Raw genomic sequence first — 144,179 nt, forward strand, 5'->3', positions numbered from 1 at the left:
CGAGTTTATCATCATTCATACCCATCGGGGGAACCACCGCTGGGTCTTCTATATCCATAATCTCAGTGTCTAAATTTTTTGCCTTTTCCTCTCCTGTTTTTGCTAATTTTTTTGCCAATTTTTTTTTCAGTCAGGGGGAAAAAGTCTAAGCCGTTGGGGGGTTTTAGGGTTTTTATGACGTCTAGGCATCTCCCTATTTTCCAATGCTTGTACCGATGTTTTTTCAATTTGTTCAGTTTTGTACAGTAACTAAACCTGAATCAGGGACGACAGTAGATATAAGTGTGGGGTTGGGATCCAGATTTGAGGTACTAAGAGAGTTATGAACCTCCCTATGGGTTGGTACAATAATAATGTCAGAGGTAGGGGAATGAAAATGGGTAGGATCAGAGTTATGAATAGTATAATTAATATGAGTCGGGATATGAGTAGCAAAATTGGTCATAACCTGTGACCTTGTAAGCATTGTCTTTTTGGCTTTATCCTCTCAGACTTTTATAGATTCTGTGTATTTTCCCTTTCCTCTCTAGACACTACTTGGCCCCAAAAAAATAGGGGAAAAAAAAAAAAAGAAAGAAAAAGGAGCAAAACGTCTCTGTATCTATGTCTAAAGAGGAAAAAATAGCAACACTTGAAACAGTTCCCTTGAGGAAAAAAAATTAAAAAAAAGCAGTGAAAAGGTCATATCACATTTCAAAATTTCGTTACATAGTAAGATAGTTTTTTTTTAAAGGTTTTTATTGAACAAACAAAACACAGTACACCAAACAAAAAAAAAAAAAAAAAAAAAAGGGCAGTACAGTAGAAATGAGAGGATGCACATAACATACAAGGCATCCTCTTAAATCAGATGGCAAAACAGAGCATCAGTACAGAGAATATACAGTAGTCATGTAAAAGGAGCATAGAGAAGAACCCCCAAGAGGGGAACACAGTAACACATGTAACATATAGCAAAACAGTCAGAGTAAAGGAAGGCACTTTAAACATCTAAGTAGAGTCAGACACCGAGGAAGCAGTAAGGTCAGAGTCCACCCAGAAGGACCAGATCTTCCGGAACTTTTTCGGACAGCCCCTGGCCTCATACGTCATTTTATACAAGGGCAGAGCCTGGTTAACAATAGAGATCCAAAATGGAACGTCAGGGGGTGTGGAAGATTTCCACCGGAGAGCAATAGCTTTCCTAGCATAGAAAAAAAGCAAACGTAAAAATAGTTTTGTGCGAGCAGGGGCATCCTCATCATCCACATACCCTAGTAGACAACGAAGGGGGTTACAAACATTGGATAACTGAGATATATTAGCGATAAAGGCCGTCACCCCCGACCAAAAGGTGCGGACAGGTGGGCAATCCCAAAACATATGAAAAAAGGAACCCTCATCAGCAGAACACTTAGAACAAAGGGGAGAGGATCATTTACCGATTTTATGAAGGAACTGGGGAGTGTAATAAGCCCTATATAGGAATTTTAACTGTATGACCCTATCCCTGGAGGAGATAACAACCGGGATTTGTTCAGGAAGGACGTCATGCCACACCTCCTCCGTCAAGTCCGGGACGTTTTCACGCCACTGGGACTCAACCACCGCCAAGCGCTTAGACTTAGAATGCAAAAGCCTACAGTAGTATGTAGAGACCAGCCTCTCATGTGAAGAGTCAGAAAGGAGATATTCCAAGGGGGATGGCTCCAGCGAGACATCCCGGAGGCCAAACTGTGCGGCCGCCGCATGCCTCAGTTGGAGGTATCGAAAATGAGCCGTAGACGGTACGGCAAAGGTGGACTGCATGTCCGCAAAGGACCGGAAGGTACATAGTAAGATAGTTACATAGTAGACAAATAACAATAAACAATTAGACAATGAATGTCCAATTGTGGGCTTATTTGTATACCTATCTACTTTGCAAAGCAAACAGACTCTCTCACCCAATAACAATAGGCAATTAGACAATAAATGTCCAACTGTATACTTATCTACCTTGCAAAGTAAACAGACTCTCTCACCCACATTCAGCGACCGGAAATCTGCAGGTTTAGACTGAGTTTAAACTAAATTTTTAGCTTCCACTGCTGCTGCTTAATGAATCCTTCTTATACAAACTGTGGTACTTGGATTCCACTGCTGCTATGTTGTCCCTGGATAAACAGCTACTGCTATAGAGTCCCTGGGTTTAACTCTTCGTTGGTACAGGCAACTCCTAGGTGTCTAAATCATTCCCAACTGATCCATCCAGTCAATGTGCAGCATGTGCAGTTATCAATGGAGCTTCTATTTATATGTTACACCCACTAGTAACGTCCATACATAGTGGGATATGATTTTGTTATAATAGTTATATAAAAAAAAAAAAAAAAAAAAATATTGTATCAAAAAGAATTCTTAAATATTCCCAGGGAGCTTGTCAAGTATATATAACAGTCTTAAATTTTTAGAGCTTTTTTAGAGCATCAAAGAATAGAAATCCAGTCCATTTGTCTCCTCAACAAATTCTTGGGCGCAGTTGCTGTGTGATATTCACTTATCTGATATATAATTACAATGGCTTATTTTAGAATGTCATCTAAGGTCATCTAAGACATTGAATAGAAACGTGGGGGAAAGCAGATGGGGAGCCGTGGGCACTTCAGTTACTTCAATCAGTCCAAAAATGGAGCAGGGTAGGGCAAACCCCCCCCCCCTCTTACAGAGCCGCTAGATCCGATGGCTCAGAGGTCAGCCGGTAGGTTATTGGAGTCTAATAGCGCGGCAAACAGATAAACAGGCACACAGGCTACTGGCAAGTTTACAAGCAAAAGGAAGAGGAATGCGGGCACTAGTGGGTAAGTGCGAGAGACAGTGGGCATAAATCCCCCAAATAAGATGAGGTGTATTGTAGCAGACAGGTCCTGGCAAAAAAAAAAAAAAAACACAGGCAACTAGCAGCTCAAATTCTTCGCAAGGCTTTACCTTACTTGGTGTTTGCCGCACTCAGTCCTGCAGCCCTGTTTTGCCAAAGGGATCCAACCGCTCCACCGCTCATTGATCCATTCACAGTAGCCCCAGCTGTCCTCTCCGTTCCAGCCGTCCTTGTATGCTCCAGAGTGCCCTGGTAAGCACCTTCAGTGTGCTGACAAATTTGCACGCCGCTTGTATGCCGCTGTAGCCGTCGCTTCCTCCGCTCCTCCACTACCTCCGCTGCAGCTGCCTTCAGTAGTGTTAGCTGCTGCACGCAGCTTGCTGATCCAGACAAACCAAGATAGACCCGCTGCTGCTGAGTACTCACACAGAGTAGCTGCCTGTAAAGGTCGTCTCCTATCTGCCAGGCATCCGGGAGGATCACAGGTGGAGCAGCTTCTGATCATCTTCTTGCTCGGAGAGGCTTACGGGAGTAATCAGGGAACACCTCACTCACTCAGCTTCTCAGCCATTCTCAGCTGGCCACACGCCTCTCCTCAGCTGGCCACACGCCTCTCCCCCCCACCGGACCAAGTTTAAATGCCTCGCGAGGGTTGCATACGACCAGGTCTCAGACAAGCCCCTCCTTATTCCCTGGTGCTGACTCCTGGGTTCCTTCTTTCCCTGGACGCCGCATGTAGATGCAGTTTACCCTGGTTCTGCCGGTGGCTGTTCTGTGGGGTGGTGAGTCTGGTGGGGTCCCCTCTCTCTCTGCTACAGGATCAAAGGGTGCTCTGTTGCTGTCAACCGGGTGGTGGGGCCAGCGTGGTGGGGATGTCTCTTAGCAGTGTTTTGTCACTTTTTGTGGGGTCCCCCTATTTGCTCACGGGATCCTTGGAGCACGTTTCCTCACCTGACCCCCTCTCAGAGGCTGCGGGGGCCATCTGGGTCCCAATCATCCATTGATGCACTGACGGTGGTCCTGGAGTCCTTTGTGTCCTGGGTGGAGGTGGCTTTTGGGCGGTGGGCTAGCAAAAAGCACCCCCCGCCTTCCCCTGCCTCAAATCTTGAATCTGATTTGGCCATCCCGGACGTGGCTCACCCTGCAGGGTCTGCAACCACGAAAAGGTGCTGATGGATGCACTGATTGTGTCCGTGTGTGAGACTTTAAAAATGAAGGTCGCAAGAGAAGCTGCGGCGGAGGCACCGGTTCTCTTTGGCACTTATAAGCTGTCTAGAGCAGCGAAGGGGGTTCCCCTTCCCCTCCTATTTTGACAGGATTGTCACAAAGCAGTGGGGACGTCCAAAATGTCCCCCCTGGGGTCCCTAAGCGATTTGCAATGTGGTACCACTTTGAAGAGTCCCTTCTTAAAAAGTAAACTGTTCCACCGGTGGCGTACATCCCGATTTCCAGATTGAACAAGACAATCATGATTCTGGTGGAAGAGTCTCCAGCTGTTAAGGATTTGGCTCACAGGAAGGCAGAATGCGTGCCACGCAATATGTTCACGGTTGCTGGTTCAGCACTTGGGCCGGTATTCACCATTGCCCTGGTGTCGCAAACTCTGACCAAGTGGGCTAAACTTTTACACCGTGACTGGGAGTGAGAGCAGCCATCCCCGCCTTTCCTGAACTGAACTTTTGATGCCTCTTTGGATGTGGCTAATTGCTGAATAAATTGTCTGTAATACCACTGAATAGCTGTGATATCATACCGCTTTTTTTTTTTTTTTAAACTAAGCCCCTTTTACACAGGCGTCACCCTTTCAGTCACCTTTTTTCAAAGAAAAAAATGGATTCAGTTTACATCAGTTTGCACATCTGTCTTAACGTGTTACTAAACCCACAAAAGTAAAATCAGTCTTTATATGCAGTAAAGAATGCTTATTATACTCAATGTGGAACCTAAGGGGTTAATCCTCCGCATTGTGTAAAAAGGCTGTTTGATCCTGTCTTTTCTGATCCTACCCTTCTTCCACTGTCCCCAACCCATCTCCTGATAAGACAGAGCCTTTGGAATCACTCTGCACATTCTCAGTTTGGTGTGTATGGCTACAGTTTTTCTTGGGAGGGTGCATATGATTGGCGCAGGGCCAATCAGCACTATCCAGACAGATGGTCAGGGGTCCTGCAGCCTCATAGGACAGTCAGAGGAGAATGAAAACTCCTACAAGCTTTAAACAGACACTGGTAGAAGTCAAAACCTGCTATACACTGCTGATCAGAAAAGTTATTTAGCAGCTTATATTTACTAAAATCATTGCATTTCCATGTTTTGTGTAGTGTGGGAGACCAGATATAGTGAATGCGGGGTCTTGGCTTTAGTAACACTTTAAGTTCAGTGGGGTGTATTATATTGATTCATTTACATCAGTAAACATAATTTTTTTCTTAGTTGATGCAGAGACTTAACAGAGGTGACAAAAGTATAAACAAAAATTGTTTCTTGCCTAAAAACAGACAAACAGAATGGATGTAAACAGGTGGCATCTGTTTACAACTGTTCATATCCATCTAAATGTAAAAGGACACAGCCTTGATCTGCGTAAAAAAAAAAAAAAAAAAATGGACCCGAACGTAGGCTGATGTAAACAGATGATCATCCGCTTACATCTGCCCACCAATAGACACCTATTGTGATTTAGTCTGGATCCGTGTAAAAAAACTTGCAGACAGATCTAGACTGAACTATCATTTGAAAGGGACTTAATGTTACACTACCATCTATATGAAGATTCAAAACTGGCAAACAATAAACTGTAGTAGATAATCCCGCCTACTACCAGCATGCCTCAGTTTTGTAGCAAAGCAGTACCGAGAGCATGATCATAAACAGAGGGGTGACACTTGTTGCACTCAATGGATTTTTGTGATATTGTGAAGACAAAAATCCTATTTCCTAATTGTGCAAGGGACATGGGTTGTATTCAGGTACATTGAGTTTTGTTGCTGCCTTTAGGGGATCGGAGACTGGCAAACAAATCTGTAAGGACAGCTTAGTATGACCACCCTTGGCCTGCCTCCGTTTTTTGCTAGTGTCCAGGGGAATGTCTTCTTTCCTCTCAGGGAAGCAAAACCTTTTCTTTTTATCAGCATTACTTTTCATCTAGTAAGGTACTTCAGCTGCTGCAGAGCCAAAGGGAGGATAATTTTGCAATTCAGGATCAGCCCAACCTCAGCATTGGTATGGAAGCTGTATTTGGACCTCACTGGAGGAAGACGTAGGGCTGGCTTGTAATGTATCTTTTAGCACTAAAGGCTCTTGCCTTTGTACATACAGTGGGTACGGAAAGTATTTAGACCCCCTTACATTTTTCACTCTTTGTTATATTGCAGCCATTTGCTAAAATCATTTAAGTTCATTCTTCTTCCTCATGAATGTACACATCGCACCCCATACTGACAGAAAAACACAGAATTGTTCACATTGTTGCAGATTTATTAAAAAAGAAAAACTGAAATATCACATGGTCCTAAGTATTCAGACCCTTTGCTGTGACACTCATATATTTAACTCAGGTGCTTTCCATTTATTCTGATCATCCTTGAGCTGGTTCTACACCTTCATTTGAGTCCAGCTGTGTTTGATTATACTGATTGGACTTGATTAGGAAAGCCACACACCTGTCTAAATAAGACCTTCCAGATCACAATGCATGTCAGAGCAAATGAGAATCATGAGGTCAAAGGAACTGCCTGAAGAGCTCAGAGACAGAATTGTGGCAAGGCACAGATCTGGCCAAGGTTACAAAAAGATTTCTGCTGCACTTAAGGTTCCTAAGAGCACAGTGGCCTCCATAATCCTCAAATGGAAGAGGTTTGGGACGACCAGAACCCTTCCTAGAGCTGGCCGTCCGGCCAAACTGAGCTATCGGGGGAGAAGAGCCTTGGTGAGAGAGGTAAAGAAGAACCCAAAGATCACTGTGGCTGAGCTCCAGAGATGCAGTCAGGAGATGGGAGAAAGTTGTAGAAAGTCAACCATCACTGCAGCCCTCCACCAGTCGGGGCTTTATGGCAGAGTGGCCCGACGGAAGCCTCTCCTCAGTGTAAGACACATGAAAGCCCACATGGAGTTTGCTAAAAAACACCTGAAGGACTCCAAGATGGTGAGAAATAAGATTCTCTGGTCTGATGAGACCAAAATAGAACTTTTTGGCCTTAATTCTAAGCGGTATGTGTGGAGAAAACCAGGCACTGCTCATCACCTGTCCAATACAGTCCCAACAGTGAAGCATGGTGGTGGCAGCATCATGCTGTGGGGGTGTTTTTCAGCTGCAGGGACAGGACGACTGGTTGCAATCGAGGGAAAGATGAATGCGGCCAAGTACAGGGATATCCTGGACAAAAACCTTCTCCAGAGTGCTCTGGACCTCAGAATGGGCCGAAGGTTTACCTTCCAACAAGACAATGACCCTAAGCACACAGCTAAAATAACGAAGGAGTGGCTTCACAACAACTCCGTGACTGTTCTTGAATGGCCCAGCCAGAGCCCTGACTTAAACCCAATTGAGCATCTTTGGAGAGACCTAAAAATGGCTGTCCACCAACGTTTACCATCCAACCTGACAGAACTGGAGAGGATCTGCAAGGAGGAATGGCAGAGGATCCCCAAATCCAGGTGTGAAAGACTTGTTGCATCTTTCCCAAAAAGACTCCTGGCTGTATTAGATCAAAAGGGGGCTTCTACTAAATACTGAGCAAAGGGTCTGAATATTTAGGACCATGTGATATTTCAGTTTTTCTTTTTTAATAAATCTGCAACAATGTCAACAATTCTGTGTTTTTCTGTCAGTATGGGGTGCTATGTGTACATTCATGAGGAAGAAGAATGAACTTATCCCAAAAAGTCTCACATATGTGGTATCCCTGTACTCAGGAGAAGCAGCAGAATATATTTTGGGGTGTAATTACACATATACCCATGGCATGTGTGAGCAATATATCATTTCAATGCCAACTTTGTATAAAAAAAAAAAAATTTTTTTTTTAGTCATTTTTCAAACACCTGTGACAAAAAAATTAAATATTCAATGAGCTCAACATGCCTCTCAGGACATTCCTTAGGATGTCTTCTTTCCAAAAAGTGGTAATTTGGGGGGGGGGGGGGGGGGGGGTTTGTGCTGCCCTGCCATTTTAGCACTTCATGAAATGAGATAGGCAGTCAGAAATTAAAGCTGCGTAAATTCCAGTATTTACACCATAGTTTGTAGATGCTATAACTTTTGCGCAAACCAATAAAAATATGCTCACTGAGATTTTTTTTTTGTCAAAGACATGTAGCTAAATACATTTTGGCCAAAATATATGACATAAATTGAGTATATTGGATATTTTTTAAAAGAAAATTGAAAATGTAATTTTTTCTCAAAATTTTTGCTCTTTTTTTTATTAATATCGCGAAAAATAAAAAGTTCAGAGGTGATCAAATACCACCAACAGAAAGCTCTGTTTGTGGGGGAAAAAAAGGACGTCAATTTCGTTTGGGTACAGCATTGCATGACCACACAATTGTCAGTTAAATTCACGCAGTGCCGAGTTGCAAAAAAAAGACCTGGACGTAAAGCAGGAAAATCCTCCGGTGGTAAAGTGGTAAACAATGGACCTCTGCTACTCCCTTTTACAGCTTCAGATGTGAGAAACGACCTTGCCTGCCTACTTTTAAAAGAAAAATTGGATCTACTTTTATCCAACCGCAACCACATGTGCTTTCATACCAAATGGGACCCCTTCATGACCAAATTTCCTCAACTTACGGATCTTTATCCAAGGCCATTCTCCCCACCTGATAAGAACTAAGTCTTTTCTTTCCTCCCTTAACTCCTTAAGCCTTTTTTTTATGCTACTGCCATAAGAATGTCTGACGCCGAGATAATAATTACTACTACTTTTTCATGATGACCTTTACCATCCCATTCTCTTCCTCCACTTTATAACCCTATTCTGTTTTATCCTATTCCTTCTCCATATTATCTTAGATCTCCCCCTCCCTTACACCCATCCCCAGATGTTATAGTCAGTTCCCATCTATAACCTCTTGCTCCTAAATTTTCTCCCTCTCTTCTCACCTCCTCTATATAACTTCATATCATAAATCTGGGTTTGCTACCTTCTGACATTTGTTGTTTCAATTGCTTGTCTGGTTCCCCTCCCCCCCCCCCCCCCGCCGCTCCTCTTCTTATTCCCTTTTTTCTAATTTCCTTCCATCCTTCCCCCCCCTCCACCTTCTTAGTCTGCTCCTCCTATTTTCTCCCACTCCCCATGTTTACCCTTCATATACTTTCTTATAGTATGATTACTCAGTTTTTATACTGTTATATTGATACGGGGCAACTTCCCCGGGTTATCTTTGTTAAATTCGAACGTTGCTTTCTGTATATTGCATAAACTCCAATAAAATAAGTTTAAGAAAAAAAAGATGCCGATTAGACAGCATGATTATTGCCCAGGTGTACCTTAGGCTAGCCACAATAAAGGCCACTCAAAAATTTGCAATTTTACTGTTTTGGGGGGGGGGGGGGGTGTCCAAAAACCAGTCAGTATCTGGTGTGACCACCATTTGCCTCATGCAGTGCAACACATCTCCTTCGCATAGAGTTGATCAGGTTGTTGATTGTGGCCTGTGGAATGTTGGTCCACTTCTCTTCAATGGCTGTGCGAAGTTGCTGGATATTGGCAGGACCTGGAACACGCTGCCATATACGCCGATCCACAGCATCCCAAACATGCTCAATGGGTGACATGTCTGGTGAGTATGCTAGCAATGCAAGAAATGCAATGTTTTCAGCTTCCAGGAATTGTGTACAGATCCTTGCAACATGGGGTCGTGCATTATCATGCTGCAACATGAGGTGATGGTCGTAAATCAATGGCACAACAATGGGCCTTAGGATCTCGTCGCGATATCTCTGTGCATTCAAAATGCCATCAATAAAATGCACCTGTGTTCGTTGTCCATATCATACGCCTGCCCATACCATAACCCCACCGCCACCATGGGTCACTCGATCCACAACGTTGACAGTAAACCGCTCACCCACACGATGCCATACACGCCGTCTGCCATCTGCCCTGTACATTGAAAACAGGGATTCAACCATGAATAGAACACCTCTCCAATGTGCCAGGTGCCATTGAATGTGAGCATTTGCCGACTCAAGTCGGTTATGACGACAAACTGCAGTCCGGTCAAGACCCCCATGAGGACAACGAGCATGCAGATGAGGGTCCCTGAGATGGTTTATGACCGTTTGTGCAGAAATTCTTTGGTTATGCAAACCGATTGTTGCAGCAGCTGTCCATCAGATTTTGCAAAAAACCTGTGATTTCAGGCTGGGACTGTAACCCAAAAGGTTCCACAGTCGCTCCCAGGGGGTCTGCAGGTGAAAATGTATCCTGGGACTCTATGTTACACTGATTTAAAATTAGAGCAGTGTCCCTTTAAAAAACACCAAAATGCTATCCCACCACTATTGCAGCGGACCCTCAATCCCTGACTAATATAACTAATAGAGTGGATGAGGAAAAAACTACAGGGTACCCCAGAAAAACATTACCAGACTGTTCAGGAGACTGCCAGCATGTGGTATGCAAAAACGAAAGTGACACTGACTGCACAGGAAGAGAAAAAGGAAACTCTGCCTCTATAATTGAAAAAGCCATGCCGCACACCTGTGCAGCTTGTAGACCTCAGGAAAATGGCCGCTCAATGCATTCATAATGGGGAACTATAGAAAATGTCTGCCCATGCATTACAATGGGAACAGAAACATACACGATCCACAGCAAAATGGCAGCCCCGATGGCATGCCATGCGGTCTCTAGGACCCCCAAAAGGGGTCCCAGAACAGTAGGCATCGGAAGGTCCCCAAGCAGGGACCCCATCAGGACAAGCCACCCCCCACCAATGCTGCGTCGCAACAGCCACAATATTACCGCCCCCCAAGGTAAAAAACCTGCTAGAGGTAAGGGGGTTCTGAGGGGTATACAGGCCCAGTTCTCTGAGAGGCCAGGGGAACCGACGGAGACCCTTGGGTCCGACTATTCCAGGGAGGGGGTCCCAAGTCCACCCCGAGTCCCAGCGAGACGGTCCACTCGCAGGCTTGTCCCCATCCTTCGGGCACTGTCATGGCGAGGCCTAGTTCTGGACTATAACCTGCTTATGCTCGCTGGCCAGTCTGGGAGACCTTAAGATTATCCAGTGCGAAAACCACAGCCGGCTGTTGCGTGTAGTTCCTCTGGATCTTGGTCTGTCAGGAACTAACTTGTGCACAAAATACCAACTAACACAAATTTCCCTATTAAAAGCTAAGACCGAAATTCCAGCAGGTAGCTAGGTCCTATTCCTAAAACTAGGCAGAAACAAACTGTTTTCTGATAGCAGTGTGTGTGGTTATGCCTGCAGGGACAGCCCCATAGGTGTGTTTAGACTTTTTTCCTGCCTAGTGCCTATTCCTGTTTGGAGGAGAATAACCCAATGGTCTCTGAAGAAAGGGAGCTGCGTCTGTTGATGAACGATAGAGAAAAATATATATCGATGGAAAAAAAAATGGGATCAATGGGGTGACACAGACATGTTGTATACACCAACACTTCAGTGGCACCACTGCACTGTTACAGAAGAATCACAGCACAGCACTACACTGACTGCACTACAATGTGTTACACAAGAATCAGCACAGCACTTCACTACACTGACTGCACTAAACCAACTTAAAGCACAATCCGCTAATTACCTTCCTAATCTCCACTCCTAACACAATACACAGGGCAGCCTTATATATTTTGGGGTGTGGACATGATTGGCTAAAGGCACCCTGCCTTTGGTCAATCATGGCTCTGACAGGACATTGTGCTGTGACTGGCCAAAGCATACAGGTCAGGTGCATGCTTTGGTCAAGCCAAGCAATCACATAGTGCATTGTGGGGCAGTGCATTATGTGGCGCTCGTCGGGGGTCAAACTTCCCGCCAAGCGCCCTGGGTGTTCGGGTGTTCAGCGAACACATGATGTTCAATTCGAACTTACATGTGACTCAAACATAAAGCCCATCCCTATCCCAGACTGGCCAAGGGGCCTTAGTACCCTCTGCTCCTCCTAATGAGTCAAGGATCTATTCCCTCTGCCTGTAAGATCAAATCTTCTTTTAACCACTTAAGCCCCGGAGGATTTGGCTGCTAAAGGACCAGGGGTTTTTTTGCGATTTTTTACTGCGTGACTTTAACGGACAATTGCGCGGTCGTGCGACGCTGTACCTAAACGAATTTGACGTCCTTTTTTTCCCACAAACAGAGCTTTCTTTTGGTGGTATTTGATCACCTGTGCGATTTTTTGATCACGCGCTATAAACAAAAAAAGAGCGTAAATTTTGCAAAAATAACAATATTTTTCACATTTTTTTATATGAAATTCCCCAAAAAAAAAAGTAAAAATCAAAATTTTTTAACATTTTTCGGCCAATTTGTTTTACGCTACCTATGTTTGGTAAAAAAAATCGCAAAAAGCGTATTTTGATTGGTTTGCGCAAAAGTTATCGCGTTTACTAACAAAGAGAAAGATTTTTGTCATTTTTGGTGTTTTTTTTTTTAACGCATAATGGCGGCGATCTGCGATTTTTTTTTCGGTACTGCGACATTGCGGCGGACAGATCGGACCCTTGACTGACATTTTTGACACTTTTGGGGTTACCAGTGACATTACTGCAGTAATCAGTGCTATACATATGCACTGTTACTGCAAAAATGACACTGGCAGGGAAGGGGTTAACTTTATTGGACAGGGAGGGGTTAAGTGTGTCCTAGGGGCGTGCTTTCTACTGTGTAGGGACATGGCTATTGGTGTAAAAGCAAAGATCAACCGTTCTACATAGTAGAACGGTCAGATCTTTACTTTTACACAGGGAGAACTGACAGGCAGCTTGTTTACACAAGCTGCTCTGTCTTTCTCCCTTCACAGGAGCGATCGTAGTGTGGCCGGCGGACATCGAGTCCGCCGGTCACACGCACTGACTTGCCTGTGAACGAGCCGCGGCGGGCGCGCGCCTCGGCGGGCGCGCGCCCGCCCGCGATAGGCTCGCAAGTCAGTGACAGGCGAGTGACGTACCGATACGTCACTCTGCCTGGCCGGGGCTGACCGCCGCAGTATATAGTCGTGCGGCGGTCGGCAACCGGTTAAGTCCTATTGGTACAGAATCCAACAGGCTCGGGCTGATGGCTTGGGTAGAGGCAGAGGCTAATGGATCTCGAATGCTCTGTAAAAGTTGTAAATACTCTTACGAAAACAATAAAGGACAGAATTAACAATGCCTATTGTAGAATATGGCATAAATTCACAGGATTACTGCGGATTAAGATTTTACACTGGACTCTTCAGAAGTCAGTCACGTTCTAAAGTTTTTGCAGGTGGGGCTTGATTTAGCTCTATATGTAAGTATGCTATAGACACATTTTGGCTTTCTCTGCCTTCACCGGCATACAGTAGGCATCCAACATTTTCTGTTTTTCAAGATGCAATTTGGTTCAAATCTTAATGTTGGAGGTTTTTGCATCAGATGCCTTCAATCACCCTGTGGTACTGCTCACTGAAAACCGCTTTCCTAATGGCAATTACATCAGCCAGAAGAGAGTCAGTATGGGCGGCCTTAGGGTTTAAAGATCCCATACTCACATTCTTCCCAGACAGGGTGGTATTCAGGCCAATGCTCGAATTTGTGCCTGAAGTGACCTTCAGAGTCCATATCACACAAGGTTGTCTTGTCTACGTTCCTTTTGGGGAGTACCCAAGAAATTAGCCCGTCGGATGTGGGCCAAGCTTTAAAAAGTTTAATCAAGGCAACTTCTAGCATCAGGAAGTCAGAGCATGTGTTTCTCACTCCAGGTGGATAGCATGATTTCACAGCTTCCAACTTGATTATTGCCTGTTGAAGCTCTTCTCCTTGGCCTACAAACTGAAAGGGTTGGCTGTGCCAGGGGAATCACGGCACACTTCGCTAGAAGGGTCTCGACCTTGAGAGTGGCAGAAGGCCAAGGGTCCCAAAAGACAATCTGCAAGGCAGCTACTTGGGCATCAAATTATATACATTCATGTCTCATTACTGTATAAAAGCAGCCCTAATGACAGTTGATTTTGGCAGAGGCATCCTAGCTTCTGTTTTTAGGCAGAGTTGAGGAGTGTAGCATTATCCCTCTCCTGTGTGGCTAGTTAGTTCCCAACTGTGTTGACATGGAGCCGTCAGAAAAATCGAATGACAAATACCTTGTTTTTTCTTTCCTGACGAGCTCCATGGCAGCACAGATCCCACCCAGCTGGGTAGGGCTACTTACAGAATGCAGAGGCTGTAGGTGGGCTCAAATTCAGGAGTTAGGTCCAGGAGGCAATTGGGGAGGGGTAGAGCCTATACCCCAGCTGTGCTGCCATGGAGCTAATCAGGAAAGGAAAATTACAGAACGTATTTGTCATTCAATTTTCCGTTTTCTTTCCTACTCTCCAAGTCCTTTCCTTCCAATCTTCATTTCTCTACATCTTGCCTGCAGGCTCTTTACAGGGCGGTGCAGGATCTACTATGCCAGCACGAGACAGCCCCATTAGAAGACCTGGAAGGTTTGGAAGATTTTACGCCAACTAGTTTACGGTTAAAAAGTAGGTGTCCATCTGATTCTGAATTCAAAGCCCTAAATTGCATTGTGAAAGTTCAGAGGTTTAAGATGGATCCCATCCATTCTATGGTGACTTCCCTTCATCAGGGAGATTTCCTGGTTTCCAGAGATAAGTTTACATGTTCCCACCAGGCACTAGAGCTTTATGGTCAGGGACGCATATCAAGTTTATGGTGCTCCCTTGTGTTTACCAAGGCGCTGGCTCTGCTAAGACAGTGGGGGGATTTCAGTGATAGGCTATCTAGATGACCTCCTCCTGCGTCTCATTCTGCACTAATGGACAATGTGGCAATCCCCATGCGCATCTTGCAGACCAGGTGTCTGGAACATCTGGGGCTTATTCTCAACTCAGCACAGGCTAAGGTGTTCCTTCCTGCCAGACAAGATTCTGAAACTCCGGACTGCTGTCCCACCGGTGATGGGTGGTCTCTGTGTTTTTGCATGCAGGTTCTGGGCCTCATGGTGTCCACCTTCTAGGCAGTCCTATACTAGGCTCCTGCAGACATAAATCATATTAAAGTGAGACAAGTGTCATATGTCTTTGGAAATCCAGATCTGCCTAGGACATTTAGCCAGGGCCTCACTGCTCTGGTGGCTTCAGTCTCCACCACTTTGGGCCAGGAAGTTGTTTCTCCCTCTTCACTAAATGATGGTCACAACCGACACCAAGTCTAGCTGGGGCTGTTACAGGTCTGAGATCTGCCCAGGGATGTTGGACACAAGAGGAGTCTCGGCTACCTATGAATGTCCTGGTGCTACAGATCAGCTTTGGACACCACACTATATGGAGTAGCTTCAAGAGCAACCGATCAAAATCTAGGCAGACAACGGCAAAGCAGTGGCCTATATCAGTCATGAGCAGGACAAGGAGTTTGGCAGCAGTGCTGGAGGTCCTACATATTCTTTGGTGTGCACATCTTCATGTGCTGGGTCTTGTCACTGTTTTAATTTTCGGCATAGAAAACTGGTAGGTGGACTACCTCAGTCTTTAGACACTGGATCAAGGAGAGTAGTCATTGCAGACAGATGCGTTTCATCAAATCTGTCTGGGGTGGGGCAAACCAGATTTAGTGCCCTCCTGTCTCAACAGGAAGGTGTTGAGGGCGAGTGATCCCCTGGCGAATGCGACGGATACTCTGATGGCACCATTACAAGCTTCTCTATTCCATGTGTCTATAAAATAATTATGGTTACAATCTACATCATATTTAACAGAGTTGGAAAGACTGAGCCTCTCACCAGAGGGATTAAGATCACTGTGAGAACTATCTATTGGTAGCAGTCACACCTTTCCCCTTCATCGGCTGCGCCAGATAGAGGCTGAAAGGATTACGGTCAGCTGGGTGACTCCAGATTAGTCTTGGTGACCCTGGTACAAAAACATGGTGCGACTGGTTGCAGATGTCCCTGTAGGCTCTCTTTGCCCCAAGGACCTATTTTCACTCCGCTTTACTAGCGCTGACTTTGACGGCTTGGCTTTGTCAGCACAGGCCTTATCAGCTGACATCAAAGAGAATGTCCTGAACCTACAGGTTTGGGTGTATCCTAAATCACCAAAAGTCGGTGTTAGATTTGTCTCATTGGAGAATATAGGCCTGGTTCTACATATGGGTTTGTCTAAGGTTTCTCTTCCCCTAGACAAACTCCAAACTCTCAATTCCCATGTGGGAAATTTACAGATCCAATCCTTCCTCCCACTTGTTTGAAAGATCCCCGCAGTGGATGCCAGCTAGAGATTGACCAATTATCGGCAAAGCCGATAAATCGAGGGCTGATATGCACTTACCCCGATATATCGGAATCGGCCCCGCAGTTACCGATATTGTTGTGACATTATCATGTATGTTGCGCCACACGCCTCCGCGCACTAGGACAGCTTCTGCCTTGTTAGGCCGCCTCCCTCAGCCTTGTCTGGAGTCGGGACAGTGAGTGTACACACACTCGTCACAGTGTGTTTAACACAGCTGCCGCAACCACATACTGGAGTCTGGACAGTGAGTGATTCTACAGTACAGTTACAGTGTGTTTAACACAGCCGCCGCAGCCACAACACTCACCCACCCACAGCTGCCCCATGCCAGCCAGCCATCCACCCACCACACAGGGTGCTAGCCCGCCACCCACTACACCACAGGGTGCCAGCCAGCCAGTTTTTTTTAAGCCTATATTCAATTTCATTAGTGTTTTTCAAATTTCAATAGAGATAGATGCAGCTAGAAAAATTAAAAGTGTGGTCTGGGACTACTTCTCATCTCCAGGAAAAGCAGCTGCAGTGTGCAACACGTGCACAAACAATGTATGCATGGGATCAATTACTGCAAAAACCAAAACTACGTCAAATCTTTGGGCCCATCTAAGAGTTCATCATGTTAAATTGTATCATGCAGCACAGAAAAAAAACAAAATGAATCACAAGGTGAAACATCACTCTCCCAGGCAACAATAACCGACATGTTTCAGAAAAAAAACAGGTGGCTAAAAATCGGATGGAAGATCCTAACTGCTGGACAGAGTAATTTCAGAGAGGATGGTCACTGATAATCAGCCATTTACAATAGTGTCTGACTCTGGATTTAAGCGGTTGATGTCCATACTTGAGCCAAGGTACACACTGAAGAGTGACAAGTTTTATCAAACCGAAATGCTGGAAAAGATTCACCAAAAGGTCGTTTAGAAAGTAAAGGCTATGCTGAAACCAGAGAATGCTGGCAACTCATTTACGACTGACTGCTGGTCAGGACAAACCGAAGCAATAATGAGTCTTACATGCCACTTCATTGACAGCGGCTGGACAAGAAGGCATTTGGTGTTGAATACACAAGTGATGCAAGGATCCCACACTGGGGAGTACATTGGAGAAAGATTTCTAGGCATGCTAGAAGAATGGGAAATCACCAAAGACCGAGTGATGCTTGTGCTTCCAGACAGCGGAGCGATGATGGTGAAAGGAATGAGACTTGCTGAAGTGTCAGACCTCAGTTGCATGGCATACACCCTCAAACTTGTGGTAAATGATGGTCTGTCAAACCAGAGAGCTTTATGAAAATGTGTGAAGGGTGCACTGAATGGTGTATGTGAGCTGTAACCAAAGATCCAAATATTGGAACAGTAAAGTGAAAAAGTGTTGTCTGGTGCGCTAAATGATGAGATATTTACTCTCAAATATGAAATACACACTATGAGCTGAATTAAAAACCCAAAGAATTAATAATCAGCAAAAACAAACATATAAACAAGTGTGCAAGGTGCCTGAAACTAGAATACCACAAAGCATATAAATTAACAATGGTGCAAAAATTCCAGGTGAAGATATCTAAAAGTCCAACACAAATAGAATGACAAATGTCCGTGAATTTCCAAATGGTTCACGTGAATAAATCAGAAAAGTGCTTCAGGTGACAGCCAGAAGACAGATCTAATTGCCTGATGTCCCACCACCTGTGCAGGTTTACTTCTTACCAGCAGGAAATATATATATATATATATATATATATATATAGGGCGTAAAGACAGCCACATCCAGAGTAGAATCCTCGTGTGAAAGAGGGAGATATGCAAAGTATCTTACCACACCTCCAAAAGGAAGTGGGTAAGTCTCTTACCAGAAGGCCAACATTCTTGAGCCTGTATGGGTTCCCTTTCTGGGATTCTCCTTTCTCTGTTCCGGGTTCCCTCTGTGATGAATGGGGCTGGTGATCTCTTGCGGTCTAATGATGTTCACATTCCCAGTATATTACCATTTAATGCCGCAACTCGCTTGACTCATGACTTGCAATCAGTGTTCTGCAGGCTTCCATTCAAACTGGTCTCAATTTCAATCAAACCTGTAAAATCCTTTTCTTGGAGTTCATCACAGGACACAGAGCAGGTAATAATGACTATCTGGGTTATACGCTACCTTTAGGTGAATGGACACTGGCTTTTTTTCTCGCAGCTTTGCACTGACTGCAGTTAGTGCACTACTGCAGCAGTAGTCCACTGAACCCCTCCAATCCACTGTCTAGCTGTTTGTTGTCTAGCAGTTTAATTTGCACTGACTGCATCACTGCAGTAGTGATTTAAAATCATTGCGGTGAGTGCACTACTGCAGCAGTACTAGTGACTCCTCCAATCCACTGTCTAGCTGTTTGTTGTTGTCTAGCTTTTTTCTAGCAGTTTAATTTGCACTGACTGCAGTGTTAAAAATGTTAATACACAAACATTAACATGTTCAAGTAACAGATTTGTGTCAAAAATTGTGTTTATTTTGCAAAACCTTAAATGTTCATTATATCGGCCGATACCGATATGCAGTGGCCAACATATCGGTATCGGCAATGAAAAACCGATATCAGTCGTTCACTAATGCCAGCTAAAGCAGAGTTCTGGATACTCTTTTGGTACTAGGCACTTGGTCATAAAAGGAAGCTCATCTACTGATAAAGGTAGAGCTCAGAGTGATTCAGTAATCCCGCCAACGCTGAACATTCAGATTGCACGATTATCGCACAAGGATTCAGTTGGAGAATATCATGGCAGAGCTGCCATGCACTTACCTGACATTTAGACTGCCCTGGTAACTCGGTGGGATCATTTCATCCTAATCTACACCTTTCTTTTTAAAACAATCATTATTCACCTGCTCTGCAATTCTCTCACCAAACTGGTCCAGACCGACTTGGTACTTAGACCTCAACTAAACCCTGGCAGACTCTGTGGTCCAGATCACCCAAAACAAAGTGTATTTTTACTTTTAAAGGCAAAATTAGGAATAATATGTTATATTTGTTACATGTCTCATTTCACATAGCATAAATGTGCAGTTCACTATTTTCGATGCTCTTTTCTAGACCCTACAGAATGGGGAAGAGGAAAAGAAAAAAATATATATCCTAGGTATTTAACTATAATAAATCCTGCGTAGTATGAAGGCAGATCTTCATTATCAATTGAAATGAAATGTGTGGCCACTTTCCCATTTCATAATGGCAGTAGTGGACAAATAGCTATAGCACAACCATAAAAGGGGCACTTGTACTATAGGAATCTCCCTCCAGAGATACAAAGAGTTGGTTAGATTTACTGTGCAGCTTCAAAGGCAAAGTGCTCTGATATGCAACTAGGATTTGTGAAGGAAAGCTTTGCTCCTAAACCTTCGTTAGCTTGGATGCATTCCTATGTACAGATCACACATTACGCACTGAATTTAAGAGGTCACATTTCTTAAAAGACCCACAGAGAGCATAAAGCAAAGGCAATAAATCACAAACTTGCTTTTCCCTTCATAGGACTCCACAGATGCTCTTGATTCTGGTTCTCCAATTAGAAGACTTTAAAAGCTGTATGTAAAGACCACTGTTTTTATTGAGCAGTGTTGCTGAGAAATAAAGTGTGATCAGTTGCTGCAAATTCCTCCATATTCCTTTCAACCTCGACCTTGTATATTTTACAGGCAAAGCAGGATGCAATGAACATACAGATTACACTGAAATGTAATAATACTCAAAAAGATTTAGGGGGGGGGGGGGGGGGGAAGGTATTTTTTTTTTTGTATTCCTTTCAGCAGTAACAATATAAATCTTGTACATTTTAGAGAAAATGCAAGTCCATGTACTAGGCATGACAGAAAGCAAAGTAAGTTACTTAAGTCACTACATATTGAAAAAGCATTACAATATAAGTAACCTTTTCTGTTCTTTGCAAACATAACTGTCACGCGTCTGTGTGAAAATAACTGTTTTGGTATCTCCAAAACGAAGTCTCTGATGTTCTTTAAATACACAGTTTTGCTCCACTATGTATACACAGCTTGCTCTGTGCTCGAGTAACCTTGACCACATCAAGTTGCTACTTCCCACTCGAAGCTTCAGCTACAATCAAGTCTCGAGTGACTTGGAATGCAGCTATTAAGGAGCTGAGCTGTATCTTCTCACTGGTCCCAGAAGCCAGTCTGTATCTATAAAAAAAAAATAAAAAGGTTATTGCAGCATTGTTTTAATACCATATCCAAATGTATTTTTACCAGTAGATACCATAAAACAAACAAGAACTGATTTTTCTAATAGGACCTCCAGGAAAACCGATGTATGGCATTTTCAAAGGACCACTAAGACTTAAATGGACATTTCTTAAAGCAAACCTGGTATTTTGCCCTTACTTGAAAGTACTGCTTAGATAGGATAGATTGTGGGCACAACCAAGTTAACCACACCATTCTGCATCAAGAGTGGCCTCTCTCAAGTCAAAAACATAGTATCGCTAATTCATCAACAACTGATTGAGTCCTACCATTTAAAGGATATGCCCTGAAGAATGCAGACTATGGATTACATTACCAGCTTTAACCTAAAAAGAACTATGCCAATTCAGGAACAAAATAATTAAAGAGTATTTAAAAGGCAAACAATGCATTTCTCTTATTTGCTCCCTTTTGGTTGGTAAAATATACAACTGAAAGCTTTAACCGTTTGACAAGTGCAAACAAATAGTGGCTTTCCACACATAAATCATCTTAGCTGATAACAGTCCAGAGGCAGAGAGTACAGGAAGTTATCAGATAGCATTATTCACTGCTATTTTAGTGGACAACAAAAAAACTTCCTGTCATGGAGAACAGAGGGAGGCATTATGTAGTCCAAACACTCCCAGTCTTATGGTGACAGGTGCACAGTACAATTGTCACTCTGGGATGGGAAGCGATTTAGGAAATTCCAGGATTGCTACCAAAGATCAGTAAGCTGCAATACTATCAATTTTTGTTCTTGGGTTTAGATACGCCTTAAATATAAAACTTACTCTATATCTGCCATCTTCGTCAACAAATGCATGCGAATAGATGGTGGAAAATCCACTGTATGGATGAGAAAAAAAAAAAAAAAAAGGTTAAATATACCTAGATTAGAAACAAGTTAAAAACTGATAATTTAGCACATCCATACTGTTTGGATCCAGCGACTTTCTACAAAATAAAGTGCATCTCTGGCCACAGTTAGGGTCAGAACCTGTCAATTTTATTATTTTGAAGTGGAATGAGAAAATTAAACCGCGCTAATATAAACAACTAAAATAAAGCTGCTAGCACAATCAACTGACAAAGTTGTTGGAAATCATGTGAAAAAAAAATATATAGTACAGCGCTGGAAAGTGTATAGTCAGTCCATGAAAAATGAACAAAATAAATAAGGGTGAGTCCTAAGTGAAGAAGTGAAATTGACAATCCAAGGTGATGTAAGTGATCAAGGAGGCAGATAGGTCCCCACCCCTTCGGGATAAAGAATCAATTTTCGCTCAGCAGAAGTTGTAGACCCAAAGTACCGTATAGCAATTGGGTCATAAAGGCTCACGTTGTATATCATAGGTCACCCTGATATAGGCTGCGTCCATGGATGTTCCTATATATGGCTGGATCTTCCAATCAACCATTCACATGCAGGGATAAGCCAAATAACACAGACAGTGTAAATCCGCTACTAAACAGTTTATTAAAAAAAAAGGAAATGCACTTACAAACATCCGATGGTAACAGTACATAGGTATGGGAATGAAATTATGCAGTAAATGGCATGGTCCTGACGTGTTTCATCACACCTGACTTTTTTAAAGGATATATATCCCCTTGAATAAAAGTGTGAATCAATGCATGCGTAGCTAAAGGGCGTTGGAAAAACACAGCTAAAGCCGACACTTGGCCTTTAATGGTATCCAAGGCCAACCGCTGCTCAACCCCTCTGTAGAAAAGCCAAATACCTTGCCACCAAAAAGGAGCGTGGATGCACCTGCAGCGATTCACACCATGAGATGTATGATTTTTAAATACAATGATAGATCTTCCTGCAGGTAGATTTTCTAGCCTTCAACAGTGTAGGAATCACTGAGTCAGAAAGACCCCTATATCCTTCAATACCTGGCTTTCAACAGCTACGCAGAGAAAGCCAGCAACTGTAAAGCAGGATGGAAGATCGGCCCTTGGAGACTTCCTCTCAGGGAAGATCTGCTGTCTCCAGGAACATCGGCAACCAACCTTACCAGATCTGCATTCCAAGTCTGGTGAGGCCAGTCTAGGGCCACCAAAATGACTGGAATCCCTTCCACCTCTATTCTGCACAGAAGCCTCGGCAGGAGTTTCAGCGGAGGGAACGCATAGATCAGCTGATACTGAGCACAAGGAGCCACCAGTGCGTCTGTGGCGTCGGCCAGAGGATCCCGAGATCTGGCTACAAACCTCTGTACCTTCTTGTTGAGTCGAGAGGCTAACAAGTCGACGTCAAGTGTCCCCCACCAGACACACAACAGGTGAAAAACCTTTCGGGTGTAGGGACCCCTGATCCAACACCTGACTCAGGTAATCCGCCTGCCAGTTCTCCACTCCTGGGATACGCGCGGCAGAGAGGGCTGTAACAAACATTTCTGCCCATTTCAGGATCTCGGCCACCAAGACACTCTTGGTGCCCCCTTGATTGACATAAGCCACGGCATTGTCTGATTGAATCCGAACTGAGCAAACAAAACCGCCTCGAAGGAGACACCATCAGACCTAGGGCTCACATGCAAGTCCGCAGAGGACAGGTTGCTGGATAACAGCAAACAAATTGCCCTCTGCAACTTTTCCGTAACACCCTCGCCGAAGCCGAGTCCAGAGTCAGGCCCAGATAAACCAACTTGGAGGTTGGGACCAGAGCAGACTTTTGAAATTGATAGTCCAACCAAATGAGTGAGAATCCGCTCTTAGGAGAAGATCATCCAAGTACCCTTGGACCGCAATCCCCCGCTGTCGCAGTAAAGCCAATACCAGAGCCAACACTTGTGTGAAGACCCTGGGGGCGGAGGCGAGAACAAAGGGTAACGCCACAAATTGATAATGCTCCTCTCCTACAGCGAATCGAATGAAATGCTGATAACAAGCGTAAATCGGGATGTGCAGATATGCATCCTTGATGTTGATAGAGACCAAAAAGTCCCTTTGGTGTAAGGACGCCACTACCATGCAAATGGACTCCATTTGAAACCTCTGAACCCATACAAAGCGATTCAGAGCCTTGAGGTCCAGAATTGGACGCACTTTTCCCTCTTTTCTGGGAACAGTAAACAAGTCTGAATAAAACCCTTGACAGCGTTCCCGGGAGGGAACGGGTACAATCCCCCCTTGTAACAGCAGGTCCTGTACCGTCCCTTGTAGGTCCCGCTACCGATCTAGAGATGGGTGAAAATTGGACGGGTAAAATCTGTCCGACGGTCAGGACTTGAATTCAATCTTGTAACCCGATCCGATCAGTTCGTGGACCCATTTGTCCTGAATCAAGGAGGTCCATGGTTTCGAAAAAAAAAAACTAAGACGCGCCCCCCCCAAATACGGGTGAGGGCGTCCCTTCATGCAGACGGGGATTTGTCTGCAAATCTGGGGGGGGGGGGCCTGCTCTCGGCTTACCCGATCATGTCTTCTTGGAACCCCCAGAAGACCTAAATGACTTTGGTTCGAAGCCCGAAAGGGCCACCTGTGGGCTGTAAAATAAGGCCCCCGTCTTCTACGTGGTGACTTGTCCTTGCATTGAGGAAGAGGAGTACTCTTTCCACCTGTATGCCCCTTGATCAGTTCATCCAAAGAGGATCCAAACAAGCAGTCCACCGTAAAGGGGAGCTCTGATAGAGCCTTTTTTTGAAGCCCGATCTGCAAACCAGCTTTTTAGCCACAGCATGCGTCTAATGGCTACCCCTACTGCAGATACTCTGGCTACAAGAGGGGCTGCATCTAGCGACGCATCACATATAAATAGTAGGGCTTGGACTATTTGGTTCATTTGCTCTGCCAGGCCTGGAGGGAGCTGTTCTGTTTCCAGGTCACTTTTTAGTAACTTTACCCATTCTGTTATGGTCTGGGACACCAGAATAATCATGAAGATCGGTTTAAGTATTGAGCCCGCTATGACATGCAAGTGGAGGGACAGAGACTCAATCCTGCTATCCACAGAGCCTTTAAAGACTGGAGATTCCTCCACCGGGACCACAGTGGATTTGTACAGTCTGGAGCCCGGATGAACCACCTTCGGTGGAACGGTCCATTTTGTGGATTCAGGGTCCGAGAATGGATAGCACCTCTTAAAACGCTTCGGCACCATTAACATCTGTTAGAGGCGCCTCCATTGGTCAGAGAATTTTGTCACATAAATACAGACTTCTGGGATTTGCGAGTGCCAAGAGACATTTGCGTCCCTGACGCTGCAGAATCATCCGCCATTTTTAGAGTTTCCCGCACTGACACCAAGTGCCTCCACCAGCCCGTTTTTCCACGAGGCTGCAGACGAGGATACGTCGTCCTCGCCATCCGAGTGCGATGATGTGGAACCCTCAGGGTAACCCGAGTCTGCAGTGGCCACATCTACCTCAAAATCTGAGGATACAGGAGAGGCATGGGAGGGCATATGGCACATTTTACCAGTGGTATTTTTATTTTTTTAAAACCAAATCCACTTTGACACCAGGTTTTCCAAACCTGCCGTTAAGACAGGCAGGGGTTGCGACCCGGAGGTCCGCGCAACCACAAGGAGGGGATCTGTAGGCGAAACTTGTTGCTGGGACCCCATATGAACCCTGAAATAGCGCAGTGTCACTTTAGGAAAACTGCAAAACCCCCCCCCCCCCAAAAAAAAAAAAAAAACGGACCCACACCGCTGCACCAGCGGTACTAAAAGTCCCAGCCACTATCACTGCAGATAGCAGGGTGAGAGAGACCTACAGGGACCCCAATACACATACCACCATCTGATATGGAGCATCCGATATGGAGAATAGGATCGATCTGCTGTGAAAAAAAAAAAAAGAAAAACGATCTTCACAGGAAGAGGAAGTACCTGGGTCATCACTAGAGTAAAGGACTAGCTGCTCCCTGCTGTCTAGCGTTCGCAGACTCCGAAAAAATGGCCAACCAATGCATTCCTATGAGGAAACCACAAAAACATGGCCGCCCATGCATTTCAATGGGAATTTCTGAAAAAAATGGAGCCGAGCGATTCCACAGGAAAATGGCGGCCCCTCGACACGCCATGCGGTCTCTCCAGGACCAGGAGATGTCCAATGATCTAGTGGCATCGGGGGGTCCACCAGGATTAAACCCCCAGTGGAACCGCATAGTGGCGTTGGCGCGTCCCCCCGACACTGACTGCGGTAGGGACCTCTATGGTTGGGGGGGGGGAGCCCTGGGGGGTGCCTAGTACATACAGTGAGGCCAGGAGGGGTGGGTGGTACCGGAGGGTCCGACCTTCCCGGGGAGGAGCCCACGTACGCCCTGAGACCCCAGAGCTATGGGGGGGGGGGGGGGGGACACTGCTCACCATACCAACGACCATCAGGTGGGCACCACTCCGGACAGACTACCTCTCCACTCGCGGTGGGAGTGCTGATGGCCAAGGGGCACGCTGCGACTCAGGCCGAACCAGTTAGTGTGCGTCCTGGCGAGGTGTTTAACTCACGGGTCAGCCCCCGTTCATTGGGGCTCTGTCGTGGCGAGGCCTAACGCTGGGCTATAACCTGCAAATACTCGCTGGCCGGACAAGGAGACCTTAAGGATCTAGAATATCCAGTCCGAAACCCAGTCCGACTGTTGATTGCAGTTCTCTCAAGGACATAACTAGCTAAAAAATTTAAATAAAACAAGCTAAAACTGAAATCCCAGCCGGGAACTAGGTCCTACTCCTAAACTTGGCATAAACAAACTGAATCCTATAGAGGAGTGAATGGGTGTATGCCTGCAGAAACTGCCCCATAGGCGTGGTAAAGATTTTTCCTGCCTAGTGTCCTACTCCTGTAGGGGGCAGCATAAGTGGTCCAAAATTCTATTTTGTACCACTTTGAAATGACAGATTGGACCTAGAGGTCCTAGGCGACTTGGATCCCAACTACCGCAAATGCCAATACATGTCCTCCCATTTCAAGGGGCAGGGGTGTGCCTTCATTGTCGGGAAAGCTTCTGGGTTGGCTTCGTGGACTTAGGCGTTCAAGGCTTGCAACAAAAGGAAGGTAAAAGGCCTGAGTTTTGAGGATGATACCCCTTTCGCTGAGCAGAGGTAGTTTCTCTGGGCGTGAGAGATCTACGATTTCAGAGAGCACCCTTCCCCATTGAATTGCTTAATGAATTTATCAACAATTTCCTATATTAGGCATTCACCAGCATACATAAAAATTACACTTACAGGTGACGTCTTTTCCAGGAGTCTTTCAGGACAGCCACCGCTGAGAGACCCTGGCTCCTCCCTTCACAGGAAACACCGCCTTAGCTTCAGGATTTAGGCCTCAAACTTAGAGGCCACCTTAGGCAAAAAGGTTGTAACCGTCTAAAAAAATGACCGGTCCAAAGATATTTGTAGAAAGGGGGCCCTGATTAAAAAGAGCCCTCTGCACACCAGCTGTTGAAACATCTCCAAATAGATGGAGCGTGCTTACTCTTTCCTGCTACTTCGAGTCGCCACCAACTGATATGAGAAGCCCTTGCCTTTTTAGCAATACTTCCTCTGAAGCCACGCAGCAAGATTCCACCGCTCCACCTGGGGACCACAGATCAGACCTTGAGAAAGAAGGTCCTCCTGGATTGGCAGACACCAGGAAGGTTCCACGCCAGATCCTTCAGGATCGAGAACCACGGCCTCCTGGGCAAATGTGGTGCAATAAGACGTATCCTCAGTATGAAATTTTCTCAGAACCGCTGGTAATTAGGTACAGACGGGGGAAGGTCTACCACCTGCAGTAACCGCGTTGCTTTGTCCATCTTTTCTTGAGGCAGGTCGTCCAGATGGGCAATTATTTAAATGCCCCCGAGTAGCAACACCATGACCTTGGTAACAACCAAAGGAGGAACGTGCCTTCCCTGGTTCTGCCGCCAGCCTGAGAAACCTCCGACAGCTCTCCATGATGGGAATGTGCAGATAAGCGTCTCAGGTTTGTGGGTGCCATGAAGCAGTTTGGGGGGAGAAGAGCCCTTACTGAGAAGAATGCTTCCATAGAGAACCTTCTGTAAAATTACCGAGGCATTTAGAGGCTTCATGTTCAAGATTAGCCTGAGCATGGGGATTTGCAAATTCCAGACAGTAACCCCTCCTTACGATCCCCAAAAATAATCGATTAGAGGAGACCGCTACCCACTGTGGGAGGAAGGCAGTAGGCGGTCGGGTCTTTCGGGGCTGTTTAGGGGGGCAGAAAATTATCCCCCACTTGACCCCAAGACCCCTTTTGCCCATCGGCCTTCAGGGCCCAGAATTTTCTTGTGGGTGAAGACTTATTCTTTGCTTGCTCTCCCCTGTTTTATGCCTGACGGAAAAGGACTTTCCTATCGGCCGTCCAATTTAAAACATTTTCCAGACCAGGACCAAACAAAGGGACCTCCGGGAGTGGAATCCTGCATAGCTTAACCTTGGACGCACTGTCCCTCTGCCAAGCTTTAAGCCACAAAGCCCTTCTTGCTGAGTTGGCTAGGGCTTGAGGATCTGGCGGACCTATGCACTGATTCCTCTCAGCTTCTCCCCACAGTGAAAACCGGCTTGAACCTCCCTGTCTGATCAGCCCAGGTTCCCAGAGATGTCTCCCCACCGGAGGAAACACCAAAACTGAGGGTCCAGTGGGGCATGAAGGGCTTAAATCTTGAAGCAAGGTGTTTCCTGTGAAGGGAGGAGCCAAGGTCTCTCAGAGGTGGTTGTCCTCAAAAAGACGATTAGGAAAATAAAAGCCTCTTACAAAAAGGTTTAGCAGACCAAACTTTTAGGCAAAAAATCCTGTGATGTGCACAGAGGATACTACCCACCTGCCAAATTTACTATTTGCCGACTGTGCTCTGTACATTTACTGTGACAGTGCAGGCCAGCTGTGCACAATTACAGATATATACACACGTGATTCTACATTTCTGGGTAGGGGGCGTGCACGCACCTGCCTGTGCTTTATCACATACCAATCACCGAGCCCTGGTCAATGATCGACCACCGGCACAGCTCTGTAAGTGTAAACAGTACACAGCTGAGTTCAGGGACAGGAATCTTTTTTTCATTCCCTGCTAAGCAGGGAATGAAAACAACTAGATCTCCAGTAAAAACACCACACCGTACACACAAACTTGTTGGGTACATATTTACCCTCTTGATCCCCCTAGATGTTAACCCTTCCCTCCCAGTGTCCTTAGTACAGTGACAGTGCACATTATTGGCACTGGTGATGTCAGTGGCCGTTAATTCCCAGAAAGTGTCAGACTAAAAGTCGCTGATCACTGCCATTATGGAGATTATATTATATATATATATATATATATATATATATAAATAAATATATATTCCATAGTTTGTAGACGCTATAACTTTCATGCAAACCAATCAATATACACTTATGGGGTTTTTTTAAACCAAAAACATGTAGCAGAATACATTTTGGCCAAAATTTATAAAGATATTTTATTTATTTTTTTATTTATGGGATAGGTTTTATGTTAAATTCTATAGCGCATTCATGCAAAACAAAAAGGCTAAGGGGATCAGCTGCAATTGTTCTAAGAGAACATGATCCTCAAATACAGGTTAACCTTCCCTATTCATTTGTTTTATAGTGTTAGGAATATTCAGGCAAATAAGACAGGGCAGCGATGGCTGGCTGCAGGGCTGGACCTGCAGGCGCAAACAAGGCCATTAAGAGGGCTTCAAAATGCCTAACAGAAACCTTAAAGAAAGATCATCCTCAACAGGAACTGCAAGATGTTTATTGGGAACTGAAATTGTAGAGTCTACTATTAAAACCCAAAAAGACCATTTCTTCTTAAAAATTTTCCATAGGATAAATTTCAGCAAAAAGCTTAGGAGTGAATATCTGTTTGGGACTAGGTCAATCCATATAGAATGCAATTTCAATTTGTGCATAGATATAACCCAGGGTCTATGAATATCTCAGCCTGATTAAAAAATAGACTTTTGTTTAGTTTTGCTAGCCTCATGCCCATAGGGGCTTGTTCTAGGCTGGGGAGAATCAGGTTCTGCTAGGCAAAGACTAGTTCAGCGTGTTCACAGTGGAGAGCAGCTTTCAAGAAGCCATAGCTTCTAAAATGCAGAGGATGAAAAATCCCCTGCAGCTTTCACAACAGTCCCCATCCCTTTCTTTCATTTTATTCTCAACAGGGTTTAGGGTTCCATCTCCGATTCAGGAACAATGTAATGGCGAGAGGAAGAGTAGCATATTGCACCCCTGCAAGCTGAAGGAAGGTTCTTCCCCGGACAGTAAGCAGTCAGGTCTTGATAAATCTCAACTGGAGACCTCAAAGTTCACATAGTGCAGGTAAGCTCAAAATGATTCCAGATAAAAGCTCTGTAAATTGAGCACCAAACACTATGGCATAGAACCACTGTATGACATGAGATGCAAAAACCAATCAGCAAGAGCTATTTTCTAACATTTCAAAATGTACTCCCCAAATGTATATGTTACTGGCCCTTAGGCTGCATTCACACCTGAGCGTAGCGTTTTCACGCGTTTTTTTTTTACCGCGATTTTTGTGCAGGCGTTTTTAGATTGACTAGAGACCAATGGAAAACGCCTGTAATCTGCCCAAAAAGAAGCTCATGTACTTTTTTGAGCGTTGGGCGTTTTGCTCACAGCGTCAAAGCGCTCAGATGTGAACAGGGGCCATTGAAATGAATAGGATTTGTCTTGTTGGGCGTTTTGAGAGCTGATCCTAGAGCAGAAAAACTCCCCAAAACGCCTACATGTGAACGGAGCCTAAGGCCCCGTTCACATACAAGCGACGCTACTTCGCACCGCGACCTCCGAGGTCGCGGTGCGAGCAGCGCGGCCGCGACCTCGGAGCAGCCACCACGGACTTCATAACATTGAAGTCTATGACGGTCGCCTCCTGGTCGCCCCAAAGAAGCTCCGGACCCTTTTTCTAAGTCGGAGCGACTTGTGTCGCTCCTATTAGAACGGGTCCGCAGCTTCCCTATGGGAGGCGACCTGTGAGGCGACCAGGTCGCCTCACAGATCGCCTTAGTGTGAACGGGGACTTAAGATTTTATTATTGTATTCTTGTGAGATAGCATATGGCAAAAAAATAAATAAATAAAACCCACAAACAGAAGCATACGATTTACCCACTACTACTAAGACTTTGTGATCAATGCAGTTAGAGCTCACATACAATATCCACACCTATAAAAAGGTAGCCGTCTGTACAGTTGCTGTGGGAACCATTCTGGGGGAGAGAGGAATATCCAAAACAGATGGCACTTGACCTAGGACCTAGTCCCAATGTGCATTCCCCCTCTCCAGCACAGCACAAGGATACCTGGTATGCTTTTTACAACATGTAGGCCCAAGAGAAATATATAGACGTCATTCATTTGACTCCAGGGAGAACAAACAACTCACCTTGGCAAATCCAATGTTAAATAGACCAACAAAACACCAAGCAGCTTCATCATACACACACAGTATTACATAATTATAAGCATATATGCATAATAAAAAACACAGATCTTTAAAACTCACATAGGCATATAACGAAAAGACAATACAAACCCACATATACAAACAGTATATATTAAATCATACATCTACACATACAGTATGTACAGCCACAATTCCTCAGACCTAAAGAAACTCCTGTGAGACTTCAAAGTAGACATTTACTTTTCAGTTCTCATTTTTCAAGTTAAAGAGCACCCCCCACTGCTGGTCTCCTAAAAATGGGATGTTGCCTGGTTGTGATCTTCTGTACAGAAGTCATGCACCTTAACCACTTGACCTCGGGAAGATTTTACCCCCCATTTACTCCCTATTGTTTGCATTACCGCATTGCGTTATTTTAACTTACAATTGCACGATCATGCAATGTTGTACCCAAATAAAATTTGTGGGCTTTTGGTGGTATTTGATCACCACTGTTTATTTTTTGCGCTATAAAAAAAAAAAAAAAAAAATTTCTGATATAATAAAAAAAAAAAAAAAAAAAAAAAAAAAAAAATTTAGGCCAGTATTCTGCTAAGTTTTTGGTAAACACGGACATTACAGCGTCTACAAACTATGGGATATATTTACGGAATTTGTTTTTACTGTTTTATACTAGTAATGGTGGCAATCAGCGATTTATAGTGGGACTGAGATATTGCGGCGGACTATCGGACAACTGACACTGTGTGGGAACCAGTGACGCATACAGTGATCAGTACTAAAAAAAATGCACTTTCACTGTACGGACACTGACTGGGAAGGGGTCATCAGGGGCAATCGAAGGGTTAACTGTGGATAGGAAGTGTTTTTGTGTACTATGTGCGCTGCTTTTACAAGGGGGAAGAGATGGATTCTAGTCCTTGCTTTGCAGGAACACAGAATACATTCCTTCCCCGTCAGAACAGAGATCTGCCTTGTTTACATCTAGTGATCGACCGATTATCGGCAACACCGATATATCGGAATCAGCCTTTTGATTTACCGATATTTCGGGAAAGTGCTGTACCGGAGTGATGACTGCAGCTAGAGGCATCACCCCGGTACCGGTGTCCATAGCCGATGGTCGGCTGTCTTGTAATGACAACCGATGCGGCTGAGAAGCCGCACGGCTGTCATTCCAAGGAGCGGGAGGGGACGTCTCCCCCCCTCCCGCGGCTCGCCCGGGTCTCCTGTCCCACCGGGAGACCCGGGAATCCTACCTTCACCTACCTTTGACCGGGTCTCCATTTCTTTGAATTAGGTGCCGCTGAGTATCTGGAAGTGGTGTCATGACATGACATCACTTCCGCGTATTGGCGGCGCCGAATTAAAAAAAAAAAAAAAAAACTTACAGCATTCAAAACATCCAAACTTGGCGTTTTGAATGCTTTTAAGTGCAGAGGAGATGTTTGGGGTCCCTCCAAAAGAGTACCTATAGACATTAAAAAAAAAAAAAAAAGTTTAATGTCCGAAAATATCGCCCATTATCGGCCGATACCTATATCCGATGACCAAAATATCGGAATCGGCGGTAAAAAAACAATATCGGTCGATCGATATTTACATCCTCAGTTGTGTGTGGTTTACCGATAATCAGCAGGTGCGGGAGGGCATTGAGTGCCTGGCACCCGCAGATCGGCTTCTGCGGTGATTAAGCAGCCAACCAGCAGCACAAGCGCCCCCGGCAGGCATAAGTTCAGGATCATGTATATATACTACTGTAACTCTTTAATGACAGGTTACCTTTTAAAAGCAACTGCTTTGAACAAGTGAAGGAAGGTGCATTTGGGGGGTCCTTTAAACAAACCCTGTCACTTGTTCATTAACCGGTTGCCGACCGCCGCACGACTATATACTGCGGCGGTCAGCCCCGGCCAGGCAGAGTGACGTAGGGGTACGTCACTCGCCTGTCACTGACTTGTGAGCCAATTGCGGGCGGGCACGCGCCGGCCGAGGCGCGCGCACGACCCGTCTCGTTCACTGACAAGTCAGTGCGTGTGACCGGCGGACCCGATCGTGCGCCGGTCACTCACGATCGCTCCGGTGAAGGGAGAAAGGCGGACGGCTTATGTAAACAAGCCGCCTGTCATTCTCCTTGGTGTAAAAATGAAGATCAGACGGTTCTACTATGTAGAACCATTGATCTCTGTTTTTACACCAATAGCCATGTCCCTTTACAGTTAGAAACATGCCCCTAGGACACACTTAACCCCTCCCTCTCAAATACAGTTAACCCCTTCCCTGCCAGTGTCATTTTTGCAGTAACAGTGCATATGTATAGCACTGATTACTGCAGTAATGTCACTGGTAACCCCAAAAGTGTCAAAAATGTCAGTCAAGGGTCCGATCTGTCCGCCGCAATGTCGCAGTACCGCCAAAAAAAGATCCCTGCCATTACGCGTTAAAAAAAAAAAAAAAACACCAAAAATGACAAAAATCTTTCCCTTTGTTAGTAAACGCGATAACTTTTGCGCAAATCAATCAAAATACGCTTTTTGCGATTTTTTTTACCAAACATGTAGCATAAAACAAATTGGCCGAAAATGTTAAATTTTGATTTTTACATTTTTTTTTTGGGGAATTTCATAAACAAATGTGAAAAATATTGTTATTTTTGCAAAATTGACTCTTTGTTTATAGCGCATGATCAAAAAAAAAAAAAAAAAAAAAAAAAAAAAAAAAAAAAAAAAAAATCGCACAGGTGATCAAATACCACCAAAAGAAAGCTCTGTTTGTGGGAAAAAAAGGACATCAAATTTGTTTAGGTACAGCGTCGCACGACCGTGCAATTGTCCGTTAAAGTTACGCAGTAAAAAAAAAAAAAAAAAAAAATCGCAAAAACCCCCCTGGTCTTTTAGCAGCCAAATCCTCCGGGGCTTAAGTGGTTAATGGCAAGGTGACAGTCTCTATAAGCTGTAGTCCAATACTGCCAGTTTACACAGCCCTCACTTGGACTGGGTGCATAAAATTCCTGAAGTCTATACTATAACCCCTCCCTATGCCTGAATTTAACTGGTGTCTGTGGGGAACATCTAACACTTTTAAACAGCAAGGATTCTGTCCTTCACTTCAGTGAAATCAGTAGTAAAAGCACTATACCAGGGCAGAGTTACGACATCATTCCATATTTATTAAACAGACCACGGCTTAACTGTGGCAGAAGGTAGCCACAAGGAGCGTTGCCAACAGAGATGAAATACCTGCTCATGAGGCTGCATAAGTGACTGGGTGACTCCAAGAAATTCCAGGAAAACCAGCTGGTCTGTGTGGTGGAAGATGAACACAGCCAAACACCAAAGGGAAAGAGATCTTGGATCAATCCGATGGTAATGCAGTTCCATTTGTGGAGGCCTGTCTGTAGTGATGCGACCACCTGGGAACCCCAAGGGAGGTGGAGATGGCCGAGACGCTGGGGACTGACGGCTGCTCCATGGCGGGAGCCGCTTTTGTCGCCCGGAGACATCACGAGGCCGCAGGTGCAAGGCGGCGCTGGGATGGAGCACTGGACTGAGTCTAAAGCCCCATACACACACGCAGATCGTCGTCATACAAACGTCGGCGGACGAAAGATCTGCCGATTGTACGCGTGTTAGTATGGTGCCTCCGACAGCTGTCTGCACACAATCCGCGGACAAGAGTCTTTCTTGCAAACATGAAAATTTTTGTCTGCGGACACCAGAACGGACAATTGTTCGCCTGTCAGTACAGAAATCAGCCGACAGACCGCAGATTTGCAAGACTGGGCATGCTCAGAAAATAAAAAACACAGGGAAAGTTAACCATTACATGACATCACTTCTGCAGTCAGCTGAAGTCTGCGGACAAAATTCTTGTGCTGTCCTTGTGCTGTCTTTGCACTTTTCAACAGACACCGACATCCCGGGGAGAAAAGACGAACATTTGTATGACGACGATCTGCGTGTGTGTATGGGGCTTAACTGTAGCCAGTGGAAGAAGGACCAAACTTGGGAATAAAGCCAGCTGCACAAACAACGTTTCAGGGCAGACGATGAAAGGAGAGCCAGGAGTCATGTGAGCGCCGATAGGCGCTGTGAAAACTTTTTTTAATCAGGAAAATGTTTTATTGTTTAAAACCCTTAATGTAACAATGCAATCCTTTCAATTTTTCCATTCATTACATAATCTTTTTCCTTGTTTACAGCATTATTTTTTTTCCTTTTGTGTTTGTATTTTTGGTAGATTTCTTTTTGTCCATTCAACCAGTAATACTTATGTTAATTATCAATGTTAAAGATTTCATTTTTAGATCATAGACACAGTATACAGGCTTCATTGTACAGGAGAGTCTGTATACCTTTTAAATGTGGTTTTATCCTTTAGGGATGGTCGAGCAAGAGTGACATGGTCCCCTGGCCCCTCCTTCCCTCCGTTTGGCCCTCCCCCTCCTTTCCAATTTAAAATATTGCCTTAGTTTTGCCAGTTGGCACTGTTTGACCTGAAGGGGCTATGCCCCAAAGCATGTAGTCGTTTGTGCAGCTGGCTTTATTCCCTTCTTCCATAGACTACAGTTAGGCTCAGCCCATCACAGTGCCGCCTTTCACCTGCAGCCCCGAGCATCCACTTCCGCCAGCCTTGTGACATCTCCCAGCGGCGGAAGCAGTTCTCGCCGCTGAGCAGTCGTCAGTCCTGAGCGCCTTGGCCTTTTCCATATGCCTTGGGATTCCAGGGCAGCCACGTCGCCACAGAGAGGCCTCCACAAACTGAACCGCATTACCATCGGAATGATCTAAGACATCTTTCCCTTTGGTGTTTGGCTGTGTTCATCTTCCACCACACAGACCAGCTGGTTTTCCTGGAATTTCTTGGAGTCACCCAGTCACTCACGCAGCCCTCATGACCGGGTATTTCATCTCTGCTGGCAATGCTCCTTGTGGCTACCTTCTGCCTCTGTTAAGCCGTGGTCTGTTTAATTACAAGTTTATATCAAATTATGGAATGATGTCGAAACTTTGCCCTGGTATAGCGCTTTTTCCCCAATTTTGTTTTTTTCCCCTGACATGAGAGTGGGGTGTAATAGTAAACAGTGAAAGAAACACCTTAACCATCTCAATAAAAATGTAATTTAAGTTTTGACTGGAGTGTAACTTAACTACATATAAAAAAGTGTTGATGTTTAAATGAAGTATTTTGGATCATCATTCTTACAAATTTAGTGAACACACCAACAAAGATCAGTCAGCAGAATAGTGGTTTTGGTATTACCTCGATGAACATATAGGTGAATTTCTGTCAAGATGTCATGAAGAGCAAGGCCTTTTAATGTCTTTAATTCCATAATATCTGAAAATTTCACTTTTAAAGGAACATATTTTTTTTTCTGAGCAAGGGATTACAGATACAGACAGAAAATGAGAGTGTGCGCTCATCTATAAAAAACGGGAACCACATCAACCATCATAAAATTGCAGACGCTCCTAGTGACCTCAGTTAACAACTTTACTTTCGAAAGATATACCCCCCATCATGACCAGGACATTTTTTTGCTTTAAACTTAATTGCCTTTATCTTACTTTTTATACTGTCCTTTTGTTTTGTTTTTTGGATCACTTATTGCTGTCACAAGGGATGTAAACATCCCTCCCGCTGCTTGTGATAACAATCGAGCAGTTGCTTAGCCGCATCAGTTATTACATAAAAAGCCGACCATCGGCTCTATAAAAAAAAAAAAAAAAAAAAAAAACGGTATTGGTACATACAGATGTAAAATTTCCAGAAATTTTGAAGCTCAGAAAAAAACCCGTGTTTTTTCAGTTTTTTTTTTTAGGGAAAACACTGACATTTTTGGAAAAATTGAAAAAATGCTACATTAGCACTTTGTCTTTTTAAGATTTAAGGTCATTGTTACTTTAGGAACATAAAATATGACTATGGACAATTTGGCATAAAATTATCACAACTAGCATATTAAAATATAGTATAGCCAAACAATCACAAACTTTTTTATAATATTTGTAACAAAGGGAGCAAGAATCTCCTGAACTGCTTACTAGTTTATGTGGAAAAGCCAAAAAAGCCTCCACAAAACAATTTTCAAAACCAAAAGTAACAACTTTTCATATTTCCTCTCCGCAGTATTGAATAAAAATAAAAACCCCATTCTCATAAAAAGAATTGAAGATGGGGGACGTGTTAAGAAGAGAGTGGGACTAAGTGTCAATGGACATTTAATCAGAATCATTTTCTGAGCTGAAATTGTCAGTATCCGTCTCAGCTTCTACAGCTACTCTTTTTTGTCCGTCATCACAATTAGGAACTTCTAAAACTGAAGGTTTGCTCGGATCAAAACAAGCTTCTCTATCCTTTCACATGTCTGTATTTCTTGACTTACTGTGAGTGTTTCCAAACATAGACCAGATTTTCTCACATGCTGCAGAAGATGGGGGTATCTGGAGAAGGCAAGAAGCAATACGAATCAGAGGCTGTGTTGTGCAAAGACCTTGCCACCATGTTGCAGGAGGAATGTTTGGCAGAGTCCCAGATTGCATTCCTGGACCAAATCCCTGAAGATGTTCTATATTCTGCAACATTTTAAAGTACCTTCCCAAAATCAAGTCCTAAATGGGATGCTTGTTTTGTGATCCAGTCAAATCCAGTAGCAGTGTCATCATCACTTATGTTTGCACCTTTGAATCTTGGATCCAACAGATTTGCAGCAGCATGAATTGGACGACAACAAAATCCTTCCATTTTTTTAATAAAATCTTTCTTCTATAGTTGTAAGCGGAGATATACTGAGATTTTCAAAAACAGTTTTTATCTTTTTCATTAGATGAGGAATTTCTGACAAAAGTGCACTACCTGATTCAGATGCAGTGATTGTGCAGCAATTGGCTTCAGAATCTTCAGGGAATTTTGCAGCTGAACCCAGAAGACATCCTGATCAAGAACAGTGTTTCTTACACTCCTGGGTACTTTAAGATCTTAAACTATTACTGTTTCTTGAAGAGCTTGTTTTTTAGTAAACTTTCAAAGGAGATCACCACTCCAGCCCACCGAGTTTTACTACAGAGCTTCAGTGTAACTATGCTATTCTTTGCATTTTTTCGACTTGCTTCGTCTTGAAAACTGCAGCTATGAGTACCTTTTACATGTTTTAATAACTTATTTTGCTCATCTATAGACCATCCAACTTCATATCATTAAAAAGCAAGTTTGGCCCATGGGCTGCGCATTCTATTGCAGTAATATGTGGATACTTCTCCATTATGATTTACCATGCTGCTTTCATATTGCTGGCATTGTCAGTAAGCAAAGCAAATACTTTAACACTTCCAATTTTCTGTAGGATATCAGATCTTACAGCGAATATACTCTGCAGTATGTCTGTTCTCTCCTGTTTCAATGCTTTGGTAAAACACTGGCTGGAGGTGTTGTAATAACAAAAAATGTATACTTCCTTCTCCTCTCACATTTGTCCATCCATCTGTTAGTGCAAGACACAGTGCTTCATAAATTTTTCCTTGCACCGATTCCATTACACGTTCATAATCTGACTCCATAAGAGGCTTGACTAAAGAATGTCTGCTGGGCAATTGGTATGATGGCCTTAATTTCAAAGCTTCCTGCCAGAATGCATTTTCAGTTATTGAAAACAACGTTCCAGAAGAATATATTGCTCTTGCAAGAGCTTGATCAATTTTTACCTGATCTTCAGGTGTCATCTTGTCTATAAATGAAGTTAGTGAATCATTTTTGGATGCAGCTGTCTTCAGTATCTGTTTACTTGAAGATGCTGCTGATGGGACAACACTGTGTTGCTGCTGGCGTTAGAGATGGAGTAGAAAGAGGACTTCTTGAACGAGAACGTTGAGAAAAACTATGTGCATTGTCATCATTGTGGTCTTCTTCACTTCGATCCATGAAAGATTTTTTAATATCTACAGGACACTTGTTACATACAAGAATGTGTTTTGTCATCTTGGTAGCATTTGGAAATGCATATTTCATCTGACAATATTTTTTTCTTTTCAGAAGAACTTTTAATGTGAAAATGCCTCCATATGCTAGATGTTGGTCTCACCATTTTTCTGAGGGGAGTAGGAAATAAAAACCAGAAAAAATGACTACTTTGCAAGAAGACACTAATCTATGGTTGTGTGTGGGGGTCACTGGGGGAAGAACCAGATAACTGGTAATTAAATTATTTACACAAGTTTATAAAGAAACTAATGTAGCTAAATGATTCAGATTTCTGGATTCAGAATCAGATAAATGTAAACTCTTACCTTTTTTAAGGTATATACTTTCAGGTCCTTTTTGTTGCTGTGTATTTTCTTCCAATGCTTTTCAGGCCTAGTGAATAGGACAGAATATCCAAAACACACCCACTAACATGCAAAAGCAAAACTGAAACCCCTTTCTTGTTACAATAGCAGCACAGCACCTCCTAAATAAATAAATGCATACTGTTCTTGCATTGGAGGGTTCAGTTTGTTACCTAGGACTTGCTTGTCCTCACTCAGTGCACAGAAATTAGAATAATCTGATATACATTTTTTTTAGAATTGATTTGGAAAATATTTGAACACCCTGTCTTAAAATATTTTATTCATCATGTTAAAATAAAATATTCCACAATTTTTCTTCTCTTTTCAATTTTTCCAATTTTTTGGAAAAAAAAAAAAAAAAGCCTTCAGGGGGGAAAAAAAACAAAACATTTTTTCAGAATTATTCCGTTTTTTTTTTCCAGGCCTTCCCATCTCTAGCACTGGACAAAGAACTAGGGACATAACTGAGGTGAAATGGTTTGATACAGTAATTTAATCCTAACAGATTACAATGTCATGTTTACTGTTTTGAATTTCCCGTCCCCCCTGCGTTGCCGGCGCTCGCAGGGAAGGGAACCCGGATGCTGGCATCAGCCAGAGGACACAGCGGGAGGACATCAGGGGAACATAGGAACAAGTTAAATGTCCCTACAGGGATACTACAGTGTAACCCAGAGTGTGGCTCAGGGTTACTGCTTTTGGTACTGAAAATTAACTCCAAGCTACTCGGGATTACCGCCAGGGAGGTAAAGTGTACACTTAGAGAAGCTTTTTCCCCTTGTCTGCTTCTTGCTCCAGGGATCAGTCTGCCCAAGTTGGACTTCTAGGACTTTACGTAACTTTTTATTGCTTCTTATTCAACTTATAGTATTTGGTTTTCACATCACCATTATTTGCACCTTTTATTATTATCCCTGGAGTGCTGATCCCTTGCATTTTTCCATTAAATAAAAAGGTAAAACTAAATTGGTTGCAACTGCTATCCATTCCACCATAAACATAAAATTCATTTTTTCTTGCTTTTTTTTTTTTTTTTTTTTAAATCAGCTCCCACGTGTTATACATATACATATACATAGAGGACCCAACTTTTTTAAATCTATTGCCCCCCAAGAGTTGTATTACAAACTGCATAGAGGATACTATTATAGGCGGCGGTGAAGTCCTTATTGAGCATCCAGTCAAGAATGTTGGCTATATCCGATCTCAAGGGATGCCCAGTGCAGGTATATACTGTGTCTTCAGTTACATTTCCATAAGCCATGTTTGTACTCTGCAGAAAATATGATTGAAATAAATAAAAAAATGCAATTCAACAAAATGCCTTCTACCTCAATTAAAAGGTTTATTTAAAAAGGTCAAGAACTGCAAGAAGATCAGGTTCTAAAATTAGAATGTTTGGACTACCTATAACATTATTTTCTTGGTGTACAGCACAGGACACAGAGGACTTCATATCCATGACTACTTGGGTTGTGCTTCCACCTTGAGCTGAATGGACACCGGGCCCAAAAAAATGCCAGAATCCCCACACAAACATAACCCAACGCCACAAAACCTTAGCTTTCTAGCAAGCAATGGGGAAAACAAACAAGAGGGGAGGGAGCTTTGTGTCCGCTGAAGTACAACAAGAAAAGGATATTACAGGTGAACCAAACTTTCTTAAACTTACATTACAGGACATATTGATATTCATGACCACTTTGTAAGTGCAAAATCACTGAACATGAGTGAGGGTGATCAACACAGCAACAAGGCAAAAAAAATGCAGAAAATCCAGAAGAGGGAGAACCCCTCCTACAAAGCTGCTCAACACTGGCATAGACTGAGGGGTAAACATCTACATCTACCTGGTTGAACCACACTAATATTATATATACATACACACACACACACACATACATATATATACACACACACACACACATTATCTCACAGAAGTGAATACACCCCTCACATTTTTGTACATATTTTATATCTTCATTTGACAATACTGAAGAAATGACACTTTGCTACAATGCAAGTACAGCTTGTATAAGTGTAAATTTGCTGTCCCTTCAAAATAACTCAGAGGTTAACCTCTTCAGTGCCGGAAGGTTTTACCCCCTTAATGACCAGGCCATTTCTTGCGATTCGCCACTGCGTTTCTTTAACAATTGCACGGTCGTGCGGCGCTGTACAATTTATGTCTTTTTTCCCCACAAATAGAGCTCTCTTTTGGTGGTATTTGATCACCTCTGCGGTTTTTAGATTTCGCGCTATGAACAAAAAAAAAAAAGCGACAATTTTGAAAAAAAAAAAACATTTTTTACTTTGTTTTAAAAAACATTCCCAATAAAAAAATATAGTCTTCACCAATGGGTATTGACCTCTTATCCACAGGAGTAAGCTAGGCAGAAGATTTTGTTAACAAAAAACTTTGCATAGACACACCTACAGGGGGCTGTCCCTCTGGTCCAATACCCCCGGCTACCCTCATTCCCAATTCAGTTTGGTAGCAAGCAGTAGATAGTCCATGAACCCCAAAAGAGGGGCGGGGGCGGCGACTTTCAGAGGACTCAGAGGCAGGAATTTTACGGTAAGATTTTACAAAAATTCAGTTCTCTTACATCCTCTGACAGTCGCCGCCCCTCATATAGTCTTCACCAATGGGATGTCCCAAAGCAGTGTAGACATGAGAAGTGGGAAACGCAACAGTCTCAAGGTAACGAAGCACCCAAGGTCAGATAAAAGAACCTTATCTGAACCAGAAAGGTAACCCACTGGGTAACAGGAAAGCTCAACAGGAGCGAACAAACCCAGGAAGGTAAAATAACCAAGGGGGAGAAAAACCCCACAGGAGGGGACAGGCTAAAAACGCCATGTCTCCCCCAAAGTACTGCCGCACTCAGAACTTTGCGCCCAAAGGAGGCATCTGCCGATGCCGAAAAAAAAAAAGTTAGTAAACTCTGTAAAGGTTTGCAGGGACGACCAGGTCACCGCATTGCACATCCAGGACACCGACGCCTGATGGCGAAAGGCCCAAAACGCACCCTCCGCTCAGAAGAGTGCGCCGTGACAGGGAAGGGCGGAACCCGATTCCTAGGCGAATAATCCTGTACAATCGTCCGTCTGAACCAGACAGGAATGGTTGCCGCAGACGCAGCCATACCCTTCCGAGGCCCTCAGGAAGGACAAAAAAGAGAATCCGACCTTCTGAAGGATTCAGTAGACGACAGGTAACCCTGATCGCCCTGACAACATCCAAGGAATGCAAGGCAAAACTCCGTAGGATGCGTAGAATTCGCACACAGCGAAAGTAAAACAATGTCCTCACGGAGATGGACATCAGACACCACCTTCGGAAGGAGGATTGATGAGGTCGCAAGACCACCTTATCCCTATGAACCACCAGGTAGAGGGAGCGGCAAGATAGGACCGCCAACTCCGACACTGCAAGCAGATGTGATCGCCACCAGAAAGGCAACTTTCCGCGACAGTGCAAGGAGAGGAATCTCCCGGATGTTCTCAAAGGGAGGACGTTGCAAAACGACAGAACCAAATTCAAGTCCCAAGGGGTTAAGGGCGCCCACCGAGGGGGCCAAATGACGCACCCCTTGAATAAAAGGTACGGATCAAGGAATTTGACGCCAAAGGGCGCTGGAAAGAATGGCCAGCGCGGATAACTGACCCTCAACAGTGGTCAGTGCAAGACGTAGGTCCACACCGGATTGCAGGAAGGCTAACACCCTTGCCACTGAAAAGTAGTGAGGATGGAAACCCTGCGATTCGCACCAGGCGAAGCAAGCTTTCCAGGTTCGATAAGAAATCTTACTGGACGAGGCCTCCCTAGCTCTAAGCAAGGTAGGAGTGACCTCCGACAATCTCTCAAGATCTGGCTTTACGCCAATTTGTATTCTGCTACATATTTTTGGTAAAAAATCCCAAAAAGCGCATATTAACCACTTCCCCCCCGCCCACATACTGCGGCACTCAGCCGCTTGCAGGCAAAGTGACGTATCGCTACGTCGCTCACTCCCGCCGCTCTGGGGCACACTCCCACGTGCCCCCGGCCCCGCTGATGATCTGATTGGGTTCAGAACCGATCAGTCATCAGGTCCAGGCCAATGATTTTTGACCTGGACCTGTTGATCGGTCCTGCCCAATCAGATACTGTCTGTGCCTGTGTAATGTAAACACAGGCACAGAAAAGACCGGCTCTCTCCTCCCCAAATCCTTTTTGGATTCATCGAGAGGAGAGAGCAGATCTAAACTGCGAGTACTACACACACACCTAGCTAGGCACACTTAAGCCCCGATCACCCCCCCCCCCCAGTTAACCCCTACACCCCCTGTCACAACACACACTGTATACAGTATAGCATTTTCCTATATACCTGTATTAGTGTGACTTGTGACCTGGTTTAGTGCTTGTGGCCGTTCCTTTTAGGCTTAGGATCCCCGCCACCCCCCCATAAAGATTTAACCCCCTGATCCCCCCCAGTTAACCCCTTCCCCCGTCACATTGCACACTAATATACAGGTAATATAGTGGTTTATTGTATTTTGTATTAGTGAGATTGATTTGACTTGAGTTAGCGCTAGCGAGTTCTTTTCTGTTCCAAGTAGGTTTAGGGTCCCCCATAAAGATTTAACCCCCTGATCACCCCCAGTTAACCCCTTCCCCCATGTCACATTGCACACTATACACAGGTAATAGTGTTTTTCTGTACATCTGTGATAGTGTGATTGTGACTTCAGTTAGCGCTAGTGAGTAAATTTCTGTTCCAAGTAGGTTTAGGGTCCCCGCCACCCCCCCAATAAAGATAAATCCCCTGATCCCCCCCTGATCACCCCTTCATTGCCCTGTCACAGTGTCACTTTTATAGTGTACAGTTTTTTTTTAGATTACTGTCACTTAAAAACACAACACACAAAACCGCTGTGTTAGCAGTCAGGCCTGATCCCTGCTAGCATTAGTTTTTTTGGTAGCGGTTGAAATAGTCCTTGACAACCAGGTGCTTTTTTACCTGTGAGTCACACTACTGTACCTGTAAATGTAGTTGCTAAAATGACCAAACGGTGGTACAGTAGTGCAGAGGCCTACAGTATACTGACCATATGAGATGAGAGCAATGGCAAAGCCTCACTGGCAGAATCAGGGTCAGTATACGAACCTGAAGAGAGCAGTGGCTCCCTGACAGACAGCGCTGATGACGGATGGGTCCCTGTTACAACCAGGTGTACCTGACCCCATTCTGGAGTTGCTGAGGTGCAGAGATCGCAGTGTGCTCGTATGGAGCAGAGTGTCGGTACTAGTGCCGCTCAGCCTTCTGGTGATCTGGCAAGCACCAGCGGCCTAGTACACCCTGGACCTAGAACAACCAGCACTGCAGTATCACTTGGTGATGTGGTGAGTCCCATAAGTGCAGTTGAAGCTGGTGCGGTGGCTAGCACAAGTAGTGGCCCACAGCCACCGCGTATTCGAAGACAGGCCCGTAGAGCCCATAGTGCCCTCCCTGATGCGCTGGTATATCCTGATTGGCAGCCCAAGGATACTACAGCGCCCGTACCCCCCCCCCCCCCCCATTCCCTGCCTAACCTGGAATCCATGTGGAAATAGCCAATTTTACTCCCCTGAATTTTTTAGGAGCTGTTTTTCAAGGAAGATCTTTTCAGATCTATTGTGGACCAAACAAATTTATTCGCTGGTCAATTCATCGCCGCCAACCCAAATTCGCCCCTTGCCAGACAATTCGGCTGGAATCCTGTAACTGTTTCCGAGTTTAAAACTTTTCTGGGCCTTTCCCTCAACACGGGCATAACCAAAAAGAGTGAGTTGCGGTTATATTGGTCCACTAGCCCAATTCACCATATGCACGTGTACTCTACTTCCATGTCCAGGGCGAGATACGAGCAAATTCTGCGGTTTATGCATTTCAACGACAATGAAATCTGTCGTCCTCGGGGAGACCCTGAATATGACCGGCTCCACAAAATTTGGCCCCTCGTAAACCACTTCAATCAGCGGTTTGCAGCCTTGTTTACCCCCCAACAAGTTGTCTGCGTTGATGAGTCCCTGATTAAGTTTACTGGCCGCCTTGCAAGGAAACAGTATCTCCCCAGCAAGCGTGCCAGATACAGGGTCAAGCTGTATAAGCTGTGTGACAGGGCCACAGGCTACAGTTAGTTTCTGGGTTTACGAGGGAAAAGATAGCACTGTGGAGCCCCCCAACTGGCCAGACTACATACAGAGCAGCGGCAAGATAGTTTGGGACTTGGTGTCACCCTTATTCGGAAAGGGGTACCATTTGTACTTGGACAATTTTTATTCAAGCCTGACACTTTTTAGTCACCTGCTTGAATTTCAAATTGGCGCATGTGGCACCGTGCAACCTAATCGCCGGGGCTTCCCCCAATGGCTTGTAAACTCCCGTCTTAGTCGGGGGGTAGAGTGCCTGCTTGAAAATGGACAAATTGCCTGCAGTGAAGTGGAGGGATACACGGGATGTTTTCGTTCTGTCCTCCCTCCACGCAGACACGACAGTCAAAATTACTACGGCAACTGGTGTTATGGAGAAACCCCCGTGTCCACGACTATAACCTTAATATGGGAGGGGTGGACCTTAACGACCAGCTTTTGGCGCCATATTTAGTTGCCCGTAAAGCCAGACGCTGGTACAAAAAAGTGTCTGTTTATTTATTCCAATTGGCTATGCTGAATGCCTTTGTGCTATACAAAGCGTCAGGACGAACTGGATCCTTCTGAGAATTCAAGGAAGAGACCATCGGAGGCTACCTGTACCCAGGAGGCGCTCCTGCCCAACCTCCCCTTCCAGATGCAATGAGCCGGCTGCATGAGAGGCATTTTTCACATGTCCTTCCGGGTACCCCTACCAGAAGAAACCCCCAAAGATGATGTCGTGTCTGTAGTAGGCGCGGATTTAGGCGTGACACCCGCTATTATTGTCCCTTCTGTCCTGACCAACCTGGTCTCTGCATCAGGGAATGTTTCCAACGCTACCACATACTAGTGGAGTATTAGCATAGGGTACAACAGTGGTCCTCAACTCCAGTCCTCAGGGCCAAAAACAGGCAAGATTTTGGGGAGATGCAGACTAGAGTACTGCAATCACTGAGCAGCAAATTATATCACCTGTGATGCATTTCAGTGATCTTGCAAACCTGGCCTGTTAGTGGGCCCTGAGGACCAGGGTTGAGGACCACTGGGGTACAGCACGACAGTTTAGAGCACACTAAAAACAGGGTCTCGAAAGATGTTTGATGGCTATCGACATTTTGAGAGACCCTAACCTGGAAAGTTGCAGTTCACAAAAAAAATATAGAAAATAAAAAAGCCAAAAACAGTTGTCGTTCGAGTTATTTTTCTGTTCTTCTACTCTTCCTACTGTACTTTGTTTTTCTTTCTTTTGTTAACCAGTTTGTTTTGCAGGTACACTCACGGCTGCCACACTGATTTTATATATTTTGACACAAACAGCGTTTGTGCTCAGCATATATGGATACCTCTGATGGCAGCGCTGTGGTAGGCGATTTCACCACTGCAGTTAAAATACTATTAGCTATACATGGAATTTTGTCATGTATACCCCGCCATTAAGTGGGTTTGGATGTTTGGGCGGATAATGGCGGGTATACTAAACAATTTTCTTGCGGAGATTTCTGTTAGGTTCTCTTTTTTTTTTATACAGCCCACAGGCTGCATAAAAAAAATTAAAAAAAACCTACACTATATGCCAAACAAGGACCAGCAATGTACTGGTACCTTGCTGGACTTTGAGTGGTTATACCAGGATGATGCCTGCAGATTTAGGCATCATCTTGGTATCGTTTTTTACAGCCAGCAGTCGGCTTACATGTAAAAGCAATCCTAGCGGATAATTGTCCGCTAGACTGCTTTTACCCCATGCACTTCAGCCAAATACAGATTAGGAAGGGCTCCCTAAGGAGAATCAATGATGAAAAAGAATATGGGGGTACCTGTATATCACAGGTACAGTTCCTTCTGACCATTGGCAACCGAAACAGAGGAGGTACTGTAATTCCCAACTCCAGCGGGGGGCATTAGAGGAACTCAGCCACTGAAAATAAATCTTCAGAGAGAAATGTGTAGGCACATGCAGCACCCAAGGACACTAGCTGAAAAGTGAGTTGTAGCTGAGCTGGGGGAAGTTATGCTTGGGTGGGTATTATTGCCTTTTTTTTTTTTTTTTTGCATCTGACCATTTGTCTGAAGGTGGCAGCAAGTAGTCAGGAACATGATGAAGTCCTGTGTCCTGTGCTGTAGGATTAGTCACTATGTGCAAATGACTAGGGTGTACCATCCAATACACCACAATGGTATCTTCCAAATAAAACTTATATTACTTCTTGTATCCATGTATGTGGTCAGCATTTAATTGGAATGAACTTCTGAAATTCCAGATGTACATGAACCTTCCTGGAAAGTTTATGGATTAAATGTGTGCTTTTATGGCAGATGGGCATAAATGTACTGCTAGTCCACAGTAGTGTAAAGCACTGGCATAAAATTGACATACCTGCAATATATTTAGAGCTCTGCGCATGTCCCCATTGGAGAGTGTCACAAGGGCCTTCATTCCATCTGGGCTAATTTGCACACTATGAAAAAGAGGGGTTGGAAATTATTTTTCAGACGAAGCAAAAGATTTATTGGAAAAAAGCTTTGAAAACTGACTAACTTCTCCTGTTGGACTACATGCTCCAGTCTGGGAATCATCATCTCTGAGCTTAAGGGACCAAAGCGGAACCGTGTGCATCTGGACTGCAGAGCAGGAATGATCTTGGACAGGTAATTACAAATCATACAGAAACGGGTGTTCTCAGTGAATTTCTCAATCACTGCAGAGATAAAATAGGGAGCACATGAAATACATAAAAACATTTTTCGTTTAAAAGATACTGAAAACTGGTAATCAATTCTACCCAAGGAAATGTACTAGCTGCAAGGCAGCAACAATAATGGTACAGTTTTCAACAAAGGCCCACCACAGCAAGTAGGCTAACCAATATATTACTTTACACTGAAAGAGCAAATACTTTCAACTCTAACATGGAAGAAAAGCCTAGCCTACTGGGAAAACCTTACACTTGATCTATAGGAAGGAAGTCTATAGGGAGTAATATTCATTACTACTTATAGTGTTATAGATTATACAAGAAAAACAATATAGAGTATTTTTTCTATCATGTGCCTAAAATTGCACCTCACAAACTCTTGACCGCAACCAACTCTTACAGGGCATGTACATTATAAACCTACTAATGAGAGACCAGTGAAGTGAGAGGGGGCCTGGACATTGTAAAGCAGACTTTGAATTTTATTCCAAGGTCAACTTAAAGGACAAAACGACTAAAAGTGAATTTGTCCTTTAAATGCCAATTACAAGTTGTTTGCAGGATGCAGAATTTTGTCAAACGAGAAGTTGTGCGTGTGGTCACCATTACCTTACTTCTGATAAAGCATGTTACAGAAGCTGATTGTTAATCACTGGCAGGTCATCCAATATGTTGCAGAATCACAGATGAGGTTTCTTAGCATCAACAACATCTCGGTATAAAGACATAATTTGAAAAGTATTTTTATGCTCCTAAAGCCATGTTATTTTAATTTACAAGACTTGCAAGCAGATTCAATTTAATTATATCAGTTTCCCTCTGTATAAATTAAATCACTAGAATGTGTGTCTTGCCTTGGAGGAAAGGCAGAGCATGTATAAATGTTAAATCAGAATCCCAAATCATTATGTTCTCCATTATGGCACATTATGTAACACTAGGCTTGTGTAGTGTGCATATGTAAAAACCCATGTTTTGGCAAACCTTTTTCCCTTCTAATATTTTCTTAGGAGGAAACTCCGATAACAGCACACCATTTATTATTACAGAAAGTCGCTGTAGTTAAAATTATAGATATGCCCACTGCATAAACTCTCTAACAAAGACAAGACAGACTGTTATGTCTATGTGAAATTTTCTGAATATCTGGCAAATTTATAGCATTTCCAGGCATATGGCAAGGGGATGGTTGCCATTTTACCTCGTCTTAGAGCGTTCTGCGCATCCTGAGTCATTGCATCTGCTTCATCCAAGATCACAAGCTTGAAGCCTTTTCTGTAACGAAGAGACAGCTGTCACTTTAAGGCAACTGTATAATTAAAACAATTTACCAAGAGAAAAAAAATGTAATTTTGACTTGCCTGTAAATTCCATAACGGAGTACAGTACAGGACGCAGGCAGCGTATTTATACACCATGGGTTATAAGAATATATCTTCAGACCTTTAGGTCAATGGACACTGGCAAAGCTTTAGTGGACCTGGGCACCTCCCCTATAACCCTACCCCACATCACGTAACAAGCAATGCAGAGTTAACCAATAGAAGGAGATGGCCTGTGTCCTGCACTGTACTCCAAGACATGGAATCTACAGGCAAGTCAAAATTCCTCTTTTAATTTCACAGTAGTGAACATAGGCAGAGTATTTAAACACCATGGAATGTCCCCAAACAATGAAGAAGTGTGGGCAGCAATGAAGCAAACATTAATGTGCCAACTGACCAAACAACAAGGTTCAGAAGACTTAAAAACTTCTGCAAGAACCTTGAAGTCAAAAGCTACAAAGAATCAGATCAGATGTCCACCTGGTAAAACTTTAAAAAAGTAAGCATACAAAAATGCCCTGGACAGATATTGGTTAACATTGTAGCATCAAGAACATATTTAACAAAAAAAAAAAAACCCAACACAAAACAATGTAATTTTATACTTACTTAAATATGGTTCTAGTGCTGGCAAAACTTAATATGGGACCTCTTACAATATCTATGCCGCGATCATCTGAAGCGTTCAACTTGGGGAAAAAAAAGGAAAAGAATATAGAATGAACATAATACACATTACCTCCATCTGTAAGTAGGAAAAAAAAAAAAGGAGCATGAAACCTAGCAGAATTATTTTACAGGTCATGTGTCCACAGACAGCAGCCATCTGGGCCATGAAGTATCCACTTAGGGTGTGCCCCTATCCTCAATTGACTAATTTATTTGGATAATCGACATGGAGTGATCACCCTCACTACTATGTCACTATATAAGTGCCTATCTTTGAGCTTCCCAAAACGCACAGTCCTCCTCGTTAAAGAATTTCTTATGAAAATTGAGATATGTGCCTGATTACTATATGTACAGGTATGTATATCTTTCTTCCGTATACCAGATGTGCAAACATGATATAGCATGCTGACACTATAATTACGGCATGGATCCCCACATAAACTCGCTATTGGCAGCCTCCATTGTTTCTCCTAAACCCCTTTGGTTTCTGAATGCAATCTAAGACTCAATGTTATATTGTGTTGATATATAGTGAAAGTATAAGGACTCATTCAGATGTGTAATGTGATTGTATGCAACAAATGAAAAAATGATATGTAACTAACTACAATACACTGGAAACGATGTAACATATATATGTAATTTATCTAAACACTGTTATTTTTTACACAGACAAAAGAAATGATATGCTCCAGACGAAGCTTTTTGCCTAAGAAAGCGAAACATGTTGAGCAAAGGTCATATATTATATGGTGAAAGTTAATCTATACTGGGATATTGTACAGTATAGACCATCTATTGGTCTTACTGTGTCCTTAATACACAATTATTTGCCTGTATTTTTCTATGATTTTAAATTATTTTTGTTGAATAAAATAATAATTTTTTAAAAAACTCTTGTGCCCGAAATCCCTGTTTCCCAATCCTTCCAAATAACCTAGCAGAATTGACTAGTTTGTTGCATTCTTACACATCCGGCACAAACTTCAGCTACTCGTGACATGTCCAGTAAATGCATTTCTCTGGATACACGCTATACAATTTTCTTTAGAGACTTACCAAAACCATATAATATGAGGTCAGACCTAAACACTTTCAATTTGCATGCAATCAGGCAGGCCTTTGCACTACATAATTGAAGGTAAATCTAAATAGAAACGACCAACAAAAGTTGTATAGTGCGTATCCAGCTTTAGTCTGCTCAGAAAGAGGTTTTTGTTGGAGATGCAACAGCTTTTAGCTTATTACAGATAAACTGCAGTTCACAAATAGGACAGTAGATGTCGCTAATGCTAAGTGATGTGCTATGCATTTTCTATGATGTGTATTTCCTGTACACTGTACTGAACTTGTTGGTTATCTCTTCCTGTCTGTGTTCTTATTACAATGAGGTGACATGTTTGATATCTGTGTTATGTTCCAATAAAGAAGCCAGTTCCTGTTTACTCCACAATGTCCGATCTGAATGGACTCCGCTGCACCCAGTGATCGCACTCTGCAACAGGTTATGGGCCCAGGATTCCGGATAAAGATCGACATAAGGAAGGTTTCCAGTGACATCTCCAAAGACAAGACTGTTTATATATAAAGGAGGGAAAAATGTCTGGAAACTCAGAACTTAAACTCTCAGTGGCCAAGCTGAACAATGAAAATTATCAGCTATGGAAGTTTAAAGTGGAAATGCTATTATCTAGAGATGACTTGTGGGAGGTTACCACTACAGAGAGGCCACAGGACAATAATCAGGACTGGGACAAGAAAAACAGACAGGCACGGGCCACCATAAGCTTACTAGTGGAGGATGATCAACTCATACATATAAGCCATGAGGACACAGCGAAAGGCATGTGGGACATACTAAGAAGACTGCATGAAAGATCCAGTTTAAACCGCAAGCTGTTTCTACTGGGGAAACTTTACACAATGAGACTTAGCAGAGTACAGGACATGCAGGAGCACATAAATGCAATGCTGGAAGTGATTGCACAACTCAGATCAAATCGGGGAGAATATAACAGACAGCCATGCAGCAGCCATGTTGTTATGCAGTTTGCCCGATACATATACTGCACTGATCAATGCACTGGAGACACGACCCGAGACAGATCTGACGCTAACATTTGTAAAAACCAGGCTCATAGAGGAGTATCAAGAGAAGAAAGGAATTAGTGCCTGACTCCACAGAAACCGACACCAGAACCGCTCTTAAAGCTACAGACGCAAGGTTACACAAGAGACCAGAGTGTGTTTCAGATGTCACAAACAGGGACACACAAAGAAAGACTGTACAATATGGAAAGCAGAGCAAAGAAGAGAGCGTCCCTCTTATGCTAAACAAAAGGTCAAAGCCATAATCAACGATCCATGGGAAGGAAACTGGAATGCCACATTTAAAGTGACAGGCAACAATAAATGTCAAGGCTGGTGCATCGATTCGGGGGCAACCAGTCACATGACGAGTGATAGAAGTTTTTTCACAGAACTTGATCTGAACAACAAAGAAACTATTTATCTTGCAGATGGAAGCAAAATACATGCAGAAGGATATGGGCATGGAACCCTTGTATGCCCTGATGATGCGGGACACAATCTAGCCATACCAGTGAAAGATGTGCTTTATGTTCCTAATCTAGAAGGAGGACTCTTATCTGTGAAGCGTCTGACAGCCAGAGGACTCACTGTAAAATTCCAAGGTGACAAGTGTTCTATCCTAAACGGCAACCAGACAGTAGCAAGTGCCAAGCTGGATGATCATCTGTATCACCTCGACACAGTGAAGGAAAAGGTGAGACTATGTACACACAAGCACAATGACTGTATACATATATGGCACAGACACCTAGGTCACAGACAACCAGAATGCATACAGGAACTACAGAGGAGGAATCTGACAAGGGATCTAACAATATCCCCTTGTCCAGTTACTGTGAAGTGTGAATGTTGCATCAAATCCAAAGCTACAAGAGCAACACTTCCTAAAGTCAGTCAGAAGAGAGCTTCAAGACCACTTGACTTAGTTCACAGTGACGTGTGTGGTCCCCTAAACCCACCTACACCTGGAGGAAAAAGGTAAATAGTGACTTTCATAGATGACTATTCAAGATACACAGTAACGTACCTAATGCAACACAAGAGTGAAGTTTTTGACAAATTACAAGACTATATAATAAACACCAGTACCAAGTTTCAAGAGGAAGCCTCTCATACTTCGGAGTGACAATGGAGGTGAATTCACAGGATATAAGATACAAGAGTACTTAAAACAGAATGGAATAGAACATCAAAAGACAGTCCCATATACACCAGAACAAAATGGAGTAGCTGAAAGAAAAAACAGAACACTGACTGAAATGATCAGATGTATGCTGACAGACTCTGGACTATCACAAAAATACTGGGGTGAAGCAGCTATGACAGCGACATATTTGCAGAACAGACTTCTTTCCAGAACAATAGAGAAAACTCCATATGAACTTTGGCACAATGAGAAGCCAAATGTAAAACACCTAAGAGTTTTTGGATGCAAAGCATTCATCTACACACCTGAAGAAAAACGCACCAAACTCCAAAACAGAGCATTTGAAGGTATCTTCGTTGGATACAGTGACAATGTCAAAGGTTACAGAATCCTTAATCCCAAAAACAGACAAGGTTACCATTTCAGAGACAATGTAATGACAACAGTAGAAGCAAGAATGGAAGGGAAAACTGACATTGACCAGCCTATCTCTGTAACTTCTGAACAAACAGTTGAAGTGAGTGCAGACTCTACCAGTACTGAAGAGCAGACACAAGAAGGCTCAGACACAAAACAGAGAGATTCAACAAGAGAAAACAAAGGTAAACCACCTGTACGTCTCTCATACAAAGCAAGTACTGCCAGTATCAACGAACCTGCAACCTGGGAAGAAATATCTCAGCTTTCAGAACAAGAAGCAAGTAAATGGATAAAGGCTGCTGATGAAGAGATAAAATGCATGCATGACACTAAAACATGGACACTTACAGAACTACCACCCGGAAGGAAAGCCATAGGCTGTAAATGGACTTTTAAAGTGAAATACAATGCAGATGGCACAATTGAGCGATACAAAGCAAGACTAGTAGCCAAGGGCTATTCTCAAAAATACGGAGAGGACTATGATGAGACATTTGCACCAGTAGTCAAGCACACTACAATAAGGACTTTACTGACAGTAGCCGTCAAAAGGAAAATGCAAGTGAAACATTTTGATGTGAAAACCGCGTTTCTACATGGCGAGCTAACAGAAGAAATTTACATGGAACAGCCGCCAGGGTTCAAAGACGAACAAAGGCCAGACCTAGTATGCAAACTTCGCAGGAGTATATATGGACTAAAGCAAGCAGCCAGAGCGTGGAATATAAAATTAAATTAAGTGCTTACACATCAAAACTTTCTGAGGAGTAAAGCAGACTCAAGTCAAAAGGACTGGCATGCTGAAAAGCGAATCATTCACTATCTTAAAGGGACTTTGCACTACAAGTTAAAGTTACCAGCAAGCGATGAAAGCACCTTAACAGGATATGTGGATGCTGACTGGGCAGGAGACACCAGCGACAGGAAATCTACCAGTGGATACTTATTTTTTCTGTCAGGAGGTGCCATCAGTTGGACTAGTAAAAAGCAACTCTGTTTCACTGTCCTCTACTGAAGCAGAATACGTTGCTGCAGCGCAGGCAAGCCAAGAAGTCATATGGCTGAGACAGCTTTTAACAGACTTGAGTCAACCACAGTCGGGACCAACAGAAATCTATGAGGACAATCAAGGATGTCTTTCACTTGCGCGCATGGAAGGAGTTAATTCAAGAACCAAGCACATTGATGTGAAGTTCCACTTTCTTAGGGATCTTCAAGAGCAAGGTCTTGTTGAGTTACTTTTTTGCCCAACCGAGGATATGACAGCAGATATCCTTACAAAGCCTCTGACCGCTGAAAGACACTCAAGGCTTACAAAGAAGATGGGTTTAATAGACTAAGCCTTAGCTGTTGAGAAGGGGTGTTGGAGATACAACAGCTTTTAGCTTATTACAGATAAACTGCAGTTCACAAATAGGACAGTAGATGTCGCTAATGCTAAGTGATGGGCTATGCATTTTCTATGATGTGTATTTCCTGTACACTGTACTGAACTTGTTGGTTCTCTTCCTGTCTGTGTTCTTATTACAATGAGGTGACATGTTTGATATCTGTGTTATGTTCCAATAAAGAAGCCAGTTCCTGTTTACTCCACAATGTCCGATCTGAATGGACTCCGCTGCACCCAGTGATCGCACTCTGCAACAGTTTTAACAGAAAGGTCTTTGCAGCTGCAGGAGTTCTGAAAGACCTGAGACTGCAGATAATTGGACAATCCTCCAGATGAAGCATAGCCATGTGCACATCAAAAGGATGAGTAAACCCTATAATCATTGGGTAACGAAGTTTCAGATTGCAGATGTCAGTACCTTTGGACAACACAAGCATCCCTGTACTTTAAGGGAAGTGGGACCGCTCATTCTGTGTCTATATAAAGACATGTTGCAACCGCATTACGTTGATGCACCTAAGCGAGAGGGAACAAGGCAAGGCCTCGTTTGCTCGCAAAACAGACATTAGATATATCTGTATTATTCAGATGGCGGGAGGTTACCAAAGCCAGTGAAGATAAGCAGCAGGAACAGACCAGAAAACAAGTTTCACATGGCAAGCCAGGAGTAGCTGTGGGGGAAGACTTCATTTGCACTGAATGGTGGCAAAGAACGCAAAGCACCAACCCAGCAGATGTCAGAGCTCAGTTTCTCAGCGGTAAAAGTGATGGAAACAATATAGGCACTATTTGGGTAATGTTATTACTGTTTTGATTTTAATTATTCTGGTTTACACAGCGCTACCTTTATTTAGATTGTAAATCAATTTGGATATGTTCAGGAAAACTGACAGAAAGCAAAAAAGGCGCTCAGCGCTCAAAAACAGGCAGGTAGCTCCTGAGTTGGAGTCAGACTGCCCAACTCACGAAGTGAATCTTCAGAGACAGGGCAAGAACTGAGGCAATGCCAACAGTTCCGGACCTGGAAAGTGCTGAATTGCTAACTTGTTACCAGAACAGGGGTCTGGAAAGTGCCTAATGCAGAACCCAATGTTCAAAGGTCACTCCCAGTCTAGCTGTTCAGGTAAAGCTAGGCAGTTATTGTAGAAACCAGCTCATGCAGCAACGTAATGAAGAATCTTGTTTACAGAAAAAAAAAAAAAAAAAAAAAAGGTTAGACTATTCCCAGCAGAGCTGAAGAAGATGCATTCATCCTGCTAGGACAATGACAAACTGATGCATGCTGATAGTAGGCTGGTCTAGAGATTGTTTTGTTTGCCAGTGTCCAATCCTTGTAGGACATGGTATAACCCAACAGTATACGATTTCCTCTGTCCCTAAATCGACGAGAAGAGAGAGCAAACATATATTCCCTCACCGATCAGTTTATTAGGTACAACTGTTCAATTGCTTGGTAACAAATTGCTCATCAGCCAATCACATAGCAGCAATTTAAGGCATCTAGATGTGGTGAAGACAACTTGCTCAAGTTCAAACCGAGCATCAGAATGGGGATTTAAGTGACTTTGAACATGGAAGGGTGGCTGAGTTACTGGGATTTTCACGCACAACCATCTCTAGGTTTTACAGAGAATGGTCCAAAAAAGAGAAAATATCCAGTGAGCGGCAGTTGGGTTGAGGAAAATGCCTTGTTGATTTCAGAGAACAAGCAAGACTGGTTCAGGATGATAGAAAGGCAACAGTAACTCAAATAACCACTCATTACAACCAAGGCATGCAGAATACCACCTATGAATACACCGCACAAACCTTAAATCCGATGAGCTCAAGCAGCAAGAGACCACTCCGGGTGCAAATCCTGTCAGCTAAGAAACTGAGGCTACAATTCGCACAGGCTCACCAAAATTGGACAATAAAAGATTGGAAAATGTTGCTTGGTCTAATGAGTCTCGATCTCAGCTGCAACATTCAGATGGTAGGGTCAGAATTTGGCTTAAACAATGTGAAAGCATGGATCCATCCCGCCTTGTATCAACAGTTCAGGCTGATGGTGTAATTGTGTAGGGAATATTTTCTTGCCACACTTTGGGCACCTTAGTACCAATTGAATATCGTAAAAACGCCATGGCCTGAGTATTATTGTTGACCGTGTCCAACCCTTTATGACTACAGTGCACCTGTCTTCTGCCGGCTACTTCCAGAAGGATAATGCACCATGTCACAAAGCTCACATCACCTCACCACTGGTTTCTTGAACATGGCAATGAGTTCACTGTACTCCAATGGCCTCCACAGTCACCAGATCTCAATCCAATAGAGCACCTTTAGGATGTGGTGGAACAAGAGATTTGCATTGTGGATGAGCAGCCGACAAATATGCAGGAACTACGTGATGCTATTAGGTCAATATGAACCAAAATCTCTGAGGATGGTTTCCAACACCTGCCACAAAGAATTAAAAGGCAGTTCTGAAGGCAAAGGGGGGGGGGGGGGGTCCAACCTGGAACTAGCAAGGTGTACCCTATTAGATGGCCGGTGAGTGTGTATATATATATATATATATATATATATATATATATATATGTGTGTGTGTGAATCAGTATAAAGTACATATTAACTCAAACGTCTATGTATGTATGCCTTATCTTCATGTACGGCTGGTATTAAATTTGTACAAGACTTGTGTTGGTGAGCATTTGGTTGGAGTGTTCAGTTCATTTTGTATCAAAAAGTCAGCATGTGTTCCAACACACCCCTAATATCTATTATGACCCCATACAGATCTCAGGTGCACCAAATCCATTCTTCTGTGCCCAAACTTCTGTTGCACTGCGTAGGGTTTTAAATTCAGTTTCCAGCCAGGTACCTGTTCTCCAGTGTATATGACTAACTACAGGTTCTACAGAGATGAATAAAAGCATTGACATTGGAGAAATACAGGTATATGATCAGTCTAATCTGTCTTGGACTAGACTGGTGAAAAATCCTATGCTTTATTTCAACAGTCATTTGCCACTACCTTATTATACACAGCCATTGTAGGAAAGACCTACTAATATATGTGATTATTACTAAAGCAAAACACAAAGATGTAGAAAGGTGAAACTCGCATAAAAACAACTTCACTATAACGTTGTCAAACCCAACAACCTAATAATTTCATAACCAGTATATAAAAAAAAAAAGTGATACCTCCAAAACCATAGAGTTAAACTCCTTTTCTTTGTAAAGCTGTTTTGCACAGGCTAGAATTGTGGAAGTTTTGCCTGTCCCAGGCGGTCCATAGAGTAACAGATGAGGTAGTTTGTCTTCACTGATGAACTTCTGAACTAGTATTAGGAGAAAAAAAAAAAAAAGAAAAAATGTGAATATCCAGTTGCCTACCCTCGGCCTCTTACACACGTCCATATACCCCCCTCCTCTGTGCACTGTTCTGTCAAAATAGCCAACTCATCAAAATCTCCAACCACATCACTTCCAGTGACACTCCAGCATCAGTAATTGGAGATTTTGACAGAATACGAGCAGCGTATACACTACAGTACACGGCGAGTTGGCTGCATTGACAGGACACCAACTAAGGGCAGACTAGCAATCTCCACTCATATTGAGTATCGTAGTATATACGCTGCCAGTGTTTTTTGCCAGGCAACTTGTCGAAATCTCCAATTACTGATGCTGGAGAATCACCGGAAGTGACATGGTTGTAGATTTTGATGAGTTGGCAGTTTCGACAAACACCTGCATTTTCTTATCTCTCTGCGAAGCCAGTGGGACCTGGTATCTGTAGAAAGAGGAGTGCCTGACCAAAATGACTGGAAGCTAGTGAGAAGCCTTCCTCATTGAATGATCACTCTGACAGGAAATCACAGTGAGCATTTAGTGTAACATGTGTAAGCCAAACAAAAAGTAATACACTGGCTATCTTATCTCCTAACATCCCTGTCAGACAGATCTGTGAAAGAGCTGCAGCTAACACAGAGGAATGTTTAGTTCTGTGCACAGGGAGTTCGTTAACTCTTAAATAGCCAAGACATGCTCCTATTTTACTACCTAACCCATTAATTTCAACATGTATATGCATTGTATATAATTAAGTCGCGCTAGTTATCGATATAAACAAATTAAAGTCCATATAAAGTCCAATATAAATTGATATGTAGAATCAGTGATTTTCAATCCAGACTCCCAATGGTCATGTGCTTACCACAAAACTCAATAAATGAAGCGAGATATCCAAAACCAAGACCTTGACAACTTGATTGTAGAAAATCCTGGTTGGACTCACAATAATTGTGTGTTGTTGGATCATAAATTAATCAAAAAATAAAAAACGCCATAGCGTAAAACCCAACAATAATAGGTGCACTCAAAATTAATGAACAACACCAGTGTGAACCGATATTCAGTAAAAAAATTAAAATTAAAAAAAGGGGGGTGATGAATCAAAATAAAAAAGGTGAATAGGTAAAATCCTCCACCAGTATTTGCGCTGATTACCAGAACACAAATTGAGTATGCACATAGACACATCAAAAAGGGAGTAAGACCTGGTGAGGAAAACACCTGTAGGTACTCCGAAAAGGGGACAGAGGAGGGCACCAACTTAGGGGGGAAACCCAGCAAAAAGAGGAGGGGGAAAACAAGGGAAAACAAGGGGGAGGAAGGACATGGGGGGGGCCAACCATCCCAATGACGTCATCTGTGACACGAGGGGGCGGGGCCTCCCGATGACGGCATCGGGGGCCACGCCCACAATGGCTATATAACAAGCTGCAGAGACCGGCATAATCACCGGAGACATCGGAGGAGGACCTGAGGAAGAAGAAGAGAAGAGCTGAGGGCAAAAGAGCAGAAGAGCGGACAGCAAAAGAGCAGAAGACCAGGAGAGGGAGAAGACCAGAGCAGAGAAGAACAGATGAAGATTTTTAATAAACTTTCCAAAACGTCTCCTGTCGTTATTTACATACACTGCCTTTTATGGGGTGAATGGGTAGGGGTACAGTGTACCCCATACCCATTCACATAGGGAGGGGGTCTGGGATCTAGGGGGCCCCCTTGTTAAAGGGGGCTTCCAGATTCCAATGAGCCCCCTGCCCGCAGACCCCCACAACCACCGGCCAGGGTTGTGGGGATGAGGCCCTTGTCCTCATCAACATGGGGGCAAGGCGATTTGGGGTGGGGGGTGCATAGCTTTCCCTGCCCCAAAGCACCAACACCACCCCCCCCCCCCCCATATTGAGGGCATGTGGCCTGGTATGGTCCAGGGGGGTGGGGCCGCTCGCTCGTCCCCTCCCCCTTCCTGCCCTACCAGGCTGCATGCTCGGATAAGGGTCTGGTATGGATTTTGGGGGGGGCCTGGTTTGGAACCTGGGGGGGGGGGAGCCCCACGCAGTTTTTTTTCCCATTTTTGGCGTGGAGTTCCCCCTCAAGATTCTCACAGTGCAAGTTGTGCCGCAAGTCGGATCATCCTGATCCGACTTGCGGTGCGACTTCCATTCAAATCAATAGGCTCCCATAGGGAACCATTGATTTTGAATGGAGGCAGGCAAAAAAGCTGCTAAAAGCAACGTGGCCAAACGTGCAATAACGCAAATGGAAAAAGCTACTGAAAGCACGTGTAACAGCTGCTTTTTCTGGCGTCAGAACTAGCTTTGCATCATGTTGTTTCTAACGTCCCGTGTACATGGAGCCCAAGTCAAAAATCAATTTTTTTTCTATCGTTCATTGACGGACGCAGTCCTCTGATACATATCAGTAGGGATGTCCAAAAGCAGTGCCATAAAATGAGGGGTGGGAACAGCAGAAAAGAATAAGTCCCCAAGGCTAAACATAGCCAACCAGGAAACATAGAACAAAATAGGAGGCCCACCTGAAACAAACAATAAATACCCTGAAGGAAGGCCAAAAGCCCTCCAGACAGCAGCCAGCAAAACCTTGCGGCCAAAGGAGGCATCTGCAGATGCCAGCACATCCACCTCATAAAATTTGGTAAAAGGTGCGAACAGATGACCAGGTAGCTGTCTTGCAACCTAAAGCACAGACGCCTGTATGGCAAAAAGCCCAGGAAGCACTAGGTGCCGAAACAGGGAAAGGTAGGACCTGACCCTTAATTGAATAAGCCTGTCCGACCCATCTGGAAACAGTCGCAGCAGATGCAGGCAGCCCTGTTCTAGGGCCATCCGTGAGTTCAGAGCGAAACTGACTCAAGAAAAGACTCAGCAGCCGCCAAGTACACGTGGAGTGCCAGAACTATATCCAGAGTATGCAATGCACATTCCCCAGAATGTTTGGGCTTAGGACATAAAGACAGTTATACAATGTCCTCGTTCAAGTGAACACTAGAAGCCACCTTCGGAGGGAAGGACGGATCTGGACGAAGTACCACTCGTTTCCATGAACCAACATTTAGGGAGAACGACAGGACAAGGTCGCCAGTGCCGACACCCTGCGCGAGTGACAGCAACCAAGGAGGCCACCTTCTGTACTAGGGTAGGCAGGGGATACCCCCGAATACTTGCAAAAGGAGGTTTTTGAAGAACAAACTGCACCAAAACAAGGTCCCCACTTGGAGACGGAGGTCGCACCGAAACTACCAAAGTGACGCACCCCCTGGAAGAAGTTACGCACCAAGGGAACGGACGGCCAACAGCCTTTGGAAGAAAATTGCCAAAGCCTAAAACCTGACCCTTGATAGTACTCAAGGCCAAATTTGATCAACTCTCCGTTGAAGGAAAGCCAAGATCCAGGCCACCGAGTAAGAGCGAGGGGTAGCCCAAAGAGACTCGTACCACCCAATATACGACTGTTTAGTACAATGAAAAATCATCCTAGAAGTCTTGACAGCAACTTGAGGGCAAGAAAGGCAGACAGCAGCCTATACGGACCTTGGCCCATCTGTGATCGCTCACACAAGCCGGCGTCATCCTTGAGCAGGTGACCATGCTAAACTTCTCAGCATCGTTCATGTTGAACTTAGCATATGTTCTTGCCTACGACAGAACCCAGGATCCCACCAGTGCACCTGCCAGAGGGTCCCAGAAGCGGGCCACAACCTCTGGACTATCCTGCAGATGAAACGCCAACAGATCCACGTCTGGAGTGCCCCAACGAAGGCACAACTGCTGGAACACCTCCGGATGAAGGAACCATTTCACCGCATCAAAGGCTTGTCAATTGAGGCAATCCGCCTGCCAATTTTCCACACCTGGAAGGAAACAGCAGAGAGCTAAAAAAAAGGCGCTCAGCCCAACGAAGAATGCCTGTCACTTCTAAGACCGCAAGGACACCTTTGGTGCCCCTTGGTGAATGACATAAGCCACGGTCGTGGCATAGTCCAACTGAATGCACACTGGACAGCTGCAGGTGCCCGGTCCAGTGAACTAGGCAAAGCCGGATCGCTCTCAGCTCCAGGACATTGATCGGTAACCAGGATGCTCCAGGGACCGTACTCCCTAAGCAGAGAACCTGCCGAGGAAGACTCCCTGGTCAACCAGCTCAGCCGGAACCGAATATCCAGAGAGTTCGGATCCCAGTCCCATTTGAGAAGGATTGCCTTCTGAGGGATCCTTGAGCGAAAGGGACCGTCTCGGAAGACGACACCATCAACCCCAGCACTTGCATGCAGGTCCGAAGGGACGACCATGTGCTGGACAGTAACAGCTGATGGCAGTCTGAAGTTCCAAGAGTTTTTTCCCCTGGAGGGAGAAGCACTCTAACTGAGGACGAGTCCAAAGTCAGGCCCAGATAGTCCAGTCTCATGGAAGGGACCAGGGATGATTTCTGAAGGTTCAGAACCCACCCGAACTCCTCCAGAGTTCATGGTGACTCCCAAATTCGTTGTCAGCACCGTAGGAGACTCCACACGGAGAAGTAGATTGGCCAGCAACCCAGGACCGATACACCCAGCTACCGCAACAGCACCAGGACCGGAGCCAATACCGTTGTGAAGACCTGAGTTTGGTGTCCTGCACAAAACGGGATCTGAAGGTAGACATCCAATATTGGAAAAAGCGGATCAAAACGCGATCTTGCAACTGGACCGTATGACCTCCTGAACCCAGCTGCCTGGGATCCGGGCCAGCCACAGGCCTTTGAACCGGCAAAGACCTCCCCCTACCCCATATGTGGGTGAAGACGCACCTTCAGGCCGAGTAGGCCGTGTCCGCAGGTCTGGAAAAGAAAAAAAAAACGATCTTATGTTCGCCAGACTAGGGTCGTTTGGAACCACCCGAGGAAGTCTCGAAGGACTTTGCTACATCGACGGTCCCCGAGGGACGAAGAAACTGTTTATGAGCCAAAAGGGAGGGTCCCGGTCCGCGACAAAGGCCCTTATACTTGTCAGTTTGTGGAAGAAAAGCACTCTTCCCCCCCCCATGAGACCCTTAAATAATGTCATCCAGGGCAGCGCCAAACAGGCGATCCCCCTGAAAAGGGAGATCCGTTAAGGCCTTCTTAGAAGTTTGATCCGCAGACCAACACTTTAGCTAAGTATACGCCGGATAACCACCGCCGAAAACCGAAAGCTGACTCAATAAAGAAGCAGTGTCCATCGCGACATTGCAAACAATTTGCAGCCCCTGCACCAGCTGGTCCAACAGCTCCCCCAGGGCAGGTGGGACTTGCTCTTCACCAAGTCACGGCGTTGGAACTCTGTCCATCAGGCAGAGTCTGCATGGCAAGGGCAATCAAACACTGTTCCCAGTGCAGACCCCGCCAGGCAGTACAGATCACAGGCCACAGCCCGCATCATCCTATCCCCCAGGTCCTTAAAGGACAGGGATTCCACCACCGAACGGTAGTCCTTTGCAGCTTAGAGACCGGTAGGTCCACATTAGGCAGTACAGTCCACTTTAACAGACTCCTCAAAAAGGGCAACGTCTAGCAGCTGCTTACACACCCCAGGGGAATGTCGCAGCCGGTCCCATCCTTCAGGAGAATGCTAGCAAATAAGCTGCTCCGGATGGTATGAGTGCCAGATGCAAACTGCGCCCTCCAAATTGCAGGGTGTCATGCACTGAAACAACCAGTGCATCCACCAGCTCTTGTATCATGCGCGGCAGGGGAGGCAGAAATGTCATCCTCATCCGAGGAGACAGGGCGCGAGGTAACAGACCTGGCAGGGAGGCCCATGTCTGCGGCGGTTGAGTTAGACTCAGAATCCAAAACATCAGAAGAGGCAGGGGTAGGTGGAGAAATGTTTCAGTGCACCTCGCTCTCTCAAGGCCACCTCCACCCGGGACCCAAATGCTTCCAGAACCGCCAAAGATGCATTGGACAGTGAAAATCCAGAAGGACCTGCGGCCTCCGTGAGGGGGTCAGGTGGAGACACATGGTCTGCAGGGTCCATACTGAACCAGAAGAACCTACCAGCAAAATTTGCAAAAAAAAAAAAAAAAAAAAAGACCATGCTACAGCGACCCCCTAAGGTCAGACAAGCCGTGAAGACCCCCAGAGAGAGAGAGAGAGAGAGAGAGAGAGAGAGAGAGAGAGAGAGAGAGAGAGAGAGAGAGAGAGAGAGAGAGAGAGAGAGAGAGAGAGAGAGAGAGAGAGAGAGAGAGAGATCCCAGAAACCACTGTCCCAATATGCATTCCCAGGGCTGCACGTGTAACAAGCAAGCTTTCCCATAAGGGAGTTAGCAAAGGAAACTGCCCAGGGTGAAAGCAGGGGCTCCACGCCCCAGAAAACCCCTCCAGGAACTCCAACCTATCAGAGAATCCACCGCAAGATGGGCGAAAATGGGTGTACCAAGATTGTCACTGTCATAATAGCAGACGAGGCTACAAGAAAATGGCGGTAACAAGGCCCACAGGGAGACCCCCCCCCCCCCCCCCAAGAGCCCTCTTATACCATCCTGTAGCAGGAAGCCCTGGGAGGAACCGACCAAGCCCCCCCCGCGCTGATGGCGCACCCCCAGCCCCCCAGGTGGCCTGCACACGAGGTCCCAGCCATGTGGGAAGGGGGGGGGGGGGGTTGCACAACAGAAAACCGGGAGTGTTAGGGTCTGACCATCCAAGGGAGGGGCCTTCTTCAACCCCAAAATCCGCCGTTAGGGAAGAGGGGGGGGGGGGGGGGGGGACATTTACTTACCGTACCGGGAACACAGGCGGGCACCATCTCCTGACAGGACCCCTCTCCACTGAAGTGTAAAAATAGGAACGCTGCGACAAAGATCCTGTCGTGCGAGACCTTGCCAGGCGTTTAACCGCTTTACGACCGCCCAGGCAGTCGTACCTCTGCAAACCGACGTAGCTACACGCCGGTCACGCGCAGGAGGCTAGGGGGCAAGCCCCCAGCGGCGCACTCCAGCGGGGGAAGCCGATGCAGCGGGCAGGCAGCGACTGCCGCCTGACACCCGCGATCGTTCACCCGCTGAGAGAGAACGGTCAGCTGTTGTAAACACAGCTGACCATTCTTCTCCCAGCAATGATCATAGAGCCCCTGTGATCCTTCTGTATAGGAACACAGGTCTCTATGGTCATTTTACAAGCCACATCCCCCCCACAGTTAGAATCACTCCCCTAGGCTCGCATTTAACCCCTTGATCACCCACCTACCAGTGTCATTATTACAGTAACAGTGCATTTTTTGAGCACTGCTTACTGTAGTAATGTCACTGGTCCCCCCAAAAGTGTGAAAAATGTCAGTCAGGGGTCCGATCTGTCTGCCGCAATGTCGCAGTCCCGCAATAAAAAATAACACAGGTGATCAAATACCACCAAAAGAAAGCTCTATTTGTGGGGAAAAAAAGGACATTAATTTTATTTAGGTACAGCGTCGCACGACCAGGCAATTGTACGTTAAAGTAACGCAGTGCCGAATCGCAAAATATGGCCTGGTCAGGAAGGGGGCAAATCCTTCCGGTCCAGAAGTGGTTAAATCGCGGGGTCAGCCCCCGTCCATTGGGACTATATCGCGCCCGACCCAGCGCAGAGCTAAGGTCTGCATGCGCGTGCTGGCCAGCTGGAGTGACCACTGGATCTAGATTATCCAGCTCGACGCCCATATCCGGCATAGTTGATGAAGATCTCACAGGAAAAAAATCCGGAGAAAAACCTAGCTAATAAAAAACCATCTACATAAAAAATACTTTTTATGCCAGGACTAGGGCTGGGCGATTTTGCCTAAAAAAAAAATCTTCGATTTTTAAAGAAAAATTCGAGTTTCGATTCGATTTTCGATTTTTTTTTTCCAATATACTTAAAAAATGACTACAGACATCAGATATAGTGTCAAAAGTGCAACTTTATTGCTATTTTAACTCCTCAAGAGTTAAAATGCGTAGAATCCCAAAACAAAAAGTAAACAAGGCTCTGTCATTCAACAATTTCAAGCTTTAACCCAGGTTTAAGCAAAACTAAAGTGCAACAACTTCACAGTAGCTTAAATTTTCTGTTCAAGAAATCAGATAATTACAAATTTTGTAACATATAACATTACACAATTAAAAAAATAAACTCTTCTCAGTGTGAACTGTGAATATAAAAAATGAAACATGCCTGTGGCAGACATATAGCCTGCTCAAAGAGTGAACAAAACAAATGTAAACTAAGTTTTATCTATAACAACAAAACACGTGCTTGTTAGATCTCTGAAACATTGTGCATGCTCAGAGTCATTCTAAACATTTTTTGCAAGAAAGATGAGCCTGTCCACAACCTCTGGCTTAAGGCAGGCCCGGTTGCAGGTAACTATTCCCCCACCCACACTAAATACCCTCTCTGAAGGGGCACTAGTGGCTGGAATAGAAAGATATTTTTTAGCCAGTAAGCTTAGCCTTGGAAAGTTGGGCTGATGCAGCTTCCACCATTCAAGAGGATCTGTGTCAGGCTCTAAGTCTGGAATAAGGAAATACGTTGCAAACTCAGTCTCAATTTTAGCTTTCTCAGATTGTGGGTGTGGCGTGGTGGATGGTGCACTGTTTTTAAAGAAGGCACCCAGAGTCATTTTCTTTTTTGGTGGCAATGGTGGTGGGGTGTTCTTCTCTTGAACAGCTGAGGGACCAGCTTCCTCTGTGGTAGAGTTGCAGAGAGCAGAGATCTCAGACACTGCCCTTTTTTTGACCACTTCCAATTTGCTAGCATCAATGTAGGTTGTACGGAACCTCGGGTCTAAAAGTGTGGCCATGTCCAAAAGTTCCTCTTTCTCCAAATCAGAGTATTTATTTTCGAGGTAACGCATGATGTCAGCTTTGATTGTTTTTGTTAGCTCCAAATCTTCCTCCTCTGGCAGGAGTAGACTTGTTTTAAACAAATGCAGCACTGGTTTGATGCACGACACACTGACATATGATTCCCCTCACAGTGCATCAGTGAAGTCCTGGAGAGGTTTCACTGCTTTGTTGGCGGCTTCTAATACTTCCAAATCTTGCCACGTGGGAACAAGATGGCGCGTTTTCTTGTCCGCACCCAGGACACGAGTTATTGCCTTCTCTTGCTCAAGAAAGCGCTCAATCATCTTTTGACGAGACCCCCAACGTGTTGGGGATTCTGAGATCAAAAGATGCTGGGGAAGTTCAAGCTCAGCCTGCAACTCTCATGTCTCGCCTTTTTTTCCAGCTGTAGGAGAAGGCTGATACAGCTTTTTTGCAAAACCCTATGGCCCGATCGATCCTTGGATCCTTTACACCATTCTCTGTAATAAATGTGAAAAGATATTTAGTATATTTTATGTAACAGACAGTTCTGGCTATTAAATTATGAGCAAACAATACTTTACAATGTGCAACAGTGCAAGTATTGTGCACCTACTAATTCTTACACCAACTCTTACCTATAGCATTGTGGAGTCTGTGGCCAAAACACTGCAAGCTGGGCCAGTTGTTGTCTTTAAGGGCTTTTATGATGTTGGTGCCACTATCAGTTGTCATGCAGACGAGTTGTTCCTCCGAAAGTCCCCAGGAGCTGAGAGCGTCTTTTAAGCCATGGGCAATTATGTCACCAGTGTGGTTGTCGGGGAAATACGCTGTCTGAAGGCAGATGCTGTGCAGAGTCCAACTAGTGTTGATGTAGTGAACTGTCAGACTCAGATATGGCTGCATCGTTCGGCTGGACCACAGGTCCGTTGTGGCTGAGAAAAACTGCATCTCCTCCATCTCACTGCGGATCTTTTCCCGAGTTGTATTGTACAGGTGAGGCAGCGCTACTTCGGCGAAATACTTGCGACTGGGGACAACGTACCTCGCATCTAATACTTTCATCATGTGATTAAAGCCTCGCTTTTCGACAGAATAAATTGGCAGCATGTCTGTGGCAATATAAAACGTGATCGCCTCTGTAATCGCTTTCCATCCCGCTCCGTTCTTATCATAAGGCACACAGTTTGTAAAGCTCTCAGGAAGTGTACTTTGCTTTTTAGCAGCAATAGTAGCCTTAGTAGGTGTGCTAGAGGAGCTGTTTTCGCTACGGAGCCGGCTGCACTTCTCCCATTCTTCGCGATGTTTATTCCTCAGGTGCTGGAAAAGATTTGTTGTACTGCTGCTTCCAGTAGCAACAGCCTTGAAACATATTTTGCAGCAAGGCTTCGTCTGTGTATGGTCTGCTGCATCAAAACCAAACCAGTTCCAAATTACAGAATTACCTGTGCCTTTCTTTGGAAGTAGTTCTTTGCTAGTGCTACTACATGCTGCCATGTTAATTTTTTGACTGTGTTGTTCTTTTAATAGACTACTAGACAGATTAGACAGTAAAAGAAGACGCGGGGGCGTCGCGCTGAGCGGGGAGGGAGGAGAGCTCACTGCTCAGAGTCACATATACAGAAGCGCTGTATATGTGACTCTGACGGACCACCGCCGCGCCTGGATGTTGTGACGTCAGCTGCGGGCGGTGCGTCTGTACAGGGGCTGCGCTGTGATAGGTACAGTCCAGAGAACCACCTTTTTTAGTTTGAAACTATTTTTTTTTTCAAAAATATGAGTTTTTTCTACAATAGGAATGGTTACTTTTTTCTGCCTTGTGCAGCCAGCCCCCGCTTAACTACATACACCGGGTCACACCCTAGGCCTGGGCTCCAGCCAGCTCATAGTCTGCCGCACAGGAACTGATTCTGAACTAGTCCACCACAGTAACGTTTAGTTTGAAGGAACTTTGAAACGTTTTTTTTTCTTTTTTTAACTCGAGTTTTTGTGTACAATACTTTTTTCTCCCCTGTGTGCACTGTGCAGCCACCGAACTCCCCACCGCCGCGCCTGGATGTGACGTCAGCTGCGGGGGCGGGGCGTCTGTACAGGCCGGGGCTGCGGCGCGCTGTGATAGGTACAGTGACAGTCTCCCCGGCCTGTATTTGTGACATCAGCTGCGGGGCGGGCAGTGCGTCTGTTCAGGCCGGGGCTGCGGCGCGCTGTTGGGTACAGTCTCCCCGGCCTGGATGTGACGTCAGCTGCGGGGCGGGCGGTGCGTCTGTACAGGCCGGGGCTGCCGCACGCTGTGATAGGTAAAGTCTCCCCGGCCTGGATGTGACGTCAGCTGCCGAGAGAGGAAGCGGGCGGTGCGCCTGTACAGACGCACCGCCCGCTTCCTCTCCCGGCAGCTGACGTCACATCCAGGCCGGGGAGACTTTACCTATCACAGCGCGCCGCACCCCCGGCCTGTACAGACACACCGCCCGCCCCGCAGCTGACGTCACATCCAGGCGCGGCGGTGCGGAGTTCGGCTGCAAGGGAGAAAAAAGTATTATACAAAAAAACTCGAGTTTCCAAAAAAAAAAAAAAAAACGTTTCGAACTAAAAAAATCGATAAATCGATTTATCGCCCAGCCCTAGCCAGGACCAAAGATCCCTCTAGGACTGCCCATAGGCGTAGCCAGAACTTTTTTCTGCTTAGTGTCCTACTCCTGTATGGGGCATTATAACACCAATGATATGCATCAGAGGACTGCGTCCATCAATGAACGACAGAGAAATCTATTTTACTTTTTTTTTTTTTAACGTAATTTTAACGTTGCAGTTAACAGAACAAGCAGCAGAATAAAAAAGTATGTTTTTCCCACAGTAATGGTACCTGTGTTCAAAATATTACTGATCAAACTTAGAATTTTTTTCTGATTTTTATTTATTTTTTCCTCTTAAAAAGCAAATAAATTTAAAAAGATTCTCAGAGAAATTTAGGGTCACAGGAAAGCCCAGTTTGCCCCCCCCCCCCCCCCTCCAAAAAAAAAATATATATATATTAATTCTTTATCAAAGGTAACTTCAAAGTTATAGACTCATGAACAGACACATAGCAGAAAATATGGTCTAGTCTATAGGGGGTAAACAGGTGTGAGAGCTGAAGTGGTTAAAGAACACAGGAGAGATGCAGCTGGAGGCACACTGTCCCGGGTAAATTGATATCTCATTTATTGTGGCTGCCGCCCAGAGAGCGCCCCCCTGTATTGTGCCCGGCACTTTCCCACTCGTTGGCCGTCTGGGACAGATTGTCCAAAGCACATAAGTTCAAATCGCTCCACACTCCCCTAGCACCTGTTCTCAACAACAGCGGGTTCCCCCCCGGGTCTCTCTCCCAGCTCCTTCCAATGGTGGACAAATAAGGGGCTTCTAAGGATAGCGGATCTCTGCGACCACAGGGGCGTTCTGACGAAACAGGCATTGATTGAGAAGTATGCTTTACCATCATCTGAATTTTATCGTTTTAACCAAATCGTACACTTTTTAGGTACTTTGTCTCAGGTTTCTGACTTAACTACTATGACTCCCATGGAATTTCTTTGCCGGAATTATGACAAGCTTCGCGGCTATATCTCCATACTCTACAATATATTGTCTGACTCTTCTGTGAAGCTGCCATACATGGTTCAGTGGGAGGCCGACCTGCAGGAGGGCATTGAGCTGGTCGACTGGCGAACTATGGCTCAAGCCGCCTCCAAATCATTGATCAATACCTCCATCATTGAAGCGAACTACAAAGTCTTGTTGCGCTGGTATATTGTGCCGGCGAGAATCTCGAAGTTTGTACCTGGCGCATCTTCTCTGTGTTTCCGTGGCTGCGGTCAGGAAGGAACCATGTTCCATATCTGGTGGCAATGCCTTAAGGCGCGCCGTTATTGGATTAGGGTGTATAACTTTATATACACACTTACGCAAGTGAACCTGCCTAAATCCCCTCAGCAAGCTTTGCTGGGATTGAAGGTGGATGCTGCCGCGGGGGCACAGAGAAGGCTTATTTCGTTTATTTTCACGGCTGCCAAGGTAACGCTAGCACGATCCTGGAGATCTTAAGTTCTGCCGTTCGACCAGCTCCACCATAAACTTACATGGATAATGCTCAATGAACGTATGTCGGCCATGTTAAATGATAAAATGAAGCAGTTTAATAAGGTGTGGGAGCCATGGCTCCGTTATCTTACCGGAAGTAGTTAATGGAATCTGGGGCATCGGTAATTCGGGGACGGGGGGGGGGGGGGGGTGCTGGGCGGGGTCCTGCTAAATTTTCTTTCTATTACCTTCTTTCTTTCTTCTCTCTTGCTATTTTTTCTTTCTTATTCCTATCTCTTTAGCCTTATGGGCATGTACCGTTCGCTCAGTTACACCTTCCAATGTTTTTACCCTATGGGCAGTTATATGGGCAGCACTGGGGTCAGATTGTGGCAGTGGGCTGAATGACCTATATTGTTTTTTGTGTTTTTTTTTTTTCTCTATCTGCTGCATTGGGTGGTTCGTGATCCCGATGCCGGTCCTGCTTGGGTATTGTCAGGTACCCGGTTACACTACGTATCCATATGTCAATTTTTCACGATGTATGGCATATGTTATGCAAAGACTGCCTATACTACCAGAACTTTCTTCTTCAACATTCATGCATTGTAATTGTAGTAGGATACTTGAAGCTGTTATGTTCATGTTGACGGTACTCTTTTCTGTACCTTTGAAATTTCTGTTTGTCAATCTCTCATGAAAACCTTTAATGAAAATTATTGTTAAAAAAAAAGAACACAGGAGAGAAAAAAAAAATCAATCCCACCCAAAAAAATTGCTTCCAACAAGTTCTGTCTACAAGATACAAACATTTTTTTTAAAAAGGAATTTCAGATATGGATATGTTAAATAAATAATATATATATATATATATATATATATATATATATATATATATATATATATATATATATATACACACATACACACATACATACACATACAAGCTGATTCAGCTTAGACCAATGTAACTATGCATCTACCATACGTCTTGTCAATCGCCCTAGAAGCTGAAAATCACTGACGTAGGCACCACTATTCCAGTGATCTCGGCTTCAAAGTCTCCTGCCGAATAGTAGGGGGCATATTGCTTTAAGTATACATTTCCTTTAGGATTAAGGTGGCTGTAAAGTCTAAAAGGTTTTTTACCCAATGTATTTTCTGGCTTAAGGTAAAAAATTAAAAAACCCTTTTGGTTCCGCCCACAGCCCTTCCCCCGAAAGTAACGCTGCTCTCTCCTCACTGGACATGGAGGGTGTCAAAAAAAAGCCTGTGAGGTGGGAAGGGTGGAGGGCTGGTTTTTTATTATAGACACACAGCATGGCTAGGGATCTAGCTCCGCACAAGTGCCCCCCAAAGCAAGCGGCTTGCTATGGGAGCACTCGAAAGGGAGGAGGAACCAAGAGAGCCAGCGAGGGGGGGGGACCCCAAAAAGCGGGTTCATCCGCTGACATCTGCAATCCCATTGACATGCATTATCTCCGTTTATCATCCGCAAGCGGATGGGATGATAAACGGACAAACGGAATGGACACTCCAAAAGTGCATCAGTGTCCCATTAAAAAAAAAAGAAAGGCACTGAGCGGAGGAAAAAACTGAATGGACCGTGTGAAAGGACCCTAAAGCTTTACAAACTAGTTTCATGTAAACAGACTTACAATTAAGTTGCTAAATTTTCATCTAAAAGCACAAATGAAAACAGTGGAGAAATATGAACAGTCCTAATTAAAAATAAAAAAATAAATAAAATGTAAAGACTGTTCTATGTCCTAAGTAAAATCTAGACCCTTGGTGTGTGGGAGATAAAAAAAAAAAAAGCCTAAATTTCTCTTTCAACTTACTTGTGTTTAAGATATCTTGATGTGAGATCAAATCATCCAGAGACTGTGGCCGGTACTTTTCAACCCTGAATAAAAATATAAAGTCAAAAGGTGTAGATTAGAAGTTTTCCCCTCGTGGGGGAACTTTATCAAAAAATAAACTCTCACGCAAATAAGTCTGACACTGATATTTATGTAGGTGTCCTTCCACAGCTAATTCAATTATTGTAATAATACTCACCTATCTGATGTGAAGCAGCGGCACACTGATAGGTTCATATACAAGCTTACTCCTTTTGTAAGCTACCACTGCTAGGTTGAAAGTTTTGTACTGTGTAAAAAAAAAAAAAACCTGGCTGGCCCATAGTGTTTCCTCTTCCCCTCTCTGAGTGCTGCCATGCAAGAAATTTATATATACACACAGTGGGTACAGAACAGAATCTACCCCAACCCCCCCCCCCCCCCCTTAAAATATTCCAGTTTTTGTTGCTTTGCAGCCTGAAATGAAGACAGACACGTTTTTTGTTTTATCTAGCTGTATTTACTAGTGCAACTCACAGTGCATCCGGAAAGTATTCACTAGGGATGCACCGAAATTTCGGCCACCAAGATTTTCGGCCGAAAATGGGCTCATCCCATTTCGGCTGAAAATGGGTTAAACATGCCGAAATTAATGGCCGCCGTGAGGAAGGAGGAGGGCGCAGCGCTGGTTTGCAAAGTCCAGCCTCTGGCCGGCCGCCTGCCTCCCTGTGATGTCCCTACTAATACTACGATGTGTATGAATGAACTAAACTGACCTGACACCGGGCGGGAGGGCGGGCGAGCGGCCGCTAATAGCTGTAACTATGTGAGCGCTTCACTTCCCTGTCATGTGGGTATCTCCCCTGACAGGGAAGTGAAGTGCTCACATAGTTATAGCTATTAGCGGCCGCTCGCCCGCCCTCCCGGTGTGTTAGTTCATTCATGCACAGATCGTAGTAGTAGTGACATCACTGGGAGGCGGGCCGCCGGCCAGAGGCGGGACTTTTGAATGAAGGACACCGGAGGAGCAGAGTGTCTGACAGTAAGGACGTTGAGGCGGGGGGAGCTGAGAAGCGGTTACCATTGGTATTAGTATTATGCAGCACGAGGGGGTTAAGGTATTGTCACTGCTGGTCACTGATGCATTAGTGACCGACCAGTGGCAGTTAATTAACCCCTTTGTGCTGCATTAGTGCAACCAGTAGCAGTGCAACCAGTGTTAATTAACACTGATACTGGTTGCACTAATACAGCACAAAGGGTTAATTAACTGCCACTGGTCGGTCACTAATGCATCAGTGACCAGCAGTGGCAATACATTAACCCCCTCATGCTGCATAATACTAATACCATTGGTAATTAAATTAACCTCTTGCCAACCCGTCACAGTACATATACTGCGACAGGATGGCAGCGACAGGTATACGTCGCTGCCTGCTTTTGCTGTATGCCCCTCTTCTATCTATTTTAAAAATTATTTGGGGGAAAAAGTCATTTTCGGTTTTCGGCCAAGGGCATCCTGCATTTTCGGTTTCGGCCCAGAATTATAATTTCAGTGCATCCCTAGTATTCACAGCGCTTCACTTTTTCCACATATACAGCCTTACGCCAAAATGGATTAAATCTGGGCTCAAAAAACCCCAGGCGCCAGGTCGCATTGGTTACTAGAGTTAGCGCCCTGGCGCCTGGGTTACACTGTGGTAGGTGTCTTGTCCCCAGACATTCCATCCCGGTTCACATTTGTGCGATGCGGGAACGCTGCGAATATGTAGCGTCATCCCGCATCGCATCTACACCCCTGGCAGTTCACACTGCCATATGCGATACGCAGGGGGTGTCAATTAAAAGTCAACGATCTGCAAGTTCACACAGAATCAGATCGCACAAGTGTGAACCACTATGCGATACGATTCTGCTGCTGATAAAAAAAGGGTCAGGTGCGTGTTTAGTGCGGATGCGGTGCAAATTCAGCCATACAAACTGTATGGCTGAAATTTGCACCATACATGAGATCGCATGTAATTTAGGAGCAGTGCGTTCCGAATTACATGCGATTTCTGTGATCGTACTAATGTGAAACGGGCTCCAAGTCTCCTGTGAGGTGTGAGAGTCTCCCGCATGCTGGCTGTGGCTCCCCAAAACCTGCAAGTGCCACGCTCGCATGCGGGAGACTCCCGCACATCGCAGGCAATTTGGGATGTCTGATGAAAGAACGGTGTGTCTGCTGTGACAGAATGGAGCCGAGGCTTCCTGTATAGCTCCGGCCTGTTACAGGCGGAGTGCATTTGATGTGACAGGAGAGATACAGGAAGCATCAGCTCTGCATGCTTCCTCCAGCGCCGCTGAGTGATCTCCACCAGCAGTACCCACCAGCAGTAAGTCACATGTGCTAGGGGTGCAATTAGCCCCCAGCATAACTTGGTCAATACGATCCCTACAGTGAAGCATGGTGGTGGCAGCATCCTGCTGTGGGGATGTTTTTTTAGCTGCAGGAACTGAGAGACCAGTCAGGATTGAGGGAAAGATGAATGCAGCAATGTACGGAGACATTCTTGATGAAAACCTGCTCCAGGGCGCTCTGGACCTCAGACTGGGGCAAAGGATCATCTTCCCACAGGACAACGATCCTAAGCACACAGCCAAGTTAATAAAGGGGTGGCTACAGGACAACTCTGTGAATGTCCTTGAGTGGCCCAGCCAGAGTCCAGACTTGAACCCGATTGAACATCTCTGGAGAGATCTGAAAATGGCTCTGCACCGACACTCCCCATCCAATATGACAGAGCTTGAGAATGGGGGATGTGATGGGGATGGGAGAAACTGCCCAAAAATAGGTGTGCCAAGCTTGTACCATCATACTCAAAATGACTTGATGCTGTAATTGGGGCCAAAGGTGCGTCAACAAAGTATTGAGCAAGGACTGTAAGCCCCCGTTCACATAGGGGCGATCCGACTTCGGGTGGCGACCTCCGAGATCGCGGTGCGAGCAGCGCGCCGCGACCTCGGAGCGGCCGCCACGGACTTCATAACATTGAAGTCTATGGCAGTCGCCTCCTGGTCGCCCCAAAGAAGCTCCGGACCCTTTTTCTAAGTCGGAGCGACTTGTGTCGCTCCTATTAGAACGGGTCCGCAGCTTCCCTATGGAAGGCGACCTGCGGCGACCTGTGAGGCAACCAGGTCGCCTCACAGGTCGCCTCTATGTGAACGGGGGCTAAATACTTATGTATTTTTCTTTGTTTGTTTATTATTTTTAATAAATTTGCAAACATCTCAAACTTCTTTAACATTGTCATTATGGGGTATTGTTTGTAGAGTTTTGAGGAAAATAATGAATCAAATCCATTTTGGAATAAAGTTGTACCATATCAAAATGGGGAAAAAGCGAAGCTGTGAATACTTTCCGGATGCACTGTATAACATCCAAGTGAAAGATAGAACACCAGCACATTCAAAAAGTTGGAAAAAAGGATCACACCTCCCCCACTTACGCCAGTATTTTGTTTTAATTACATTTTGCTTTAATTACAGCCTTCAGGCCCCGTTCACATTGCAGCGACCCGACTTTGCCGGGCGACCTCATAGGTCGCGGCGCGCTGCTTGCCCCGCGACCTCGGAGCGGCCGGCACGGACTTCATAACATTGAAGTCTATGCAGGTCGCTCCGGGTCGCCCCAAAGAAGCTCCGGACCCTTTTTCTAAGTCGGAGCGACTTGTGTCGCTCCTATTAGAACGGGTCCATACCAAGTCGCCTCACAGGTCGCCCGAGTGTGAACGGGGGCTAAGTCTGTTGGGAAATGTGCACTGCATACTAGCACATTATGTGAAATGTACCCTAGAACTAAGCCCTCCAGCGATGCAGTCACCACTGAAGGCGCTTCCATCTTCACCCAGTCTTCCTTCTAGGTTCGTGGACTCCGGTTGTGTGAGTGGCTGGAGCCGCAATGACTTCACTGCCGCGTATGTGCGCAAGAGACTCTGAAGCAATGGCACAGTAGGACATCCCTTCAGAGCACATGCACTGGTGATGTCACCGGCTGCATTAAAAGTAAATATCTCGCATACGGTGCACGTTTAGGAGACATTTACTGTACCTGTAGGTAACCCTTAAGTAAAAGCCATCAATGGGAGTTCTAGTCTGAGCAAAAAATAAAAATCAGCAGCTACAAATACTGCAGTTGCTGACTTTTAATATAAAGACACTAACTTGTCCCGGAATCTGGGGGGGGGGGGGTGAACATTCTTTCAGGCCGCCGCAGCGATCTTACCCAGAAGTGGGAGCGGGTACCAGTCAAAACCAGATACCTACTGCCCCCAAAAGTGCCAAATGTGCTGACAAGCAGAGCCTCCCCTTTTTGGGTGGAGCTCTACTTTAAAATGAACACCCGCTGCAGATCACAACTGCAGTGTATTGTGAATATGGTGTGGGAAATACGCACAGATCGTTACCAGCACCATGTTCTAATGTGAACGGAGATTAACAGGGGGACACAGCAATAAAAACCTGACCAGGGGACTAATTACTCTCCACAACTAAAACAAGTTTTACTTTTAGTCATACTTTAATGATTCTGTTGATGGCGATGACTGGATTGTCAACATGCTATGATTCTCTGAATTTTATTTACTCAATGGGCAGGGCAGTGGATGTAAAGTGTGATTACTGCTCCATACTATTCCACTATCTATATGAAGCAGGCAGTAGGTGCTAGGGTTTGGGGTCCCCAGATCCCTTCACAAGAGTACCCATCAAGTAAAAAAAAACAAATTTTTTTTTAAATGTACGAAAATATCGGCCGATACCGATACGCGATGACCAAAATATCGGTATCAGCAATTAAAAAACGATATCGGTCAATCCCTAGTAGGTGCAATCAGCGGGACTTACCATGATACAATTTTTTCAAGGTAGCTTAACCACTTCCTGCCTGCTGTATAATAAAATGATGCCGGAGTAGGTGTCTGGTTCTGGACCAACACCATACAATGTCTCCCAGTCTCAACTCGATCCTGCTGTGTCCTTGGGACACGGCGCAACCCCGATCTTGGTAAAAGCCGCTACTCCTTCCCCATGTGATCGGCTATATCCAATTACAGCCTATCACATGTGAACAAGATGCAGTTTATTGGCTCTCCTCGCCTCACACTGACAGAGTGTGAGGAGAGGAGATCAGCGGCATCTCCTCATATGGGAGGCATGTATAGGTAATCAGGGCACTGATTATCAGTGCAGCCCCAACAGTCTCCAGCTGTGATTTTCCTCTGTGCCCATCTGTGATGCCAACCTGTACCTATCAGTAATGCCAATTTTTGCCCATAAGTAAGGCCAATCTGTGCTGCCTTTCAGTGCCACCAATCTTTGCCGCATATTAGTGCCTCCTCATCGGTGCCACCCCATCACCACTCATCAGTAAAGGAGAAAAAATATTTATTTACAAAAGTTTCTGACAAAAACTAAGTAAACTAGCAAAAAAAAAACAAAAACAAAAAAAAAACAGTGGTGATTAAATACTAACAAAAGGAAGCTCCATTTGTGGAAAGAAAAACAGATTATTTTGGGGCACAGCATTGTGTGACTGTGCAGTTGTCAAAATGACAGCGCAGAAAGCTGAAAAATGGCAGTAAGAATGGGTTCAGGCAAATTCGGGATCCCACCTGCCTGATCCTGCAAAGGAAGCCGACACTGCACACAGCTAATCCCAGTCAGTGAGAAATTTCCCGGTCCGCAACTGCATAGATTGGGAAATCTCTCACTGCCTGTGATTAGCCGTGTGCAGTGTCAGCTTCCTGGTGGATTTGGGTAGGTGGGTTCCCGAACACGCATTAGCCCATCTCTACTGGGCAGAAGTGGGTTAAAGTGCCTACTATTGAAGTAGTTAAAGTAGAACTATAGGCACATTTTTTTCATTGTGGATAGAGCAAGAGAATTATAACCCGTCAGATTTTTTATTTTTTTTACACATGCCCCATTGCATTGATTTTCCTTCACTTCCTGTCTCATAGCCAAACAGGAAGTGAGAGGAAATCCCTGCTAATTAACCACTTAAGCCCCTGGGGATTTGGCTGCTCAAAGACCAGGGCCTATTTTGCGATTCGGCACTGCGTGACTTTAACAGACAATTGCGCGGTCGTGCGACGCTGTACCCAAATGAAATTGATATCCTTTTTTTCCCCACAGAGCTTTCTTTTGGTGGTATTTGATCACCTGTGCGATTTTTACTTTTTGCGCTATAAACAAAAAAAGAGCGACAATTTTGAAAAAATAATATTTTTCACATTTTTTTTATATGAAATTCTCAAAAAAAAAAAAAAATGTAAAAATCAAAATTTTTAACATTTTAGGCCAATTTGTTTTCTGATACATTTTTTTTTTTTTTACCAAAAATATCGCAATAAGCCTATTTTGATTGGTTTGCGCAAAAATTATTGCGTTTACTAACTACGGGAAAGATTTGTCATTTTCATTGTTTTTTTTGGGGGTTTTTTTTAACTAGTAATGGCGGCAATCTGTGATTTTTTTTGCAACAGATCGGACCCCTGACTGACATTTTTTACACTTTTGGGGGTACCAGTGACATTACTACAGTAATCAGTGCTATACATATACACTGTTAGTGTAAAAATGACACTGGCAGGGAAAGGGTTAACTTTATTGGTGATCAAGGGGTTATAAATGTGTCCCTAGGGGCGTGATTCTAACTGTCAAGGGGCGTGGCTTGTTAGATCATAACATAGACATACCATCCTACATAGCAGGATCGCATAGCCTCTGTCATGATCTAAGGGAGAATGACAGACGGCTGTGTTTACATCAGCCATCTGCCTTTCTCCCTCTCCTGAGCGAGATCGCAAGCGGCCGGCGGACATCGGAGCCGCCGGTCACACGCGCAGGGATGTCAGTGAACGAGCGGGAGCGTGCCGCCGGCGGTGCGCGCTCTCCCCCTACAGGCTCGTGGGCAAGTGACATATCGGTACGTCACTTTGCCCAGGAGGGGCTGACTGCTGCAGTATAAGTCGTGCGGTGATCAGCAAGTGGTTAAAAGGAATTCCTTGGGGACCCCCCAGCACACCAGAACTAGTGTCCCCATTGGAAGATTTTCCCTCTATTACTTTTCTGGGGACAACCCAAAATTTGGCACTTTTACTTTCGGTGAGAATAGTAAACCGGACAAATAGAGGGGAATAATTTCCAGAACAATCGCACAGACAACAATAAAATCTGACAGGGGTTATAATCCCTCTTCCCTCCATACAAAAATAAAAAAGTTTTGCCTTTAGTTATAATTGAATCATTGCGCATTATAGATGGGCACAACCCGCCTCTCTCAAGTATTTATATAGTCATTAGCTGCATGCCTCATACCTCTCTACTCCTCCTGGGGGAGAAGGATTCCACCTCCAGTCATCACTCCTCTCTATCAGCCCGTCACATAATACCATGCACTGACACAGCCAGCCTATATTCCTGTCCACTCCAATATTACAGCACACACACTCCAAGATACCATGCATTCCCCCTACCATGGCAAGTTCCTGCTCTGTGCGGGCTGAGACTTGGCGTCCGGCCCCATGATAGCGGCAAAGACTGACACACACCGCGGTCCCCCGATCTACTGTACACTGTCACATCACAGGCTGATGTGCTGGGTCAGGAGGCAGGACTTCTGTTTCGCGCCTTGGTGGTATTCGGCACTTCTCGCGAGATTACCATCTCCTCGGCGATCAGTCAGTGAGGTCAGAAAATGCAACGGAAGTGACGTGCGAACAAACGTGCTTACTGCGCATGTGCTATGCGTTCCAGCATGGCCGCTATGCGTTTCAATAGATTTCCTAATCTTTCAGAATTCGAAGGCGGACATCTACTTACACCTAAGCAAGTCTTACATTTGACACTTATTTTAGCAGTTAATTCCCCTCTATACTATACCCCATGATAGCAAGTCTTAAATTGTACACTTATTTTAGCAGTTAATTCCCCTCTATACTATACCCCATGATAGCAAGTCTTAAATTGTACACTTATTTTAGCAGTTAATTCCCCTCTATACTATACCCCATGATAGCAAGTCTTAAATTAAATTGTACACTTATTTTAGCAGTTAATTCCCCTCTATACTATACCCCATGATAGCAAGTGTTAAATTAAATTGTACACTTATTTTAGCAGTTAATTCCCCCTCTATACTATACCCCATGATAGCAAGTCTTAAATTGTACACTTATTTTAGCAGTTAATTCCCCTCTATACTACACCCCATGATAGCAAGTCTTAAATGTCACACTTATTTTAGCAGTTAAGTCTCCCCTCTATACTATACCCCATGATAGCAAATCTTAAATGTCACACTTATTTTAGCAGTTAAGTCTCCCCTCTATACTATACCCCATGATAGCGGCAAACACTGACACACACCGCGGTCCCCCCGATATACAGTACACTGTCACATTCCAGGCTCTGGCGTGCCGGTGTAACGTTAGAAAATCATACCTCGTTAGAATTCCATACCCTCGTCACTTCCTGTCAGAAACAGCTGAGCAGCGTAGCAGTGCGCATGCTCAGAGCCCCGGATACATCATTGAACAGCAGAGAAGTTGACAAGTGCGCATGCTCGGAGAGTATGAAATTATCACGGTAGTGTGTGTAATGTTATACTTGCGGTGGTTACATTAAAACAGTTCGGCTTTAACATGGGTCATCTCCGCTCCTATCCCTGTCACTTCCCTGATGTCGGCTACTAAATATAAAAGCGGCGGCGGGTGTATGAAATGTAAAGGACGGAGATGTCGGCTCCGTGACTATTTATTAGCCGAGATCAGGGAAGTGACAGGGATAGGAGCGGAGATGACTCATGTTGCAGAGGAGCTGTTTTAATGTAACGGCGGCAAGTGTAACGTTACACACACTACAGTGATAAATCCATACCCCCCGTAGTGACGAGGGTATGGTTTTCTCACGGGTATGGTTTTTTCACGGAACACCGGGTCAGGAGGCAGGGCTTCTGTTTTGCGCCTTGCTGGGATTCGGCACTTCTCGCAAGATCACCATCTCCTCAGCGATCAGTCAGTGAGGTCGGAAAATGCAACGGAAGTGACGTGGCAAACAAAATTGCTTACTTACATGTGCTATGCGTTCCAACATGGCCGCTATGCGTTTCAATAGGATCCCTAATCTGTCAGAATTCAAAGCCAGACATCTACTTACACCTAAGCAAGTCTTAAATTTCACACTTATTTTAGCAGTTATTATTATTATTATTATTATACAGGATTTATATAGCGCCAACAGTTTGCGCAGCGCTTTACAGTTTGAGAGAAGACAATACAGTTACAATACAATTCAATACAAGAGGAATTAGAGGGCCCTGCTCGTTAGAGCTTACAGTCTAGAAGGGGGGATCAAGTGAAACAAAAGGCAATAACCGTGAGGGATGGGCTGATGGAGAAAATGGAAGTATAGTTGTTAGGTGTGGGACTCCCCTCTATACCAAATTAGACTATTTCACAGCGACCAAGTGAAATAGCCCATTTCACTATAGAATCGGTTTGGCGCTGAGCAGTGTGGGGTGTACCAAGATGGCCGTCACCACCTTCTGCCTGCAGGCTTGTCTCTGTGTATACTCTTATACTAATAATTCTATAATAGTAAAAATTTAATACTGTATTGCAGGATATAAGGTAAGTTTACTTCTAAAATACGTGTGAAGTTAAAGACTTGCTTGGGTGTAAGAAGATGTCTGCTGCTGCCTTCTTGTTCTGTCAGATTAGGAAACCTTTTGGAACGTATAGTGGCCATGTTGGAACGCATGCGCAGTAAGCATTTTTGGCTCAGAACCTCACTTCGGTTACATTTTCTGATGAGTTGCAGCATTCTGACAGGACACCGCCTTCCTCAGTCGCGCCATTACTTCCGCTTGGTACTGCTCTTGGCTCTCTGTTACCGTCATGTCAGTCATATGTCACTCAGGATCTTTGTGTTGTATTTCCCAGGCACACTGAGCTGCTTTAAAAGTTTTATGCCCCAAAACTAGCTAAATCGTTGGGTTTATTGTGTGTAATGCACCCATTTCCCTCGCTTCTCATAACTCACAGTTGGACCTTTTCTAGAATTAAATTCCGCCTCCATCATCCATTGTTTCTCTGCTTTGATGTTTGGAGCTCTATAGGAACGTATTCAACTTCTGCTCTAGAGCATTTTTTTTTTCATATGCAAGTTCAAATCTGCATTTTTGGCTATAAAATAACTGAAACCGCCCATAACAATATATATTTTCTGAAAGCCAAGGCCCCATAGAAACATCACTTTACCACTTCAATACAGGGCACTTTCACACCCTTCCTGCCCAGGACAATTTTCAGCTTTCAGCGCTGTCACACTTTGAATGACAATTGCGTGGTCATGCAATGCTGTACCCAAATGACATTTTTATCATTTCTTTTTACACAAATAGAGCTTTCTTTTGGTGGTATTTAATCACCACTGGGTTTTTTATTTTTTACAAAAAAAGACAGAAAATTTGGAAAAAAAAAAGTTTTTCTTAATTTCTGTCAGTAAATTTTGTTAATTAAGTAATTTTTCTCCTTCATTGAAGTGTGGTGATATGGCGGCACTGAAGGGCACTGATGAGGTGGCACTGAAGGGCACTGATGAGAAGGCACTGATATGCCGCACTGATGGGCATTGATAGATGGCACTGGTATGCGGCACTGATAGGTTGCAATTGTGACGGTGTTCACTGTCACTGGGAGTGAGGGACAGATACTTGGGGGATGACACTGAGAGAATGGTTTGGATGGCTTCAGATGGGAGAGTGATATTTATCAATGGTGTCTTTCAAGAAATGTGGAGATTTGGTCCCACTTTGCACTGTGAGATCTGTGACCTGTTGCCATGGAGTCCGTGACACCTAGATGGGTATTCCATGGACTTCAATGAAGGAGATGGACAGACTGTCATTGGCAGTCTTGTCCTATTGTCTATCTATTGAGATGGAATGTGGATTGTGTTAAGTCTGCCTGTCCCATTGTTAAATGTTAATGACCTGTAATGTTTGGGGGGATCAGCTGGATCGCAGGACACAGGCGTTGCAACCAAAGAAATGTTTATTAACTTAAACAGGCTTCATAGCAGCAAAAGAAACACAACAAGGAAAAGACAGTCTCACCGACTTGAAGAGTTCAGAGCTGCTTTTGCAGTCAAACAGTCCCAACTTTTGAAGAGGGTAGCTTCCCCTGGCAATAGGCTCCCAGTCAGCACACTGACATGCACCTTCTCGGCTGTACAAAAGTCCACATTCACCATCCACAGTCTCCTCTATGCTCCACCACACCCAATCTACAACTTCCTGTCCTTCTTAAACCCACTTCCTCTGATCAATGAGTTAACCCCTTTTGCTCCCTTAAAGGGCCCAGAGCCCAAACAGAGGGGAAATATAGCGTCCTTCAAGGACCCACCCTCTACGACCTGTACATATCCCCCCCCTCTGCCCCAACGCCAAGGAGGTGGAGGCAACAGTGGAGCTAAGACAATGGGCTCGAGAGAGGGCATCTGCATTTTGATGCTGTCTCCCAGGCCTGTGCTCCACTACAAATTTAAATTCCTGGAGTGCCAGGAACCAACGGGTAATCCTGGCATTAGTCCCTTTACTTTGTCTCATCCATGTTAAAGGAGCATGGTCCGAAATCAGCCTAAATTTCCTCCCCAAGAGATAATACCTGAGGGATTCTAAGGCCCACTTAATGGCCAAACACTCTCGCTCAACTATCGCATAGTTTTTCTCCGCTGGTGTCAGCTTCCTACTGAGGAAGACTACCGGGTGCTCCTCACCCTGAACAACCTGTGACAGGACTGCTCCTAACCCTGTATCTGAAGCGTCAGTCTGGACAATGAATTCTCTTGAAAAGTTTGGCGCTATCAGGACAGGGTGTTGGCACAGTGCTGACTTAAGCTCCAAAAAAGCACTTTCAGCGTCTGCATTCCACTCAATCATGACCGACTTCCAACCCTTAGTCAGATCGGTCAGTGGAGCCGCCAATGTGGCAAAGTTGGGTACAAACCTCCTGTAGTATCCCACTATGCCCAGGAATGCACGTACCTGCTTCTTTGTTAGGGGGCGGGGCCAGTTCTGTATTGCCTCTACCTTGTTGACCTGAGGTTTTACCAGCCCTCTACCTACGATATACCCCAGGTATTTCACCTCCTCCATTCCCAACGCACATTTTTCTGGATTCACTGTGAACCCCTCCTTCGAAAGGGAGTCCAGCACTGCCTGGACTTTAGGCAAGTGTGATTCCCAGTCTCTGCTAAAAATGACTATGTCATCCAAATATACGGAGGCATACTCTCGATGAGGTCGTAAAACCCTATCCATTGCTCGCTGGAAGGTGGCTGGAGCAGTTTGTAGTCCAAAAGGCATTCTTTTGTACTGAAAACTCCCCTCTGGGGTAGAAAAAGCAGTTTTCTCTCTGGCAGCCTTAGTCAGGGGGATTTGCCAATACCCCTTAGTAAGGTCTAAGGTGGTGATATACCTGGCTGGGCCTAGTCTCTCGATAAGCTCATCCACCCGGGGCATAGGGTAGGCATCAAACTTTGAAACTTCATTAAGTTTACGGAAATCATTGCAGAACCGCAGAGTCCCATTGGGCTTTGGTACCAACACAATTGGGCTTGACCACTCACTCTGCGATTCTTCAATAACATCCAGGTCTAACATCTTCTTTACTTCCTCTGAAACGGCCTTTCTCTGAGCTTCCGGGATACGGTACGGCCGGACACAAACTTTGACCCCTGGTTCCGTGATAACATCATGCTCGATAACCGTAGTAAGACCTGGCAAGTCTGAAAATTTTTCTTTATTTCTCTGCAAGAACTCCTTTGCTTGCTGACTTTGGATTTTAGACAGTGTATTTGCTACTTGGACACTCTCCACACCAACCTGAGGTTCAAGTCTTACACCAGCCAGGGAGGTCACCGGTTCCCTGTCCATCCAGGGCTTTAACAAGTTTACGTGATATATTTGATACGGCTTCCTCTTGCCTGGTTGGTGGACTCTATAATTTACCTCCCCTATTTTTTCCACAATTTCAAAGGGACCTTGCCATCTGGCCAAGAACTTACTTTCCACAGTGGGAATCAGTATCGCCACTCGATCCCCCACTTGGAAGTGCCTTATTTTAGCGGCCCTATTATATACCCTCCGTTGAGCCTCCTGGGCTGTTTGCAAATGTTCCTTGACCAGGGGCATCACACTCATGATCCTTTCCTGCATTTGGGAGACATATTCAAGAACACTCTTATGCTGAATAGGTTCACTTTCCCATTCCTCTTTAACAAAATCAAGCAATCCACGAGGTCTCCGCCCATACACCAACTCAAAGGGTGAAAACCCCGTGGAGGCCTGAGGCACTTCCCGAATAGCAAATAGGAGAGCTGGTAACAGGCAGTCCCAGTCTTTCCCATCTCTTTGTACCACTCTCTTGAGCATTGACTTCAGAGTCTTATTAAAGCGCTCTACCAAGCCGTCTGTTTGGGGATGGTATACTGATGTGCGCAGCTGTTTAATCCGAAACAGCTTGCACACATCGGCCATAACCCTCGACATAAACGGAGTGCCCTGGTCCGTGAGGATTTCCTTAGGAAATCCAGTTCGTGTGAACAATTGGAATAACTCCCGAGCAATAGTCTTAGAGGAGGTATTCCGCAGGGGTAGCGCCTCTGGATATCTGGTGGCATAGTCAAGGATCACCAGTATATAGGAGTGACCTCGAGCAGACTTTACCAATGGACCCACTATATCCATCGCTATCCTTTCAAATGGGACCTCAATTATAGGCAGAGGGACCAAAGGGCTACGGAAGTGAGTCACCGGAGCGGTTAACTGACAGGTGGGACAGGAGGCACAGTATTTCTTTACCTCCGTTTTCAGACCTGGCCAGTAAAACCGGTCGGTGATTCGTGCTTCTGTCTTCTCCACTCCTAGGTGTCCCCCTAAAACATCGTTATGGGCCAGGTCAAGAACCTTCCGTCTATATTGTTGGGGTACCAATAATTGGTCTACCACATCTCCTCTTATTTGGTTAACCCGATAAAGCAATTCATTGCATACTGCAAAGTGTGGCCATCGCTCATTTGCCCCTGGCTCTTGTGGAACTCCATTTACTACCACAACCTGTTCCCGTGCCCGGGCCAAAGTGGGGTCCTGCATCTGAGCAGTACCAAATGCCCCCTGGGTAACACCCAAATCTGGTAGAGCAGGGGTAGAGGCCACTTCCTCCTCCTCTTCTCCCAGCATCACCTGAAGAGGAGAAGGTTCCCCCCCCTCAGTATTCAGGTTGGTCTGTGGACCATGTATTTTGGCATCCTCAACAGTTTCAACATTACTTTTATCCAGTTCAACCTTCACAAAATTTGGCAGTTCAGGATTACTTTCCTCAACAGCAGGAACAGAGGACGTTTCTCCCCAGTCTCTGGGCCATTCATGTGGTTGTCCTTGTTCCCACAGTTTTGCAAACAACGGACAGTCTCGTCCTATGATCACATCATGCACTAAGTTTTCCACCACCCCCACCTCTTGAGTACCAGTGCCACATGCCGTGGAGATGGACACCAAGATGAGAGGGTACTCTCTAGTGTCTCCGTGAATGCACACGACCCGTAAAGTTTTGCTTACTGGGCCGATTCTCCCAATAACTCTAGGATGAACCAGGGTCACCATGCTTCCTGAGTCCAACAAAGCCCTGGCAGGAAGGTGGTTTACTCGAACTTCACACTCGAACTTCCCCTCACCAAGATCCAGATGTGTTGTGCATACTTTATGGGCATAAAAAGACCCCTTTTGGAGGACCCCGCATTCCATGGGCTCTTCTTGCAGTGGGCAGTGTGCCCGGGTATGGCCCCAGGAATGACACCGCCAACATTGTATATCCCCCACTTTCCGAGCAGGAACAGGCCTCTGAGAAGGCACAAGGAGTGACTCCTGGCCTTGTGGAATTGGTGCTCCAGGGTTCCGTGGGATTTCCATCCGAGCGGCTGCAGTTGGCCCAACCGGCCGAGACGTGCTGGGGCCTTGGCGCTTGGTAGGGCCAAGAAGATCCTCCACTACCGTATATCGTTCCACCATCTCAACAAGGTGGTTCACTGTTGTGGGGTCTCCATGGCTGACCCATCGTTGAAGGTCGTCTGGCAGGGACCTCAGGTATCGGTCCAACACAACTCGTTCCACAATTTGGAGGCCAGACAACACCTCGGGCTGCAGCCATTTTTTTACCAGTTGCACCAGGTCATGCATTTGGGACCTTGGTGGCCGGTCTGGACAATATTTCCACTGGTGCATTCGTTGGGCCCGAACAGCCGTAGTTACCCCCAGACGAGCCAAAATTTCTGCCTTTAATCGTTCATAGACTTTCGCTTCTTCAGGTGGTAGATCAAAGTAGGCCTTTTGAGGATCTCCGGTGAGGAAAGGAGCAATGAGACCGGCCCACTGGTCCTGGGGCCACCCTTCTCTCTCTGCCGTCCTCTCAAACGTAGCAAGGAATGCCTCTACATCATCACTCAGAGACAGCTTCTGCAGGAAATGACTGGCCCTCACCGTCACCTGGTTGCTAGGGGTAACCGCTGCCTGTTCATGACTCTGGGAAAGGTGCTGTACTACCTCTTGTAAGGCCTTCACCTGAGTCTGTATAGCTCCTTGCTGGGCGGCCAGCTGGGTTACCAACAGGTGAGTACTTTCTTGTTGCTGAGCCAGAGCCTCTTTGTGGTGAGCTTGTTGTACCTCCAGCTGGGTTGCTAAGCGCTGATTAGCTTCCTCATGACGAGTTTGCGCTTGCATATTAGCCAGGGATAACTGTTTAATTAGCTCCTCCATTGTTTCAGCTTTTAGTGCGGCTTTAACCCAGGACATAAGTCAAGTGTACTGTCCCTTTAAATGTCAGTTTCAGTCCAATGCAAAAAAAAAAAAAAAATTTTTTTTTTTTCTTCTTGTGCCTGTTACTCAGTCCTGCCCGCATCCGAGCACCACTTGTAATGTTTGGGGGGATCAGCTGGATCGCAGGACACAGGCGTTGCAACCAAAGAAATGTTTATTAACTTAAACAGGCTTCATAGCAGCAAAAGAAACACAACAAGGAAAAGACAGTCTCACCGACTTGAAGAGTTCAGAGCTGCTTTTGCAGTCAAACAGTCCCAACTTTTGAAGAGGGTAGCTTCCCCTGGCAATAGGCTCCCAGTCAGCACACTGACATGCACCTTCTCGGCTGTACAAAAGTCCACATTCACCATCCACAGTCTCCTCTATGCTCCACCACACCCAATCTACAACTTCCTGTCCTTCTTAAACCCACTTCCTCTGATCAATGAGTTAACCCCTTTTGCTCCCTTAAAGGGCCCAGAGCCCAAACAGAGGGGAAATATAGCGTCCTTCAAGGACCCACCCTCTACGACCTGTACAGACCTCACATTGTTCTCACCAGAGGGCCAGATAATTAGTTCAGGTTAAATCGGTTTCTGTATACAATTTCATCTGCATATGATAATGTAATCAGGCAATCCCTGACCTGTATGTAGTAATATGATCAGGAGGGGGATGTGCTCATGTGTGTATAAATTAAGTGTGAAACTGTTCAATGAAGGAGAAGGTTCCTTAACTTGTACAAGCTAAGCTGTTGGCTAGCTTTGTATGGGGGCACCGCTAGCCTTACAATACTCTTGTTTTTGACCCCTGTAGTCAGGCTTAAGAAAGTAATTTTTTTACACTTCAAAATACTAAGGCAGGTCATAGACTGTAATTTTTTTTTCCTGCAACCATGGATTGCAGAAAAGGAATTTGCACGATTCCCACATTAACACAGACAGTGCTGATTTGGGAATCCCTCTTGCCAAGACAGTGATTATTGCTAGCGGCTATAACAGCTGCTAGCAATAATCACAAGTAAACCTGGCAGGTTGGTTGTACCCAAGTTGATTGATCGATCAACTTGGTACATTCAGCCTGTCCACACACGATTCCAATCTCAGCCCGTTCAGCAGAAACCGTCCATAGCCAGTCTAGAAATAACTTGATTGTAATGTACTAAGCTGAAGTAAACTGGATTCTAATGTCTTTTTGGAAAGTAAAACTACCTGTGAATCTTGTCAAGTCAGCAAGTCCACACGGACTGGGTCTCAGGAGGTATGATGTTTCATCTTTGAGCTGCAGCAAAAGTTCTTGTACCAGCTTGATGGTTTATGTATGCCACTGATGTGGCTTTGTTTTATCTCATGTTGGACACAAGATGACCCTTTAGCTGTTGAACACAATGTAGGAATGATAGGTGTATCACACACATTTTAAACAGCCTAATTGGCATTCTGGAATCCTTCTGTGTCTAAAGGCCCTGCAATGACAAGGTGCCAAGAACTGGTACCCAACTGCATACATGGTGAAAAAGCAGCAAAGAAGCAGGAAGGATCAATCCCGCAACACCACTGATTACCAAAGCAATCACAACAAAAACAGTTTTGTCTGCCGTAGAAGAAAAAATCCTCTGTAAAGATAGGGGGATCTGTGCCACACCAGAACTCTGTAGAGTTCTGGTGTGGAAGTACCGGTAAGGATGACATCACGAGGCCCAAAACTTCCAAGTATCTGTGTATCTGTGTAGATATTGTTTGCACTGCTTTCAGATAATCTTTGTCTGTAGCTTCAGAACCTCAAAGAAAACTCTTACAAACCTGGTATTCAGGATCAGATCCAGGCTTGATGACATCACATAGTGAGGTGAGAGGTGTTTTGTGACTTCATCACGTTGGGTGGAACGTTGGCGCCTTCTTTGACTACTGGTTTGATAGCCCTGCCTTTTGTATGTAAGCTCTCTTAAAGCAACATCTTTGTCGGTGTAATTTTAAAAGATTTTTGACTTTAATAAAACTTGGTTTTACGCTATGGAGTTTCGTTTTGCTTTTGTCCTTTGAGTGCCTTACTAAGAAAGACCTGCATATGAGGAAGTTCATAGATGAAAATATCATTAGGAACACCAGGAGTGTGTGTTGTGGCATATTATAAGCGCTTTTTGGCCTCTTTTCAGTGAGGTTCAACTTATAATGTGAGGATACACATATTTACTTACTGTGTTGGTGGTTGGTCACATGTATATGAAGATTGAAAAATCACAGAGAAGTCATAAACACAGATTGTGGGAGTTTTAATTGATTGGGATAAACACTCATCTGACACTTTATTAGGTACACTTCAATAGTATTGGTTTGGACCCCCTTTTGCCTTCAGAACTGCCTTAATTCTCTGTGGCATAGATTTAACAAGATGATGGAAATATTCCTCAGAGATTTTGGCCCATATTGACATGATAGCATCATGCAGATTTGCTGCACATCCATGATGCAAATCATCTGTTCCACCACATCCCAAAGGTGCTCTATTGGGTTGAGATCTAGTGACTGTGGAGGCCATTGGAGTACAGTAAACTCATTGTCATGTTCAAGAAACCAGTTTGAGATGGCTTCAGTTTTGTAACATGGTGCATTATCCTGCTGGACGTAGCCATAAGAAGATTGGTACACTGTAGTCATAAAGGGATGGACATGGTCAGCAACAATACTCAGGTAGGCCGTGTGTTTAAACTATGCTCAGTTGGTACTCAAGGGCCCAAAGTGTGCCAAGAAAATCTCCCACACTCCATTACACCACCACCAGCCTGAACCATTGATACGAGGAAGGATGGATCTATGCTTTCATGTTGTTTATGCCAAATTCTGTCCCTACCATCTGAATATTGCAGCTGAAACAGAGACTCGTGAGACCAGGCAACATTTTTTTCAATCTTCTTTGTCCAAATTTGGTGAGCAAGCCTGTGTGAATTGTAGCTGCAATTTCCTGTTCTTAGCTGACAGGAGTGGCACCTCGTGTGGTCTTCTGCTGCTGTGCCCACCTGCTTCAAGGTTTGATGTGTTGTACGTTCAGAGATAGTATTCTGCATACCCTGGTTGTAACGAGTGGTTATTTGAGTAACTGTTACCTTTCTCTGTAAACAATAGAGATGGTTGTGCGTGAAAATCCCAGTAGATCAGCAGTTTTTGATATACTCCGACCAACCAATCTAGCACCAACAATAATGTCACATTCAAAGTCACTTAAAGTGTTACTAAACCCAGAACCCTGAATTCACTATATCTGGTCTCCCACAGTACATAGAACATAGAAATGCCATTCATTTAGTAAATAAAAACTGCTAAATACCTTTTCTCATCAGCAGTATTTAGCAGTATGTGACTTCTGTGATTATCTGGTTAAAGCTTGTGGGAGGACTTTTTGTTCTCCTTCTCCATTCCAAGTGCCCCCATAGCAAGCCGCTTTTGAGAGCACATGTGAAGGTTTGATCCCGAGCCAGCTGTGTGCATCTATAGACACACACAGTGTGGCTCAGCCACACCCCCCGCCCCCTTCTCACAGGATTTGATTGAAAGCAGCAGGAGCCGATGGCTCCCACTGCTGCCTCTGAGTCCTGTGAGGAGAGAGAGAAAGAGCGGGGCTGCTACTTTTGGCACAGAGCTGGATCGAGTTAGAACAGGAGCACAAAGCATGCGACTCTTGGGAGCAAAGGGAGTACTTGAAAGGAGAAATGTAGGGGGCACCTTTTTGTACTAAAGTCCTAAGTTTACCAGTTCAGGGAATGAAATTGCATGTTCCGCCAGTAAGGTCCTTGATAATAAAGTCCAAAGGATCCCCCAAAATAGACGCTCTTCTGTGAAATTGAGCTTGAACAAGCAATTAATAGATGGTCAGCAGGCCAACATTTAAGCTAAATTATCATGCAAAGTAACACCAGGCTGATGTGGGCTAACAGACAGACCACATCCAAAGAGATATTAGAAGCAGCTTTACCTCCTAATTCATCTGATCTCTTTAAGTCATTGAAGTGTTGGATTAACCCTCAGAATCCTGGCGCAAATGTTTAGCCGATTTAACTGCTTTCCACCTGGCCTATTGTCAAAAAACAGCCAAGTGGAAGCTCTCCCATCCTGGATGAATGTTAAGATGACCCCTAGGGGCCACTCTGCAGAGTGATCTGTCACCTACTGTGTCTACCAGACACAGCTGATAGCAGACCATTGTACTGTGCCAGTCAATCACAGCAAGCCCTATGAGAGTTGTACACAATGAATGGCGTTCATTTATAGCCATTCATTGTGTAGTATTTTGTTGATCTCTGTGATTGATGACAATGATCACATGGTACAGACAGAGCCAATCACAGTGCATCTGTACCATATGATAGTTGTGGCCAATCACAGCTTCACAGACGTACAACCCCAATTCCAAAAAAGTTGGGGCACTGTACAAATTGTGAGTAAAAAAGGAATGGACTAATTTACAAATCTCATAAACTTATATTTTATTCACAATATAATATAGATAACATATAAAATTATGAAAGTGAGACAGTTTGAAATGTCATGCCAAATATTGGCTCATTTTGGATTTCATGAGAGCTACACATTCCAAAAAAGTTAGGACAGGTAGAAATAAGAGGCCGGAAAAGTTGAATGTACATATAAGGAACAGCTGGAGGACCAATTTGCAACTTATTCGGTCAATTGGCAACATGATTGGGTATAAAAAGAGCCTCTCAGAGTGGCAGTGTCCCTCAGAAGTCAAGATGTGCAGAGGATCACCAATTCTCCCAATGCTACGGCGAAAAATAGTGGAGCAATATCAGAAAGGAGTTTCTCAGAGAAAAATTGCAAAGAGTTTGAAGTTATTATCCTCTACAGTGCATAATATCATCCAAAGATTCAGAGAATCTGGAACAATCTCTGTGCGTAAGGGTCAAGGCCGAAAAACCATATTGGATGCCCATGATCTTCGGGCCCTTAGACGGCACTGCATCACATACAGGAATGCTACTGTAATGGAAATCACAACATGGACTCAGGAATACTTCCAGAAAACATTGTCGGTGAACACAATCCACCGTGCCATTTGCCGTTGCCAGCTAAAACTGTATAGGCCAAAAAAGAAACCATATCTAAACATGATCCAGAAGCACAGGCGTTTTCTCTGGGCCAAGGCTCATTTAAAATGGACTGTGGCAAAGAGGAAAACTGTTCTGTAGTCAGACGAATCAAAATTTGAAGTTTTTTTTGGAAAACTGGGACGCCATGTCATCCAGACTAAAGAGGACAAGGACAACCCAAGTTGTTCTCAGCGCTCAGTTTAGAAGCCTGCATCTCTGATGGTATGGGGTTGCATGAGTGCGTGTGTCGTGGCCAGCTTTCACATCTGGAATGGCACCATCAATGATGAAAGGTATATCTAAGTTCTAGAACAACATATGCTCCCATCCAGATGTTGTCTCTTGCAGGGAAGACCTTGCATTTTCCAACATGACAATGCCAGACCACATACTGCATCAATTACAACATCATGGCTGCGTAGAAGAAGGATCCGGGTATTGAAATGGCCAGCCTGCAGTCCAGATCTATCACCCATAGAAAAATTTGGCGCATCATAAAGAGGAAGATGCAACAAAGAAGACCTAAGACAGTTGAGCAACTAAAAACCTGTATTCAACAAGAATAGGACAACATTCCTATTCCTAAACTTGTGCAACTTGTCTCCTCAGTCCCCAGACGTTTGCAGACTGTTATAAAAAGAAGAGGGGATGCCACACAGTGGTAAACATGGCCTTGTCCCAACTTTTTTGAGATGTGTTGATGCCATAAAATTTAAAATCAATTTATTTTTCCCTTAAAGTGATACATTTTCTCAGTTTAAACGTTTGATATGTCATCTATGTTGTATTCTGAATAAAATATTGAAATTTGAAACTTCCACATCATTGCATTCTGTTTTTATTCACAATTTGTACAGTGTCCCAACGTTTTTGGAATCGGGTTTGTACATAATGAATAAATGAATGGATGCCCTTCAGAAAAATTATTGCTTATTACTTTGATCATCACTGTTATAAGCAAATATATTGCAAAACTACCAGTCTCATCATGCCTCTGCCTCTGGGTATCATACTTGTGGCTGTCAGAGTCTTGCTATGCTTCATGGGACTTGTAGTTCTGCAACATCTCGAGGGCCACCGTTTGCATATCCCTGCTGTATTGACTGTAGTGTATAGACTACACCATTCCAGTAACTATGCAATTATGGGCATCTCCATGGGAGGTATAATAAATCCACACCATTCCCACTGCAGTAAGAGATGGTATGCAAGGCAATGATGAATAAATACAAAGGCATATCATATATCCTATGTCAGATAAACAGTTAAGTTACTCTACTAGTCTGTGACGACGACACCAATTAGGTACCATACTAAGGATATTAAATAAATCCATTTGCGCCAATTTAGATAAATAAATAGTAAAAATGCAATAAATATTAAGGACTGCTGCTACTATATCCCAAAATGATAAAAAATAAAGTCACTCAACTAATAGCAGCACAATTCTTCAAATGTGTGAACAAAGTGCTTAAGAACTGGTAGTAATATATATCATACTAAAAATAAAGTGCTCAAGTGCAATGCATAAATAATACGTGACATTAATAAATATGGCAATATGTGTAAAGTGCAAAAATATAGTGTCCAAAATAAAGTGCAAAAAAATATAGTCCAAATGTGTTAGAAGTGCAGCATCTACAGATACTGTGTACTGAAATTCCAAAAAATAGCATAAAATCCTCCCAAAGGTGCAAAGTGCTAGTTGACCGAGTTCAGTAGTAATGGTGACACCCTCCGTGTGCTGTGATAATCAGGAGGAATTCAAATTCACTAGATATTGTTGATCTTATTACCTTAGGGCAAAAAAGATCAAATATCGCTTAGGAGATCCCCATGACTTCTGGTCCATCGGCCCACACTTGCTTTAAGTAGGATATCCCTAGACATAGACGTTTGGAGACACAAGAGACGGACTCCTTATCGTGTAGTGTTCTTTTTAAAATCTCCAGTTTTTATGCAATATTAAAAATGAACATCAACATTTAGTATAAAAAAACTCTGTTTCCAGCCTCAAAAACGTCCAGTGTGGGTTGCCCACACACTTGCTGGAAAGCCGCACCGCTACAAACAGTAGCTTCCGATGACGTCATTTTTGATGACGAAACACGTCAAGTTGACACGCACGGTGCCTCATTCTGAGTACAGCCTGGAATGCATGCTGCAATAGTGTAATGTTCCGGTACCTTTGGTACCCTAAATTACACTTTCCACAAGTGTATGCGCCCCACCATTTACTTTTGGAAAGGTGCGCATACACCTTTAAGACTGGAGCTGTCATCACCCAGCGCCGGACTAGATGGCTATTTAGGGCGTCGGTTCTCACTCACATGTGTTCGTTCAAACACCCTTACTTGGATGCTAACCTTGCTTGAAGCTTCCATGCTTGCAAGCTTACTTCGCTGACGGAACCTCGCTGCGCTGATCCCTTTATCCCGCTACTGGATCATCCGCCTCTCCTGAACCACCCTTCGGCTGTATCGCTAATAGTGCTAAGTACCCCGCAGGGGAATTCTCTATAAACTTATACTAAGCTTACACTATCTAGCTCTGCATAGTAAAGACTGTTTATTACATCTGCATAAACTAGATTGCTAGCTCTTGAGACTACTGCTACTTTTCTGCACTGGGTTGATCTCTTTTGTATGTCCACCTGCTATTCTATCATCTGCTATCATACAACATTGCTAAACCTTCCTGCATCCATCTGCTACTGTCTCACCTTCAAGTGTCTATCACCTATCACCTCCACTCAACCTATCCCTCAACTTTCATCATTGTGTTACCACATACATAAAGTCATTCTAGGAACCAGCTTGCTAACTGTGTGTATTTACTGGCTGAAATAAGACCTTCCACACATGATGAGTCATTGAGGTTGGGAATGGTATCTCAGCATATCTCTTACATGACTACTGACGTGGATCTATTTCTGCAGCTGAAAATCCACACCATATAAGAAACGCAGGAGCGTTACAGATTGAACGAACCTAAAATGGATTCAGCAGAAATAACCACTCAGGTGACACAATTAAAACAGCAAGTATCTGCGTTAATACACGCACTTGCTGAATTAAAAGAAGACAATCAGGCTCTGTCGCAGCAGGTAATTAGACTGACACAACTTACCTCTGCTCAGTCCCCTGAACCTAAGATAAATCCCCCTTTGGTATTTACAGGCGATCGCAAAAAATTTCGCGAATTTAAAAACGCATGTGAGTTACTTTTTTTGCTAAAACCTCGTACCTACCTTACTGATCACATTAAGGTTGTACTATTATTTCTTACTTATCAAGCGATCCTCGAGCCTGGGCAGATTCTCTTTTTGAGAAAAACGACCAGCTTCTCAACTCCTATGCCTTGTTCCTGGCAGAGCTCACTAGCCTATATGATGACCCCAATAGGCAGAGTACTGCTGATCTTCAGTTAAGATCCTTGAAACAAGGAAGGAGGCCTGTAGAAGACTTTGTCGCAGAGTTCAAGAGATGGACCCTTGATTCAGAATGGAATGATGCATCTCTGAAAACCCAATTTAGGCTTGGCCTATCAGAAGCCGTTAAGGACGAGCTCGCCCGAGCGGATCTGCCAAAAACCCTGGATGCATTAATACAACTCAGTATTACCATAGATAGAAGACTACGAGAAAGAAAGGCTGAAAAGATGGGAATGCCATTATCCGTTTCCTCTCGGAGTCTGGCCGTTCCTATGGAGGTAGGAACCATACGCCCACCGCTATCAACTATGGAAAAAGCCAAAAGACGAAATGAAAATCTCTGCTTGTACTGTGCATCCCCGGATCACAAGATAAACGTCTGTCCCCTAGTCAACAAAAAGAAGGGTGAGTGTTCACATGTCTCCCTAGGAGGATTGACAACTTCATTCACTAACCCTTACATTTCTGTTTTTTTGACATTACAGTGGGACCAGAACAGGATTACTACTAAGGCCATGATTGACACAGGATCTTGTGGAAATTATATGGATATATGTTTTGCTGCTTTAAATAAAATTCCTATTATTTCTAAACTCAAACCTGTCTCAGTAAGTCTTATTACCGGTGTTCCGTTATCCTCTGGTCCGATCACCGATCAGACACAAGCACTTCTAGTCACTATTAACGAGTCTCATAGGGAGACTTCTACCTTCGATTTAATACCATCACCCCACTTTCCCATTGTGTTGGGACTTCCCTGGTTGCACACACACCAACCAACCATAGATTGGAAGAAACGGTCCTTGACCTTCCCTTCTTGTTATTGCGAGGAAACGTGTAACCTCCCGTTTTCCGGGAAGATTCTGTCTGTGGTGACAGATGAGATTGCACCACTATGTTATCAGGATCTTTCTGAGGTTTTTCTTGAGAAAAATGCTCAAGCATTACCTCCTCATCGAGACTATGATTGTAGCATTGATCTACTCCCAAATAGCAAATTGCCGTTCGGTCATGTTTATCCTCTTTCACAGGATGAACTTGCCCATCTCAAAACCTATTTGGATGAGAACTTGGAAAAAGGTTTTATTAGACCTTCCACTTCTTCCACAGCAGCAGGACTCTTTTTTGTTCGCAATAAAGATTCAAGTCTCAGACCTATCATCGACTACAGGAAATTGAATGCTATCACAATAAAAGATCGCTATCCTCTACCGCTTATCCCTGAGCTCATTGAGCAGGTGCGTGGAGCTACCTATTTTTCAAAATTAGACCTGAAAGGAGCATACAATCTCATCCGAATCCGTGATGGACACGAGTGGAAGACTGCATTCAGAACTAGATACGGATCGTTCGAATATCTTATGATGCCATTCGGCCTATGCAATGCCCCTGCAGTTTTCCAACGATTTATAAACTATATTTTTAAAGACTTACTAGATGTCTGTGTTGTGGTATATCTGGACGATATACTTATATATTCACGGACCCTGTCTAAACACATAAGACATGTAAGACTTGTATTATCGAGATTGCTTGCACATAATCTTTATGTGAAGCTGAAGAAATGCTTGTTCCATAAAGATGAGGTACTCTTTCTAGGCTACATCATATCCAAAACAGGAATCGAGATGGACATGAGTAAAATATCCTGCATTCAGGATTGGCCTACACCAACTACACGCAAGGCGCTACAGCGATTCCTGGGATTTTCAAATTTCTACAGGAAGTTCATAAAAAACTTTTCTGCTATTGTGAGACCCCTCACACAGCTCACTAGCATAAAAATACCATTTAAATGGTCAGAAGAAGCAAATAAGGCTTTCCACTTGTTAAAGACAAGGTTTACTTCCGCTCCCATATTACGCCATCCAGACCCATCCCTCCAATACATTCTGGAGGTAGATGCGTCAAACATGGCAGTAGGAGCAATACTCTCCCAACGACCTACCCACACTTCACCACTTCATCCAGTCGCCTTTTTTTCTAAATCCCTGAGCAGTCCCGAGATAAATTACCCCGTGGGTGAAAAGGAACTGCTTGCTATAAAATTGGCTCTGGAGAATTGGTGACATTTACTCGAAGGCACCCAATTACCAATAATTATATACACGGACCATAAAAACCTCCAATATCTTCAGACTAACAAAACTCTCTCGCATCGACAGGTACGATGGTCACTATTCTTTCTAAGGTTTAACTTCCTAGTGACCTACACACCTGCAGATAAGAACAAAAAGGCGGATGCACTATCACGACTAACTGAAGAAAACTACTTTGAAATCCCTTCCGTTCCTATAATACCTCACAAACGCATTATTGGAGTTGTCCGTTCCTTGAAGGAAGAGGTTCTGCATGGTATAAGTTTGGATTCACCCCCACCACAACTAAATACTGATGCAGAGGGCTTCCTCTACTACAACGACAAACTTTACATACCACCTACCCTACGCACCAAGATCTTGGAATTATCGCATGATGTGCCTATGGCAGGACATATGGGTATGACAAAGACTTTCAATTTGATTTCTCTGCAATTCTGGTGGCCTGACATGAAAACATCTATACAAAAATTCGTCTCTTCATGCAATGTCTGTGCCAGGTCCAAAATTGACACTACGAGACCATCCGGTCTACTATGCAGTCTACCAATACCCCAAACTCCATGGGAGGTTTTGTCATTGGACTTCATCGTAGAATTGCCTCCTTCCAAAGGATTTAATACCATCTTGGTGTCAGTGGACCATCTGACAAAGATGGCACATTTCATTGCTATTCGCAGACTACCTTCGTCCAAACAAACGGCAGAACTCCTGATGAAACATGTCTTCAGATTACATGGAATCCCAAAAACTCTTCTGTCTGACCGTGGATCCCAATTTATTTCTAAATTCTGGCAAGAACTATGTCACATACTACGGATCGAGCGGAAGCTCACTTCTCCTTACCATCCGCAGACCAACGGACAGACTGAAAGAGTCAACCAATGCATCGAGCAGTATTTACGTTGTTACACTTCTTACCAACAGGATGATTGGTTGGATCTTCTCCCCCTGGCAGAATTTGCCTACAAAAACGCAACTCACAGTACAACCAAGCAGAGTCCGTTCTACTTGAACTATGGGTTCCATCCCTCTATTCTCCCTCCACGCATCCTTCCTTCAAATAACCCAGTAGCCTCAGACTATCTTACCCAAATAAAGGATTCTCTGGGTTTACTAAATACTACCATTGCACACGCTCACAGTCAACAAAAGAAGTACTATGATCTTCGTAGAAGACCTTCTCCACAGTATACTATCGGGGACCTCGTTTGGCTCTCAACAAAAAACTTGAGACTGAAGATCCCTAGCAAAAAGCTTGGACCTCTGTTCTTGGGACCTTTCCCAATCAAGAAACTTATTGGAAAAGCTGCAGTGCAGCTTACATTGCCCATGGACCTAAAAATCCATCCCATTTTCCATGTGTCGCTATTAAAACCCCATGTTCCGGACCAAGGAATAAGGCCTAATATTCCACCTCCCCCTCCTGTAAAAGTTGAAGGTGGAGAAGAATACGAGATAAAAGAGATTCTGGATTCTCGTATCTACAGAAGAAGACTTCAGTACTTGGTTAGATGGAAGAACTATGGGCCCCAAGACGACACCTGGATAAACACCTCTGACATACATGCCCCTAGATTAATCCGCAATTTTCATGCGAGATACCCAGACAAACCAGCTCCAGAGGCCTTCAGGAGCAGGCCTTAAGGGGGGGGGTATTGTAATGTTCCGGTACCTTTGGTACCCTAAATTACACTTTCCACAAGTGTATGCGCCCCACCATTTACTTTTGGAAAGGTGCGCATACACCTTTAAGACTGGAGCTGTCATCACCCAGCGCCGGACTAGATGGCTATTTAGGGCGTCGGTTCTCACTCACATGTGTTCGTTCAAACACCCTTACTTGGATGCTAACCTTGCTTGAAGCTTCCATGCTTGCAAGCTTACTTCGCTGATGGAACCTCGCTGCGCTGATCCCTTTATCCCGCTACTGGATCATCCGCCTCTCCTGAACCACCCTTCGGCTGTATCGCTAATAGTGCTAAGTACCCCGCAGGGGAATTCTCTATAAACTTATACTAAGCTTACACTATCTAGCTCTGCATAGTAAAGACTGTTTATTACATCTGCATAAACTAGATTGCTAGCTCTTGAGACTACTGCTACTTTTCTGCACTGGGTTGATCTCTTTTGTATGTCCACCTGCTATTCTATCATCTGCTATCATACAACATTGCTAAACCTTCCTGCATCCATCTGCTACTGTCTCACCTTCAAGTGTCTATCACCTATCACCTCCACTCAACCTATCCCTCAACTTTCATCATTGTGTTACCACATACATAAAGTCATTCTAGGAACCAGCTTGCTAACTGTGTGTATTTACTGGCTGAAATAAGACCTTCCACACATGATGAGTCATTGAGGTTGGGAATGGTATCTCAGCATATCTCTTACATGACTACTGACGTGGATCTATTTCTGCAGCTGAAAATCCACACCATATAAGAAACGCAGGAGCGTTACAAATAGGAGGTTTGTAGCTGTGCGGCTTTCCGGCAAGTGTGTGGGCAACTGTCACACCCACCTGGGGTCTTGCAGTGGAGATGGAACCCAGTTGCAGTGGAACAGCACTCCCTTACAATCACGACCCTCAGGAATCCCATGGAAGTGGGAACAGGGCCCCGTAGGGTCTGTGGTGGCACAGAGGCCTTTAATGAAGAGGAGGAATTAAAGTCAACAACTCTGGAGTCAGGTCTGGCAGGCAATCAAGGAGTATCAACCTGGGGAAGAAAGGATCAGGAACCAGGAACACAGACAAAGCAACAGCAGACACACAGGAGCAAGGGAAATAACCAAGCACTGACTGGAAGGTGTGCTTGGTTTATATAGGGAGCCAGAATCACATGACCCGCACCTCCCACCAGTAGGTGGGACAGACAGGAGCTATAGAGGGAGGTCAGAAACCCAGCGCCATCTTGATTTGTGTAATGTTCTGGTACCTTTGGGTACCCTAATTACTCTTTCATAAGTGTATGCGCCCCACCATTCTCTTTTGGTAAAGTGCGCATACACCTTTAAGACTGATATTGTCATCACTGAGCGCCGGACTGATGGCTATTTAGATCGCCGGCTCTCACTCACATGTGTTCGTTCAAACTGCTTTGTGCCTTGATGCTAACCTGTCTTGAAGCTCTCATGCTTGCAAGCTTACCTCGCTGTCGGAACCACGCTGCGCTGATCCCTGTATCCCGCTACCGGATCATCCGCTCTTGCCGAACCTCTCCTCTGCTACATTGCTATTAGTGATAAGTACCCCGTAGGGGAAACCTCTATAACTTTCATACTAAAGCTTACACTATCTAGCTCTGCATACTAAGGACTATTACTACATCTGCATTATCTAAGATTGCTAGCTCTTGAGCCTACTACCACCTGTTCTTGCACTGGGTTGATCTCTCTTGTATGTCCACCTGCTACTCTGTCATCTGCTACCATACATGATTGCTAAACCTATCTGCATCTCATCTGCTACTATCTTACTTTCAAGAAACATTTCCTTTCAAGTGTCTGTCATCTACCATCTCTACCCAACCTGTCTCTTCAGCCTATCATCACTGTGTTACTATATACATAAGCCACTCTAGGAAACATCTTATTGAGTGTGTGTATTTACTTGCTGAATTGAGATCCTCCACACATGATGAGTCATTGAGAGTTGGGAATGGTGTCTCAGCGTTTCTCTACATGACTACTGAAGTGGAATATTTCTGCAGCTGAAAATCCACATCACACATAAAACGCAGGAGCGTTACAATTTGCTTCATAGACCCTGACCTTACCAGATCCGCAACTCTCCTCTCTCCCTCTGTGTAAGACACTGGAACCGCATGGCGGCCGCCATCTTGCCACGACAGTGTGCCCACTGCGGTCCTCAGAGGCGAGAGGAGGAGAAGGAACCACTGCAGACCCGGAGGAGGTGTCTCTGAGGACGGCAAGCACAGAGACTCTGTTGCGAGAACGCCGCAGGCGCACAGACGCAGGTGAGTACGCGGCAGTGAAGTGACAGCAACCCACACTGGGCATTTTTGAGGCTGGAAACAGAGTTTTTTTATACTAATCAATGATGTTCATTTATAATATTACATAAAAACTGGAGATTTTAAAAAGAACACTACACTATGAGGAGTCCGTCTCTTGTGTCTCCAAACGTCGGTCTAATTGGGTGACTAGGAGGATCAGACCCTCCAAGGAAGTTGATACCCCAACTCTGGCTAATTCGTCTTTTAAGGCCTCGGATAGGCCTAGTCGGTACTGTTCTATCAGACCAGTTTCATTATAACCGGTGTCAGATGCCAACTCCTGGAAATCCGTGGTGTAGTCCTCCACAGGTCTTCTTCCTTGCCGGAGGTAACGGAGGGCTGAGCGAGCAGCGGAGGGTCTCAAAGGGTCATATAATGTGCACATAGCTGTGGCAAAATAGTCCCAGGTGTCCAATATTGGACTTTTTGAGTGCAGGAGTTGGTGTGTCCAGGTTTGAGGTTGACCTGACAGCAAGGCAATGGTTGTGCGGACCTTCACATAATCATTGGGGTAGGTGCATGGTTTTAGAGCAAAGAGTAGTTCACAAGCTGTGATGAATGATCACAGTTCAGGCTTCTTTCCAGTAAACTTGTCAGGCATAGGAATGGCCGGTTCTGGGAATGCAGTCAGTACATGACCAGTGGCTGGAGGTGAGTCTGGAAGGGGTACGGACTGAGCTCTTTTTTGTTCATGTTGAAGAAGCACGGTGTTACTGGCTTGCAGATCTTGGACGGCTTGAGCCAAGGCTGTCATCTGTTGGATGAGAGCAGCAATAGGTTCGGCTGTTCCTGCGGGTTCCATTTTTTTTTTGGCTTCGTTATTATGTCACACCCACCTGGGGTCTTGCAGTGGAGAGGGAACCCAGTTGATCCGCAACTCTCCTCTCTCCCTCTGTGTAAGACACTGGAACCGCGTGGCGGCCACAATCTTACCACGACAGTGTGCCCACTGCGGTCCTCAGAGGCGAGAGGAGGAGAAGGAACCATCGTACACCCGGAGGAGGTGTCTCTGAGGACGGCAAGCACCAAGACTGTGTTGCGAGAACGCCGCAGGCGCCCAGACGCAGGTGAGTACGTGGCAGTTCCGTGACAGCAAAACATACTGGGCGTTTTTGAGGCTGGAAACAGAGTTTTTTTATACTTATCAATAATGTTCGTTTTTAATATTGCATAAAAACTGGAGATTTTTAAAAGAACACTACACAATGAGGAGTCCGTCTCTTGTGTCTCCAAACGTCTATGTCTAGGGATATTCTACTTAAAGCAAGTGTGGGCCGATGGACCAGAGATCACTGGGATCTCCTAAGCAATATTTGATCTCTTTTGCTGTAAGGTAATAAAATCTACAACATCTAGTGAGTTTGAATTCCTCCTGATTATCACAGCACATGGAGCACACGGAGGGTGTCACCATCACTACTGAACTTGGTCAACTAGCACTTTGCACCTTTGGGGGGATTTTATGCTATTTTTTGGAATTTCAGTATATAGTATCTGTGGATGCACTTCTAACACATTTGGACTATATTTTTTTTGCACTTTATTTTGGACATTATAATGTGGACTATTGTCTTTTTGCACTTTACACATATTGACATATTTATTAATGTCACTTACTATTTATGCATTGCACTTGAGCACTTCATTTTTAGTATGATATACAGTATATTATTACCAATTCTTAAGCACTTTGTTCACACATTTGAGGAATTGCGAAATGTGAGTATAAGTAGAAATTCAGCCCAACCCTTGCCAGTCGCTTGAACCAGGGCACTATACACAGGGGGAGGGTCAATCCTTATGGGTCAAATTCTAACCTGAGCTTGCAATGAGTGGCAGAGTTATAAATATTGATGAAAGGATTTGTTGCTATGTGGCAGTACAGTGTTACCATAGTGACACTCTACTACTCTGGGAAGGTAATTAGGATTTTTTTAACACTATGATTGCTTATATCAATCATATGATCAATGTTATAAGCAATCATTCTTATAAGTGGCATCTATTTATTACCACTATGTACTATTGTGATAGCTGTTATTGGTCATAGCTATTACTTGGTACAGATGTGCTGTGATTGGCCCTGTCTGTACCATGTGATCACTGTGACCAATCACAGAGATCATCACAATCGAATAGTACACAATGAATGGCTATGAATGAAAGTCATTCATTGTGTTTAATTGTCGTGATTGGTCACAGCTATCACATGGTAAGCTGGCTCAGTACAGTGATCTGTCATCGGCTATGTCCGGTGGACCCAGCGGGTGACAGATTGAGCCGCAGCATGGGTGCTGGAAGCGCGCAGGAGGGACACTACTGGGAGGACACCATATGACATCCACCCAGGATGGGAATGCTCCCGCTAGGCCTTTATTTGACTATAGGTCAGGTGGGAAGCAGTTAAGACGGTTGACTCTAACAAGAACTGTTAACCAGTTGCAGACTTTACTTTACACATTGAAAAAAGGTCATCATTGTACACAGGATGTGTGTAGCATGTCCATCCACTCTTCTTGTTTGCCAGGACCCTACCTTCCAGTAAACAACTATGTTGGCTTTGAGGAATGAAAGCTGGCATGGTTGTGTACACAGCAACTTCAGCTGTCAAAAAAGCAGTCTGACAGTGTTTATAAATAACACTTGCTCAGAGGTTACAGAAAGGTACAATGTAACATATTGTATCATTCTGTTCCTTCATCTGCAGATCAGAGATGAACTTCAATCTGCAGACGATGTCAGTTAAAACAACTTGACAAGAAAAAAAAAGCAGTTTTTTTTTTAAACTGATATGTTCCGTTGCTTAACCCCGTATTGACCCTTTGTTTACTCTAATCAGCCCTAGTTACCTCCCTATTTTTATATCCTTATTCTCATTCTCCATTCAATAATTATTTTCCTAATTTCCTATTTTTTTCTGTTCTTTTCTGTTTTATTAACCATTAATATTTAAACTTTTTTATTTTTGTTGCTTTTGTTCGTTAATATTTTTACACCTTTAACATGTTTTTACTGTATATGTTTCACATTTTAAAAAGTGTGCAAAATTGAAAAAAAAAAAAAAAGTTTATTTCATTTGTAAATAACTTTGCAATGCTTTGTACCAAAATCCTAATTTTAGTGTCATTTTTTTTTAACAGGACAAATACAGAATAAAATATACATATTTTATTTGCAGTAATACAATTTATTTTTAAACTAACACTGCTTTAAATGCAAAAGTGTGTTTTGTTTAGGTTTGTTGTGTTTTATTGTCTAAGGTTTGTAAAAAAAAATAAAGTTATCCATAGTGTCTGCTGTGGTCTGTTTTTTAAATTAGAACAGTGCTGAGTAGCAAAAAATGCTCTGATTATGAAGGGGTAAAACCTTCCGAAGGTCAAGTGGTAAATTGTCACCATTTTTAACAAATTTAAAACACTTGGACCTCAAACTTTTGCAGTTAGAATTTCCAACTTATTAAAAATATTTAAGGGTGACCATGAATTACAGATCTAAAGCATACAGCTCTCTAAACCGCACTGAAAAAAAGGTTTACACATATTTAAAGAGGTTGTAAACCCATTAACATTTTTTTTTTCAACCTGAAAGAGAAACACATAATGAGCTAGTATGCATCGCATACTAGCTCATTATGAAATACTTACCTTAGAACGAGCCCCCGCTGTGCTGCCCGCTTACCTGTATGACGGGCGACATGTTCAATCGCCCGTCTTCCGGGATCGCGGCATCTGGCCATCTGATTGGCCGGAGCCGCGGTGACGTCACTCCCGCCCACACGCGCGGGAGCTGACGGTCACGGCACGGGGCTCTGAAGGAACGGCACCAGCGGCCGTTCCTTAAGAGCGCATGCGCCAGTGATGTCACTGGCTGCATGTAAGGTAAATATCTCCTAAACGGTACATGTTTAGGAGATATTTACAGTACCTATAGGTAAGCCTTATCATATTCTTACCTATAGGTAAAAGTTGCAGAGGAGGGTTTACTTCCTCTTTAAAATGTAATTTTCCATACGTTTATCCTTTTCCTCTTATACCTCTTGCTGCCTGTAAACAATGCTAGTTTTCTATTGGGGACCTGACTTAATATTTCTTTAAACACAATCTATTCTTTTTTAAACTGCAAAAATTCACACTCTCTACCCTTTGTCTCCCTAGTAATGCATGGCTTTTCTGAAACTGGCACTGAGCATGTACAGTTGCAATAGTTATTAAAAAACAAAAATGCACCGTGGGACTTTAATTCCAGGTTTGAAGACTGCATATAAAGCAAAGGCAGCAAACCATGGGATGTACTATTTGTGAAAAGACAGGAAGGGCTCTGAAATTACCAGAATCTAACAGTGAAATTATTTAAAAAGTAGTATGGATTATAATAAAAGTGTACTGTTTTTGATTATTTATTAAGCAAAAAAGTATTCCGTATTACACTGCAAATAATAGGTCTGTAGCCTGTAAGTACTAGAGACATACAGTTAGGTCCATAAATATTGAGACATCGACAATTCTAATCTTTTTGGCTCTATACACCACCACAATGGATTTGAAATGAAACTAATGAGATGTGTTTTAACTGCAGACTTTCAGCTTTAATTTGATGGCATATACATCCAAATCAGGTGAACGGTGTAGGAATTACAACAGTTTGTATATGTGCCTCCCGCTTTTTAAGGGACCAAAAGTAATGGGACAGATTAACAATCATAAATCAAACTTTCACGTTTTAATACTTGGTTGCAAATCCTTTGCAGTCAATTACAGCCTGAAGTCTGGAATGCATAGACACACCAGATGCTGGGTTTCATCCCTGGTGATGCTCTGCCAGGCCTCTACTGCAACCGTCTTCAGTTCCTGCTTGTTCTTGGGGCATTTTCCCTTCAGTTTTGTTTTTCGCAAGTGAAATGCATGCTCAATCGGATTCAGGTCAGGTGATTGACTTAGTCATTGCATAACATTCCACTTCTTTCCCTTAAAAAACTCTTTGGTTGCTTTCGCAGTATGCTTCGGGTCATTGTCCATCTGCACTGTGAAGCGCCGTCCAATGAGTTCTGAAGCATTTGGCTGAATATGAGCAGATAATATTGCCCGTAACACTTCAGAATTCATCCTGCTGCTTTTGTCAGCAGTCCCATCATCAATAAATACAAGAGAACCAGTTCTATTGGCAGCCATATATGCCCACGCCATGACACTTCATCCACCATGCTTCACTGATGAGGTGGTATGCTTTGGATCATGAGCAGTTCCTTTCCTTCTCTATACTCTTCTCTTCCCATCACTCTGGTACAAGTTGATCTTGGTCTCATCTGTCCATAGGATGTTGTTCCAGAATTGTAAAGGCTTTTTTAGATGTTGTTTGGCCAACTCTAATCTGGCCTTCCTGTTTTTGAGGCTCACCAATGGTTTACATCTTGTGGTGAACCCTCTGTATTCACTCTGGTGAAGTCTTCTCTTGATTGCTTACTTTGACACACATACACCTACCTCCTAGAGAGTGTTCTTGATCTAGCCAACTGTTGTGAAGGGTGTTTTCTTCACCAGGGAAAGAATTCTTCGGTCATCAACCACAGTTGTTTTCCGTGGTCTTCCGGGTCTTTTGGTGTTGTTGAGCTCACCGGTGCGTTCTTTCTTTTTAAGGATGTTCCAAACAGTTGATTTGGCCACACCTAATGTTTTTGCTATCTCTCTGATGGGTTTGTTTTTTTTTTTTTTTCAGCCTAATGATGGCTTGCTTCACTGATAGTGAAAGCTCTTTGGATCTCATATTGAGAGTTGACAGCAACAGATTCCAAATGCAAATAGCACACTTGAAATGAACTCTGGACCTTTTATCTGCTCCTTGTAAATGGGACAATGAGGGAATAAAACACACCTGGCCATGAAACAGCTGAGCAGCCAATTGACCCATTACTTTTGGTCCCTTAAAAAGTGGGAGGCACATATACAAACTGTTGTAATTCCTACACCTTTCACCTGATTTGGATGTAAATACCCTCAAATTAAAGCTGAAAGTCTGCAGTTAAAGCACACCGTGTTTGTTTCATTTCTAATCCATTGTGGTGGTGTATAGAGCCAAAAAGATTGGAATTTTGTCGATGTCCCAAAATTAATGGACCTGACTGTAAATATCCCCACTTGAACCAATAAAAAAAATCAGTAGAGGAGTAAAACGATATTTGAAAACATTTGAACAAATGATGCCATCCTCAGTTTTACATAAAAGATCTTTATTAAACTAATCTGTAGATTCATTTTTTTTTCTTTTAGCATCTGTACAATTTATAGGCACACACTCTTTCTCCAAGTAACTTAATTGTATGTAAAATACTACAATGCTAAAGCTAAAGTTTTTTTTTTTACTATAATTGCAGTTATATACCTTACTTGTAATGAGGTATGTCCTACAACCTGCAAGCACATGATTTCTGTAGAAATCTTCTCTCTTCTCTTCAGAACAGTTGGTAAAGTGGATGAGTCTGGCAGCAGCAGACTGAAGGGGGGCTAGCCTAATATATTGCAGCTTACCAATAATTAGATGTGGTAGCTGCAGTAGTTTTATATTTTTAGGCTTTTTTTCCCCCCTCTGATTTCACCTGGTGATCTGTCCAGTAACACGTTTCCTGTATTAAGGTGCCTGCACTCTGGATGAAGGAGCACAGAGACAGCAGAATTGTTAATCTGGTGTGCGTGTGTGTTTTTTTTTCCTTTTGGGATAAAAGTTTTACATACATAAATAAAAGCTGCTTATTGTAAGCACCCCTTTCAGTGGAAACCAGTTGCAGGCTCTGGGCGTTCTAGACATGCCCAAAAATTGTAATAATTGTACACAGGGCATGTCTAATATGTCTAGTCCTTCTGCCCTGCTGCGAAATTACCCCCTTTCTCAGTACACAGCAATTCAGCTCTGATTGCAGCAGGAGCTGTAAAAAAAAAAAAAAAAACAGTCTGGCAATGTTTATTAACAATGCAGAAATACAGAAAGCTACAATGAAACATTGCTTCATTGTGTAGTTTTCTGCTTTTTCATATACAGATCAAAGGGATGAACTTCGATCTGCAGATGAAGTGAGTTAAAGCAACCTGACAAATTATTATTATTATTATTTTTTTTATTAAATGTTCATTTGTTAAAACCATTACTAACCCTTATTTTGCTCTAATCAGCTCTAATTAACTCCTTATTCTCCTTCTCCATTCAGTTATAATTCCCCTGCTGATTTCTTTTTCTATTTAAATAACTAATATTTAAACTTTTTTTTCTGTTTTTGTTTGCTTTGTTAATTAATGTCTTTACACGTTTTACACATAATTACATGTATCACACTAAATAAAGCACAAAATTGAAAAAAGCTACTTTACTTTATTTTTAAATAACTTTGCAATGCTTTGTACCAAAATCATTATTTTAGCGTTGTTTTAAACAGGACAAATTACAGAAAAAATGCACTCTTTTTATGAGCAGTAACACCATTTATTTTTAAAATAATACTGCTAAAAAAAAAAGAAAATATGCCTTTTGTTTAGTTTTATTAGGATTAAATGTCTAAAGATTGAGAAAAAAAAATCATTGGGACAATAGTCAAAAAAAGAAAGCCTTGCTTGTCCTTAAAAAAACAATATATGTATTACATTGTTATCTTAAGTAATGACAAAATTATCGCTGAATAAACAGGCTCATAGCAGAAATTTGAAAATTGCTCTGGTCCATCGGGGGTAAACATTACCAGCTGGAAGACCAGGTGAAAATAAAAGGTAGGGGACCTAAAAAAAAAAAAAAAAAAAAAAGAACTAATACAATATGACATTAGGAATTGGCAAGTTGCATTACAATACTTTAAATGTTTGCTTTTGGGTTTCAAATAAATACATTAAATACATTATAAAGCACATTTGGAAAGCGAAACAGAAAATACAATAATACTATTGCTATAGGGAAAAAAACTGTTACGTAGTATCATTTCTGCCTATATATCAATGCTTTAGAAAACCAAAAGACTCAATAAATGTGTTAATCCCTTTTGGCAAGAGGGTGGCTAAACTATAGATCCAAGCTGTCTCTCTTTTAGACATATGGCATCTGCAATCAGCCCCTCTCCAATCCCTTTCCACTACAACAATCCCTAAGAAATTCAGCTATCTGGCATTAGAAACAAACAATATGTCTCTATTGCTAATTATTTATGTGGTTTTTAAAAATCTATCTTCAATATTTAATGACACAAATATTAGTCTTATGTTTTACATTTTTTTAAATATAAACCGCCATGAGAAACACACAATTACCCATAGCATCTCATATAAAATAATATATATTGGTCTAGCAACATTATACTTTTGAAACTTGACTGGTTGCTTGTGGCAATGCTGCATGGCTGTTCCTTGTTCTATTATTATTAATATTATTTTTTTACAGGATCTCTTATAATTTCTACATTGGCAAAACAATTCTGGAAGAAAAATCATGAAGCAAGTCTGCCTGAATAATGATAGCCACATCTATGGCTCTGAAGATAAAATGATGGTTAGAGCAAAAGCCATCAAGATAATGAAGTTCAGAATGGTGACTGAGCTTGAATTCATCAGCCTGCCAAAATATTTCCAAAGGGGTAAAATTTTGGTAAATTGCAGTACAACATCTGTGGAATTACAGTTATTTCTTATCCCTATCCATGTTCTTGACTAAATAATGAAGACTACATTCAAAAATTGAACATACAGTGGTGTGGCAAGGGTGAAACAACTGTGCATTCAAGTGTACGTCCAGCCAAAATGCCTTTTAAATTTGAGTATTTAGTTAAAACTATCCATACTATAGTAAACAACAGCATTTTTATTGCTGTGTGTGTGTCTTTGTTGTATCCCTTTTTAAATAAATCCTTCTCTCATAAGTATGTAAATGCAGAAGCAAACATGTACAAGCAACACATATTTTATATATTAAACATATTTCAAAAACAGCAAGCATTTCCAGGAGTAAGTAGCTTGTAAAGGATATCTGGTACATTAAAGGAGAAGTATGGCCAGAGTTGTATAAAGTACTCGAAACCCATACTTGAGTAAAAGTACAAGTGCTCTATCAAAAAATGACTTGAGTAGAAGTGGAAGTGCTCGATCAAAAATTGACTTGAGTAGAAGTACTAAAGTATTCAACATTTTTTGTACTTAAGTATTGCAAGTAGTTTTTTTAAAAATTTTGCTACTCAAGTACTGAAAGTAAAAGTACCAGTAGTTTTGAAAAAAAAAATTGCTACTCAAGTACTGAAAGTAAAAGTACAAGTACTGTGTTATGTAGTTATTAAAAAAAGAAGTCAAAAGTTTGAACATCATATTGTTTTTTATTATTTCAAATGCAGCTTTTATTTATACATACTGTAGCATTTATTTTGGCATGCGCTGATAATACACATGTTTTGAGCTTCATGAAACCTGCCATCTACTGTTCTGGCAGTGGTAATTTTTATAATTGTAACGAGTAACTATGCAGCACAAAAAAAAATATTAGTAGAAGTATTGAAATCATTGAAAAAATGTAGTGAAGTAAAAGTGGAAGTAGGAGAAAAAAATTCTACTCTAGTAAAGTACAGATACCGCCTTTTGGTACTTAAGTACAGTAGTGAAGTAGTTCTACTTAGTTACTATACATCTCTGAGTATGGCCAAAGCTATTTTGTCTGTACTTCTATGGATTACAGGAGTGCAGTTTGTTCTGCACTCCTGTGGCCTGTTTTCAGCTGACAGTGGACTAAATTCACTTCACTCTGCCTGTCCAGGCTCAGGAAAGATCCCGAACCAATTGTTAGGAATCCACCCAGAAGCCCAGATCAATACCTGGCTCAGCCTCTTGGCAAGGCACCGAGAGCCTGAGCCAGCCCCTCCTGCCCCCTCCCCAGCCCAGTGCTCCAGTGAGTGCTGGGGGGGCAGAGCAGACAGCCAGAGACTGACAGTCACATATCTATGCTGAGGGAAGAACTGAGCAATTCAGTGGGGTTTGATCGCTCAGTTCTCACTGCAGAGATGGTGGGGTACAGATACAGTATCAGATCAATGCTGCATCCACCTAGGTGAGTATAAATGTTTGGTTTTTTACAATCCTCAACTTCTCTTTTAAAGTGATTGTAAAGTCTTGTGTTTTTAAAAAAAAAACAAACAAACATGTCATACTTACCTCCTCTGTGCAGTGGTTTTGCACAGGGCAGCCCGGATCCTCCTCTTCTTAGGTCTCTGGCTGGAGCTCCTGGCCCCTCCCTCCTGTAGATTTCCCCCACAGCAAGCAGCTTTCTATGGGGGCACCCGAGCCAAGCTGCAGCTCCGTGTGTCCATTCAGACATGGAGCTGCTGTTCAGCCCTGCACCCCTCTCTGTCCTGATTGGCTAACTGCTTTGATTGACAGCAGCAGGGGCCAATGGCGCCGCTGCTGTGTTTCAGCCAATAAGGTAGGAGAGTCCTGGACGGCCAAGGGACTTGTGGATATTGCTGGAACTAGATGGGGCTCAAGTAAGTATTAGGATAGTTTTGGGGGGCTGCTACACACAGAAGGCTTTTTATCCTAATGCATAGAACGCATTAAGTAACAAACCTTCTACCTTTACAACTTATTTAAGGTAAAAGGGGTGTCTTATTGGGAATGCTTCCATCACGTGGCCTGGAGTTGTTATTGTACTGCATATGCTTGGGTATGAGGAAAGGGTTAGAGGGTTGTAAAGAACGCTGGTATCCCAAATACTCGTTCTTCCAGAACACTCCCGAACCGGCTAGGGACTTTGTGACTATAGCCCTTTTCGCCTGGAGTGCTGAGTCGATCGTTCCCGAAATCCTAGCGAGCTTAGAAGAAGAATAAAGCAACACAGCAATCGCATACCCAAACATCAGTCAAAACTAGATAAAGGATACAACACAAAAGTTTTTGAACACACTCACACAGAATATATACCTGTAACGCTCCTGCGTTTTTATATGGTGTGGATTTTCAGCTGCAGAAATAGCTCCACGTCAGTAGTCATGTAAGAGATATGCTGAGATACCATTCCCAACCTCAATGACTCATCATGTGTGGAAGGTCTTATTTCAGCCAGTAAATACACACAATTAGCAAGCTGGTTCTTAGAGTGACTTTATGCATGTGGTAACACAATGATGAAGGTTGAGGGATAGGTTGAGTGGAGGTGGTAGGTGATAGACACTTGAAGGTGAGACAGTAGCAGATGGATGCAGGAAGGTTTAGCAATGTTGTATGATAGCAGATGATAGAATAGCAGGTGGACATACAAAAGAGATCAACCCAGTGCAGAAAAGTAGCAGTAGTCTCAAGAGCTAGCAATCTAGTTTATGCAGATGTGATAAACAGTCTCTACTATGCAGAGCTAGATAGTGTAAGCTTAGTATAAGTTTATAGAGAATTCCCCTGCGGGGTACTTAGCACTATTAGCGATACAGCCGAAGGGTGGTTCAGGAGAGGCGGATGATCCAGTAGCGGGATACAGGGATCAGCGCAGCGAGGTTCCGTCAGCGAAGTAAGCTTGCAAGCATGGAAGCTTCAAGCAAGGTTAGCATCCAGATAAGGGTGTTTGAACGAACACATGTGAGTGAGAACCGACGCCTTAAATAGCCATCTAGTCCGGCGCTGAGTGATGACAGCTCCAGTCTTAAAGGTGTATGCGCACCTTTCCAAAAGTAAATGGTAGGGCGCATACACTTGTGGAAAGTGTAATTTAGGGTACCAAAGGTACCGGAACATTAGAATACCCCACCAGGTCAGGTGAGCCTGATTACATTATCGTATGCAGATGAAATTGTATACAGAAACATAATAAACCTGAGCTAATTAACTAGCCATCTGGACAGAAACAGTAGGTGAATGGGAGTCCAGACCTAGACAATGTTATAATTAACTTGCTAATTAACTCAGCACCTAAACCAGCCTGAGTGACCAGACTGGCCAGCAACAAGGCTAAAACAAAGTACATTATACATTATCCTACGTATAAACACAGAACTCCTTATTAAACAGACAATAGCAGGAGACCCCCAGTAGAAGACTGTCTGGCTGCCACCTACAATAGTCTATGAGGCAAAGCTCATACAATGTTCCATAAATTCAGGGGTCGTGGTCGGTGAGTGCTGAATGTCTCCAAATTGACCCAAATTGAACTGTCCTGTGGTTTCAGGAGTAGCGTTGGATCATCTGGGTCTTAGGGACAGCCAGGCCAAATAGCGCTCTCATGGCTGAAGGGGAAAAAGGTATTCGGTACCAAGGTCCACCGAATGCAGGATATAAATAAACAACCCAAATATGTGGTTTGTCATAAGGGTATTTTAGGGGAGAGAGGGTAGATATTGTTAGACCAGTGTATATTCTAGGAGGGGAGGGAAGGGCCTTTCAAAAGCTCAACTCCAGCAATATAAACCCAACACTGGTTCTAATCCTTTTCCACGCTATTTAAAAGTGAACAAAAAATGTTGTTTGGATATAAACTTTTAAGAAACACAAAAACCTATCAAAACACCTACATTTTTTAAGAATATACTACAAGAAAACAAAAACCTTTGTCCTGTTGTGTTTGATGAAAGACAAACATAGCACCACAAACGAAAAAACAAGAGAAAGAAAAAAAGAACCCCTTAAAAAAAATGGTAATGTGTAGTCGACGGGACAGTGGTGTTCTATTGTTATTATTCTTGAACAATATATTCCTTTTGTATTGTAAAATTCTAAAGGGAAATGTCCAGCCATCAGTCTGTGAGCTGAAGTGCTGTTGAGTTGTGGAGCAAGGCAAAGTTCAGGACTTTTGTGGTGTGTTGTCTTTTCTCCAGTTTTGAAAAAAAAATAGAAAGCATAATTACAAAGTTTATTCATGAATCAGTGTTATAATAATATTGGTGTAATATAATTTAACCTGACCAATGACCATAGCGGGGAATTTGCTGAATTGGAATTTGTCAGGTCATTGCTGGGTTGCTTACAGCTACAGAATTTCTACTGTGGCAATGTAAAGCATTGCTGGTAGATGAAGGTAAATACTGGCTGCTAGGAGAGGAGGAGGAACTGGGGCTAGAGCTGTGCCTATAAATCAAATGGGGATGAGATGCCCCTGGGGTGGAAACAAATATTGCCGAAAGGAGCAGGGACACTGGAAACTGAAGATACCACCAGAGAGGTGTTTAATTGTATATTCATTTTGTATGTATTTTGAATGTATGTTATATGTATTGTGAGGGATTAGCTCGGTGGTAGGCGTGGATGACCCCTTTGGGGGTGCGTTTTCACAGAGAGATAGCCGACAAGTGCTTGCAAACAAACAGTGTGGTTTATTAAATGGTGTTTTCTTCACCAGGCTGTATGCAGCAAAACATCCAAAATAAAATAAAACACAAAATAAATCCTTGCCTCTGTGGGCGGCTACCTTCTCACAGCTGGAACCTACCTAAGAAGTCTTTCCAACCTACTGTTGGGCCGACACTGCTGATCCTACAGCAGACACTCAAATGTCCATTTGTTTGCTTTTCACACAGCACAAACATTGTCCATTGAACATGTCCCTTTGTTTTCTTTCACACAGCACATGTTCATTTATAACAGGATCCTTTACTCTTCAGATTCTTCACATTGAACATAGTTCATTTAACAGGTCCCTTTACTCTTCACACTCTTCACATGGAACACTTTGTCTTCTCACCTTTGAGACGTCTTCACTCGTGGTTACCCTCCTTAGCTTCACATCGCTGTAGGGGGTCTTCTCCCATGCTCACCAGCTTGTCGGGAGGCACACATCCGACTGTCCCCCTCTCCCAGCCCACACGGCGACAGGCGGCAGCAGTCCTTCTCCCATGCCCACACGGCGTCGGGAGGTACACGTATGTCTGTCCTCCTCTTCCCAGCTCACACAGCGACAGGAGGCAGCAGACAACAGGAATTTCTCTGAACAAATTATAGAGCCTTAACTCCCTCATTCTGAACAGGTGAAGGCCTTTCAACTTCCTGCTGGCTAGCTCTGTAGCCAACACCCTAAATTAATTAATGGACTTCTCAATCAGGTGGAAATGTATCTCCTTCCTGTGACTACATTCCCAGATTTAGCTGACTTCCTGTCACATACCCCCCCCTCTTGTTTCAACCCTAGGGTTGGGACACATATTTCCAGGCACGCATGTGTCAGGCACTGCTGACTCACTGATAAGCCTCCTATTATCCTCAAGCTTCCGGATGAAACTGTTTTGTCATCTTCATTGACGGATTTCTCATAAATGCCACACAGTTTGTCTCTCATCTCATATACACATTCTTCAACTGCATTTTTGGCATCATTTCGCTCCTTCTCGTTTCTGTCATCTTCATTGACAGCTTTCTCATAAATGTCAGACAGCTTGTCCCTCATAACCGTCTGTCCAATCCACCATGGAGGACCGTGATCCATAGGCAACTCAATTGGGCTAGTCTTAATGTCTTCAACATTCTTAAGACGCCTCTCTCTGCAATCCATAAATGTTTTCCACAAAACTTTGAGAACCTTTGCTTCACTAAGCTTTGTTCCAAGTAGGGACTCTTGACATCCCTCTGTGACTTGAGTTGCCTCTCCATACAGCTGTACACAATCATTGACTTTTTGTTGTAAAAGGGAATGATCTTCCTTCTTGAGCTTTGCTTGCTCTAAGATGCTGTGCAGAGGATTTTCCAATTGAGACAACAGGCTGTCACACATTTCTTCAAAGTGACCCCTGTTCCTTTTCCCAGAGATATCAATATCATTCAAACATTTCATATTCATAGGCAGATCTGAAGCATTTGCACTCATCAACTTCTTAAACTTTTCGCCCTCCTGAGCGAGTCGCAGTAAAGGCCTACTATTTGATTTGATATTGAGTTTATATTTCTTGCCAAACTCTTCACAGAAGAAGCCAACCAGAACATCATCAACTTTCTTTCCACCAACATAGGGGTCAAAGGCAACAACACAGTTGAACCCAGCGATCTGGGTGGTATCCATTATAGACCTCCTCTCTGCATCAGTGAAGAAGCATGGAACTGCAACACATTCTTTTACAGGTCTCTTCAATGCACTTTCTGCTGAACTATTTGACCGCTCAAGGTCACCTAGTTCTTTTTCTCTATCTGAATTCCACATGGAATGCATCTCAAGATCACGATCAAACTTCTGCCACCCGTCTTTCACCAGTTCCATTTTGGAAACACTCCCTGAAAGGCACTTATTCATTTGCTTCACGTTTTCACCAACAGCCTTAGTTTTCTCCACTAGGTTTTCAGCCTGAACTGAGAAATCACCACATTTCTTACTCAGCTCCTTTGTTTGCTGAAGTTCTAATGATACATTTTCCAATGCTTGAAGTTTTTGAAGGAACGGTTTATTCCAAAGGGGTGATTCAAGCCACATGTCGTCACATTTCTGAGGCTCACTCAGGACAGACCCCAAAACACTGATCCTTTTAAAAACTGCATCAGGCACACTATCCCCTCTTTGGGACAGATCCTCTGTTGCCTGGAATTCCTCTTCCAGTTCCTGCAACGGAATCTTCATCTCTTCTAGTTGCTGTTCTAAGGCTCGCTTAGACTTTTCTAGCTCCTGAACGCTTTTCACAACATCATCCTTGGAGCTGACCAATTCTTCCATTTCTGTACGCAGCTGTTTAACACTTTCTAGTTCAGCCTTACACTCTAGAGCTTCCTCCAAAGAGCGAGCCAAGAACAGGGCTTTGCTCTCGTTATCACGCACCTCCGTTTCTGCACGTGCGCGTTCTTCTGCATATTTTGCAGACACAGTCTTCTCTTCACCAAGCATCTGATCAAACTTCTTTTTCACATCTTCAACACACTGTAATGAACCAACGCTTTCTTCCATGCGTTTTTTCATATCCGCTATCTGAGCTTGCAATGTTGCGACTTGCTCTGATAGGTTTTTCTTTGCTTCCGCCTCCTCTTTTAATTGTTCCAGGAAGCCATTTTTCTCATCTTCCATTTGTTTGAGCTTTGTGCTAAAACTCAGCCTTTGACACCTCTCTTCCTGTAAGAGTTCCTGCGTGTCTTGCAGCTGCGATTCCAAGATAGAAAAATCTTCCGCAATTTCTCTAGATTTGCGGTCTGCTTGAGAAAGCCGATTTGTGACACTGTCCAACTCAACCTGCAATCGGTTTGCCTTCTCTGACAGCTTAGCACACAATCGGTCACCTTCTGACACCTTGACTTGCGATTCCAGAAGCTGTGCCTCTACTTTTTCCCTCTTATGTTCACAATCTCCTTTTCCCTGCATAAGAGCCTTCACCTCATTGGCTAGCATCTGGGAATAAGAATGTAATTCTGCCACACAGGCTTCTTTCTCCTTTAACTGCTGCTGGACACGTTGGGCTTCCCCTTTCCAACTTTCACAGTCCGCACGCCATTCATTTACCACATTGCTCAAAGTAGTGAGCTCATACACAGTACTCAGTAATTTAGCCTCTCTTTCACTTTTCTCTTTGTCGCTGAGAGACAATGTCGCTTTCAGAGCAACATTCTGTTCCTGCGACTCCTGCAGGTCTATTTTTGTAGCTCCCAAAGACTGAAGACTTTTTCCAGCTGATTACGCAACTCCAACATATCAGCCATACTTTGCTTCTGCAAAGTCTGAATTTCACTTTCCTTTTCCATGAGGATGGTATCTTTCTCCATTATAGTCTCTCTGCGTTTTTGCAACTCGACCAAAAGAAGAGCAGTGGATTCTTCCCACTGTAACACATGAGACTTGAGTAGTTCATTCATTTCCTGCAAGTTTCTATGCTCCATTTTAAGCAATTCCAAGGCTTGTTCCTTTTCTTCCATTTTCCGTTGCAAGGCATCCAACTCAGCCCTGCACACATACTCGGTTTCTTCCAAACCGATGGCCTCCATTGGCTGCTGGCGTCTCTGTTTCCAGCCTGCCATGCTCTCTTGATGAGCCTTTTGTTGAGCTGCAAAGCTCCGCTGAAAATCCGCATTTGCCTGCTGTTGAGCTGCATTTGCTTGCTGTTGAGCTGCATTTGATATAATCAGATGTTTCAACATCTCCTCCATTTTGAGTTTACTTTTCATCTGAGCACACGTTTCATCAGTGTTGCTAGGGACAACAACCTTCCTCTTTAGTAGACTCTCTTTAGGCATGGATGGGACTGGTTCAGACGGCAACATCCCCTCCATCCATAGAATCCGGTCTCTCATTTCATCTATCTTTGCATTCTTCAGGCGTTTTGAACGCCCCATCTTCAATAACTCCACAAACAAATTTTTCACAGTCCAGCAAAAATTTTCAGACCACTGTCTCTTTAACACATGTAGTTTTTCTCTCTCTTGCAAGATCTCTTTTCCTGCACACACAGTTTGTGCAGTCACTTGCACCAGACACAACAAAGTTCATCAAATAATTTTGAGACCCCTGTCTCTTTAAAACACTTTTTTTTTTTTTTTTTCTGTCAGGATCTTCTCTCCTGCACACATAGATTGTGCAATCTCATGCACCAGACAAAGTTCATCAAACATATGCACTCCATTGCAGGGATCTCTGCTTATGCCCGCATCCTCCACCATATGTGAGGGATTAGCTCGGTGGTAGGCGTGGATGACCCCTTTGGGGGTGCGTTTTCACAGAGAGATAGCCGACAAGTGCTTGCAAACAAACAGTGTGGTTTATTAAATGGTGTTTTCTTCACCAGGCTGTATGCAGCAAAACATCCAAAATAAAATAAAACACAAAATAAATCCTTGCCTCTGTGGGCGGCTACCTTCTCACAGCTGGAACCTACCTAAGAAGTCTTTCCAACCTACTGTTGGGCCGACACTGCTGATCCTACAGCAGACACTCAAATGTCCATTTGTTTGCTTTTCACACAGCACAAACATTGTCCATTGAACATGTCCCTTTGTTTTCTTTCACACAGCACATGTTCATTTATAACAGGATCCTTTACTCTTCAGATTCTTCACATTGAACATAGTTCATTTAACAGGTCCCTTTACTCTTCACACTCTTCACATGGAACACTTTGTCTTCTCACCTTTGAGACGTCTTCACTCGTGGTTACCCTCCTTAGCTTCACATCGCTGTAGGGGGTCTTCTCCCATGCTCACCAGCTTGTCGGGAGGCACACATCCGACTGTCCCCCTCTCCCAGCCCACACGGCGACAGGCGGCAGCAGTCCTTCTCCCATGCCCACACGGCGTCGGGAGGTACACGTATGTCTGTCCTCCTCTTCCCAGCTCACACAGCGACAGGAGGCAGCAGACAACAGGAATTTCTCTGAACAAATTATAGAGCCTTAACTCCCTCATTCTGAACAGGTGAAGGCCTTTCAACTTCCTGCTGGCTAGCTCTGTAGCCAACACCCTAAATTAATTAATGGACTTCTCAATCAGGTGGAAATGTATCTCCTTCCTGTGACTACATTCCCAGATTTAGCTGACTTCCTGTCACAGTATATGTATGCGTGTGTTTGTATGTATGTATGTACAGTATATGGGTGGTACTGCTATGCTATATAAAAGAACCACAAGGGGTGCTGTATAAGGGTTTGTATATAATTATGACTCTATGTACATTACATACACTTGACACCTGCGCTCTGTACTTTACACACTTAGCCTTAGCACTATGTACTGTATGTTGCCCAACCCAGATGCCTACATTACATACTTAGGACCTTTGCACTCTGTATGTAAGCTCAACTTTTAAGCCTCTCCCTCTGTTAGCTCAGTTTTGCCATACCCACTATTAGCGGAGGCAAGCTATACACTATTGGCACTAGAGGGATATAGTTTACTGGGATAAATGTAAAAGTCAATTAATTAAAAGTCCATACAGTCCAGCAAACTGTCCAAATATTGGCATTGGTATCAAGAAGGAGACCAAACAAAGCATCAGCGGCACCACCTTTAGGTGCAAAGCAAGGACTCTGCAAACATATAAGAAAAAACAAAAGGGGGCCTCCAGACTAATTGCAGCATTAGAAACACCTTGATTTATTAAAGATAACACAAATTGAAACTGACATATTAAAAAACATAGATAGGTATATATATATATATATATATATATATAAATCCATGGCCAGGCATGGAGGGTCCTAGTTGGAAAGCGGCACCAGTGCAGCAAAGTGGCTGTAACAGGAACACCAGGAACCGGCTGGCCATCACGATGACCAGCATGGAGCGCAAAATGCCCACGAACCTAAAGTGACATCAGTGGCTGGCCATGCTGATGTGGATGGGGGCGGCAACGCATTTCAAAACTTCTGCTTCTTCCTCAAACCTCATATACTATTTTTGCCTCCTACCCTGCCCCCGTTCTTAGGAAATCAGGTATGCCAATTACCATACAATGAGGAATCCATCTGTTCCATTCCTAAAACATAAATACTGGAAGATCCCCTGTCAGCAAAGTATCTCACACATTAAATAAAATATCTTGACCTTTTTTTTCCCTTCATATTGCAAAAAGCATTTGGATTTTCCATTATTGCTTCTGTGGGGGGTTGGTTTGGATTTTTCCTTGGTTTTCCCATTATATATATATATATATATATATATATATAATTTTTTTTTTTTCCTGTGTGGGTATAGATTGATTATCCTGAATTTTGATCTTTGACTGTCTTAATATAACTATTATGGTCTTGTTTGATATATGGATATGGTTAATGACAGGTATACAATGTTATCTAAATGTAAATTTTGATTAATAAGACTTGTTTTCGATTGTATCTCATGCTTCTAGTGGTGTCTTTTTTGTCTGTTATGGGATCCTGAAGAAGCCCCTAAACTTGGGCGAAACGCGTATATCTAGTCTCAGATTGACCCACATCTGCTGTTATTACTTCTGTGTAGTGAGATATATAATATGATATGATGTACTCTATGTTCTATTCACTATCTTGTTTTTAGACTTTTTTCATACTAATAAAATGTACTAATTTTTAATGCATGTGTATATGTCTATCTATGCCCGGTACGGTTCAAACCCTCCATATTCACCCCTGTTTCTCCTAAGTGAGTAGGAGGGGTGATCCATCCTTTTTGTCTATTACAAGACCTGGATCTTCATACTGGAGGGAACTTGTCTGTCTGCATCGGAATTGTGTGTAATCCTGCTAATATTGTATGAAATGTATGAAATGCATTTTTCAACTGTGATTTCTTTGCATTAACCCAGCTTGGTTTGTTAACAGATGTGGCTAGATCTCTTTATAAAGAAGTAAATTGCAATAAAACCTTTTTACTACTGGTCTGGAGAGTAAAGCCGCCTATATTCTGTGTGATAAGTCAAAGTCAAGTCCTGGTATATGCTGTAATGCTGCCTCAGAAATACAATAAATAAATGAAACGTGAATATTTTCCTTCAGGTCCAGAAGCTAATTAAATTCCTTACCCCAAATAAAATTTCAGAAATATTTAAACAGCCATCCGAAACAGGGAGCGGCTGGAATTTTAGTTCAGCCTGTCCCAGGTACAGTGTCAGATTGCTTAGTGTGTCATTCAGTATATGGATGTTACTGGGCAAACTTGTGGTCAGTACTGTGAATGCCAAATCTTGATAACATGAACGTAAGGTTACTACTGAAAGCAGAGTTCCACTAGTTTTTATGTTTATTAAAAGTCAGCAGCTACCAAAAGTGTAGCTGCTGACTTTTAATAAACACTCACTCACCTGTCCCATGGTCCAGCGATGCGGCCGCCCAAAGCCTTGCTCCTCTCCCTCTCTTCTCGGCGGCGCCGGCATCTCTAGTGTGGGCACCCGACTGTGACAGCTTGGGGCTACACAGCAAGTTGCGCACTGTGCATGGGCAAGTCGCATTGCGCACTTGTGACATGTCCCAGAAGATTGCAGGGTGGGAGGAGGAGAGGAGAACTTCTAGCCTAGGCGGCTCAAGTGGAAGTGGGAGCGGGTACCTGTCAAGTCTAGGTACTCGCTCTCCCCTCAAAAATGTGGCATGTCAGGGGGTCAGGAGTATTTAAAGTGAAAGTTCCACTTTAGGGTGGAACTCTGCTTTAACAAATTATGAATGGCCGCAATGGGTGCTGTATTTTGCTTCTTGCAATATTTAACCACTTGACCTCTGCTCACATTGCTGCTACTGCAGCAATGTGGCTCGTTATCGTCCAGCGACGTAGACCTACATCGCTGGACTACTCCCCCTGTAGGCACGCTCCCACTGTTTTCAGTCACAGCGGGAGTCGGGCCAGGGGCGGAGCGGTGGCGATCGCCGCTGCTCTTCCCCGATCGTCGGGGAATCGAGTGTGGAGATCCGCCCGCTTGTGTAAACAGAGCGGGCGGATCTCCTAAGTGACAGGCAGGGACAGATAGCATGGTTCAGCATAGCTGAACATGCGATCTGTCCCTGACTCACTCAGTCACCTCCCCCCACACACATCAGTAAGCACCAGGCATACATTAACCCCTCCCTCTCCAATAAAATTAACCCCTTCCCTACCAGTGTCATTTTTACAGTAACAGTGCATATGTATAGCACTGATTACTGTAGTAATGTCACTGGTACCCCCAAAAGTGTCAAAAATGTCAGTCAAGGGTCCGATCAGTCCGCCGCAATGTTGCAGTCCCGCAAAAAAAATCGCAGATCGCCGCCATTACTCGTTAAAAAAAAAACACCAAAAATGACAGAAATCTTTCCCTTAGTTAGTAAACGCAATAACTTTTGCGCAAACCAATCAAAATACGCTTATTGTGATTTTTTTTACCAAACATATGTTGGAGAAAACAAATTGGCCAAAAATTAGATTTTTACATTTGGGGGGGGGGGGGGGGAATTTCATATAAAAAAATGTTAAAAATATTGTTATTTTTTGTTTATAGCGCAAAAAGTAAAAATTGCACAGGTGATCAAATACCAACAAAAGAAAGCTCTGTTTGTGGGAAAAAAAAGACGTAAATTTCGTTTGGGTACGGTGTCGCACGGCCGCGCAATTGTCAGTTAAAGTCGCACAGCGCCGAATCACAAAAAGTGGCCCAGACGTAAGACAGCAAAATCCTCCTGTGGTAAAGTGGTTAATAAATACATATTGAATATGTATATTAGCTAATTATTCAACAAAATAGATAGAAAATTTAATAATATTGGTTCTATAAATGTTTCTGTTGCGTAATGTACAAGTGCACAACGTTCTACTGGGCAATTAGCAGTTAGAAGGTAGTTGTGCATGCACGGTGTGTGTTTTTCGTGTCAGCTGTGGGTAGATGGGGTGATGATGGCCATGGTGGAGCACAGTGTGACTGCAGATTTGGAGAGTGCAGTGAGGGGCACTCCACTCTACCACTACGCCCTGGTAGGCAGCTCTGCTCTGCTCACCCTTTTGTCCTGGCCCTGTTCAGTGATCTGTGTATCGTTAAAGCATATCTTCACCCCAAAACTAACTTGTCCTTAGATGTGGCTACATTAGGTTTCATTTTTTAAAGCTAAGTAGAAATTTAGGAACTACAGAAGATATTTTAACTTAATCACAGCAGCTTGCGTCAAGGAAAGATCATATGTGTCTAACTAGAAAGGTATTTGACCCACGTCTGATTACATCCAAACACCAATGGAAAGCTGTGGTCACTGTCTGCCTGTTATAGCCTTGTGCAGGCTGAACGGCTGCAACTATCTACATCCACCAATGAATCTAGCTACATGAATCTGCTGAAATCTTGCTGCAGCTGGCACAAATGTGCAGTGTAAATGAGGCCTAAGGCCAATGCCAGACCAATGATTCTGCCACTAGAGACAAATCGCCAGCACTTGGATCACTAAAGAGGCTGCCTGAGTGTCCCTATGAAATTGCTTCCTTTGTAGCTATACGCAGCAAGATGTTGCTCTGTCCTGAACACTCTTGAAGCTCTATGGCTAGTGATAGTAGTGACATCCTGCTGCCTCAGCTACAGAGAGAGTGATTCTATAAGGGCAAAAAGGAAACCCCTAAGCTGGCCATACATGGATTGAAATTTGTCCAGTTCAGCATGAACCAGCCGAGATTCGATCCACACATGGGCAGGCTGATTGTACCCAGGTCGATTGATGGATCGACTTGGGTATAACCAGCCTGCTATGTTTTTTACATATGATTACTGCCGGCGGCTACAGCTGTTAGCAGTAATTAGTGTGTTCTGCTGGCCAGGAGGGCTACCTGTGGTGGAAGGAAAGAAAATCGAATCATCTATGGGCTGCCTTCGCTTTGTGTTGTTTCATGGGTTCCTTCACCTATTTGTCTTTGATAACCCAGTATGGATTCTTCCTTTATGGATAGTTGGCATTGATTATGGGGCTGTCATTTATTCTATCATATTTTGTTTTACTTTATTCATTAATGTGTATGAGCCCCCCCCCCTTGGGAATCTATCTTGGTTTCCTTTTTAATTGGCACATTTATATGAGATTTACATTCACTAACACCATTTTTAATCACACGTAACTACCCCCCCTCCCTTTTTATATCATTACTTTATACTGTATTTATGGGTATGTTTTTAGCACATTTATTCTACTTTGTAAACTTATTTTCCTGCCTGCTGGCCCCTTTCTCTTTCTTGTATGCACGGGGTCCTCCATCCCTGCTGACTTCCTGGGTATCCTTGGTAGGTGTCACCCGCTCCTCCATAGCTCTTGGGACAGACATGACATGGTAGTCCTCTCATTGAATATTCAGTAGACGATGGCTACCACCTCCCCTCTCCTGTGTGAGTTGGTGAGTATTATATATAATACAGTATCTCACAAAAGTGAGTACACCCCTCACATTTTTGTAAATATTTTATTAAATCTTTTCATGTGACAACACTAAAGAAATTACACTTTGCTACAATGTAAAGTAGTGAGTGTAAAGCTTGTATAACAGTGTAAATTTGCTGTCCCCTCAAAATAACTCAACACACAGCCATTAATGCCTAAACCGCTGCCAACAAAATTGAGTACACCCCTAAGTTTAAATGTCCAAATTGGGCAAAAAGTGTCAATAGTTTGTGTGGCCACCATTATTTTCCAGCACTTCCTTTACCCCTTATGGGCATGGAGTTCACCAGAGTTGCCACTGGAGTCCTCTTCCACTCCTCCATGATGACATCAGGGAGCTGGTGGATGTTAGACACCTTGCGCTCCTCCACCTTCCGTTTGAAGATGCCCAGCAGATGCTCAATAGGGTTTAGGTCTGGATACATGCTTGGCCAGTCCATCACCTTTACCCACAGCTTCTTTAGCAAGGCAGTGGTCGTCTTGGAGGCGTGTTTGGGGTCGTTATCATGTTGGAATACTGCCCTGCGGCCCAGTCTCCAAAGAGAGGGGATCATGCTCTGCTTCAGTATGTCACAGTACACGTTGGCATTCATGGTTCCCTTAATGAACTATTGCTCTCCAGTGCCAGCAGCACTCATGCAGCCCCAGGCCATGACACTCCCACCACCATGCTTGACTGTACGCAAGACACACTTGTCTTTGCACTCTTGACCTGGTTGCCGCCACACACGCTTCACACCATCTGAGCCAAATAAGTTTATCCTGGTCTCATCAGACCACAGGACATGGTTCCAGTAATCCATGTCCTTAGTCTGCTTGTCTTCAGCAAACGGTTTGTGGGCTTTCTTGTGCATCATCTTTAAAGAGGCTTTCTTCTGGAACGACAGCCATGCAGACCAATTTGATGCAGTGTGGCGTATGAACTGAGCACTAACAGGCTGACCCCCTACCCTTTTAACCTTTGCAGCAACGCTGGCAGCACTCATACATCTATTTTCCAAAGACAACCTCTGGATATGACACTGAGCACGTGCACTCAACTTCTTTGGTCGAGGCTTTATCTGAGTTGTCCTGTTAAACCGATTTAGGGTCTTGGCCACTGTGCTGCAGCTCAGTTTCAGGGTCTTGGCAATCTTCTTATAGCCTAGGCCATCTTTATGTAGAGCAATCATTTTTTTTTTCAGATCCCCAGAGAGTTCTTCGCGAAGAGGTGCCATGTTGAACTTCCAGTGACCAGCATGAGAGAGTGAGAGCGATAACACCAAATACCCCTGCTCCCCATTCACGCCTGTGACCTTGTAACACTAACGAGTCACATGACACTGGGAGGGAAAATGGCTAATTTGGCCCGATTTGGACATTTGAATTTAGGGGTGTACTCGCTTTTCTTGCCAGCGGATTAGACATTAATGGCTGTGTGTTGAGTTATTTTGAGGGGACAGCAAATTTACACTGTTATATAAGCTGTACACTCACTACTTTACATTGTAGCAAAGTGTAATTTCTTCAGTGTTCACATGAAAAGATATAATAAAATATTTATAAAAATGAGATACTGTATATGTATGTTTATTACACAATACACTGAGATGAATAGAATGTACCGTATATATCCTTTTGTTGTACTTAACTTGTTTAGCTTTTTTGCTGTTTGAGTATTTACATTATTTCTCCTGAAGAAGTGAACTTACTTTCACGAAATGCATTGAGAACGTTTGCTACGAATACACCAATTATATAGCCCAGCCAATCTATAATCTGTGACTATCTGATATGTTACTGTGAATATTCTTCTATGGATACTTGTGAATTCACATATGTTTTTAACTTGTTTTTTTAATTTCATTGTAATACAAAAAAAAAAAATGAAATTTTATGATTGATATGTTTGTCGTTTCTTAGCAAAGTCCCTTGGGTATCAATTGTTTGGTTCTAATTATGTAAGAGGATGTAGAAACGCCAACTTTGTGCATGAGACCACACGTGGTTTACATTAAGCCCATCTGACATCAGCCTTAGAATTGTAAAGCTGTAATATATAGAGTATATTGCATTTGTGTTCTTGCATTTAGACACTTTACTCATAAATGAATTTCAGAAAAAAAGCTAAAAAGGTATACAGCAGTCTTTCTCAAACTGGGTTCTTTCAAAGGTTATTAGGGGTTCCTTGCAGAGAGAGAAGTAGCAGATTGATCCCCTTGACACTCTAGGTGGACATAAAGACACAAATCAATGCAGCTTTGTAATCAATGATACACTATATTGTCAAAAGTATTGGGACACCTGCCTTTACACACACAAGAACTTTAATGGCATCCCAGTCTTAGTCTATAGGGTTCAATATTAAGTTGGCCCACCCTTTGTAGCTATAACAGCTTCAACTCTTCTGTGAAGGCTGTCCACAAGGTTTAGGAGTGTCTCTATGGGGATGTTTGACCATTCTTGCAGAAGCGCATTTGAGAGGTCAGGCACTGATGTTTGACGAGAAGGCCTGGCTCGCAGTTTTCACTCTAATTCATCCTAAAGTCGTTTTATAGGGTTGAGGTATGGACTCTGTGCAGGCCAGTCAAGTTCCTCCACCCCAAATTCGCTCATCCGTGTCTTTATGGATCTTGCTTTGTGCACTGCACTGGTTTGGTGGAGGGGTAATATGGCATGGGGTTGTTTTCCAGGAGTTGGGCTTGGCCCCTTAGTTCCAGTGAAGGGAACTCATAAGGCATCAGCATACCAAGACATTTTGGACAATTTCATGCTCCCAACTTTGTGGGAACAGTTTGGGGATGGCCCCTTCCTATTCCAACATGACTGCGCACCAGTGCACAAAGCAAGGTCCATAAAGACATGAATGAGTGAGTTTTGGAAGAAGTAACTTGACTGGCCTGTACTGACCTCAACCCAATGAGATTTGTTTTTTGCATTCTGCACAAAACCTGATTAATCCTGCTGTTCTCTATCTCCACCTTCTGTCCATGTCCCCAATTCAGCTAGGGATTTTGCATCTGCGGTGGCAGCTCTGCACATGCTCGGGTTTCAGTGCGTTTTTTATGCTGAGCATTTCCCTCCTATCACACCTGACCAGCCCATGTGACTACAGAGTCACACATGTGGGCGTAACACAGTGGTAAATAACAGCCCATTCCCTCCCTCCTCCTCCATGCCCACTAACCAGCTAAACACAATGGGGGCGTGTTTTTACATGTAGATTAATGGAGGCTTCACCTCCCTCGCACAGGCTGGAGGGGTTTGACACAGCTGTGACTGGCAGAAACCCGCGCACACCATGTTATTTCCACAAAATAATAGGGATTTTGTTTCAAATATATATTTGTATGCCAATTTAAAACATTTTATATATTTGTATGCCAATTTAAAACAGGTAATTGATATTATATTGAAAAAGGTGTATATATGATCAGTGGCGGCCCGTGCATAGGGGGCGCCAGGGCGCCGCCCCCCCTAAAAAAAAAAAGACAAAACGAACAATAACGTTCGGAAAAATAAAAAAAATCGGTTCGCCGGCCTATGTGGTTGCTAAAGGGGGGGTTGGGTTACGACCCAGAAGAGGCGCCGATAGGCTGCCTTCTGGGGGCGTAACCTGGGCGCAGGAAAGAGCGCTTGGCCACCCCAACCTTCGTGATATCCTGGCTGTGATTGGTCCAGTCTCCAGCCTGGACCAATCATCATCAGTCATCAATCATCATCCAGGACATCGCTGACGTCGCAATGGGGGCGGTGCCGGTGCGTGCGTCAGTCACTCACCGTCACCGCCACTCAGAGGAGAGGCCGCCCGCCGGTTCCCGCCGCAGAGGAGAGGCCGAGACGAGGGAGGAGGACCCACCGCAGAAGAGGACGAAGTATCGAGGAGGGAAGAAGCCGCCGCTGGGAGCCGAGCCGCCGCCAGGTAAGTTTGAAGGGAGCACGCACGCTGGTCTCTGCATTGATTGGGGGACAATGCTGTGGGCACTCTGCAATAATTGGGGTACAGTGCTGTGGCGCTCTGCAATCATTGGGGGACAATGCTGGCACTCTGCAATAATTGGGGTACAATGCTGTGGCGCTCTGCAATCATTGGGGTACAATGCTGTGGGCACTCTGCAATAATTGGGGTACAATGCTGTGGCGCTCTGCAATCATTGGGGTACAATGCTGTGGGCACTCTGCAATAATTGGGGTACAATGCTGTGGCGCTCTGCAATCATTGGGGAACAATGCTGTGGCGCTCTGCAATCATTGGGGGACAATGCTGTGGCACTCTGCAATCATTGGGGTACAATGCTGTGGGCACTCTGCAATCATTGGGGTACAATGCTGTGGCGCTCTGCAATCATTGGGGGACAATGTTGTGGCACTCTGCAATCATTGGGGTACAATGCTGGCACTCTGCAATAATTGGGGTACAATGCTGTGGCGCTCTGCAATCATTGGGGGACAATGCTGGCACTCTGCAATAATTGGGGTACAATGCTGTGGCGCTCTGCAATCATTGGGGTACAATGCTGTGGGCACTCTGCAATAATTGGGGTACAATGCTGTGGCGCTCTGCAATCATTGGGGTACAATGCTGTGGGCACTCTGCAATAATTGGGGTACAATGCTGTGGCACTCTGCAATCATTGGGGGACAATGCTGTGGCGCTCTGCAATCATTGGGGGACAATGCTGTGACGCTCTGCAATCATTGGGGGACAATGCTGTGGCGCTCTGCAATCATTGGGGGACAATGCTGTGGCGCTCTGCAATCATTGGGGGACAATGCTGTGGGCACTCTGCAATCATTGGGGTACAATGCTGTGGCGCTCTGCAGTGATTGGGGATAATGCTGTGGCGCGCTGCAATCATTGGGGTACAATGCTGTGGCACTCTGCAATCATTGGGGTACAATGCTGTGGCGCTCTGCAATCATTGGGGGACAATGCTGTGGCACTCTGCAATCATTGGGGTACAATGCTGGCACTCTGCAATAATTGGGGTACAATGCTGTGGCGCTCTGCAATCATTGGGGGACAATGCTGGCACTCTGCAATAATTGGGGTACAATGCTGTGGCACTCTGCAATCATTGGGGTACAATGCTGTGGGCACTCTGCAATAATTGGGGTACAATGCTGTGGCACTCTGCAATCATTGGGGTACAATGCTGTGGGCACTCTGCAATAATTGGGGTACAATGCTGTGGCGCTCTGCAATCATTGGGGGACAATGCTGTGGTGCTCTGCAATCATTGGGGGACAATGCTGTGGCGCTCTGCAATCATTGGGGGACAATGCTGTGGCGCTCTGCAATCATTGGGGGACAATGCTGTGGCACTCTGCAATCATTGGGGTACAATGCTGTGGGCACTCTGCAATCATTGGGGTACAATGCTGTGGCGCTCTGCAGTGATTGGGGACAATGCTGTGGCGCTGCAATCATTGGGGGACAATGCTGTGGCGCTCTGCAATCATTGGGGGACAATGCTGTGGGCACTCTGCAATCATTGGGGTACAATGCTGTGGCACTCTGCAATCATTGGGGTACAATGCTGTGGCACTCTGCAATCATTGGGGTACAATGCTGTGGCGCACTCTGCAATCATTGGGGACAATGCTGTGGCGCTCTGCAGTGATTGGGGACAATGCTGTGGCGCTCTGCATTGAAAGGAGCTCACACGCTTAACTCTGCATTGATGGGGGCATGCAACAGTGTTTATTGCATTGAAGGGGGCACAGCACAGTTGCATTGAAGGGGGCACGCACGCTGAACTCTGCATTGTGGGGGCACAGCACAGTGTTCATTGCATTGAAGGGGGCACAGCACAGTGTTTATTGCATTGAAGGGGGCACAGCACAGTTGCATTGAAGGGGGCATGCACGCTGAACTCTGCATTGTGGGGGCACAGCACAGTGTTCATTGCATTGAAGGGGGCACAGCACAGTGTTTATTGCATTGAAGGGGGCACAGCACATTGTTCATTGCATTGAAGGGGGCACAGCACAGTTGCATTGAAGGGGGCATGCACGCTGAACTCTGCATTGTGGGGGCACAGCACAGTGTTCATTGCATTGAAGGGGGCACAGCACAGTGTTTATTGCATGGAAGGGGGCACAGCACAGTTGCATTGAAGGGGGCATGCACGCTGAACTCTGCATTGTGGGGGCACAGCACAGTGTTCATTGCATTGAAGGGGGCACAGCACAGTTGCATTGAAGGGGGCATGCACGCTGAACTCTGCATTGTGGGGGCACAGCAGTGTTCATTGCATTGAAGGGGGCACAGCACAGTGTTTATTGCATTGAAGGGGGCACAGCACAGTGTTTATTGCATTGAAGGGGGCATAGCACTATGTTCATTGCATTGTGGGGGCACAGCACAGTGTTCATTGCATTGAAGGGGGCACAGCACAGTGTTTATTGCATTGAAGGGGGCACAGCAAAGTGTTTATTGCATTGAAGGGGGCATAGCACAGTGTTCATTGCATTGAAGGGGGCACAGCACAATGTTCATTGCATTGAAGGGGGCACGCACGCTGAACTCTGCATTAAAGGGGGCACGCACGCTGGTCTCTGCATTGAAAGGGGCATGTACGCTGGTCTCTGCATTGAAAGGGGGCATGTACGCTGGTCACTGCATTGAAAGGGGGCATATACGCTGGTCTCTGCATTGAAAGGGGGCATGTACGCTGGTCTCTGCATTGAAAGGGGGCATGTACGCTGGTCTCTGCATTGAAAGGGGGCATATACCATCTCCTGTACCATGACCTGTGACATGCCTATACCATATCTGTGCCACGCCTATACCATATCTGTGCCATGCCTATACCATATATGTGCCATGCCTATACCATATCTGTGCCATGCCTATACCATCTCCTGTACCATCACCTATGCCATGCCTATACCATCACCTGTGCCATGCCTGTACCATGACTTCAAAGTCACGCAATTTTTTACTGCGTTTTTTGGCGTGAAGCAATACCTATTACATTTTTCTTTTTGCGCCCCCCCAAAATTTTTGAGCACCAGCCGCCACTGTATATTATTCAAACCAAGGTTTTCTCTTATGAACATATAAACACTAGCAGCACATAAAGGACTCCAAAGTCCCCAAACTCAAAACAAATGAGCTAAAATTCATCAGTAGTGTCAATGATGCAGTCCTTGGTATAGTCAGGTGAATAGCTCTTCCGTGCTCATTGCATAGGATAATGTGCACCTTCACCGCACCTCTGTGGACCCCCTTTGGTAGTACCCACGTACCTTCAAAACATGTATATTGCGCCTTATAAATCAATCCTCTGGCAAGACTCCCTCGACCGGTCCCTTGAAAATCAGCAGACCTCAGGCCACGTGGACAGCAAACGATCCACCGGATATCTCCCAATCCCAGCAATACCATGCAATCACAAGGGGGAACACATAGTGTATACCATACAGACCAGTTTTATTGCACTAAAATAATCCATAAATACACTCACATTTGCAGCATAAAATTACAGTGTAGTAGAACAAGGCACCCTCACGGCTGTGCGTACTAACACCGCTTGCGGTCCTCGTACTGTCCGCGGCTCGGTACTTCCGGGTTCCTGGGTGTGACATCAGACGCTCTGGGTTGCCGGGGTGACCGCATGCTCATGCTCTAACGCGCTTCGTCACCAAAGGATTTTCACGGAGGGAGCCTTGGCAGTAGATTGATATATAAGGCGCAATATACATGTTTTGAAGGTACGTGGGTACTACCAAAGGGGGTCCACAGAGGTGCGGTGAAGGTGCACATTATCCTATGCAATGAGCACAGAAGAGCTATTCACCTGACTATACAAAGGACTGCATCATTGAAACTACTGATGAATTTTAGCTAATTTGTTTTGAGTTTGGGGACTTTGGAAACTGAGTCCTATATGCGCTGCTAGTGTTTATATGTTCATAAGGGAAAACCTTGGTTTGAATAATATATACACCTGTTTCAATATAATTTTCTTGTTAATAATAGCAGCTGCTGTATATGTTTAATCATTTTATCAATCTAAATTTCAAACTTTTGGATCGTGGCAACATATCATCCATATCCATAGCGCTGAATGAGTGAGTTATAGGGGCTTATTGGTCATTTATTCTTACTCCATAATTTTCAGGTAATTGATATTAATCATTTATTTACTCTGTATTCCAAAGGCTGTTTTTTTCTTTTTTTTTAACATGTGACCAGCAGCAGGGAACTAGAAGCTGGGAAAGAGCTGGGTCAGGTGACAGCTGTATATAGATTAGGAAAAAGGTACTTAGGCTTTGTTTTTTTTATTAAAATAATTACAGTGCCATCATCCACATAAAGAAATAGAAGGGACAGTGTAAATGACACAGTGTGTGTTTAGTAGGACTTTAAGTACACTTTATTCTTTATTAAAAATAAAGAATAAATAAGAATAAATAAGAATTAATAAAGTTTAAAGAATTAAACTTTAATAATAAAGTACACTTTTTAAAACGCTCTACAACCTACTGATCACACAGCTATACCTTGAGCTATAGAAAACGGAAAATTTATATCAAATACTTACCGTAATTTTCCTTTCCTGATGGACTCCATGGCAGCCTACGTGTGGGTTAGTCCCGCCTCCTCCTACCTCATAGGACCCCACTCCCATAAATTTCACTCTGCCCTAGAGACCATGTTCCATAAAATAGCCTCCTCCGGCAGATGGGTGGGGACTCCGGCTGCCATGGAGTCCATCAGGAAAGGAAAATTACGGTAAGTATTTGATATAAATTTTCCGTTTTCCTGACAGACTCCATGGCAGCCTACGTGTGGGAAATAACTAGCCAAACACACCAGGGTGGGCAATCTGCTGTTCAAAAGAAATTAAATTTGCACCATCAACTGATAGTATCCGCAAACCAAAATCAACAGATGATAAAGAAGCTGGCTCAACACAATAATGAGCAATGAAAGTATGAATTGAAGACCATGAGGCCGCCTTGCATACAACTTCAGGAGCCACATGATGGAACGCTGCCCAAGAAGTCGACATTCCTCTTGTAGAATGCGCTGTCACAGCCTCCGGGGGAGCCAACCCTTTAGCTCTATAGGCCCACTGAATGGACTGGACAATCCAAGATGCGATCGTTCTAGATGAAGCACGCAAGCCTTTATTCTTCCCATAGAACAGGACAAACAGATAATCCATATGGCGAAAATGAGATGTGGCTTCCAGATATAGCTTCAGAATTTGCCCTACATCCAGTGGATGAGTCGCAGAGTCAGAGGATTTGAATGTTGGCAAGACAATTTCCTGATTTTCATGAAAAATAGAGGATACTTTAGGATGAGAATCCAACATGGGAAGCAGAACCACCCGATCCGGGAAAAACGTCAAAAAGGGTTCTTTGCTGAGACCCTTTTGCTGAGGTGACTGCCACCAGGAACGCTACTATAAGAGACAATTCTTTGATGGAGAGTTGAACCAGGTTATCTCTTCTGAGGTCTGCAAAGAAATCCAGAACAAGCGGAAGATCCCACTTAGGGAATCTGGGCTTCCTTTGTGGTCTGAGCCTAGAAGCTCCTCTGAAAAATTGCCTCACTAGGGGATGCTTTGCCCAGGATGTTCCTGTGAAAGCCGAGATAGCTGACACTTGAACTCGAAGAGAGCTGACTGATAAAGGCAGATCCAGGCCAGATTGTAGAAAACTCAAAATATGTTGAACCTTTGGAGTGCCTTGCACATCCATATTTCCGGAGATATGAGACATGAACTTCTTCCATATCCTTACGTAGACTCTATTTGTTCCAGCTCTTCTCACATTCAACAGTGTGGAGATAGCTCCGCTTGGACACCCTAATGCCTCCAGCCTTTTCCTTTCAAAAACCAGGCCATCAGGTGCAGATGGGCCGGGCAAGGGTGTAACACCGTTCCCTGAGACAGGAGATCCTGCCTGCAAGGTAGTGGAACTGGCTCGCGAAAGCTGAGCTGTAGCAGCATCGGAAACCAGGGCCTGTTCGGCCAATATGGGGCTATCACAAGAGCCTCCACTTCTTCCGACCTGAGTCTCCTCAGGAATCGAAGGAGGACTGGAACTGGTGGGAAGGCGTAAGCCTTGTGAAACCTCCACTGCTTTGTTAGGGCATCCACCCCGAAAGCTTGTGGGCATTTGAATCTCGTGTAATACTTCTCCAACTTGAAGTTGCACGGGGAAGCGAACAGATCCACTTCCGGAAGGAACCCTAGGGATTTTAGCCACTGAAACACATCGGCATGAAGACTCCACTCGTTGTTGTCCATGGAGACTCGTGATAGAAAATCCGCCTGGATGTTCTGTGATCCTGGTAGATAAACCGCAGTGAGGTTGGATAAGTGTTTCTGAGCCCAGACCATTATTGGCTTGACTTCTTTCAATAGAGAGTGACTGCGAGTTCCCCCTTGACGCTTTATATACAACACTGCCGTCGTATTGTCCAGCCTCAGGAGGACAGATGTTCCTACTGTAAGGTGATGAAATGCTTGGAGAGCTTGAAATGCTGCCCGAAGCTCCAGGATGTTCGAGACTTCCCTGTGTAACCGAGGATTCCATTTGCCCTGGGCTATCTCTGATAGGCAATGAGCGCCCCAACCTGTGTTGCTTGCGTCCGTGGTTATCGTGACCCAGGAGATGGGAAGGATAGAATGGCAATTGAGTAGATTCCTCTTCTGCAACCACCACAGGAGACTGTCCCGCATTACTGGGGAAATCCAAATCAGATGATCCATGTCGCCTGGGCACCATTGGCAAAGAAAACCTGTTTGAAAAGGACGCATCCTCCATTGAGCCCATTTCACCATAGGTGTCGTGGCCACCATAGTACCTATTATTTTGAGGCACTGTGAGGCCCGGAGATGGGATGATGACATAGCCAGCTGTACTCTGTCTCTGATAATCGGATTTTCTCTAGAGGCAAGGAGATGGTGCCCTTGACTGTATTGAATTGAGCCCCGAGAAAGATAAGTGCCTGTGTGGGCTCCAGATGGCTCTTTTCCAGGTTTAGCAACCAGCCGAACTCGAGAAGAGTCGCAGTGACTAGATCTCTGTGAACCAGGAGTTGCTCTCGATCTTGCGACAGAAGTAGTAAGTCGACTAAATAATGGTGAAGACGAACTCCCTTGATTCTGATCAGGGCTACCACAGCCAATAAGAGTTTTGAAAATACTCGAGGAGATGTTGTGAGCCCGAATGGGAGACATGTAAACTGAAGATGGTGTTGATCCACAGCAAACCGCAGGTATTTCTGGAACTCTGTTGCTATAGGCACATGGAAATATGCATCCTTCCAAGTCTATTGACACAAGCCAATCTCCTGGTTGAACCGCCTGGCGGATTGTCAATAGTGTCTCCATTTCAAATTTTTCCTTTTTTATAAAGGAGTTTAGATGTGTGAGGTCTATGACCGGTCTCCAGGAGCCATTCTTCTTCATTACTAAGAAGAGTGGAGAATAGAGGCCTTGAAACCTCTCTTTGGCTGGTACTGGAACTACTGCGCCTTGAAGCAGCAGCGCATCTACGTATGCTGAAAGGATTTGCCTTTTTTCTTCCGACCGTGGAAGAGTTGTGGGAACGAACTTGAGGATAGGTGGACTGCAGAACGACCAAGTGTGGCCTGTGGAGATTGTCCTGATGACCCAAAAATCTCTTATCGAGGCTGCCCAGATGTGTCGAAACCGGAGAAGGCGAGCACCGACCTGAACCGTCTGGACAGGCCAAACATCAAAAGGACTTAGCCGCTTCCCGGCTACTAGAAGAGGCTCCTTTGGAAGCCTTTTGGTTTGAAGATTGATTTTTCCTCCATGTTTTCCAGAATTCACGACCAGGTTTGTAACTTCGAGCATCCTTCGCTCTATCCGAAGATTGTCAGGACTGTGTCCTTCTCTGACCCAGCAGGCGACGATCCTGCGGGAGGAACCCCGACTTACCGCCCGTGGCCCGCGAAATAGCGCTCTCCAGCTTGTTCCCGAAGAAGGAAGACCCTTCGGATGGAATACGGCACCAAGCCTGCTTGGAGGAAGGATCAGCCAGCCAGGGGAGCAGCCATAGAGCCCGTTTAGCTGTCACTGAAGAGAGCATGACCCGGGCCACCAGACGAATAATATCTAGGGAAGCCTCCCCCAGAAAATAAGCCGCCAGTCTGAGCTCATTCACTGAAGAAGCTCTGGCTACTTCTTCTGATACAGACCTTAGATCCGAATCCACCTCTAGTGTCAAGGGCTCCATGGCCTTGGATAAAGCCGCAATGGCTAGGGCTGGTTTACAAGCCATTCCAGCAGACACATAAATCTTCTTAAGGTCAGTGTCGATTTTTCTTTCCAGCCCATCTTTAAAAGACACTGTGTCTTCGAGTGGAAGAGTAACGTGCCTCGCTAATCTCATGAGGGCGGCGTCCACTAGGGGCGCTGACTCCAGGTGCTTCACATCCTCACTCTTGAATGGGTACATCCTGGAAACTTTGGATACCAGAGAATTTTTCCTCTCTGCACATGCCCACTCATCCGAGATGATTTCGCCAAGCTCACCTAAAAAGGGAAAATGATGGCGCTCTTTCTTTAGGTGTTTGAAATACTTGCTTTGTTTAGATGGAGACTCTACTGGCTCCTCCCACTTTAGGGCTCCCTTAACTGCCTTAACCAGGGTAGGGACCAAGGCAAAATCAAAGCCTGTGCCAGGAGTATCCGATTCGTCCTCACTATCCGAGGAGTTGAAGCCGGAAATGCTCTGCTGAGAAGGGCCGGGAGTACTGAGACTATCCCTAACAGGGATGTCTGCCATACAAGCCGAGGGGCTACAGGTGCGGTCAACCTCCAGGTTTTGTAGGGATTCTTGGACCACCCGTCTAACCAGGGATTCCACCTGCTGGTTATCATTCCCCCTTTCTCTAGAGGCATGGGCAAAACATGCATCGCATAGTGATTTGCCATCAGAAACACGTGCTCCACAACCCCAGCAAGATCTTCTATCAGGGTGTCTTTGTGTGCAAGCGTGGAGCCTTCCTTGTGATGTTTGGTAGAAGACTTGTAGCGACTAGTGCCAGGAGAAGTGTGATGACGTTGTGACCTAGTAAGGTCCTTATCTTCGCGTGCTTTAGTTTGTTTATCAGACCTAGAAGGGCTAAGAGAAAAGGGAAAAACTACCCCTACTGCCCTAAATCCGAACCGTACAGGGATAGGTAAAAATAATACCATTCTTACCTGTAGAGTAAGAGTTGGCCACTGGGGGGCGGTGAAGTATCCATACTGCTCTTAACAGGAAGACTGTAACAAACACAGGAATAAGGAAGTGCTGCATACACCACAGACTGCACACAGACATCCAGCAGGATTAAGTTTACCACTAGCAGAGACCGATCAAGCACAGGGAAGCCGCCGCATATGCCGCAGTACAATCTCAATGTGACCCACTGTGACAGCAGTTTAAATCTGCCGCCAGATGATGACGTCACCGCCCCCCCGTGACAGACAGCATCCGTGCCCATGTGTGAGTACGAACAGCCACTCCACTGCGCCAGCACCGCCCCCAGACACCCAGCGGTGACCCGGAAGCTGCGCTGGGACACAGGAAGAGCCGGGGGCCGCAAGGTGAAACGCACCTGCGTTCCAAAACACAGCAAGACAAAATACATATACAAAAAATGGCTGCCATACGTTACCAAGCACGCTCCAAGCCACGGTCTGACCTGGGACACGAAAACCTCCAGCGCATCAATTCGGGGTGTATTAATGGGCCTCTCGCTAGTAGCTAGGACGATTGGCCGTATTCAGCTTGCCCGCCAGTGGCCAGGCTTTATGCTTCTCCAATGCATGGGATTGCACACCCGTGTCCTACCCCGCTAGTAGCTAGGGCGTACTGGACTCTTCAGGAATTCAGCCTGGAATCAATCGTGTAAATCACCAGGAAATAGACCGAAAATCTTCATGAGGTAAGACTTGATATCCATCCAACAGGAGGAGGACAAAAAAGGAACATGGTCTCTAGGGCAGAGTGAAATTTATGGGAGTGGGGTCCTATGAGGTAGGAGGAGGCGGGACTAACCCACACGTAGGCTGCCATGGAGTCTGTCAGGAAATAGTTTTTAGTGGTGGTTCCCTGAGCTGAAAACTTTTTCAAGAGTTTCTCCATGGTAAAAATCTTGGGAATGGCTGGTACACTAGTATCAGCCACAAACAACCCCAGCACCCAACTGCTGATTCGCAAACGAAAAAGAATTTAATCCATCTGATGATTTTGCAGAAACCATAAAAATGGATGCTTAGCAGGCGTCTGTAAGACACAGCAGGGAGCTTGTGTGTTCAAGATATTGTCAGATATTTGAACCCAGTTGTCTTAACAGAGTAATTAATTAATAATTAATAGTTAGCACACATGACAATGTATTCCTTTGTACATTTAAATAGGGATGGAGAGTATCTTTTGCAATCAGTGATGCTAATGGAATTACAAGCACTAGATACAAATTGATAGAGTTCCAGCCATCACAGGTAATGGCGGCTGTACATACATGCTTCAATAAACAATCAATTTCTTGTATGATCAATCCCTCCTGATAATCGATCTATAGTTTACAGCCCATTTGATCAATATGCCAATTGTCAATTGATAGTTGGAAGATATGAACATAAGTCGTTGACCATATTTCTGTTTCCACCATGTACTCTTATAATATGATTGATCAAAATATGATTAATTATGACCAAAGCATCTTAAGATGGCAACACATACTTTGATTTTTTTTTTTTTTTATCTGAATGATTTTCTGTTCAATTAAAATAATCAAATCAACAAGCAATCGAAAAGCCATAACTTTAGATGAATGTAGACTAAGTTTAGATTGGGATTGACAATAGTATCCGCGCTATGGAGAAGAAGTGTTTAAGAATGGCTGCTGCCTACCCCTAAAATATAGACCAAAAGGTCAATATTAAAATTGTGTAAATAGTGAGGTGATTGGCGCTGCCTAAAAATCTCTAAAATTAGAATCAATAGCTCATATACATAAAAACCAGCTCATATATATAAATAAATACATATAAATAAAGGTGCAATGTAAAACAATATAAAATGTATATGTTATTAATTAATACAGCTGGATAAACATAAGATGTCACAGACACTCTATCCAAAACAGGAAAAAAAAGCTTTGCCTTTAGTCATACTATAAAAGAGAAGTATGAGATTTTTTTTTTTCTTTTTAAATAATACTTACCTAGGCGGATGCAGGTAAGAGCCCTAGAGCGCTGGGCTGTGGAAGGTACGGAGGCACCCGGCCCAGGCTCTAAGCAGCTCATTGAGAGGCTGAGTCGGGTGGCAGTCCAGGCATGTGGGCAGATTCCGACCATATGTCGCGATCTTTCCTGAACCTGGACCGCCTCTGTGACATCCACTGACAGCGTTTTTTCTGCTGAAATGGGTCACAGAAATGCAGAACAAACTGTATTCTAGTGATTGACAGGAGAAGTGCCGTCAATAGAGCTTTGGCTGTACTTCTCCTTTAAGTTTTTTTTTTTTTTTTTTTACCTTACATTCGCTGCATTAAAGTGTCACCAAACTTACATCATCAAAAAGTATCAATAAATGGCATATTATATGCTGTTTATACTCACTTAGGGCCTAATTCTTTTTTTTTTCAAATATAAATTTTATTCAGGAATCTTCATAACAGAAAAAACATACATCTACATTCCATGTGGAGTTTACATCACTTTTTAACACTTAATTTAATCTTCATCTTCCACTTTTACCCTCTTATATTCCTTCTCTTTTTTCCCCTTCCCTTTCTTTTCCCCCCCTTCCCTCCCTCCTCCTCTCCCACCCAAAAAAAAAAAAAAAAAAAAAAAACCCTCCCCCTCTCCCCCCTTCCTTAAATTACTCATTTATCCACGGCGAATGACCGAATAAGTCAGTAAGCTCTTCCGGGTTGCTTTTATCCTATTATAAGTTGCTTCCCTTCTTCAGAGACTATAAACTGACCCCACACATCCCATATTTTCTTGTATTTTCCCTTCCTATTCTGAGAAGTTGCAATCAACTCTTCCATTCTCCTTATTTCCTCTACTCTATTTACCCATTCTCTTATCGAGGGGGGTTGTACTTTTTTCCAGTTACTCGGGATACATGCCTTAGCCGCATTTACCAGATATGGTACAATCGAGTTTTCATATCTCTTTATCGGGATATCCGATAGATGTAACAAAAAAAAGGCTGGCTTTTCCTCTATTCTGCTTTCCGTAAATTTCTGAATTATATCTTTTACTCTTCCCCAAAAAGGTTTTACTTCTGTACAGGTCCAGAGGATATGGATCAGCGTGCCTATTTCTTTTTTACATCTCCAGCATTCACTGGTCTCTCTTGGATACCAATTATGTAATTTCTCGGGTGTGATGTACCATCTCGTCATAAACTTATAGTTCATCTCTTGAGTCTTGGTACATCTAGCTGGCTTAAAGGCTAACCTTACTATCCTCTGTACCTGCTCCTCAATTAGTTCACACTCCAAGTCTCTCTCCCATTTTCCCACCCACGGGGGTTTGAATTGCTCCTCTGGGTTCATCAGTAAATCATAGGAGATTGATAATGTATGTGATAATTTTCCTGGTTCTATACAGTACTTTTCAAATTTTGTTAATGCTCTACTATACCTCTCTGGATTTTGTATCGAGTCCAGGAAATGGTGTAGTTGCACTGCTTGCCAAAAAGGCAAGTTGTATAATCCATTTCTCTCCAATAACTTGCTAATTGAAACCCA

General features: G+C 44.1%; 1 protein-coding gene across 1 annotated transcript; it reads right to left on the reverse strand.

Annotated features, from left to right (window-relative positions):
* Positions 1-20,317: 20,317 nt before the first annotated feature.
* On the reverse strand, positions 20,318-80,791 carry RFC5 (replication factor C subunit 5). The gene is made up of 11 exons (XM_082243350.1): positions 80,684-80,791; positions 73,167-73,231; positions 58,328-58,464; positions 50,025-50,104; positions 49,292-49,365; positions 47,934-48,093; positions 47,772-47,853; positions 40,375-40,504; positions 36,167-36,244; positions 21,299-21,353; positions 20,318-20,459 (listed from the first exon to the last, which is right to left on the reverse strand). Exons 1-11 carry the CDS (start codon positions 80,731-80,733, stop codon positions 20,351-20,353), a joined length of 1,020 nt encoding a protein of 339 aa, XP_082099476.1. The 5' UTR covers positions 80,734-80,791; the 3' UTR covers positions 20,318-20,350.
* Positions 80,792-144,179: the final 63,388 nt, after the last annotated feature.

The sequence above is a fragment of the Pelophylax lessonae genome (genome assembly GCF_965119305.1).
Source record: "Pelophylax lessonae genome assembly, chromosome: 1".
Taxonomy (NCBI): Eukaryota; Metazoa; Chordata; class Amphibia; order Anura; family Ranidae; genus Pelophylax; species Pelophylax lessonae.

Bases quoted from the DNA above. Each gene is read 5' to 3' on its own strand.
- RFC5 (XM_082243350.1), bottom strand. From the start codon at position 80,733: ATGGGGCCGGACGCCAAGTCTCAGCCCGCACAGAGCAGGAACTTGCCA. The intron at 73,232-80,683 runs GTAGGGGGAATG...ATTTTTATTCAG, and splicing joins CAGAGCAGGAACTTGCCATG to GGTTGAAAAGTACCGGCCAC. The intron at 50,105-58,327 runs GTATCACTTTTT...TTTTTCCCCAAG, and splicing joins TTAACTCTATGGTTTTGGAG to TTGAACGCTTCAGATGATCG.